At 42.7% G+C, this 144,179-nt stretch overlaps 1 protein-coding gene across 2 annotated transcripts; it reads left to right on the forward strand.

The window, feature by feature from the left end:
• The first annotated feature begins 18,962 nt into the window (after positions 1 to 18,962).
• EPHA4 (EPH receptor A4) lies at positions 18,963 to 91,610 on the forward strand. 2 transcript variants are annotated; one of them, XM_066598935.1, is made up of 18 exons: positions 18,963 to 19,129; positions 22,144 to 22,211; positions 24,029 to 24,692; positions 46,701 to 46,856; positions 55,055 to 55,390; positions 66,952 to 67,076; positions 68,190 to 68,349; positions 68,615 to 68,726; positions 75,062 to 75,120; positions 75,265 to 75,378; positions 76,217 to 76,402; positions 77,798 to 77,859; positions 79,344 to 79,553; positions 81,927 to 82,076; positions 83,085 to 83,278; positions 87,485 to 87,640; positions 87,763 to 88,464; positions 89,749 to 91,610. In XM_066598935.1, the coding sequence occupies exons 1-17, from the start codon at positions 19,036 to 19,038 to the stop codon at positions 87,875 to 87,877; spliced, it is 2,961 nt and encodes a 986-aa protein (XP_066455032.1). In that variant the 5' UTR covers positions 18,963 to 19,035; the 3' UTR covers positions 87,878 to 88,464; positions 89,749 to 91,610. The 2 variants fall into 2 exon arrangements, with proteins under 2 accessions (XP_066455032.1, XP_066455037.1); XM_066598940.1 differs by having other exon boundaries at positions 79,347 to 79,553.
• The last annotated feature ends 52,569 nt before the right edge of the window (positions 91,611 to 144,179 follow it).

Genomic DNA, 144,179 nt, shown 5'->3' on the forward strand with positions numbered 1-144,179 from the left:
TCAAATAAATACATACATCATAGTCAGAGCTCTGTGCACAATCAGCTCCGACCAGTTTCTTTCAGCATCACTTGGAATGACCTGACAGAGTCTCTCCCAAGTGAAGCCATCAGAGGTGCATCAAGCCAAACCTCTCTCTAAAATCAGCCACTTCAGCAGTCAGCAAATCCCTGCAGGCCCGACTCCGGAAACACAGGGCTCCTTCACATGAGCGGCGTTTTGATGCAGAGTAGGCACATAAAAAAAACGCATCTTAAAGAACCATGACGCATCTAAAAAAATCATGAGTCAAAAGATAACGCAATAGGTGTGATTTTTTGATGACGACATTTCACTCCGTCAAGAGATAGGACTTGTCCTATCTTTTGACAGCAAAACGCTGGAGACTCTATAGACTCCCATGGGAGTCAATGGTAGCCCTGCCGGCAAGGGGAGGAGGAGGGAATTTAGCAGCGGCGAGTGCTGCTAAACAATAACAGGTGCCTCTTGTGAGACATTTCATGTCATTGCGTGCTCCTTTACACTGGTGAGGGTGATATCGGGCCATGATACACGGAGTGACCTTAATTGGCAATTGGACTGACCTTAAATTGGAGACAATGAATAAAAATATAGTCATGGGATTTATAATGAAATTTAGTCTATTTAACACTGAATTAAAGTGTCTGTGTGTTTCTTTCACAATCTTTGGTTTGGGTGATGTTTGGGACTCGGGATCCATCACATATCACACAGGGATGAAGCCGGACATCCGGGGTGGTGGGGGAGATGTTTTATTCAAGTGCTGGAAAACAGGAGGAAGCAGAAACAAGGAGCCTGGCTGCACAGTTTAGGCCTCTTTCACATGGATGTCATTTGGACACTGAGTAGGTGCGTCAAAAAAATCAAATCTAAAAGAGCCTATGGTTTCCTACGGGTTCTTTCAGAAGAACGATTTTTTGACGTGCCGAAGAGATGGCACAAAAGGCACTGTTTTTTAATTATAGGATTTCTCTCCATCACAAGATGGGATAAGTCTTATCTTTCAGTTCAAATAACTTTTATTGAGACAAAGGAATCAAGACAGTAGTGACATTAATACATGAAAATGCAGCATGAAAGGTTGTGAACCAAAAATTGTAAGAGCGACATCTGAACATCTTTATGCGCATTCCAGGAAGAATCCCCTATCAGTTGTTTTCAATTGAACAGGTGTATATCTAATCCTGAAAAAAAAGAAACTGTATAACCTGGGAAAGGGGAAGGAAGGGTGGAGGGAGGATAAGACAAGGGGGTTGAGCTATGAGATTGGCTGTTATGAGAACCGGCCCTGCAGGGGATGAATTTAGAAGAAATGTAGATAGACTGAAGATAGACCAAAGCAGAGAGTAGCCACCAGACCAATAGCGTGGGAGGGGTATGGTGTGGGCCCTATGTCGAGACCGCCTTCGAAGACAACCACTACCCAAGTTTAGGGGATGACCTGAATATAACCAAGGCAGCCACAAGATGTATAACCCCTCAATATCCATATCTTCTTCTGCTCTCATCTCTTCGTACCACACAAGAGTATTGACCACTTCTGCCCATTGGATTCTAGATGGGGTAAACTGGATTTCCATAATCTGGGAATAATGTGCCTGACAGCCTGGACAAAAAAGCTTAACAGACCCTTCTTTACACTAGCAATGGATCCCGGGTGTATTGACAACAAGGCTACCTCAAATGTAAGAATGACAGATAGGCTGCATATATCATTGGAGAGCATTCCCACCAAATATGCAACATATTGCCCTGGCCCCTACAGCATCTCCAGCACAAGGGAGTGGACTGAACAAACATTCTGTGTAAGCATTTTGGGGTTCTGTACCAGCATGACAGAATCTTATAATTGAGCTCCTGAAGTCTGGAAAAAGATGTCCCCTTATGTCTTACTGTAAAAGCCTTCTGCCAGGACCCCCCAGGAAATGCCATCCCAACTTCTCTTCCCATGCCTTCACGAGCTCCGGAGGTCCATCCCAAATCTCCCTGCACAGCAGCATTTTATATAAAAGTGAGATTAGATGGTTAGTAGAGTCTGTGGCTAAACTTATCTTCTCAAAAGGGGTGAGCGTTTTAATTAAACCTGCCCCGGGTGGCAGGGAGTCGAAAGATCCCCTCAGCTGAAAGTATTTCATCCAGGCTCCAGGAGGGGCACAGGTCTCTGCAAAGAACTCCACCAGAGATCTCAACCCGACGTGCCGACCACGTCTCTCAAGCGTGGAATAGAATTTGTGAGGATAAATAGAAGTGACATACTGTGTTCAAAAGCTTTAAATTGGTGGTTGGCCAACAAAGGTGTAAGAGGGCCAGGGATAGAAACCAATGAGCTTTTCATGGCTAAGCCCAACCAGTCGCCTATCAGTTGCGAGGCCAGGGGGGACAAATTAAGCAAGTCCTTGAGCATACTACCCGGAATCCAAAACACCCCTGCGTCAACCTGGGGTCCGTGTCATATTTGATTTCAACCCAGAGCTTGGATGCGTGATGCTTGAGGAGATTCAAAATGCAGTTTGCTATATTGGCCTTGTAGTATAATGAGAAATCTGGGAGACTGAGACCCCCTGATTCTTTTGCCCATGTGGCAGGGAGTCAATTTTAACAGAATTTATTCTTCCACACCAGGACAGGAAGAGTGGGTTCCATTTGTTTAGATCTTTTTCAAGGCTTGATAAAAAAGGTTTATAGTTTAACGAATAGGTGAAGGAAGGATCAGCCGGAAATTGAATACCTAGATATTTAATGGCAGACGTTTGCCATCTAAATGGAAACTGCAGGAGCAATGCCTCAGTTTGCGGCAGGGTGACATTCAGGATCTCTCCTTTTCGAAGATTAATTTTAAAGTTACTTACTACACTAAATTTATTGAACTCCGGTAATAATGCCGGTATGCCCACACTGGGGCAAGATAGGTTAAGGAGAAGGTCATCAGCGAAGAGGGACAACTTATAGTTCGTCTGACCCACTACCACTCCTCTAATGGAGTCATTCAGTCTGATAGCGTTGGCCAGAGATTCCATTGTTAGATGTATAAAAGGGGGGACAACTGGCATCCATGCCTTGTTCCATTTTGAATACTAAAAGGATCCGATAGAGACCCGTTAACTCTGACCCCGGCTGATGGATTGTTGTACAAAGCCATTATCCAAGCCCTCATGCGGGACCCCAGCCCCACCCTCAATCGTGCATTTTTTGCTACCTATTCATTCATCATTGTCTTTCAGTCCGCTTAAAATCCAGATTGCTTTTAATTTGGTTTAAATGACATTCGTTCAGCGATTTGATGGGAGTGTTTAATTGTTTGGCGGGGCGTACATTCAGCCAGCTAAAGGCAGAGCGATTGGCTGTCGGGAGAACAAAGCAATGATTTTAACATGCCCACCTAGTGCTCAACCATTGCCCGTACCGTTGTGACGTACCCTACAAGCAGCAACCAAGACCATAAAAAATGTATTCGCCTTTTTAAACGCACGCGCCAAGGTCTCAGATTCACGTATTATTTTTATTTAGGCTCGCGCAGATTTCTGAGCTTGAGCTTATATACATTTCAATACCATTTGTGCATCATATAGAGGGGGCTCTCACTCAGGACCCCCCAATTTGAACCAGAACAGAGAGCATTCATGTGAATGACCATCCTGTAACACTACATTTCCTCATAGATTGGCTACTGCAATGGAAACATGTTGCTTGCTGCGGCCTCCCCTCTTGCTCGCTCTGGTCCGCACAGTCTAATAGGGCTGTTGCAAGTTGCCACAACACCTTAAAGAGGTATTCTCATCTCAGCAAGTTATCTCCTATCCACAGGAAAAGAGAATAACTTGCTGATTTGTGGGGATGCAACCGCTGGGACCTCCACCATTCCAAAAATATCACCTTATAGATGCATTGGCTGTGCCTTTACTTCAGTGGGACCACTGGAGTTTGCAGAGTGCTTCACCTTGGCTATTTCTGACAATCTCATTGAAGTTAATACCACCGACACACCAGAATTAATTTCTATGGATTGGTGGGGGTCCCAGTAGTTGGACCTCCACCGATGGGCAAGTTAACCCGTATCCTGTGGATAGGGGATAACTTGCTAAGATAGGAGTACCCCTTTAAATGCTATTTTCTAGTGACATTGTTATTAGATTACTTTGTGTATGAAGCTGTGTGTGGTAGTATTTACTTTGGCATTGTGTAGTCTTGCTACTCAGTACATTATTTTTGCCGTGTATGATGGTGGTAACTAATACAGATACTGTAAGGCGCTTATACTCTGTTTAATATGGTTCCTTGTATGCTATATGACACTACACCATGTGGGGACCCTACAGGAGGTACCACAGAAGTTGCTGGTATTCAACCTGGGAGGTGAGAAGGCAATCTCTTCCTCATAGGGTTCCCTTTCATTTGAACTGAAGGCACAGGCAGGGAAAAAAATGTGTGTTTTATTTCAGCTTCCTCATGTACAGCCCTGCAAGACACATTCATCAAATATTTGGAAATATGTTTTAAATCATTTCTGATTATTTGTATCATCATTATTACTATTATCATCATTATATTTATAGTAGGGAAAGAAAAACCTGGATTTAGTCATTTACATCTGAAACAACTTTGCAGAATTTTAACTCTCACTTCCACAATTTTATTTCATACCACGATCGATAAAACCTAATTCGGACGTACAGCACTATTTAATTCATTCAGCATGTTTATATACAGCAAGCAAACTATGTAACTAGTTTTATATCACTGTTTCACAAAATATGTTTATAGAATATCCACCCCTAGTAGATATAAATATAAATAAAATGGGCCATGTATTACCAGTATATCCCCATGATTTATGGATATTTTCGGCTAATCCCACACATAGGATCTATTCTTTTCTGGCACAGACTCATTTCATATAAGAACAAGAACGCAAGCAGTTTGAAAGTCAAATAAATGTTTTATTTTTTCTCCAAACGATAGCTTTATGGCTATTTCATTGTTCTGCAGCGCATGTTTTCGGCTGTCTACCTATGTGGCCAGGACATCCTATATGCAAAGCACTTTTTATGGTACCAGAACCACAAATATTTATTATATTATGCAGCCCACCCCTGGATGAAAACTTGGACAGAAAAGCCATAAATAGTGAGCCGAATGAGAAAATAACCAGAATTGTCTGTTTTGGATAAGAAATGTTTATGGGAATCTATATTCATATGTGTATTATATCCCTATAAAATACATCAAGGAGGAATTTCCATTGGCACAAATGTAAAAAAAATACTAATGAAATTTAACATGTTTTCCGAAATCAGACTGCACTGATGATGCAGGATAGGAAACCAAATCCGAACATGTTTGCCCAGCTCATGCCAGCAAAACGTGACAAAGCAAACACAGGGATTTCAATGGGTTCGTTCTCAAATCCTGTGCCCGAGAAAAGATAGGACCTGCTTGTTACGCAGAACGTTGCCATAGAAGTCTATGGTAAGTTTAAAAAATCAAGGTGATCGGTGTGATCTGGAGTACAGCTCTTGTTCATGCGCAAATACACTCCGTTGCGATGAGCGTGTTTGCACATACGTTCGTCTGTGGATACCTGTAGCCACCACCTCACAGTAGTGTAATCTGGAATGCATCCCTGGGAATATACTGTAGAAAAGGAAGTCCTGCTGCTACAGAATCTAACAAAAGACATTCCCCAACTGCTACTGAGAGGAAACGATGAAGAGCCCTGATTAGAATTGGATTTTTTTTCTGTCCCTCGCCATAAGGATAATATATATATATATATATATATATATATATATATATATATATATATATATATATATCACTAATAGGTAGTCTGCTTGTGCTTAAAGCAGCATATCCACACCAGAACAGCTAAGTGAATAAAAACAGTATCAAAGCCAGGTTTGTAATGTAAATATGATACCAAAACCTACGGTAGATAAAACATAAATACAGCACCAGAACCAAACATATAAATACATCACCTAAACCCAGCTCAGTACATAGATACGGCACTAGAATCAAGCTCAATACATAAATACAGCCGCAGAACCTAGCACATAACCTAAGTACAGCCCCAGAATCCAACATATAACATAGAGTAGCAGAACTAAGCAATTATGTTGCAGAAATATAGATTTCTGTATCCTATGTACAGTAGAAGCACTCGAGAGACAGAAGGAACTTTTGCCAGATATACTAATGACTTTGAGAACTAACATGGCAGTAACAGTGCCAAGAAGGTTAATGTGAAATATCCTAATATATGCACCCTGCTTCAAAGAGGTCCAAGTGGTAGGAATATGGTGGAACATGAACAGCTATGGCACTACTGACTAGCCAAGATAGTTATTGTGATCATCAGTTCCAGTAGAACTCTTTATTCAGGACTGGCACTTTGGAGGACCAGTATTGCACCCACTATTATTCGGCTAATATAAGAGGCTCTAGTTCACTGAATTCTATTGTGCTGACAGGTTTTCATTAAAGGGATTTCCAACACTATTTTTTATGGGCAGGCAATGGGCTCAATTATACAAAATAAGCCTTTCTCACCCATTAAATGACACCAACATCCACTGCAACCTACCAAGTCCGCACCGCTGTGGTCTAATAATGGGGTGATACACTGCTGCGGTCTAAGAAGCTCCAGCTGCGGTCATGTGCCGTTCATTGCTCACATGACTACTGCAGCCAATTACTGGCTTCTGAGACAATACTTCCATGAACAGTGTGTGACCGCTTATGCCAATGACTGGCACATGGGTGAACAATGAATGGCAGATGAGTGCTCCATGAGCTTTAGGACCAGTGCTATGGGAACTGGGGCGGCAGTACTGGACTGAGGGGAACATTTAATGGGACAGTGTATCTTATTTTTTTTATTTTAGCCCATTTCCTGTCCAAAAAAACCTTTATATTAAGTCTCAGAAAACCTTTTTAATACTGTCACAATAATCCTCCTTGACATACTCACATCACACCTTTACTTATCAAAAACATCTCTAGATTTTCTTATAGTTACTGCTGACACTTCTTTTTCTTGATAAGGACAACTAGCACCAGGATCGGGGTCCTTGCTTTGGCCTCCAGAACCTACAATATAACCACTTGTCAGCAGAACATTTCTATATCTTCTTCATCTACTGGCCATTGTTGCTGCCCTTGTGCGAGGAATGCATGCAGTAATGACACACACCGACCAGATGTGGAGGAAGAGGTGTGGGAGGTAGAAGTGTGGGCAGACTGTCGCCCCTCATTAGATCCTGAGGATCAGCTGCTTCTCATTGTACATTCTGCTCCTTGGGCTTGCTGACTTGCATACTAAAGGGATACAATTCAGCACCTTGTCTCGTCTTCCATCATCACAGTGTATGCTAAGACTCTGCAGCTATGTGCACATTTCTATGGCATCCCACTGGGCCCAGTGCCTAACTGACAGCAGTGATCTGGCAGGGAGATGGATAGGCATGAGTAGGTGGGCATGACAAAGACAGAAGAGTGAATTAACCCGGCTTCCAGGTTTCACATGTGATGGCTGCTGTCCCAGCTGTACGTGTGGGAGGTGGTCCCATGGGTCAATGAAAGAACGTATTGCAGAATACAGATATAAAAGAATGTACATTTATCTGTAGGTTCTGCAGAATTCACACTATGTCATACCCGTGTTTAGGGCAGCAATAGATCCCCATTATTGTGGAATACTAATGCACAACAGATTGGCCCTGCAATCAGTAATGTCCACTCAACAGCTTGAAAGATTGCAGGTAGTTAGGGTACTAGGAGGTTCAGTCCTAATTGTTACAAATGACGGCTTCTCGCATTAATAGCCTCGGAGCAGCGTTTCCTGTGCACATTCTACATAGTAGGACTAAATACTGCCAAGTATATTCATTAATTCTTATTCTACTCTTATCCCTCTTTGAGGGCTCTTTCACACGGACATATACATTATTGCATGCACCTCAGCGCAACATATTTGCGCTACGTACGAGGCTTTTTTTTTAGCACGTATTGCTGTATTTTACTGTACTTTTTGCGCATGCAGAGCATGTTCATTTGCACACAACCCAATTAAAATGGTTATAATCCTAATGAGTGCTATGTCTGAATGATATACATTGTATATATATATATATATATATATATATATATATATATATGATGATCACTGCATTAGAAACAGCTGGCGCATCACGTTTTCTGATCAGTAATGTAGTACACATGATATGGGGATTGCCTTGATTGACTTTGACCATAGGCAGATTGCTGGCTGCTCCTAAGCCACAGTATCCATAGTGTACCAAGGCTGGTTGAACCATGGACAGACATCCGACAGAAGATCACACAATGGCAAGCCACATGTGATTGATCCCAGAGGCGAACATCAGGTGGCTTGTCTGGTATCTCAGCTGCAACAGGACCCAGCAGTACAATAAACAAGTTTCCACAATGACCCTTAGGAGTACCTTGCGATGACTGGGGTTCAATAGATGAAGAACGATAGGTGCCCCTAATGACCCTGCGTCATTGCCAACAATGCCTTGCATGGGCCCAAGAAAGACGTCAATGGACCTTGTACTCATGGCAGAAGGTCATCTGGAGTTATAGGTCCCATTTCTTGCTGAATCAAACTCATGGCCAGGTCCGCATCTGGCATAAACAGCATGAAGCCGTATCCATGAGTGCATCGTTAGGATTCAACAGGCCGGTGGTTGCAGTATCATAGTCTGGGGAGTGTTTTCCCGGACTGTTGGTAATCATACTATAATTCTTGAATGATGAATGCTACAGGGTACTGTTAGTTGACCATCTGCACCTTTATCACCTGTATATATATATATATATATATATATATATATATATATATATATATATATATAGTGAGAGAGAGAGAGAGAGAGAGAGAGAGAGAGAGTATATTAGCAGGATAGGACACAGCTAGTGTTCTGCTTTGACTGGCATGGATAGCAGTGATTAATATTTCTCATATTTGACTATGCCAATATACAGTCACTCACAATTTTACATATTCAGATTTTGTGCAAATCATGTTTTTGACCTATTTAATGTATAAGGAGAATATATTTAGTCTTTAACAGCTCATTTTTGCTTTGATTCACTCTCTTAATGAGAAAGCGCTCGCCCATGACACCTACCTTCTGAGCCACTCTTAATGTTTTACAGCCAAAATGATGTTTAACTGTGTGGTGTTATCAAGGCCACAATGTCACCCACTGATCAGCGGGAACAGAGCTGGAAAACAGACTCACACACCTTTTACACTGGCAGATAAATTGTTTAGATTCCTGCGATCCAGCGAGGATCCAGACGGTTGTTGTTCAGTGTAAGGCCCCCTGCGCACAGGCAGAAATTCCGTGGCAGGATTTCCCGTAGAATTTTCGCCTGTGCTCGCTGCCATAGCTGTAAACAAATCGCGGCATGTCCTATTTCTGTGCGAGCCTCGAAACATGTGCAGCAGCTGGTACATAGTAGGGGAGGCTAGACGCCGGGAGGAGATGAGCTACATGGGTTGACTGCAGGGGTACGGCTCACATCCCGCTGCAAGAATTCTTGCAGCGGGATCCGACCCGGATGTCTGCAGAAGGCCTAAATACAGGCACCGACTGAAGGAAACAGGCAGTCATTCATCTATAAATGACTACTGAGAATACCGCTAATGAAAACAAACACATTGAAATCAGCGGTTTCGTTTTGTCTCGTTGTGCGGCTGTGATTATCATGGCCGCTTAATGGGATTAAATCACGCCCATCTGAAGAAGTCCTAAAAGCACAGAAAGGGTCACCGCTGAGACGATCACAGCATTATTACCAGAGGAAGTAACCAACTATAATAAGATATAAGAACTGACATCAAATGGTCTTTACTGTCAATGTAAGGCCTCATTCACATGAGCATATGCGATTTTCACCGCGGCTGAAAATCGCATCAATGAAGAATAGTCGTGATCGAGTCCTGAGCTAAATTAGCGTTTTTCTCGTCCATTCACATATCGCTAGCAAAATACGCAGCAGCGCGGAAATCCTGCAACTGTCAGAAATCCTCAGAATGACTTCCAGTAGCTTCAATAGCTTAATTAGCTGCTGTCTTCTTTTCTGAGCGCCAAATGCAGATAAACTCCCTCCCCCTTCCATTTCTCTTCAGGAGTCAATGGGAACATTTTTCAGCAAAAGATAGTTCAAGACCTATATTTTACCGCAGCGAGAAAAATCGCCTACTGAAAATGATCGCTGATTTCTCGTTTCGACGGCACAATTTTTTAAACAACCGAAAATCTCTCATGGGAATGAATGCATTGCAATCCAATGCTGCACATGGTCATGATTCTTGGACGGCATTAGAGATGAGCGTGTATACTCGCTAAGGCCCATTACTCGAGCGAGTAGTGCCTTAGCCGAGTATCTCCCCGCTCGTCTCTAAAGATTCGGGGGCTGGCGGGGGGCGGGGAGCGGCAGGGGAGAGCGGGGAGGAACTGAGGGGAGATCTCTCTCTCCCGCTCTCCCCCTCCCCACCGCAACTCACCCCTCACCCGCGCCGACCCCTGAATCTTTAGAGACGAGCGGGGAGATACTCGGCTAAGGCACTACTCGCTCGAGTAAAGTGCCTTAGCGAGTATACTCGCTCATCTCTAGACATATTTACGCGACTAAATAGCCGTGTAAAAATGCTCGTATGAATGAGGCCTAAAGAATAGATTTTTAGAGCAGATTGCCAGGAAGTGATTTCTACATTAGATATGGCAGTCCTGGTCTTAGTGTATAATAAGGGCTACATAGCATCTTCTAGCATGTTAGCCCTGCAAAGATGCTACCATCTAAGAAGGACAAACCCCCATTGTGTTGGGTCATCCTGGACAGGAGCATCACTGGGAACCCTGAATACGGTAGAATAGGTCAGAGTGTCACAGGGGGTTCTTGACATCAACTTTGTTGTTTCTATTTGCATCTATACATCCATAATAAAAAATACAGACCAAGATGTCAGAGAAAAGTAAGAAGGAAGACAAATAAACAAGGGAAAACGAAACAGAAATTCAATTAAAATATATATAAAGTAGTTTTCCTCCTTCCTTCTTTTCGCTTGTCTCCTTCAGACTTTCTTTCTTTGCAAACTCATTATGTGCTGCATATTTAGGAAGTGATTGATTTTCAGATGGGGGTATGTGATCCTTATGACACTATGTGCAATTATACACACTTAAGCGCAGCATGTTTGCACCATGAACAAGGTAGATTTGGGTACACATCGGCCCATTTTAATGTAGTTTTTGCGCATGCAGGGCATGTTTTGGCGCATAGCATACTACCACGCCGGATTTAAAAGGCTATTCAGCCTAATGAGTTTTTTTACCCTGCAGTTTTGCACTGTATTACCCACATCCCGTTGTGCATTGTGCTCGCATTTGCGCACCTCCTATAGACTTCTAAAGACTTCTCCAGAGCAGCACAGGTCCTCTGGAACGCACTACCAAAGGCTACCCGAGCAATCCAGGACTCGCAGAACTTCAGGCGTGCTCTAAAAACGTACCTCTTCAGGGAGGCATACTGCATTCCCTAAACAAACCCCTTTGTACTCCGCCTGATAACATGCTCCCTGACCTACTGCCTGCAATCCCTGCTAGCCATCATAAACCGCTCCTGCAGTCATACAGATTCTGCCGTCACACGGCCAAATGTCTGACCATTGTCTGTGTATATCACCCCTCACTCTCCACCCCGCCATACCGTGCACATCTCCAGCCCTTTAGCTTCTGCATCACCCCATTATCTGTAGTATGTAAGCTCGTTGGAGCAGGACCCTCACCCCTATTGTTTCCATCAACTGATTACTATGTAACCGTGGTTCTGTAATGTTTGTACTTTTGTCTTTCTGTATCCCCCCTGTCTATGTAAGCGCTGCGGAATATGTTAGCGCTATACAAATAAATATTATTATTATTATATCGCTGCATATCCTATCTCTTCGTGTTCCTTGGAACGCATTGCACATTGTTTTCAATGGATCAGTAAAAGACATCGCACGGCGTGTAATGTGCACGCAAGTGCGATGCGAGGTTTCCCATTGAAAACAATGGGAAACACTTGCCGATCCTCCGACATGGCTGAGAGCCGCGCCAAAGGATCGCTACTTTTCTGAGTTGATGGGAAGTGTTTTGCAATAAAAACGCCTCGCATCCCTGTGAAAATGCACGTTGGCAAATGCACGCGTTTCTCAGCCCATTATCGCGCTTGCCTGTGTGTAGGAAGCCTCAGGATTCTTTTACATAAAATGATTAGCATTCAAATTCTTGATGGATTGGGCACATCTAAACGATCATCGCTCAGTATAAACTCTGCCAGCGAATGAACGGCAAACGATAATTTGTTCGCTTTTTGTTCATTGTTCAGGCATAAAAATCAAGCAATGATCGGCCTGTGGAAACATCTATGAATGGCGGTCTATTTAATGTGAATGGAGGCGGGTCACCGGAAGAGATCTCCACCTGTGCTGCCTCCATTAACTGATCAATTATCACTCCTGTGTGAAAGAGGTGATAATCGCTGGGATGACTGTCCACTTTTACCACTATATTGTTAATACAGTATATGCATGTATCTTTCCGCTTTTTTTTTTTTTCAAACTCGGACGCTATGGCTTGGAGTTTAAATGACCGGAGAAAAAAGAACTTGTTTATGTGCGACTATGCTCTATAATTGCACATACGGCAATCTGAATCTGCCCTCAAGCAGCCAGAAGTAGATTCAAAGGGAATGAGAATTATATTTCTTCCTGCTCGATCCATTCTAAAAAAAAACTGCACCAAAACTGATGTTACAAAAACCTGCCTGCATGAAACGGCATAATCCCGTGTGATACATGAAGCATCCAGTGTATCCTTTAATAGATAATAAACTTGTTTACAACCTGAAAGAACAAGAGTTTCTAGTCATTTCAGGCCACAAGTATCACAGATCCCATATTGCTCACAAGGTGGCGCTGTTGCTTCATGTTGTAGTTATCAGCCATTTATGGAGAGTCCCATGACACTGTTTAAATCATTGTTCAGCTTGCAGCTCGCCACATGAAAGTAGAAAAGGCTTTAAATTGCCACTTTCTGCACCGCAAACACTGTTAACAACCAAATTCATTAACGGAACCATCCATTTTTCACTGACAATTGCACTGCGCTCGCCGAGTTGCCTGGAGTCATGCATACTGCTGCTTGCATGGAGATTATTTGGGATGTAGAGGCAAGCTGCTCATATTGTACAGGGCTTCCTATGAGCAACACTGTACTATCATGGAGGGATTGAACTAAATAGATTGTAGCCATTGTTGACTGTGGCATGATCATTTCAATATAAGCATCATAAGAGTTAAACATGTTGCCGGTCTTCACCGAGATGGAGCTCCTTAATGATATACTGGAATTAGGAGGGAATGTAAATGTGCAGAATACATTATAAGGAAAACTGTCATATTTTAATATCTGCAAGTGATGATTATAGAAGCAATCTCCCAAGGTCACTTTACATTAATGACAATACTACACATTCAGTGGTCACCGTACTTACTATCCGCCCCTTTCTACATGCATATCAGGTGTATCTTGTATATGGATATTAAAATATACAGGGGCTGTCTGGATGAGATTGAGGGTGTACCTGCTGATCAAAGGGTACCTACTATGATCATAGGTGATCTGCAGAACAGATTGCATATAAATACTTGTTTTTCTCTAGTTTCCTCCCCATCACTGGATAGGACTCATGCTTTGAATGGTCCTTTAATATTATCTACACATGCTCCCATCTACATTTCTAGAACCATTCACATGTAGTACGCAATCGTTCTCCAAATTCAAAGTCCTGCTGCATCACTATGGGGAATGATCATGGATAGAAATGTCACAGATCACTCAGAGAACTGATCATGTGATGCTTAATGGTGTAAATGGTCACATGTCAGGACCCCAGCATGCACCCCAAAACTATGTAAAAGCACTCAGAAAAAGTTCACTTAATCTAATAAGCTAACAATTGTGGCCGCCTATGTGAAAGATAGTGATTAACAGTCCAATATCCGTTCCCGACACAATAATAAAATCTTGAACATGTTTATTTTTAATAATTACATGAGAACTTTCCCATACTTTTATTGCAATGCGATAATTATAGGGCTAGGCGACGTAGAAGAACTTGTAATAACTATTATTACAAGATGGAACATTATATTACTTATACATTAGTATTACAGCTCTGAAAATTTACAGAAACGTGAGCAAATTGGATGGGAGGGGAAGGAAATGAGTGGGAATAGTGAAGAGTCAGTATTACAACCCTGATAGCACTTAAAGGGATTGTCTCATTAGGATAACTTGTCATTACATCAACAGTAGAGGTGATAATAAGTATCTGATCAGTGGGGGTATAAACACTGGGATCTCTACAGATGAAGAGAACAGCAGTCCCAAGTGTCCCAGAAGGAAGGGATTGGTGATCACACATAGGCATTTATTTCTATGGGATAGCAAATTGCTAACTAGCATGAGAAAGGGATAACTTATTGTAAAATTGGCAATGTCAGAGTCAGCTGCAGTGTTATTCAGGCTCTACATAGTGTTGCTTTTTTTGGACATTGCCTCGGTTATGTCACTGTATGACAGTATTATGTGGGTTATTTGGCATTGTATGATGGTATGACTGAGGCCGGGCTCTGATGCAACAGTTGTGTTCAGCCAATTATTTTGTTGTGGACCAAACTGAAGACATACATAGTAACATAGTATGTAAGGCTGAATGAAGACAATGTCCATCTAGTCCAGCCTGTTATCCTCCTATGTGGTTGATCCAGAGGAAGGCAAAAAACCCCAAGAGGCAGGAGCCAATTAGCCCAATTGGGGGAAAATTCCTTCCCGACTCCCTAATGGCAATCAGACTAATTCCTGGATCAACCCCTAATAGTTCCTACCTAGACATTTTGGTGCCCTTTGCTCTCCAGACCATAACTGCATGCAACAGGAGACTGATGCACTGGATGCCATGAATGATTCAATAAATAACTATGGGATCAGTTCTGGCACCAGTTTCCCGCTGGCTTAAAAACATGGATGACTGGATATATGGAAACCCGGCCTTAGACAATATACAGCACAGACTTGGGATGATGGTTTTGTTTTTCCATTCTGCAAAGGAAGTATTTTGGCGTTAACTATTTCACCTTTATATCTGTATGTCAATTGAACCTGATCCGTTTTGGATTAAAGCAGGGATAAGGGGTCATGGAAAGGAAAAGGTTTACATTTTCCATGGTGCAATGCAGTTCTGCATCACAGGTTCAAATAAGTGAGAAGCTGCCGATTCAGATCTGAGGGGATTATCTTTTAATAGCAAAATGATTGCTTGCAGCAAAAGCAAGGAGAGAGGCAGGAAGCCCTACTGTACTGAAACTGCGCCTGCCTCTAACACTACGCACAAGGGGGGTGATGCCTGAAGATGACTGGGGACGCAGAGGAAGGGGCTGCATTGGTGTGATGTACTGGGTACAGCTGTATCTGGGAAGTACAGGTGTGAATACTATCACACAGGGCTGCAACATTCTACACTTCCTCTTGATAGTTACATAAGGATGTCCAGACACAGGGCGTCATTAACAAAAGTGTCTTCTGCATACTTTTTTCTTTGGAGATAACATCAGGATTGCCAACCTTCCAGAAATTCCTGAATAGTCCGTAAAAGTACAGTACTTTATTCCAGTGTCCATGGAAAATAATTGATGTGTCTGGGATTTTTTTTGAGGCTATTAGTATTTGAGCAGGGTACTATGACTGTAATTGTCATCATTCTTCGGCTTACAGTAAATTCTGGTAATAGGTCCATATTAGTCTTTTGACGTGTAGCATTTATAATCCTTATCATTCATTATGGTTTTTTATTTTGTCAAAAAAGTGTTGGATGTCCATGAGATTTGAAGAAGTTGAACAGAAAAAAATGAAAATTTTATGCTGGCAACCCTGAATGACAAAAATGTGCCATTCTGATCTCTGCAGGTGTTCGCAACATTTGTGATACTTTGTTGTTGCAAATGTTGCTATTTTATATAAATGTACCTAAACAAAGTATAAACATAGTATAATTTACTCTGCATTTGTCATCGTAATGCAACACCTGTGTAAAAATGTCTATAAGGAAGGATGTATTCAAACAGGCGATTTTCATGCGCATGTTCAGTGTGATTGCAATATGGATGGAACTCGCATATGAAAAGAACACATGCATTTCAGTGTTTTTATTTCCAGCATGACCAATTTTGGGGTGATTGTTGTTTAAAAATAGCCCATTATTTCCTATAGCAGGCAAAAAAAAAATTGCATTGCACTTGTGGGTTTAATGTGGGTGCAATGCGATTTTTCGAACTACACTATTGAAAACCATGCAGTTTTCACGCATTTGAAAACCGCAAGTGCAGCGATGTGTTTTCCTCACAAAACGCATTGCAATCACAGGCAAAATTTGCATGTTAGAGGCCAGATTCACAGGAATATATTTGCACTGCATTTTTGCACATTGGGTATTGCGTATTTGCATGTACACCAGCGCTTTTTTACAGTACTTTTTGCGCAGTCGTGTGCAATTCACGTGCAAAAAACACGCACCGATGCTCTCAGCCATTGAAATGGCCATTTAGTTTAATGGGTTCAAGACGTGTTCTTTTCCAGCGCAAATGCACAGGAAAATAGAACATGCTGCGTATTATTTTGCGTGATGGAGTTGCGTGCATGTGAACAACCGTGCATGTGAACAACCCCATTGAAATCAATGGTTTCAATTTTCTACTTATTGCACACAGAATTTTTTGTGCGCAAATACGGTCCGAGCTTCTTGAACTCGTCTGTGTGAATACACCCTCATTGTATAGGTGACATAACATCACATGAGGAAGTACAGTGTTCTGCTATAATGTCACTATTTACATAATAAAATAGCACAATGAAGTCTATAACATTATTCACTCTATGGGATAAGTATAGATGATCCAAAAAAATCCAACAAAGATGAATCATTTCGGATTTCTTTCCACCTTCAATGTGACCCGTTATCTGTACAATTCCATTGCATTTAGCGTGAAAGAATAAAAAAAAACAACAATCTAAAATAATGTTGTTGCATAGGTGTGAACAGCCGCTAATATTGGGGGATGTGGTTGTGTTTAGAATTAGCCAATCACATTTAAACTCATGATAAATAGTAGTCAGCACTCCGCTGCCATTAATCACAGTGATTCTGATTTACCCCATGTAAACTTCAGCTCCTCTAGTAGGATTTTCTTGACATTTTCTTAGTTGGTCCGTAGAGAGCTTACAGCACATGAAAGGGATCTGATTGTTAAAGGTATCAGTCAGGAAAAGGGGACCAAAACATTTCCAAGGCATGACATATACGATGGAGCACAGTGAAGATGTCATCAAGAAGAGGATTCTATTTGACTCAACAGTGACATTACCAAGAACTGGACGTCCCTCAAAAATAGCTAAAAAGACCAGAAGACAATTTGTGCAGGAGGTTGCCAAAAGGCCTACAGCAACATTAAAGGAGCTGGAGGAGTTTTGGGCAAGTACCGGTTGTGTAGTACATGTGACAACCATCTCCCGTATTCTTCATTTGTCTGGGCTGTGGGGTAGGTTGGTAAGACAGAAGCCTTTTCTAACAAAGAAAAACATTGAAGCCCGGCTATGTTTTGCCAAAACCTACATCAAATGTACCAGAAGTATGTGAGAGAACGTGTCATGTCTGATGAGACCAAGGTTGAACGTTTTGGCCATAATTCAAAAAGATATGTTGATGCAAAGCCAAAGCTGCTAAAAAGCTGAAGATGAATTTCACTTTTCAGCACGACAACGACCCAAAGCGTACCACCAAATCAATAAAAGAATGGCTTCACCAGAAGAAGATCAAAGTTTTGGAATGGCCCAGCCAGAGCCCAGAACTGAATCCCATTGAAAATGTATGGGTTGACCTGAAGAGGGCGCTACACACGAGATACCCTCGCAATCTGACAGATTTGGAGCACTTTTGCAAGGAAGAGTGGGCAAAGATTGCCAAGTCAAGATGTGCCATGCGGACACCTACCTAAAATGACTAAATGCTGTCATAAAGTCAACAAAGGATTAGTTTTAGGGCTCACTCACATAAGCTTATGTTCACTGCTTATTAGACGTCCATAAACTGCACACATAATATACAGTACTAATAGCCTATAGACTTACAATGTGCACGAAGTACTTGCAGGAAAAAAAAAAGTGGCATATCCTATCTTGGCACGTATTACACCCGCAGACATGCCAAGATAGGTTATAGGTATTGAACCTTCGCAGCACATACGTGTCCTTACTGCGCACTCCTGCGTGAAAACAACACATGTAATACGCACTCACACATGTTCGTGAGCGCATTAGGGTGTTCATATTTATGCAACCGCATTATTTTTATTTTTTTTTTATTTTTCCACCCTAAAACGATTTCCGATTTTCCATGAAATTGTACAGATAAAGGGGTTACATTGGAGGTGGAAATAAATCTGAAATGATTGATCTTTGTCATATTTTTTAACATGACAAAAACGTGACATTTTAACAGGGGTGCATAGACTTTTTCTATCCACCGCAGATATGATAGATGAGAGCTGAATTGATAGATAATCCAGGTCCCGGAGAGCAGCACGATGCCGTCACTTCATTTTCTTCTCTCCCTATTCTCTCTCCCTCCGTCTGTAAGTGACGGGCCAGTCCAGGTAAATGGGGAGTGGCTTGATCTTCCCCTTCCCTGCCCCTCTCCCTGTGATTGGCTGGAGGAGGACTGAGTGAAGTGAAGCCCCGAGGCCACGCCCCCCTGGCAATGTCTTGCAGCCGCACTAAAACTTGAAGCATTTATTCCACTGGGATCCTGCGGGGAAGCAGCGCGGGCACAGAGTCCCATCATCCTCATCATCACCCTCATCATCCTCCGTCCACAGCAGCCGCCATGGCTGGGATTATTGTGCACTGCTTGTTGTCTTCTCTGCTCTTTGGCTTCAGTTGTGCAGTTACAGGATCTCGGATCTATCCAGCCAGTGAAGGTAAGCCTGGGATCACTGCTCCGGGACCCGACAAAGTGGATTTATGGAGATCTACGGGATCCTACGGAAGTTTCCTGCTGGATGAGAAGCGCAGGGGCACCAGGACAAAGTTTCCTGTGGATGGAAGACAAGTTGGATGTCTTTGCAATCTGGATCATCACTCCCGGGGTCCGGTGTAGTGGGGCTGTGTCTGCAATAACCCTGACAGCTCTGCTGTGCAGAACTAAAGGACTGGGCTGGATTACTGCATGCTGTATAGATGCGGATTACTAGATCAATAGGCTGCACAGTGTATAGATGGATTACTGCATACAGTATACATGCAGATTACTAGGCTGATACGATGCTTGTTGGATTACTACTTGTATAGGTGGATTACTAGATTCCTAGGAGGTTCAGTGTAGAAGTGGATTGGAAGAAATGGAAAGCTAGAGCAGATGTGCATTACTAGATAACTGGTAGATCTAGTCTCATAGACATGTGGATTACTTGATCTATAGGTGGATTACTGGGGTATGATGAGCATCTAGACCTCTGTCAGGTACTAATGTGTATATGAAGTGTTAGTCACCTTTCACACGAGGCGGAATTAGTCCACACGGACATTTCTGCATCACAGTGTTATTCCGATGGGGCTTGAATTCCGCACCTGTTAAAATCCGCGCGCCTTTACTTCAAAACCGCAAGATTAAATTCCGCAGCGGAAAAGTATTTTGCTATGGAATAAAGGACGTCTTGCGTAATTTTTGTCACGGATTTCTAACATATAAGAGATGTAATTCCGCAATTAGAATCTGTTTTAAAAAAAAAGTTTAAATTCCGCAAAATGTTCTGAAGAACGTATTTTGCAGTTAAAAATGTAACAAAATCCGCATTTGCGCTGCGTCCTGTGGACGAGTCTAGCCCATGTGAAAGGTCCCTTAGGTCTGCATGAGTAATATTACATGCAGACTACAGTAGATTATTGTATTATTTCATATGGATTATTGAATATATAGGGGGATCCATACGTTGCTGTATGTGAAATCCTCGTGTACTAGGCTATATGATGGCTATGTGGATTATCACATGCAGATCTGAAATACTGGAGACTTCGTATGCATACGGATTACTAGGCTGTATGATGCGTGTGTGGAGTACTAGCATTTTAGAATGTATGTGTGTTAGGATGCATGATGTACATATGGATTACCAGGATGTATATGAGGATTACTAGATTACATCTATATGAGGATTAGTAGGTTAATAGGATCAATGATGTATATGTGGATTATTTGATTAGTAAAATGAGTGATGTATAAATGGATTACTAGATTATTAGGATGCATGATGCATATATGGATTACTACGATTGTATAAATGGATTATTAGGATGCATGCTGTGTATGTGGAATACTGGGATGCATGGGGTATATCCGAATTACTATGCCATCTAATGTGCATGTAGATGTAGTTGTATATTAGTAGGTGGGTGTAGGTGTAGAATAGAGTGGGGGCTGTGTACTCTGCAGCCTCACCTTGCTACAGGAGGGAACTTTGTGTGAGTGCACTCAGTGTGGTACAAGCTCGGTATTCTCCCTTGCAGTACTCCCTCCATTCTCCAGCTTGTCCTTAGTAAATCAGAATTTGTGAACCCTGCTCTGTGTAGTTAACCCATTGGAAGACTCCTTATTCTAGCTGATCATTTCCATTGTATCTGAGTGCATATATTGTATGTAGTTTTGCATTTGGGGTAAATTTTAAAGTATTGAGTTTACTAATGGGGGGATCTGAGGGCATATAGCTTTATATTGGGGTGTAATTTAAAGGTATATGGCTTTGTCATGGGTCATATCTAAGGACATGTAGTGGAGTGTATCTAACCACGTTTGGCAGTGCAGTGAGCCTTCCTATAGACCAATGTCATTACAAATACAGATGTGGAGCTGATGATATCATGAAGGCTGTGAGTTTACTGCCATGACTATTCATGTCTGCCTGTGCGTGCTCCAAGGATGTTTAGTGTTTAGGCCTATGTAGGGTATAAATGACCTTTCTAGGAACAAAGTATTAAATGCATCTGTAGAAACTAGCTATCAATCTATCTGTTTCTCAATCTGTCTATCTATTTTATGCATACCCCACATTATACAGGTATTATATGGTGTGTGTGCCCTTTGTAAGATGCGGAGCTTTATGCCCCCACAGTAAACTTGGCAGCCATAAAGTTGCACTGGATGCTGTATGAATGCTGGTCACGTCTGCCTCTCTCTTTCCCTTATTCCCTCTTTTTGTATAAAATGAGACCCATTGTTCTCTTTGTATCTCTCATCTACCTTAAAAGAATCTAGATGGATGTAGATTTCAAGGCTGCTGATTGAGTGCGAGATCTGGGGATATAGTCCTGAGAATAAAGACACTGAAAATTGGAAGAATACTGAAAAATAATCGCCTATTAATCACATTGCTGCCTTCATGGCAGCGAGGACTTCACGTGTCTGTGTGCTAGAGTGTGCGTGTATGTATGTATGTATGTATGTATATATATATATATATATATATATATATATATATATATATATATATATATATATAGTGTAAATGAGGTATATTTTATGCAAATCATTAATAGTCATTGAATACAAGAATTATACCAGCAATGATACCGTATTACTCTTGAGCTGCAGGGCTCTCATTACTACATGGCAGATACATATTTTATAGATCCCACCATATGCTGATTGAGTTTTTTGTAATGTTTTGTAAAAAAAATAAAAATAAAAATGCGATATTAGTTTGTTGGGCAGGCTGCATTATCTGTATGGAGAGATTTACGTATTTTGGCATATATGTTCATAACCCTAGTCTTGGTAGCCGATGTGGAGCACATAGACTACTGTTAGCCATTGTATTCCAAAATGCAGTTAATCGCTTTCCAGTTCTATGCCGTATCCCAAGATGGAGTTCCTAGACTACTGTGAACCATTCTTTATGGTACATGTCACTCACAAGTATCCACGCTCTTCTCTTTTCAGTTACCCTCTTGGATTCCAGGTCTGTACAGGGGGAACTTGGCTGGATAGCTAGTCCTTTAGAAGGAGGGGTAAGTTCTTGATTTTGTACAATTAAGAGACGGTAATGGGATGATTGACCCTTTATGTGATTCACAGAGGCTCATTTTAGGCTGAATGTACAGAGTGGCCTATTACCTCTGCACAGTCCACCATATCAATTACCTTTTCTGGGCCTGAAACTTAATATTTTGGTGGGTCAACTATCACCAACCAATGATGTTTTTTTTAGATGGTATTGTATCGCTTACAAATAATAGGCAACATGATATAGTTATCAGAGGTTAAGAATGTCTTCTCTGCTTTCTCAAGTTTGTATAGGCATTGGATGGCGCTAGAGGTTAGAAGGTTTTACTGTATTATTTGTGTAGGTTTGCAATAGGAAGCCCAACAATACCTCCTAAGATTTAGTACTTTATCAGTTACACCCTCTTGTGCATAAAATATGCATACAAGGTGTAAATATGAAATCGATTCCTTTACAAAAGATGGGGTGATGTGTATAAGACAAGAAGGAATCACTGTCCCTATATCCAACCTGCTGATCACATCTCTAGTAGATATAATGGTCGGAGCAGATGTCAGCAGCACAGGATCCAGGCTGACTGGCAGGCAGCTGGCATTGTATCCAGCTCATATTTGCTTCTTGATTGTTGCAGTAGACAGAGTGCCTCACATTTCTGTATCCTATGAGGCTTTTGTTCCGAAACAGTCTGTCCTATTTCCTACCTAAGCCATCCTCGGTGCAAGAGATTGGGGAGAATGCATCATGTACATTTCAAATTTTGGTGCAGTTCATGCAATGATTGTTCTCTATGACCTTGAGGAACATCATCATTGTATCTCCTGAAGGGTCTTTCAATAAAACAGGTTGCTATATTACAAATCATAACTTTGTTCCTTCTTCTATGGTGCCAAATGGCTTGATAGGGTCGGTTTACTGTTCTTGCACCTTTTTAGTCGATTATGCCGTATTGGTTCTTTGCCTTATCATCATGTAGCACCATCCTTGATGAACAAAAAACAGCATTATGCTGTGGGTAGAATATATTCTATACCCGGGCATCCAATAAAAGCCATATTTTATGTATTTCGTGATAAATTGGTTTACCTTTATGTCCATTTTTATATTTATACACCGTTCTAGCATTTGATTGGGGCTGTTTCCAACTATTCCAGCTCCTGACCTGTATTCTATATAGACATATAATCTTGCCAGTAACCTATAACTTGACATAATTTGGATGTCTTGCGTTATTCGTAATATCGAGACTGTCAGGGCTACAGTAATAGTTAAGTGATGCTGATTTCAGTTGCCACTCTCCTGTCTCCCTGTGGATATGACAATTTCCTCCAAACCTCGCATACGTATGCAGGCTATTTTTATGCTGCTAGTGAAAAATTTAATAGTACATGGACAGTCAGAAATCCTCTGTAGGTAGCACTTGTTCTTTCTCAGTATACACAGAGGTGTTCTTCCTCCTATTTGATGGCAAAGTTGGAGTTTCCTTAAATAAAATATATTTTGGTTAACAAGGACGATTTGTGAGAGAGACAATGGAATAATCCTTTAGCTATTCTGCTGAGCAAATTCAGTCGCAAAGGGTTAATTTTTAGATACTCGGCTCGACTTCTGTGATAAAACAGTAAATGGCTTTGTTCATTTATAATACATTAGTTTTAATAGAATTTTCATTTTGTAATCAACATGCACTTTCCTTTCAATGTCCAATAGGAGGCGCTAGAAAAGAGTTCTGCGTTTGAACTGCAATCTGTTTTTATGCTTAGGTGTTCTGCTAGTGATAAAACTGGACAAAAATAGAGTTTTTAATTATTAATTTTTTTGCAGTGGGAAGAGGTTAGCATTATGGATGAGAAGAACACACCTATCAGAACCTATCAAGTCTGCAATGTCATGGAGTCAAGCCAGAACAACTGGTTAAGGACTGACTGGATCCCACGAAGTGGGGCACAAAGAGTGTATGTTGAGATTAAGTTCACTTTAAGGGACTGTAACAGCCTGCCTGGAGTGATGGGCACATGCAAAGAGACCTTCAATTTGTACTATTACGAATCCAATAACGATAAGGAACGTTATATCCGTGAAACGCAGTACGTTAAAATTGACACCATTGCAGCTGACGAGAGTTTCACTCAAGTGGACATTGGGGACAGAATTATGAAACTCAACACGGAGGTCAGAGATGTGGGTCCACTTAGCATGGAGGGCTTCTACCTGGCTTTCCAGGATGTGGGAGCATGCATTGCTCTTGTGTCAGTTCGTGTTTTCTACAAGAAATGTCCATTGACTGTGCGCAACCTGGCCCAGTTCCCTGACACCATTACAGGGTCTGATACCTCTTCGTTGGTGGAAGTTCGAGGTTCCTGCGTCAATAACTCGGAGGAGAAAGAAGTGCCTAAGATGTATTGTGGAGCTGATGGAGAGTGGTTGGTCCCTATTGGGAACTGCCTATGTAATGCTGGGTATGAAGAGCGCAATGGAGGGTGTCAAGGTACGAAACCCAACTGTATGTTTCCATCTGGTATTAAATTGTGTAATTGAATCTAACATAAGACGAATAGAAACAAGTCATTAATTAGCAGATCCCCTGGGATGCCTGTTGACAGAAGGGTTGTGCTCACAAGGCCAAGAGGTCCAGGTGGCAAGGGCTGGCACGGAAGGTAGAATGAACACATGGCATGGCAGAAGGCAGGGAAACATAATCAAGTACTGACTGGGTACATATGACTATGAATTAACCATTGTCCTATCCAAAAAGTAGGCTTAGTGAGTTACATTTCCAACCCAACTATCACTGCCTTGTAAGAGTAAGCAATCACTACTTGGAGTTATTTTATGAACATGGTAGATATTTTCCAAGGTATCACACAGGCACCAATGACGGAGATTAACCCTATATTTCATGTAGTGGCTTCTGTAGAAGCGGAGGAATTATCTATATTTTTACGTGTGATTTAATGGATATAAAGAGTTGTCTATAGCAGATGTTGTTGTTATAGATTGTATGTATACATTTTGGCAGATATACCTTAAGGAAGTCCTGTCTTCTATATTCGATGTATCTGTATGTTGGTGTCAAGACTTTGGAGTAGAGCCTAGACTCTTACAAAAGGATGTTTTTGACAATTGATATTTGAGTTGTCCTGAGGGCACATTTACATGGGCATATTTTTTGTCCATATTGCGTCCCTATTTTTATGGACCTAATACAGACACTATAAACCTCATCGACTTGCATTAGGATATACAGATTAGCGTTTTTTTTTTATTTATGCACCGAACTGTTGCACGAAAAAAATGCAGTGTGTCCTATTTTAGTCTATAATCGTGGACCAAAAAGTCTTTGGAATCATGTAAAATCGCAGCGAATATGCTGATACATGCTTATTCACTGTTTTGATGCATGTTGCCGAGAGACAGTGGGAAAAAAACAATAGCATTAATTTGGCTTTTTCGTAAATGCAGATGCAACACATGCGTAAAAAGAGACATATGTACCAAAATGGCACTAAATACACACATGCACTAAAAATGGTGCTATGTTTAATGCACTAAGGTTGCATACGCCCGTGTACATGAGCTCTAACTGCTTATTACCTTCAGTTGGACATGTAGGGGCTTATTAATTATTCAAAATATGGCACAAATTATGCCAGGAAACTGTCTTACATGCTTTGCGTCGCATTTACTATGTGTTTTACACGCTTTCGGATAGTTTTTCTGACTTCTCAGAAAAATAGTCAGGCCCTAAATTGCACCAAAAATTGTGGCAAATTGCTGCAACATTTTGGCAAATTTGGGGCGTAATCTCAGCCAACAAAAAGGTGGTCTAACCTTAGACTGCACAGCCTTAAAATTCGACAGCTTTATCAACCCACAGAGCCACTATGACAAATCTGGCACATTTTAGGACTTGTCTAGTCTAAGTTTGAACGGTCTCTAGCTTTTAGACTTTATTAGTAAATCTGCCCCACCGTGTGTGGTACATTGGTTGGCAATGCAGTGTCTAGTGTGTATTAAGTTATCTGATGATATAAAAAAAACTTAATACCTGACAAAGGGATAATTCCTTCTTTTGACGAATACATTGACCTGCTAGAGGAATAGGGTTTTCTAAGAAGCAACAGGTCCCTCATGATCCATTTAATTGAAGAAACTGTGAACTGCTTTTATGTCTTGCCACCCTTTTGTGGCCCAGAGTGCCATAATCCCAGCACAGGTCCTTAAGCAAATTACTTAGGGTTCAGTTCTCTTGTAAAGCATTTATAGCACCAGTCTTACGTTGATCCGTGCTTCAAACCCTTTATCAGATGATGCTGGGGGAAACCTCAGATTAAGAGAAGATCATTAGTAGGCCAAATAAAAAAGGATAAGTAGATGGACACTCACCTTTTAGATGTGCATAGATACATTCTTTGTACTCGCTACTACTTTATGTATCTCATTTTGTATGGCCTCATGGCCTGAGCTTTGTTGGTAAAATTTTGTTTGATGGTTGCAGCATCTGGCATGCCAGACACCATTTGGCTGGTAACTTAGCCGCTCGATGATGTCATGGCACTGTGCCTGTTATTAAATTATCCGCATTCATTCCATCTCTTGGGATTACCCTCTTCAATGTCCAGTTTGGTCATAGATCTTATAGAGATGAAAGCTCTGGGCGTAAATATGGAGAAAATTAATTGTCCCAGTGAGGGGATAAGAGTGATACACCAGCCGAGAGGTTGTGACCCTGCTAGCAGGTTGTTCCTTCGCTGCCCATAGGAGGTTGGACACAAGCAGAATGAACACAAGAAGGAGGTCTTGAGGTCATTCAATCCCTCATCCATCTTCCTCCTGTCATTCTCTTGTCACAGCTGAAGATTGATTAAGATCTTCAGATTGACAAAGGTCTGTTGGCTCTCCGTGGACAAGGGTCAGGGCCAGAAAATCTCCATCCTGAAGGCCTTTGAAAGCTACTTCATTGGTTTAGGGACATCAGCAACACATTGGTCTTGGGTCAAGTAGTCAAATACAAGCTTTCTTGTCTACATTTACCTGATTAGAATAATAGAATTGTCTTCCGCAGTTGGCCTGAAGCAGTTCATATATGTTTGTAATCTGATGGGAGCAAAAAATTTAAAAGTCCCTATAAAATATCTGGTAATTGGTGATCTTTTTGGTGATGGTTGGTGAAAGCACTGACATATTATGATGGCTTCAGACCAATGCACAGAGATAAGTTTCACCACTAAAGCACTTTGCATATAGCTTTATATGTTTGTCGTTCTAAAAGCCTATTTGACACTTATCTAGTTTACAGGTCATAAACTAATATACAGGGTGTAGTGAAAAAGACCGATCCAGCGCTATATCTCAATGCTGGTGTGCTGTATTGAAATAACAGTAGCATACTTGAATAGGAAGGCATGGATGTGCTAAACAATGGCTTGACGGACAGGCCGCAGTGAGCCCTGGAACATGGATTTGAAGTTTGTGTTGAGGTCCCTCTAAGAGATAGATAAATCCAATTGGAAAGTTGAAAAATAGAACGTGCGAAACAGAAATCTGTGTTCCACGTCTCTTGAAGTCCCGTGGCATTGCGGCTATGACTGAAGTAAGGAAAGCATATTCAAAGCGGCCTCCTTTTGCTATGATAGGGGCAGATCGTCCAAGAAGTCATCCACCGTCATCTGCTGGAGATTCAGGTACCAATCCACATTGAGAGTCACTGGACAATTCCAACCCACACCTTAATGTTGAAATTTACATTGTCCTCTGATTGGATCATGCACTTACTAGTAATTTGCATTGCATCTGCACTGAATCGGTACTTCGCAATGATCTGGACTCCACTGTCTAAGGAGCTTTATGTATTTATCGTAGCAGGAGGCCTCTTTGACTATGCTTTCCTTACTTCAGTCATAGCAGTGGTCCCACGAGACTCAGAGAGATGCGGAAAATGGATTTCTGCTTCTCACATGCTACTCTTCAACTTTGCAATTGGGGTCTCTTACAGGAGGCCACAATATAAAATTGAAAGCCGTGCTATGGGGCCCATGTATCATACCATCATGTAGTGCATCCATGTCTTCCTATTCAAGTACGTTATTGTTTTTTTAATATTGGACGGACACCAGTATTGCAGTATGGTGCTGGATCAGTCTTTTTGACTATACCCTGTATATGAATAATATTTCACTTCACTTCCGACAATAATATATCTTTTGCATTGTGCCTACTTTATTTCTACTCGCAGTGTGATATAAGGACCAATTTCTGTGGTGCAGCAGGTGAATGTTATTCAACTTTGCAAACAATAATTTTCCTAAGTACATGTTGATATCATGAATATTCATGAGTATCATCTCCCATACCAAATACTGTCTAGGAAACCATTTCTATGTGCATCTTCGTTGCTTTTGTGTCTTCTGTCCTACTAAATGGACACTGCCAGGCATCCATGGAGCTTCTCACTTTCTTCTTTTTTCACTTACACGTTGTATCCTTTTCTTTGTATATATTGCTCATTCTTCTATCTGGCCACAAAGGAGGTAAACAAATTTTTATTAGGATTTGGGACCTAAACTTCTTACTTATTGATTGTCATCAAATGTGAATAGATGCCATTGAGAAGTTCACAGGAGGATGGTATTTGGAAGCTAAAGTTTTCTCTGCACTTTTGTAAATCCGTCTCTCACCCAACCTCCTGAAAGGTTTTTTTTTTCGGGGTCCACAATAGTCTCTCCCCAGTGTCCCCTCTTTAGATTTAGTTTTATAGAGCAGCGGGCCATTGGGAGATTTTTCTGTTAGAAGGAGGGAGGTTTGTGGGGGTTTGTATTTATTCGCTTTTTAATAGGGGGCTAACCACAGGATAAACAGTAATTAAGACACCAAACAGGCTCGCTGAGCCGATCTAAGTTTTTTATTCCTATCAGCATGAAGTCCTAGCAGTTCGTTTCTAAAGCAGTTGGTTGGTGAAAACTTGAGTAGAAAGATGGTTAATACTATGGTGCCATAGCTGGATGCGAAGTTCAGCAGCGTTTGATATAGCAGCTATGGCCTATAGGTACATTGGCAAGAGTGAGGGATGACCTTTATTGCATATACAGTACTGTAGACAAGGTTTAGGCAGATGTGCTTTCAAAAATAGAAAAGTTAATTGTTTTTTGGTCAATTAACAAAATGTAAAGTGAATGAACAAAGAGGAATGCAATTTAGTATGACCACCCTTTGTCTTCAAAACAGCATCACTTCTCCATTCTTCTAGGTGGGCTTGCACACAGATTTTGAAAGAACTCAGCAGGCAGGTTGTACCAAATATCTTGAAGAAGTAACTACAGATCTTCTGTGGATGGTGGCTTGCTCAAATCCTTCTGTTTCATCATATAACCCCAGACAGACTCAAATAATGTTGAGATCAGGGCTCTGTGGGGGTCATATTACCACTTCCAGGACTCCTTGTTCTTCTTTATGCTGAAGATAGCTGTTAATGACATTGGCTGGATGTTTGGGGTCGTTGTCCTACTGGAATAAATTTGGAGCCAATCAGACGTCTTCTGATTTTGAAAAAAAAATTCTTATTTTGCAGCATTTTTCTCCCCACACCTGCCCAAAACTTTTACAGAATGCAGGAGTCTAATATTTCAATAAAGGCTTACAGCTGCAAAATTATGTCATCCATCCCACTCAATTTAGTGTAACACATTGCTAATGAGAATATGATAATATCATTAAAGCATACCTGTACTTTCGGGCTGCTTTCAGACTACGATGCGACAGACTACAAAATGCATGCATGTGAAGCCCATGGTTTCCAATAGGTTCCTTCACATTAGCAATATTTTGTATGATTCTATTCCCTAACACTCTGTAGCACACCCTCATAAGTAACAGCATGCAGCATGGAGGACATTATGAAGCAGTACTGAGCAGTGTAGATGTATTTTCAGTAGCTGTAAATCAATATCTATTGCCATCTGTGGGAGTCTCAAGGCCTTTTTACTTAGAAAGACATCCTTCAACAATCAATTGTTCAGTCTAAACGCAGCCAAAGACCGAGGAATAAATCGTTCACACTTTCTTTGTCCATTTTAAGCTGGGCTATTAATTCATAGGATATGCTGCTTTTTTCATGCTCATGAAAACGCATGTCAGAATACAATGTAAACCACTGATGACTAACGCTGTCACCAAGTATCCATTTATACCATGTGTACAAACAAAAGCAATATAAGTTAATAGGCAAAGTTTACAGATGTATGAATAATCCAAATTTGTGATTTTTCAGCAATGTACTTTGCCATTGCAGTGACCCTCATCTGTAAGTCCCCAAAGAAATCATTCAGGCTTGTGCCAAAAGAAAACAAATTATCTTCCACAATTGTATTAGCGGGTGGTGCTGCTAACATAATGAATTTTCCAACATATTTTCGTGTAGAGGGAAAAACCGAGACAAGTGCTACTCTCCAGGAATTATGAGGGGTGAGTTATATTACCAGCTTTCAGCAGTTTTGCTTTGTGGCTGTTTAAGAAGGGATTTTCCAAAGCCCCTTGGGTGCCCCAAGCCCAGTCCACCCCTCCTTGAACAGTTTATTTCCCGTTCTAGTTTACTCTGGTCCTGAGCAGCACGGGAGTAAAAAAAAAAAAAAAGAGAAAAAAGGGAAAAAAAGGAAAAAAAATAACAGACTTCATCCACTATTGAAAATCCGTCTCCTTTTCGGAGTGTGCCAGCAATGGACCAAAACAAGAGCGGGAGCATTGCAAATAAATTAGCATGTCAATGCTTTCCTTGAATCAATACTCTTTCTGTTTTCCTGTGCCTCTTTTTTTAATCGCCCCCATCTGCTTTATGTTTTTGGCGCTCTCCTTTCTCTACTGTGCCACCTTCACCCTCAGTGCAGATTTCTGGCATTGACTATAGGAAGAAATAGCCCAGATGATCCGTCTGTGCTTGGAAAAGAGGATGTCATTTTTATTATAACGCTACATGTTCCCTAAGTAGCGGAGGCCCAGACAGTAGTAATAACACACGGACAATGCTGAATAAGTGTTGTTAACCCTTTTGGAAAGGATTGCATTTCACATTTTATCTAGAATTTTGTGGCTCAGTAAATCATCATTTAGACTTTTGGCAGGGTTAAATGTCGTGTCTAGCCACAAATGATGCAATTTCCCTTAGTCTTAGCCTGCAAATCTTCTTTCAAAGGTGAGTTTGTTTAATGCCAGCTTCAATAGCAAAACTGCAGCATGAGGTCTTATTTCTTTAAGCACATCCTAGCTCATGCCCCCCCAGTATTTAACCCCATGCACTTCTTGTTTGTTGTCCCTGCCCCATAGGTAATAGCTGGTCAGGAGACATTCTGTTTATTTGCATACAATGCATGAAGTGTCCGGTGATTCAGAGCCCTGAATCCTGGGTGGAGGGTGTAACATGCTTAGCAGGGTGGGTCAGGGCTGTGCCACCTTGCACGCTGGACTGGGCTCTTTCTGTTCTGCAGAACCTATGTGTTCTCATACTGCATGCTAAGTACATATTTTGTGTTGTAGTCAAACAAAAACTATTTCCTTCCTCTGTATTTGTGTGACTCTTCCTATTACTGCTACTTGCTGATAAGAATTCTTTACTATTTTCACCTTTCAACTCCCCAAGAGACTCCTAACAATTCATTCATATCTGATGGCTTGTTCTAGAGGATCCTGGGAATTGTAGAATGTACTTTTTAACAATTGTTGCTGGCAGACGTTAAGGAAAACAAACAAGCAACATTGTTTCCATCTTGAAGATATTACAATATCTATAATCCAAATAGTTGTATGCATATTTATACAGCTAGGATATTATACAGAGGGCTGTCCCACATTTATGAATGTATTACTCTGCAAGCAACATACATCAGAGGCTGTTCTATGATTTGTATCATGCACAAGGATCCCAGGTTTTATCCATATTGCATTGATTCAATGTAAGCCCCGTTGGCGATGCAACAAAACGTTGATTTGGTAATCGAACTCTTGCCAGACTCTGCCTAAAACATCACAGTGCCTGCAGGTTCCTGTATTCTTAAGCCGGCTGCACACGCCCGGGTTTGAATTGCAGAATCCGCAATCATTGTCCGCACATATCTATCTATCTATCTATCTATCTATCTATCTATCGCATATCTAGCTCATATCTATCTAGCTCATATCTATATAGCTCATATCTATCTATTTATCTCATATCTATCTATCTATCTATCTATCTATCTATCTATCTATCTATCCTATCTATCTAGCTCATATCTATCTATTTATCTATCTATTTCATCTTTATCTATCTATCTATCTATCTATCTATCTATCTATCTATCTATCTATCTCATATCTATCTATTTATCTAGATATCTCATATCTATCTATCTACGGTATATATCTCATATCTATCTATCTATTTATCTCATATCTATCTATCTCATATCTATCTATCTATCTATCTTATATCTATCCTATCTATCTATTTCATATTTATCTATCTATCTCATATCTATCTATCTATCTATCTATCTATCTATCTATCTATCTATCTATCTATCTATCTATCTATCTCATATCTATCTATCTATCTCATATCTATCTATCCATCTATTTATCTCATATCTATCTATCTATCTATTTATCTCATATCTATCTATCTCATATCTATCTATCTATCTATCTATCTTATATCTATCCTATCTATCTATTTCATATTTATCTATCTATCTCATATCTATCTATCTATCTATCTATCTATCTATCTATCTATCTATCTATCTATCTATCTCATATCTATCTAGCTCATATCTATCTATCTATCTATCTTATATCTATCCTATCTATCTATTTCATATTTATCTATCTATCTCATATCTATCTATCTATCTATCTATCTATCTATCTATCTATCTATCTATCTATCTATCTATCTATCTCATATCTATCTAGCTCATATCTATCTATCTATCTATCCATCTATTTATCTCATATCTATCTATCTATCTATCTATCTATCTATCTATCTATCTATCTCTATCTATCTCCATCATTATGCAATAATGCTACCAAAATTTCCAGTCACCAGTCACTCTTTCAAAGAGTTTACTTATATTCCATAAGAAGCCTGTGATTTTGAGCAGCAAAGCAATATTCTAAGTTTAAGACAGATTGTGGCTCCTCTATAGAATATATTAAATTTACAAGTACGTTATCTGTCAATGAGGTATACTCCCAAATCTAGCTTAGTGCATAGGCTGCATACAAGTCCCTTAACTGTGGCATGCATTTTAATTCATGCGTGTGCATTAGACTGCTTTCACACCTGCATTAGAGCTCAGTTCAGGGTTTCCATCTCTCTGCTCCGTTTTTGGAGGAGAATAACTGTAAGGCATCGGGGAAAAACTGATCTATTTTTATCCTCATTAATTAAATGGAAAGCAAAAAGAGTTTCAAAAAAATAGAAAGCAAACGGAAAGGCTTCCATTTGCTTCCATTCCATCAGGTTTCCATTTTTTTGGAAGAAAATTAACGCTGCAGACTGCGCTATTTTTCCATCCAGAAAAATGGAAACCGGACGGAATGGAAGCCTTCTCATTTTTTCCCCTTTTTTCATCACCATTTCATTTCAGTTTTTCACCTCAAAAAACTAAGAAGAGCCAGAAACCCTGAACTGAGCCCTAATGCAGGGGTGAAAGTAGGCTTATTTTTCATGTCTATAACTAAATGAAGTAAACAAAGATCCAATTTGCTTTTGCAGTGTTTAGAGGCCCATTTATACGTAACGATTTTCGCTCAAAATTCGATAATTAATTTTTGATGATCGTTATGTCTAAACACGAGTTGTCGCGCTCTTTTGGTTTGTCGCTCAGTTTCAGCCTGCATGAAAATCATTGCCGCCTCGCTCACTTCTCATTACGTCTTAACGCTCCCCGCTCAGTGTTCTACATAGGAAGATGAAGCACTAAGTGAGTGATTCTCAGCAATGATCTGCCTGTCTAAACATTCTGCATGAACGTGAACAACTAGTGTAAAAGAAGCATCAGTGCCACAAGATTTTTATGCCCCCTCCCCATATAGGATAATCCCTTGATACACATTAAATGTACATTATCCTACCAAAAGTAATTAGATACCGGAGAGAGAATCAAAAGTGGTATTTATTTACATATATTAATACTTAGTGGGGCTGCTTTTGGCCCTAATGACATCAGATACTCTTCATTGCTTACTTTCTACTAATGTCGGATACGCTTCAATTGGTATTTCCCTCGATTCATCCTGCAAATGCTTGGCAAGTTCTCTCAAGGAAGAAGGATGCTGTTCATATTTCCTGACCTGATGTTCAAGTTCATCCCAAAGATGTTCAGTAGGGTTCAGATTGGGACTCTGTACAGGCCAGTCCAATGGTGGAAAATCCAAATCCTTAAACCAACATACAACAGCGTTGGACTTGTGACAAAGCGCGTTGTCTTGTTAGAAGTATTGCTGACCATTCCAAGAGTATTGCCACCTTGTCAGCAGCCCATTATTGTCTAGAATGTTGAGGTATACCTTCGTGTTCATGGCTCTTGCCACTACAACCAACGGACCAAGATTCTGCCACATAGAATATTCCCAGGTCATAATGGAAACTCAGCTGTACCTGACTGTTGGCACAACACACTCAGGTAAAAGTTATTCATCAGGATCCTCAACACCTAGGTATGTCCATCTGATTTGAAAATGGAGTGGCGAGATTCATCACTCCATAGAACATTCTTCCCTTACTCAACTGTCCAATGATGATTCTCTGATCACTATTACAGATGGGCCAATGCACCTTCTTTGAGAGAACTTGCCAGATGTTTGCAGGATGAATGGAGGGAAATATCAGCTGAAATGTATCAGTAGGTCAGTAGAAATTATGCTACAGAGAGTATCTGATATCATTAGGACCAATGGAGCAACACTAAGTATTAACATATATAAATACTACTTTTGATTTTTGCTCAGGTGGTTATCCTCTTAGTCAGTGTCTGACCCCTTAATGAGGGCATTACTCTAAAGACCTTCTAGCTGGCTCTTCATATCTTTTTTGGGCTTAGCCGCAGGCCTGCAACACAATGCAGGTGACTCAAAGACACCTTATGTACAGTCTGATATGTAGCTACATCTAGGGATGCTTTATAGCCTTATAACTATAACTGTGTGATACTGCATCTGTCACCTATGATTGGTATTGGTTCTCTCATGTCCTTGGGGAGATTGCAACATTAAATCCTCCCAGGGTTCCCTGCCCCCTTGTAACACGCCTGAGAAACTGCCGGTTCATTATCTGCCTGGCTGTGCAAAGGTTGATTTATAAAGCACCCAGCACTAAGAGGACACGGCGCTCATTAATAACTCAGGGAATTGAGGGATAACATCTCCCTCTGTGCATAAGAGATGAGCTTGCGGGATTTCTGGAATTCACCTGTGTGTTCTTCTGGCATTTTGCCCAATTTGCAAAAAGGAAATTCCTACCAAGTTATTGTGCTGATGAAAAAGCCAAATCGCACTGATGAGGGAACTCCTGATAGCTTAATATGATGAGATGTATAATCAATACCAAGAAGAGTTGCCTAAAATTACAGCTTGCTCATATCTACAGCGCAGCTCCATTTCTTAGGTATATGATGAATGCTGAATTTTGTAGCCAAGAACAATCTGATGACAAATACAAGAAAGTTTAACCATTCTCCAAACAGGTGCTCCCGGCAAAGCTATCTGGTGACATGTAAGTAGGAAATATTGGGCAACGCACATGTCTACCTGATGAATTCGGTTATCTGGTGTGTCTGGAAGTGATTGTAGGTCTTAATGCATAAACATGATTGATGCTATAATGGAAGTTAATCAGAGAAAATGATGTGTCTTATGAGAAAAGCCTCAATTATTTCCAAAGGTCATCTGCATATTTCTAATCTGGATATATGAAATGAGCCATTTTCATTAAAAAGCCCTACAGGTCATGATAGACACATTTCCTATTAGGATGCTGCTTTCTTCCCCGTTCTATTGAATGGTGGCAGGATGACTAAAGGGTTAGTTATGAATTTGTCTTCTTCAAGGCCATTCACTTTCATTAGAAACAATAATTACATCCGGCATATACTTTCAGCTTCTTAGTAGAATATAGGGTCAGTTCCATAGTCATCGACATCCGGTGAAGTCTCATTTTCCATAGCAATTGCTTCAGCTCATGCATGCAAACCTCTTAATAGGTCTGTAATTGTATCAGTGGACATTTCATTGTTTGATTTGTTAGTGGCCATATACATTACATATAGGTTAGCCAAGCCCACCAATCATCAAATGTTTATGGGTGGCCTCTGACACTACCCAACGGCAGATGTTGGGGGAGTTGGATTATAACTGCCTGGTCCATTTGGTTTCCAAAAATAAGACACTATCAGAGGTGTCTAGAAGCGACTTACTCCCCTAACTACACACAAGACACAAGCATGTATAAGAGGACTAGGAGAGATAGCTGGTGGCCGACTAAGAGTTTGGACGATAGCTATCTTGTGTATGAGTAGGTAGTTTTAAAGGGAACCTGTCACCACCTTTGAGCCCCCTAAACTGCGTTATGGGACTTAAAGGTTAGGGAACAGGGAGTTGTGTTTAATACTCACAGAGCGCCCCGTTCCAGAGCTGTGCTCCTGCAAACTTGGTATATGCACACATAATGACTATTTTCAGCTGCTTCTGTGAGTGCACTCTCCTATAGAGATGGATGGTAGAGCGTGCGCATAGAACTGGCTGAAGAGAATCACTCTGCATGCATGCTTCTAGTTCGCGGGGGCACAACATTGGAAGGGGTCTCCCAGTGAGTATTAAACACAGCTCCCCGGACTTCACGTTCCCTAACCTTTGAGCCTCATAATGGAGAGATTTGTACTAGGATAGACATTTATCAGCTATCCGTAGGATAAGTAATACGTCCGATCGCTGGAGGGCTCAGACCCCTCTGAGACCAACACTGATCCCAAGAACAGGGATCCTGTGTCCCCCTTCCTCATGGTGGGGAGAAGGTTGAATGGAGCAGCAGTCACTCATGTGTGGTTGTCTTCCATTCATTAGGCCAGCCCCATTGAAATGAGTGAAGTGGTGGCCTTACATGCTCGGCCACTGTTCCATTCAATCTGATATCACTGCAGGTGGGTTCAGAGAGCCTGCAGTGAAGAGAAGGGCACACAGGACCCCGGTTCTTGGGATTGGTGACCATTTCAGCAGTGAGACCCCAACACTCAGGAGTTTTATCACATATTCTATGGATTGGTGATAGAAATCTATTCTGGTACAATCCCTTTAATTTTGCTAAATATGTCATATCTTGGTCTCAAATGAATATACTACATTTAAGCAGGAACACACTAACTGGGGACTGACTTTTAGAGCATTCTCAAATTTATAGTTCAACATTAGTGAATCGGGTTGCAAATGCATTCACAGGCATTTCAACTTGCCCCTTACAAAAAGGACAGAAGAGGGTTGTGAAGAGGTTACAATCCCAAGTGTAATAAATGTGGTAGAACAAATGGTAGATGTATTTCATAGGCTCCATAAAAATGTCAGCAGGAGTCACAACCCCCTTGAAGATGCCCTGGATTTCTTTGCCTTTTCTCTTTTTGTGGGAGACCACCCATTTGGGCCAGTCGTATTTGGTGGGCAGGAATTGTTATAATCCATCATGGCTACCATGACTCGCCATGTATAGGGTAATGCAAATACAAAAATAGCAGTGAGTAGAAAAGAGAAAGTGGTCAGTGATAATAATATGCTCACGAAACACCGAGGTGGGGCGCCAGGAACATTAACTGCCTCCCCTAAATAATATGCACAATGATTATAATAAAAGTGTCCGCCCCTCACTTTATTTCTTTCATAGATATATTGGGAAAGGACAGGGAATTACATTAAGTTGGGGTTGTTCATCCTACGTGCAAAGCATTGTCCTTTAAGTTAGAAGCAAAGAAGAAAACTTCTACACACATTATACCCAACTCCCAATTAGGGTGGATTCACATACACAGGTTTTATGGTTTTTGGAAAAACACTACAGTTTTTGATGCAGTTTTTGAGTCAAAGTCAGAAGTGGATTCCAAATGAATAGGGAGTAGAGAAGAAGGACTTACACTTCTCTTACTTGCTGGATCCACTTCTTGCTTTTGCTCTAACTGCACCAAAAACGGCAATGGCTTTTCCAAAAAAATGTGTATACGAAACCACCCTAAATTGGCTGCAAAGCCTCTTGTATGATTTAGCTTTACAACTATGAGCCTCAGTAGACAATGTGTGCAAGTACAGATGAAGGGGGCTCTGATTCATTAAACTATGATTTACAGATGGAAAATTTAGTGGTGCCGAACCTGGAGAGAGAGTTTTTTTTTCTTTTTAACAGAACTGGAAAACTTTGTTCTGCCAACATTTTGCTAACAGCAGATGATTCCTCCACCTCTGACAATTGCATTTCTTGAACAGATTGCTAAGTGATAGCTGTTCAGTTTGTTAGGCTTTGCATTGCATAGCTATAATGTAATGGGACCCACTTTACAGTAGGTGATAACACCTTAAGTTGTCCTTTGCGACATAGTTTTTCAGTCTTCTATTAAACCACTGGTAATACGGCATACAGAGTTATGTATTTTATGGGAGAGAGGGTGATTTACTGGAAATTGAGACAGATTTGCTGTTCTGAAGTCTGGTAACTTGGGTGGTAACCCATGTGGGAGCTGTAGTGACAGACTTAATGGTTGTCACCTAGCTATTCCAAATCAGATAAACTAAGGCTGAGTGTACTTATAGTGAAACACCGGAGGGAAACTGGTGGCAGAACTGATCTTATAGTTTACTGTGGGACAATTCAAAACACCCTTTACATCAGTTTTGATTCCAGGTGCCTCCCTGTGCCAGGTAAAAAAAAACAACCCAAAAAACTTGCATGCAGTTCTTCTATCTATTTATGAACACCGGACCAATGCAAAAAAAAATTATGTTAAGTGAGCTGAAACAGTCGAACCCTGTTGTGGGTCCAGCTTTGCCGAAATCTCAGTTGAGTTGTCTCCATTAAACAAACTTTTTTTTTCCTTTTCTTTTCCTTCCTTCCTCTTCACCTCTTTCCTTCCTCCTTTTACAGTGTTATACACCAGTTTTAAACCTTTCCAATCCAATTTGTATCCTGGTTTTCCTAGGAGGCTTACTCTTTTTCTGCTGTTATACAACAGCCCTACCTGCTGGCTAAAGCCAGTACTGCATGGGATGACATGTTGGATAGGCTCCAACAGCAGAGAGGCTGGCAATATACAGTAAGAGAACCCCGACTGACATCTTCCAACATCGGAGCTGTACAGCCTTAAATCATAATGTCTTAAGACGTCAGACAGTGGATTGGAAAGGGTTAAGGGTATTTGTTCGAACAGATTTGGAAGAAATGTTTTTCCTAACTTTGATGAACCTTTGAAAAGTTAGCTCATCATTACAAAAAAATGTACTAAGAAGGCATCAGTTGTGTCTGATGATTGTGATGTGAAAATACTGGGAGGACACAACCAATGAATGGGAACCCAGCCTAGGGAACCCCGCCTAAGAAAAAAATGAATGAAATGCTATAGAAAGGATTTATATATGCAAGTTTATGCTCTTACCATTATTTATATGGCACGCCTCCAATATCATTCCATACAGGATAATACAATAGTTAAACAATTATTGGAGAACCCTGCCCTAACAAGATTGTCAGTGACATTCATCACTTAGGTATGCCTCTCTTCCGACTATTTATATCATGTAAAACACCTGTCAGATCTTGCTTTATGGTAAAATGAAAGGATAAATACAAACAATTTACAAAGAACGCCGAGCAAAAAAGCTGTTCTTCTCTCTGGGGGTGAGTGTACAGAAGAAAGGGCTTTAAATAACAGGATTAACACTTAACCAATTAATTAGCTCAGAGCATGGGCAACCAGGCGACTGGCACTCTTGGATTTTGCTTTCTGCAGACAGGGCACCCTCTTACTGAGCTTTTCAAGCTTCTTAGGAAAAAAAAAAAAAGAAATCAGATTGCATTCTTGAAGGAGTTATTCGGTTTGTCATTTTCATTTTCTTGATCATGGTGACAGCCTGTTTGTGTCTGAAATATTCCATAATACTGTTAGTTTGGTAAAATATAGTCACAACCCAGTGACTTGGCTGTTTTTCCATTTCAGTAAAATATGCATTTTAACTTGTGAATACATGTATATAATTTGTATAAATCAAGGTGTGCATAATGCATGGCCCCTGTACTGCAGCTTGTGTTTGACAGCAACTACAGAAGTCGCCATATTTCCCATATCCAGAATATAGGGTATGTTACATTAAAATGATGGAAACTTTATTCTTGTTTTTAATGCACCATTTCCATGCTCCTTATAGAATAAAAGAACTATAGGGATTGCAAACATTGGCCAGTAATGGGGTTCCAAGGAATCCATCATGGTCAAGTGTGGTAAGACTTGCTAGGAGTTGAGGTTAACCGTATAAAGGTTACCATAATGCTCCAGTATAGTATGCTGCTGAATGATAATTTATTAAATGAAGCATATATTGTGTATGGTAATGTTGTCTGGGACCATTGGTCTGGAGAATCGAAGGGTCACTTTCTGTGCATGTGCATCCTGATTAGTCTGATCTATTAGGACAGGGCTGTGTATTCGAGAATCCTTCTGTTGTGTTTAAGATCCTTTTTCTCACCAGTCTTGATTCTAAACCTTAACCCGGTGGTGTTTCTGTGTCATCTGGGTCGTGGATCTGCTTTTGTTGACTAATGAAAAAGAGGGGAAGAAAACGCATCAAAGCCATGCCAAAGATATTGAATTTGTGGCTTGTATTGAACATGTGAACTAAGCTGGGGACAAAGAGGATGGACCTAAAGCTCTGGCAATAACCCCTTTCCTCCCCCTCGTTTCCCCCACAATCTTACCCTGCAAATCCTTAGCAGAAAAGCATAAGGACAAAACAGAGGACAGAATTAAGCACGCACCAAAGACTTTAATTTGTGGCACGGAGAATAGGGATTTGGTGTGAGAACGTATTAACAAGACACAATGAGGCACACAATAGTGTCACATACACACTTAATGAATGGCTCTGACAAGCCAGTTGCATCCACCATTGGTTTTATTAAATGTACATAGATGGGGAATAACATTTACCACTGATCATACACTTTCAGGATGCTATGGTACGCATTAAGATGGAAATTACACTATAGGTTAAGGAAGGATCTTAAACCTACAAATCACCTGGCCTTGTGATGACAATCATAATGTAATGAAGGAACTAGTTGTCATCCATCTTCCCTGAAAGTCATTTATATAAATTTATATGTAGATTTTTTTTCTCCTGGAAAGTATACTTAAAGGGTATTCCCATTCCAGCCATTTACTCCATGTTGATGCTCTTGCCCTACTGGGTTAAGCACCAGATTTCCAAGTGTTGCCAGGTTTTCCAGAAACAGATGAGCACCCTACGCTTCACTGTTTCTATAACTCTCATTCACTTCTATGAGAGTTCTGGAATCGGCATAGCAGAGGGTGCTTAGCTGTTTTTAAAAACCTGGACACATCAGGGAGCTTGGATGTGGTGGCCAGAGAAGAAGAGTAAAGGGGTCAGGTGGGTTTTCCACTTTGAAATGTGTAAAAGAAAGCAAAAAGACTTACCTACTACAGTTGCCCCCCATCCAGCGCTGGAACCCAAGTTCTTGCTGCTCAGATCCCAAAGGAAGTAGGTTGTTGCTCATTGTGGGCCAATCACAGGCTTCAGTGGCTATAGAAGAGTGACCAATCTGTAGTAGTTGTGCCATTATGTGCACACAGAATGGCATGTGACCACGAGTCTGCTTCTTCTGGGTTCCAAGCAGGCATTTGGGCTTCAGAACTGGATGGTGAGTATTAATTTTTCCTTTATCTTACACAATTCTACTCCTGTTACTTTTTTTTTAAGTCTCAGCCACCCCCTGCTAACACTGAAAACACACATGCAGTTTTCATGCAATTTTTGAGCCAAGCCTTCATGAGAAACAATCTCAAAACTGCACCTCAAATTGCAACAAAAGTGCATTGTTTCCAATCTTAGATAACACTGTGCAACACAATTTTTGTAACCGATGAGCAGATAGGCGGCTCATAGTAACTTTAGTGCGCTGAATTCAAATATGATAGACGTTTTTTTCTGCCACATAAGGTTTTCCAGTTCTGGGGAATAATGTAATCCAAATGCCGTTGTATTGTATTTTTTTGGAAATCTGCCTATACAATAATCCAGTCGGCTTAATAAAAAGAATAACAAAAGTGATTGCACAACTATTTTGCAATCACTGTTGCACACCGCATGCTGACTGAACACTATAAGGGTAGGTTTGTGTAACATATAGGGTATGTATCCACGTGGCGGAAACACTGCGGATCATCCACCAGTAAGTTGTAATTAATGAACTGTGGTTTTACAGGACATTGGTTAGACTAAATAAGAGAATCAAAATCATAAAACAAAAATACATGTTTAGTTTCGCTACATCCGTAAAAGTTCGATCTATCAAAGTAATGCATTATTTACCCCACACGATGAACGTCGTCTGAAAAAAAACTAAGAACGCCAGAAATGCGCTTTTTTTCTTTTTTCTTCTTTCGCTTTTTTTTTCATTCTGTCTTCAAGAAAAAAATGCAAAAAAAGTGATCAAAAAGTCATATGTATTCCAAAATGGTACTGGACGTCCCGCAAGAAATGTGGAGGGAAAAATACAAAAAGGTTATTGCGCACAGAAGATGGTGGCAGAAAATAATTTAAAAAAATGTAATTGAAAAAAAAAATCAAAGTAGTACAGCAAAAAAAAAAAAAAAACCACATAAGTTTGGTATCGGTTTGTGGGCCATAGAAAGAGGACGCACTAAAAGATGTCAGAATTTCGTTTTTTTTTTTCATTTTACTCCATTTAAAACTCTTTAAATATTTTCAGTACTTTATATGGTACATTAAATAGTACAATTAAAAAATACAACTCATCCCGCAAAAAACAAGCCACTAAGGGGTTAAATAACTTGAAAATGAGACGTGCTGCTATTATTCAGATTTACCAGTGAAATCAGCAGGTTTTAATTTTACAGAAACATTTCAATTACTTTCTGTTACAAATTTTTTTTACAAAGTTGTTCCACAGTGTAATCAGGGTGGATTCACGTTATAGGAAAATATGCCACAAAAAGATCTGAGGCAGATTTAGATGTGAATGGGCACTGGAATTGGTATGGAAATGCTACATAAATTTGCAGCTTTTCCGTGACAAATTCACATCCAGATCCACATGAAAGACATGAAATTTGTGGCATATTTTTTAACACCACGTGTGAGTACACTCTTAGTTTTAGACCATAACGTCATTCTAGAAGGGTCCCCCAACAATTTGCTGATCGTAAACTGTCACACTAATGGGATCCTTGGCAATCACCTGTAGCAGATGTTCAATATCCCTGCTTCTATGGTGACAGTAGTCCCAGCTCCTCATCATCTCTGATTTGCAAATGGTCATTCTTGCCCAAAATGTTGCCTTCATATATTTCTGGAATCGCAAGTTCTTTGCACAATTGCATTTCAGTTCTAGTGTTTGTGAGATAGAGATGAGCGAGCACCCAAATGCTCGGGTCCGCGTTATTCGAGTCGAGCTTTTCGTAAAATTCGAGAGCTCTACTCGAGTAACGAACCCCATTTACTACAATGGGAGACTCAAGCATTTTTGTATGTCGGACGCCGGGTGCCGAGCTTTTTTTTTTTTTTTTTTCCTAGGTCTCTGGGGCGGGGTTGAACACGGCTTGATGCTTATTCGAGTAACGAGCACCATTCAGTACACTAATACTCGAACGAGCATCAGGCTCGGCAGAGTACGTTCGCTCAACTCTAGTTTGTGGTCCTCAATGGCTTGTGGTGGGTTGCAGACGGTGGAACTAGTGGACCCTGCACTACCAACTACACCTTCTGATGAAGAAGGGTCTACATCGTTCCCATTGAAATCAATGGTCTGTAAAATTAAAATGACCTTACATTAGATAAGGGTGCTAAATGTGAGAACCACTCAATGAACTCCGAATTCCTTAAAATGGTATTTAAAAATGACTCCTCTAAATGTGAGCAGGCAGTGTTGAATGTACTATATATAAAACGTGCATAAAAGGTGATAAAAAACAACAATTAATAGTAATGAGATCATGGCTCTTGGTAGGGATGTCATGGTTATAAATCGCTATAATTTCTGAAGAGTGCGCCCTTTACCTAGACACAAAGCCCAGATTCTATAAAGCAGGCAGCGCCATGTTCTAAAATGAAGCATATTCATTTCACTGGGAGCATTTTGTTCCTCCTGAACATGAAATGCGGCGGTAAATACACAGAGGCTGACTGTGTTCATTCAGCCGTATTTAAAATGTTGTCAAGTCCAAAGGAGAAAAGTGAGGCCTTCTTGCACACAGTGGCTGGCGGTACACAAGCTGTCTTTGTTTATCGGTGACGGCTGAGTGACAGCCACTTTCCACTGGGTTTGGATTCTGTGTGCAGGGGATGAGGCCGTGTTTGATGTGGGGATAGGGGCCTGACCTGAGCCTATCTGTCTGCCAAGCTGTGGTTTGTGATTCGTATCAATCTCTCCCATGGGTCTGTTTTGGAGTGAAACTAATCAAACACCTAGAAAGTCATCAGCCGATGTAACACACTACACAAAGTTCACTCCATGCCTTGGGAAGGAGACGGAGCAAATAAACAATCGATACTAGCTATATGATGATGGCTGCAGCTAGGAAAATAGCCACGTAGCATGGACATGTCGCAGGGCTGAAAGTGCTAGACGGCACAGATCACCCATATATCGTTACGGGGTACTCTACAACAATCTATATCCTTAGTAGTCAACGCACAAATAATGGAGCTCCCAAAGAGTTAGGCTGGGTTCACACAGGGCGGATTTGCAGCGGAAATTCCCCGTCTGGAATTTCGCCGCGGCAAATCCGCCTGCGGACGCTAATTCCGAGGATAGCCAGCTATGTGGACGAGATTTCTCAGACGTCTCGTACACACGTGATGGCTAATCCGTCGCGGCGGATTCGCCGGCAGCAGCATGTCCATTCTTTTTTTTTTTTTTCGTTGTGGTCGCTCTCTTCTCTATGGGAGCGCCAGCTGCAACAGAAAAGCGTGCGGCCAAGCTGCTCCAAAACCCATGGCTAAGTGCCGTGGGTGTTGAAGCAGCGCTTTCCCGGTGGAAATTTAGCTGGGATTTTTTGCTGTGGCCAAACCGCGAGATTTCCGGCGGGAATATGCCCTGTGAGAACCCAGCCTTAGGGGCCATTCACATCTGCATTCATGTTCCGCTATTGACAGATAAAATGAAGGGAATGGAATGTATTAATGTAAGTTGAACAGATGGTAAAGTTTCTGCGCCTTTTTTTTTTATGGAGTCACTCAGCGATTCTGTAAAAAGTGGAAAATTTACTGTCTGTTTCTTCTGTTCAGCATCTATTTTATAGGTTTACTATGTGGATCTGACACATGGTCTCCCTTCCTGAGCATACTGCGTTGAATTTGACAGATCTGTTAAGCGGAAGGCTTAAAGGGGTTTTCCAGGCACAAAATGTAAATTCTGAAAATGCTTAAATCTAGTAGGTACATATAAGTAGTAGCAGCCTGTACCTTTTGTGTTGCTTTCAACCCCGCTATCGACCCTGACCCGCCGATCTGCCGCTGTAGATACATGCATCACTAAATGCAGCAACAGGCTGTTACCTACATCTTCCAGCATGCATAGAGCTAGTCTCCTGGCCAGCACTGTAACTCCGCCCACAACTTACAGGTCCTACAACTTACTTGCACCAAGCTCCCTCTTACCGAGTGCGCCAGAGAAAGCAGACAGTCAGGGGCTTCCTGAACTCTGAACTGTACATGAGCAATATAGTGCAGTGCTTCCACCCCTGTCCTCCCATCATGCACTGCTCACAGGATGTTGAAGCCTATGGACAGGGGAGGGTCAGGAGACATAGATAGAAAATGAAGAAAGTAGCTTACTTCAGCCAGACAAGTAACATTGCAGATTAAGCTATTTGTTCCTCTAAAGTAATGAAAATTGAACGGACGCTAAGGAGCGACCAAATCGTAATTTAAAAAAAAAAACATTGAATGGAATGGGGCGAAAAAACAATTTTTCTGCTCCTAAAACAGAACAAAAAGACAGATTTGTGCAGGACAGCCTAACAAAACTGTGATTGCGCCATTACTAACCAGTGCACTCTGTTACATTTCCACCGCTACTAGAACTCTTTAAAATGATATAACAGGGGCATCTATTATGATTACTGCACCCACACAAGTATTTATTGATTAAGCCTAAAATGCCCCGTTTCTGTATTATAATCTATGAGTTGTGCTATACCATGTTTTTCTCACTTTGATGTTTTGTTTTTTTCCGCAGCATGCAAAGTTGGCTACTACAAGGCCCTCTTATCGGATAAGACCTGCTCCAAGTGTCCTCCCCATAGCTTTGCACTTCGAGAAGGCTCTACCTCCTGCACCTGTGATCGCGGCTATTTTCGAGCTGACAGTGACCCTGCCTCCATGCCATGCACCCGTAAGTTACATCATACTTCAGTCTTTCAGTGAAAGCTAAATCCCCTTCTTGTTTCTCTGCATGCAGTCCCTCTCCAAACAGTGGTCCTTGTCAACTTGATATATGCCTCTAGTATCTTTGTACTGTACAGTCCCTACAGTATAGCGGTTCCTTGACGGCAGCTGTCACAAGTACAGGGGCATTTCTGAAGGTGCCACCCATTGTGCAGCCGGGGTTTATGTTGCACTAAAAGAAGCTCAGATCAGTGGTTCCCACAGCCTTGCTGACCTCCCAGCCCGGGCGCACTGTGAAGAGACTCATTGTCATCCAGGATCATTCTTGATCAGCTGTTTAGCAAATGCCACTTAATATCTAATTTTTAGAACCCTTGATATGGTGTATTTTGAGAACATATGAGATATATCAGTTGATGGGGCAGATTTACTAATCCAGTCATTAGACAGTGTAAACATAGACTAGACAGTGTAAAAATGTGTCAAATGTATCACTGTGGCTCATGCTGATGATACATATGTTGCTTCTTCAGTTACACTTCCATTGAACCTATACTAATGGATGCCATCTTTAAGTATGCCTGCATGTTTTTAAAATGTATGCATTAAACAGATAGCCATCCATTTCTATACATTTGTGTCCGTTTTTATATTTTAAAAAAGTATCTGTTTTTCACTGTAAACTCTTTCTTAATGAAGTTTTATGGCTGAACCCCCAAGACAGGGGTGTCAAACTCATTTTCACTGAGGGCCACATCAGCTTTATAGCTGCCTTCAAAGGGCCGATTGTAAGACTGTATAGTAAGGGCCTGTTCACACAAGCATATTACAATTTTTGCACATATAATATGCAGTGAATAGAAACATTGCTTTCAATAGGTTCATGCACATTATGTCAAAAAGTATGTGGCATGGCCTATTTTGGTGCATATTACGTGCCACAATAGGCCATTGAAGTGAATTGGCCAACGCTAATACGCAGTGAATTCACCGGAAACTGTGTATTCACTGCATATTTGTGCACCATTTCACCGGGCCAGTCTGTGTTCTTTTTTGCCTGTGCAAATATGCAGTGTATTTGTGTACACAAAAACATGCCAGAATGGCAAAAAAAGCTGATGTAAGCGATTTTAGTTTGCGCAAATACGCAGCATATTTGCAAGACCGAAATGCGCTTATCTAAGTCTGAATGTGCCGTAATAGTGACCCTCCCATAGTGGCCCCAGTAGTAATGGGATTCCCTATTGGGACCCCAGTAGTAATAGTGACCCACATAGTGGCCCCAGTAGTAATAGTGTGCCCTACATTGGCCCCAGTGCTAATAGTGACCAACATAGTGGCCCCAGTAGTAATAGTGCCCCCGATAGTGGCTCCAGTTGTAATTGTGTGCCCTATATTGGTGGCCCCAGTAGTAATTGGTGCCCTATATTGGTAGCCCCATGGTATTCCCAGTAGCAATAGTGACCAACATTGTGGCCCTAATAGTAATAGTGTGCCCTATATTGGCCCCAGTAGTAATAGTGACCAGTATATTGACTCCAGTAGTAATAGTGCCCCCCATAGTGGCTCCAGTGGTAATTGTGTGCCCTATATTGGCCCCAGTAGTAATAAGTGACCCGCATAGTATTCCCAGTAGCAGTAGCGACCTCCCTATTGGCCTTGGACCAGGCAGTATCCCACAGGCGTTCCACTCACCCAGCCTGCAGCTCCGGTCCAGTGGCAGCAGTGCAGAGTCTGTGACCACAGATTTCTCCCCGTGGTATCTGCGCTGCGTATAGGATGGCGCACACAGATGCCAGGGGAAGAAAGAGTTCAGTGGTCAGACTGCACTGCTGCAGCCGGCCCAGTGAGTATGATTCACGGACGCTTACATCTTAGTGTGAACAGTCCCTGGGTTTGCACCACCTATTGGTTGGCTATAATTTTGATATTTGGCGCATTTTGACTGTGCCCCTTTCATGCAAAACCACAGCTCTTTTATGATAAACCCCGCCTGCTTGTCGAGCAAGGCACAGAAAGCGTTTAAAACATAATATATGTGGTGCAAGGAATCCCAGATTTGTGGGATATTAAACTAACTAAATCTGTCCCGATGTATGTATAGTTCTTAAAGTGACACTTCCGTCTTGGCCAAACAAAGATGGCCGTGCTAGTTCTCTGACTACCTGATGCACAGTGTGCACTAGAGCTCGCTCGCACTGCCATATACGTAAAACGCTGTGTGTACCTCGAGCTCTGTCATGGGCAGTGTAACTAGTTTCTTCCTTTCTTTTTTAATTGCCCGCTGTGTCTCATAACAGTGTTGCATATTCAACGCCGCACATATGTAATGTATTGCGTATGTACAGCGTTAAATATGTAACTCATAGAGAGCAATAGGGCTGTAAGCGCATGATACGTGGTGAAACAGAACATGCTGTGGTTTTTTTCATGCACGTATTAAATGAAATGTATACGCAAATGTGAATGGATCAATGAAAATGAATGCACTTTCATTGACTCCATTCACCGCATACATCCTGCGCATAATATGTGGTGAAATTACGCTTGTGGAAATGAGCCCTTAAGGCTGATTCACACAACCATACGTGTTAAATGCTGCGTGGGTGATGCAGCATTTTACCAGTCTGTGTGAAGGTTCATGAGCAGGCAGAGAGCAGACCATCGGCCCGTAAAATTCCCCACTCTGTGTCTATATATCGTTGCCCTACACAATGTATAGCGTACAGATAGCTTTGCATATGCTACCCATAGAAAACAATAGGGCTCACACTGTGTGATACGCGCTAAAATAGAGCATGCTGCCATCTTTTTCATGTGCCTATCTACCCGCAGTGTTTACACAATAATGTAAATGGATCAATGAAAGTCCATATACTTTCATTGACTCTATTCACTATGTCACACGGCTGTCCATCGCGCATGTACTACGCCCCGAAATCACGGTTGTGTGAATGAGCTCTTAGTACACATCATTAGTGTAAATCACTACAGACTGCTCTGATTGCCCATTGCTGCCCATGTGAGCAGTGTTGTCCAGTCAGAGCAGCATGTTGTGTCTTAGACTACTGGTACATACTAATGCACAGTGCGAATCCAGTAGTCCGACAACTGGCACGGCCATCTTTGTTTGTCCAGGACCAGAAGGTCGCTGTAAGCAGCACTGACTAACCTGAGACCTCTTTCAGGCGGATGTATTATATTTAACTTTCCGTAGTCTGGATGTAAAACCCAAATCCAACATGCTACATGCACCCAAACCCAACTGAACCAAACATGCAGCACCAGAGGTCCAATACACCTGTCCATAACAGCCTTAGGCTGGGCTCATGCGTTTTACTGCTGTGCAGCTGGCGGTGGCTCGGGGTACTGCTGCTTATGGCAGCGAAATTGTATTGGGCATGACAGCATATCTCATGCACGCTGTCATACGCAGTCAAGCTGTTTTTTCTCTTGTTTACGTTGTAATTGCATATGGAACAATGGCCTCTATATGCGCGACAAAATAGAGCATGCTGTGTTCATTTTTGCACTTGCATATTGTGCAATTTTGACACTCATGTGAGCGGAGCTGCGTAAGGCACTGTAACTGATTGCCTGCGAGTTACCGATTATCACGTGGGAGTACAGTGCACGTGAAATACGGGGTACTCATACGCCTGTGAGAGATCGGCCTTATGGCCAGGATAACACAGGCTAGAATGGCACTTTTTGTACAAACCTGCCATAAAAATGTAAGAGAGTTTAATTTCTTATTAGTCAAATAACATTAGTCAAACAATCCTGTTGACTAAAGGCCCTTTTACAAAAAATCATTCGAGTGAAAATGAACAATAATGGTTCAGTGTAAACACAGCCAGTGATCGAACGAGGGATGATAAATCATTCGCCGTGCAGGCATGAAAATCATCGTTGGCTCGTTCACTAATCATTCCGTTTAAATACCGATTGTTCAGTTCTTCTCATACTGATACAGCGAATGTGAACGACTGTACAATTTCTCCTCTGAACACTGTATCTGCCTGTATAAACAGGCTGCTCGAATGAACTCTGACATTATTCGCTTGTTCAAACGAGACGTAGATGGGTGTAAACAGACCTAAGACTTGGCCAGTAATGCAGACTTCTTGGAGAGATCCATTGAACCTGTACACACAGAATTCCAAACCAGAGACCCCAAAATGTTGTAGATTTACAGAGAGGCAAATGCACCTTATGACTGCTCCTGTTTAATCTACATAGGAAAAACTGTGTTCCGGCAAACAATCATTTGCAGGCGATTATTTGTCTGAAATGAAGCGTATGACTCCATCATAAAATCCTTGCCCTCTGGGTTTCCACCAGCACGCTTCCCCAGTCTTTCATTCATATCTATTTTTGCTTTAAATAATCAGATTTGCTGCTCGGGCTGTTATTTCCTCAAGTAACTATATTGTTTTTAAATGGCTATTGCAGCCCTATTAATCTCGGTCACTTCCTCTAATGCATCTTGACAGTTATGCGCGTAATGAACCCTAATGAAATGACTGGTGGAACCTGCCTGTGAATTCCACCACTTCCGCCGGGAGCTGGCTTGTTAAAATGTAAGGGCAGATTGAGAAGCCCGGCCAACCTTCGCTCGCTCCCAAGGTCAAGGATGAAAGCGTAGCATTTCTTCACTGGGTTGTGCATGGTGAAGATCTCTCAGCGGGGTTTATTCTCGCTGAGTGTATTTTTTTTTTTCACTGCTGGAAGAATCTGCAGTGCAGCGTTTTGATTATTTCTTAGCAACGGAATAGTTAAAGCTGTTACCCTATAAGCCTTTCTCCTTTTTGGTTTTTAACCTTCATCTGAATTTCTCTTTACGCCGGCTCCTAAGCACGTACAGAACTGCACAAAAGCAATTATCAGAGAATCTGCAGTGCCTGGTATTTTCTCCAGGGGTGCTGGCATAAAGGATTCAGAGCGCTCTGCAGCAAAATTCTAGCAAGAGCGATGGTTAGCTTGGCAAAACACAGAGTGTTGTTCTGCTCGTAGGGTAGAACAATGGTCAGCAATTGTATCTGTGCAGGATTATGTATTTAAGGAATAGACCAGATTCTATTAATGAAGTTCATGAAGTCGTTAGTCAATATGTGAATGTCATTCAGTCCTTTGTTGGCTCTACCAGAAATTGTAGAGGTTTAGTATTTTAGTGAATGAGATTTAATTGACTTAAAAAAAGAAGAGATGGTCAAAATTTGGGTGACTTGGCTTTGAGAGAATCAATGGAGAACAACTTTTCTATCTAGCAGGATGGTAATGGATGACTACTTTGAACAGGAAATGGTTGGAGGACAAAGGTTGTGTCTTTTTAAGTTTGGTTATTATTAGAAACCCATCACAGTAGTTCCTTTTCCATCATCACTTTGAGTACAACACTTGAATAGATGAACACAATGACTTAGCTTGGCAGACTACTGGTTGCACATCTGTCTTTGGTTCCCAGACTTCCCAAATTCACAAACGGCACAGCCCAAATTTAGACCAAGGGAACCAGCTGCTTCATTGTAAGCCACCCTGACCTTAAGAGAGTTTATGTTGTCATTGGTTTAATAGGAACCTCCTTAGTAAAATGTTAGACTCCCAACTATATTAGAAGCTCCCCTGAGAACTCTTCTAGTCTTTAGGGAACAGTGTATTAGTTGCGAGTTGAAATATCTCGAAAAGCATACTAGTGTTTCATAAATTTCTTTGTACAGTGTTTTTGCAATCCGAAATAAGCTTCTTTCTTCTACTATTCACATCCCAAAATAGTGTAAATTAAGTTGAGTTTTTCTAATTATAGACATTTTTGCATTCTAAATAGTTCCACAGACCTTTGGAGGTAAAGGAAACTTGAGGAACATCTTTTAAATGGCATTGGCCTTTAAAATGTACTTTCTGTTGATACGTATTGTATAGCATGATGGTTATCAAATCTAAAGTATTTTTGGCATGAGCTCTCATTGATGCTGACAAATCTGTAACAGTACAAATTATCTAGGTGTTGTGAACCAGTCAGACACATTTAATCATCAGCTTGTCATCTTTGGAAAGTGGTCAAAAATTGGTGCCAACGGTAAACTTCTAGGCATTTTGGCCATTTAGCTCCTGGGATTTATCCAGAATCTATAGTAAGTGATCATAGGGGATAAATGCGACAGTTGTTTTTAGGTAATTAAGCTTGACATCATGTTGTATTATATAACATAAGCTACAGGTCCACCTTGGTTCATTCTCTATCCTATTTAAACAGCCAGACAGGCTCCACAGCTTTCCATTTAGGGTCATTAATCACTTCCCAGACTTGGGACATTGCATTTCAGGTTATATTATCTGAAGAAAGAGAATTGGGATCTTGTTTTTACAACTGTCACAGGCTGCTACTTTATTTATCAATCTGCGACTACTTTACTGCCTTCTTGAAAACCTAGACGGAAAGTCTTCCTATTGCCTTCTGCTTGGAGCGATGAATTCTTCCCAATCACCCATGTCCAAATGTTAATTTACCAGCCTGTAAATCTTACTTGGATAATTTAAAGTGCTTTATACACACCCCAGGTTGTCCTAAGACTCGTAAACAATTTCCATTAATGCACATTACTATTGACTGTATCTGGGCTTCAGGGATTTCTGCCCTCTTCCTCTATATAATCCTATATAAAGTATCTGGCTGCGTAAGTACAATGTTGTATTTGCTCGTCTTTTGCTATAAGCTCATTAGCCCATACTGTCTTATTTCACAGTTTCACTCAGGTACTTTCCCTAGGAAGTGATTTTAAATGGTTGTAATCTCCTCAACCTAAACTGCTTATTTTAGTCAATACTCATCATTACAATATTTTGATCAGGAAATTAATTATTTTGCTTAGGGCATATTTAATGACAAACCATTGCATTAAGGTAAAGAAAAGCTATTACAAAAACACTGCATTAAGCTTCCTTTTGTCATTGTCTTCTCTTCTAATTAATCCGGGCCCTTCGACACACCCTCTCTAGTCCAACCTCACCTAGAAGAGAAACAAAAAACAATTTAATTGTGTCAGAGCCTTCATGAAGAAATTGCCGATCTCAACAAAAACCAAATTTGAATCTAGAGTTGACTGTAAACAGAACCTGAGAGATACAGATACATTTGGGAGTCGTAGACTTTATATCGGCGATTCTGCTGTTCTTATTAAAAGACCATGAAGCAAGCCTTCAAGGTCACTTGATGAGCAATGGAAAGGTCAGCCTGGTCTTGGTGTGATTAGTATGAGAAAAGAAATTGGAAATTCACAGATCTGGGAAATAGGTTTTAATTACCCAAGGCCAACCTTTTGTACGGTCTCTACCTCTAAATGGATTCATTCCAACTGGCGTATTTGAAAAGACTCTACGACTAATTTGGTGTGACGCAATAACAGAAATCATCATTATTAAAAGGAGAATAGACAGATCTGTCTAATGAGAACAGAGATCTCCCACAAGTATACATAATTTAAAAACTGTTCTAAACATCTATGTTCACATCCTTCAGTACATTGTATGTAGACGGCAGGAAATGAGCCTAAGATATAGTCTTTCTAATCTCAAAAAATATGCAAGCGTGAAATAGAAAGAGTCTTTGTAGATCGCCTGAAATCAACCTGCCAGGAATGGCACCTCTGTTTTTACTCATTCTCATGGATAACGTCAAGTTTTTATTCTTCCATTGCCTGTCTCCTCCTTGATGTTTTGCTCAACTGTCACCCCCTCCTCTACATAGACCATCTCCATTCATATTGGAAGGGGAGGGTGGGGGGGCTCTTTCTGACCCATCTCTCTCTTCAGACCTGCCAGCATCTGCGTGCCTAGTTTTCCGCTTGGCTGCCCCTGTGTTCAGAAGCTGCCTGGGCCTCGTCCCACATACCAATTACTGACTTTTTGCTTTCTGAGGATCTTGATTCAATGTGGCACATTTTCCCACGTGAAAGTGGACATAGCCGTTTGGAAAGGTGCCCTCTCGAGCACTGTAGTGTTAAGAACGGAAAGTAGTGCAATGGTGTTAGAAACTACATGTTCCTTGGTTTTAACCCTCACTGGTATCATGACCGATTGCTTTAAAGCATTGAATGAGGCATGCATTATTTTAGGCTTATAGGTAATCCTCTTTCTATCTGTGTGCAGCTTGCATGGTTCCTGTTCTATGTACTCCCATGTTCAATCTCATGTTTTATTCAACAGGACCACCATCAGCTCCTCAGAACCTGATTTCCAATGTCAACGAGACTTCGGTAAATTTGGAGTGGACTACTCCCCAGAATACAGGTGGAAGGCATGATGTCTCCTTCAATGTAGTCTGTAAGAGGTGTGGCGCTGACCTTACTCGTTGTCGCCCCTGCGGTAGTGGAGTTCACTACAGCCCTCAGCAGAATGGCTTGAAGACAACCAAAGTCTCTATCACTGACCTTCAGGCTCATACTAACTACACATTTGAGATTTGGGCTGTGAATGGAGTGTCCAAACAGAATCCTAGCCCGGACCAGTCCGTTTCAGTCACCGTTACAACAAACCAAGCCGGTAAGTGTGCATGATATGTTTTCCTTATGCGAACATGAACATATGATAAGTATACCGACTTGTATATGAAATAACTAATGATTATTACTTGAGAGCTTCGTGCGTGCTTTACTAATGGGTAAGGTGTGTTAACATTCACTCCACCTCATCATTAAATAGGGCGGTTATGATATTCTTTCTGTCTATTGTCTGGCTATAGCGTCACTATAATAGATGCCATGTGAAGAGCTGGGAACATTAAGCAGTAACCAGCTCGCACCATGTGAAAGTTTGCAGCCACTTTTAATTTTAATATGCAAAGAAAGCAAGCTGATTTGAATATGCAAATGGAATAATTCATTGTGCTTTTTTTTTCATTTCCATGGACAGTGCGTTTACCCATCGGGAGAGTTATTTTTCTTGATCAAATTATGACAGGGTTTCAAAGTCTGAATGGCGCTGCTCTATGACAGGAACTCCACAGGGAAGGGCAACACGGGGGGAAAGAAAATGGGATTCTATTCAAATAACAGTATGGGAGTTCACAGGGCTGTCCTTGAATACATTTCTTAGAGATTGTTTCAAACAATGATTGTATATAGCCAGTGATCGCAAAACAGGATCCGCAACCATCAAATGCCATTTATAGCAGTTTTCCCTCGGGCCCCCTTTTTGAATCCAGGCCCAGATGCAACTGCACCTCCTGTTATTCTGCACTGATTCCAATAACAGTTCATATTTTGGTTCTGCAGGAGTAAAAGTCCCCATGCCTTTAATGACAATACAATTCCAAAGTTAAGCTGTGCATTTCCATAAAGATGATTTGTGTGTTTAGATAGGGTAAGGGAGTCGGCCTGCACAAATATTGGAGTGAAGTAGTGAATTGTGATCACAATCCATCACCCATGAAATGTAGGAAAGTAAACCAGATGACGACTGCAAAGAAAGACTCTCTGTTGGTCCTTTTTTTGCTCCCTTTGGTTTACGAGGGGGGGCCTCTCTGTTGAATACTATTTCTTTTAAGGACTCAGCAAGTCTTGCCTTTGCCAACAGACATAAACAAAACACGTTTGGGATCAGTTACCCAAACGAGTCACCTCTTGCTCTTTCCCTCCATCACATCACAGCTTGCTTGGACACAGGATATGCCAATTAGCACCGAAAGTGTGTAAATAAATTGAACAAGCCTTTTTCCTTCGAGAGGCGACAGATAGTTTTAAACAGCTGTCGGCTGCTCGATGCGAGACCTCTTCAGAAATATGCCAAACGCAGCCATCATAGCGTTGTGTTGTATGGTGCCTCGTGAAATGACAACACTGTATAATGACACAGGCAATCACCACACTAATTGCCAGCCCTTTACAGAGCACTTTTTAGCATCCCCCGATGCACCCACTGGTGTGTTTTCATTGGTGGCTGGCCCGTGTTCAGCTGCTGCATTGTGCATAATGATGCGGCATCTTCTATAAGTATCAGCAAAGCTGTTGAAGAGATTTATATTGTTACGGATTAACTAGAATGCCTCTTCTAACTTATGTCAGTTTCTTGCTTTACATGAAAATGTAGTTGAAAGTCTCATGTGCAAGGAGCCTGCATGGGGCACACAGAGACCCTCTGGCTGGCATAGGCATAAAGTATGCCACTATGTAATATGGCACCATTACGGAGATATTGTTGCCTAGAAGCATACTTCCTAATTGTGTGATAATTTCAGGTAGTAGCATAATTAAAGGCATTGTCCATCCCTCCAAATGTTATTGGAACCTGTTCTTTCCAAGTGGTGAGAAATTTTCAAACAGTCACCACACCTGTTCCCCGACGCTCCTGTTCCACCAGTGCCCGATCCCCGGCTGTTCTCTGCTTCCTGCTGCAGCAATTACATCATCAACATCAGGAATGCGTGATTGACGGCAGCCAATCAGCAGCTCGCTTCAGCCCTCGACTAACTATAGCAGTCATATGGCTTGTCGCCTTGAGGTCATCGCTTTTGCAGCAGAAAGTTGAGAACATCGGGCCACCAGGCACCAGCGGGACGGGAAAGACAGGGAATCAGTTAAAGGGGTTGTCCCCCGGCAGCAAGTGGGTCTATACACTTCTGTATGGCCATATTAATGCACTTTGTAATGTACATTGTGCATTAATTATGAGCCATACAGAAGTTATCAAAAGTTTTATACTTACCTGCTCCGTTGCTGGCGTCCTCGTCTCCATGGTGCCGACTAATTTTCGGCCTCCGATGGCCAAATTAGCCGCGCTTGCGCAGTCCGGGTCTTCTCCTGTCTTCAATGGGGCCGCTCGTGCAGAATGCCGGCTCCGTGTAGCTCTGCCCCGTCACGTGCCGATTCCAGCCAATCAGGAGGCTGGAATCGGCAATGGACCGCACAGAAGAGCTGCGGTCCACGGAGGAAGAGGATCCCGGCGGCCATCTTCACCGGTAAGTATAGAAGTCACTGGAGCGCGGGGATTAAGGTAAGCTCTGAGCGGTTTTTTTTTTTACGTCCCTGCATCGCGGTTGTCTCGCGCCGAACGGGGGGGGGGTTGAAAAAAAAAAAAACAGTTTCGGCGCGGGACAACCCCTTTAAGGTGAGTGTGACTTTTTTTTTTTGCTCCTTGACCTCCCTAAGCCAGTTTCAAAATATTTTTCAGGTCTTCAATTTATATCTCTTGGAATGTTCACAATATATAAATGGCTGTCTTTTACAGTAGCCAACGTGTCGCCACAAAATTGCTCAAAAGCACAATTTTCAGAGATAGTTGTCCCGTGTAAATGCGGGATTTGACAGTGTACTGAGCACGACATCGGTCATTAGTTACTAGTTGCTTTGTTTCAGTTTAACTTTGTTTCAGAGCGACTAATGTGCGAGTTGTTGTTCAGTGTAAACAGGCAGTTGATCATCACGACTGCCTGTTCACACTGAATGAAGGTGGGCGGCCGGAGGAGCTGTCAAGCGCACTCCTTGTCTGTATTCACTGAAAGACTATCAGTCTTTCAGCTGTATTGGAGGATCGGCAAGTGTTTCCCATTGTTTTCAATGGGAAACCTTGCATCGCATCACACTTGCGTGCACTTTGCGAGCCGGGCAATGTTTTTTCTGGCACCATTGAAAACAATGGGTGAGGTGTTCTGAGTGAACGTCCAAAGATAGTACATGCCGTGATTTTTTTCATATTGGTGTGAGATTTGTGCATCTCGGAACACACAAATCTTGCGCAATTTTGTCGGCCATGTGAAAGCAGCCTTTTTCTAATTAAGTTTTTTTTTTTCCCCCTGTAGATTCTGCAAAAAAAAAAAAAAGGTAAATCTGCAGCCTTCTGTGATTACGAACAAAGCAACAAAACGCAAAAACACCCCCAAAAATGCAGTTTATAGAGCATTTCATGTTTCCCTCTTGGCCTATAGCTAGCATCTGGCCACAGAGCTTTTTGCTGCAAAAAAAAAAAAAATACTACTAAAAGCGCGTCTTTTTCTGAAAAATGCTGTCTGTGAAATACCCTAAGGGCTCCTTCACACGTCAGTATTTTTCATCAGCAAGCCAAAACCAGGAGTGGGTCCAAAAATACGAAGAATTGCAAATCTTTCCATTATACGTCCCACTCCTTGTGAATAAGCCCCAAGTAATACTAAAGCAATATGAACTAATCAGGTTACTGATTGAAACAAGTAACAAACAAATTACTATGCCAACAACCGTTCACTTTGGAAGTTAATATGTGGTTAACCCAACCAGGATGAGAATGGGCATCCTCCAGTCTGGGCAGAGGTATATGCCCCAAAGGCTGAACCGTCTCTCCAGCTCGCCCGCTGTTTACCAACATTGCCCTGTTGTGGGTTATGTACAGAAGACGTAATCCTTGGCTGCTCTCCGTACGCCGGGTGTTATAAACAATCTGCAGCGCTAATGAGTAATCCATGCTACAGAAAGGGTCTGGAATATAGGACATCTGTCCTGTTCCATAGACGGAGTTACACGTTCTCCTTCGGTGCCAAGAAACATTTGCTTTTCATAATAATGCCTCATTGCCTGCTTTTCAAATAGTGAGATGTATATTTCGCAACACGTAACACATTTTTTTTCACAGTGTCCTAGTTTCGTAGCGAATAGCGTGCAATGGCGATGGGGACTACGGCGTTTTGGAAGGCACGGGGTTAAACAGTGACATTCCCAGCGCTGAGCAGTAATTACATTGGCTTACTATTATCTGTGACGGGTTTTGTCAGGGCTTTGTAAAGAAGAAGCCGGTGTAATTAAGACATTTGCGGCTAATGGCTGCTGACTTGCGTGCGCCGCGTCAGGAGGTATCAGTAGTGGGGACTCTCCCTGGTAAAATATTAATTATGTTATTAGCCCGACCACCATTGTCAGCTTGTCAAAGCAAATGCTATCACCTGTGCCGTGAAGGGAGAAAGTGTTTTGTGAGGCAGGACAAATAGCCCTGACCCCCTGCGGTTGGCGCTGCCCCTGGAGTTAGGATTTCAGGACTTTGGGCTATGGAACCGGTAAATTGCAGCTGTCCTCCCACATTTGTCCTTGGTAACAGGAGGAGAATTGGGAATTTTAAGGAAGGAAGGTTAGAGAGAAGAATTATGTTTCAGTTTAACGTATAAGTGGTAATTTAGTCTTTCAGCAGTTATTATGGTGCACGGCCACATTCCAGAAATTTCTAGTTAAGGCCATTTTTTTTTTTTTTATATATTTCTGGTTGAGAAAGAATTTTAACACAATCATTATTTTTACACTTAAAGCATTATTTCAGGAGCCCTGCAGAAATATGTCGCATGAACTTGGATTTATAGTACAGGGTGGCCATGTAAAAGTATCCCTGCACCACACACGTACGAAAGTTGTTCGAAAAAAAAAAAATGTCGCCGTTGCTCATGGCAACCAATTACAATGCAGCTTTCATTTTACCTCAGCAGTATAAGAAATGAAAGCTGCATTGTGATTGGTTGCTATGGGCAGCAGTCACAGCACAGCTCTCATTTTACCTCACTAGCATAAATTTGTCTTTGTTGCCCATAGCAACCGATCACAGCACAGCTTTCATTCCTTATACTGCTGAGGTAAAATGAAAGCTACGCTGTGATTGATTGCTGTGGGCAACAAGACAAATACTGCTGAGGTAAAATGAGAGCTGTGCTGGGACTGTTGGCCACCGCAACCAATCACAGCAGTGCTTTCATTTTATCTCAGCAGTATAAATCTGTCTTGGTTACTCATAGCAACCAATCACAGAGCAGCTTTCACTTATTGCACTGGTGAGGTAAGATGAAAGCTGCTGTGATTGGTTGCTATGGGCAACAAGACAGATTTATACTGCTGTGTTAAATGAGAGCTACACTGTGACTGCTGCCCACAGCAACCAATCACAGCGTAGCTTTCATTTTACCTCAGCAGTATGAGAAATGAAAGCTGTGCTGTGATTGGTTGCTATGGGCGACAAAGACAGATTTTCTTTTCGACAGCTTTCTTAAGAGTGTGGTGCCGGATACAATTCTTTCCTGGCCCACCAGTGTATGTATGTGTGTGCGTGTGTGTGTGTGTGTGTGTGTGTGTGTGTGTGTGTGTGTATGTATATATATATATATATATATATATATATATATATATATATATATAATGTGCCACTGGGGATTTATGGAAGTTGAGTTGCTGTCATGGGTGCCATCAGTGGTTACCATCCAAGAATCTAGAATCTCCTAGGGATACAACTGAACTAGGCCTATTCATGCCGTGTACAGGAGGCTCTTTGGGGGTACACAGAGTCCCCTGCAGCTAACCACATAAACGGCTGTATTATAGAACGCAGCACTAACGGGGTTATCTCATCAAAATTGTTTATCACTGTTGATTGCGGGGGTCCAACTGCTGAGATCATGAGAATGTTGCACCCCAAGTCCCTCTTAGTTAATGGAATGGTGGCACGCATGCATAACCCCCATTCCACTTACCTTTATGGGATGGATGGATGGAGATAGCCAAGTGCATCACATGGCTTTTCCCATAGACAATGAAAGGTGGTCACATATGTACACCTCCAGCACATTCACCAAGGGGAGATGGGGGTCTGCCGTTCTCATTATCTCTGGAGGTCCCAGCGATGGATAGATGATAAATAGAGATGAGCGAACCTACTCGGACACGCCCCTTTTTTGCCCGAGCGCCACGATTTTCGAGTACTTCCGTACTTGGGTGAAAAGATTCGGGGGGCGCCGTGGGTGAGTTGGGGGTTGCAGCGGGGAGTGGGGGGGAGAGGGAGAGCTCCCCCCTGTTCCCCGCTGCTACCCCCGCTCCGCCGCACCTCCCCCCGCCCCCCAGCGACCCCCGAATCTTTTCACCCGAGTACGGAAGTACTCGAAAATCGCGGTGCTCGATCGAGTAATTACTCGAAACGAGTATATTCGCTCATCTCCAATGATAAATGATTTTAGTGGGGTGACCCCTTTAGTATGAAAGCTGATAGACCTCAGTATGCTCTTGTATGAAATTGGAGGCATATAGAGGCACAGTATGGCCCCATAGAAGTCTATAGTTACCCTATTACAACTCAGAAGTTGTAGAGAAGTATCATTGGGTTGTGTACATGAAGCCATATTTAAAGGGGTATTCCTATCTCGGCAAGTTATCTCTTAACTACAGTATAGGGTATTACTTGCTGATCGGTGGGTGTCCCATTCACTTCCGTTGGACCACCAGAGTTTGCAGTGCACTTTATCTATGGCAGTTGTAATCGAAGTGAATGGAGCCGTTTCAACCACTACTGTCAAGATATAGGGATGCAAATATTTCTGGATTGGTGGGGACCACTTATCAGCATGTTATCCCCTATCTTGTTGATCTGGAATACCTTGATGAGATATGAATACCCCTTTTAAATGTCCTCTTTTAGCTTGTTGAAGGGAAAATAAAAATTACAGCTTAATTTAATAGTATAAAAAAACTATAGGGTACGTAAAGTTTTTGGAAGGATGGCACAATCTGACTGATCATCCTTGAAGATGCCTTCCTCCAGCAGGCAGAACATCTTCATATGTTTATCACTGAGCACTTTAAGAAGTCGTGTACCTCTATTTAACACGGCACTTAACTCCTTTTTCCCAGTATGCTCTGCCTCTTTTCACTCTCGAGAAACTTACTTTTTCTTCCCTGGAGACAAGTCTGTTCTGGCGATGCCACATGATTGATTGGGGAACAGAGGGGGCACAGAACTGGTGTTTGAGTAATGTTAAGAAATCAGGAGGACACAAGACTAATCAAACACACAGTCAGGGCTTGTGTTTTAACAAGATGATGGATTGCACTTCTGTGTTTTCCTGTCTTGCTCTTCAACATCTACTTTACTTTAATAACTTTTTTTTCAAGGGCTAGCTCCAATGTGTTGATATTCCCTTGATATTAATTGTTTCCTTTTGCACTATTTAAAGAGCCACTCTGACGAAAACACATTTTTCCATCCCTGCCCCCCTCACCTGATTGCCTTTCAAACTCTGGAAGTCTCCTCTGTCTATTGCAGTCACTTTCCCTGCAGTTCAGCATCCTGTTTGATGCTTATCAAGCAGCATCTTGAGGATGAGATTTTTTGCATTCAGTTTCACATGCATCCCATGATGCATTAGCACAGCACTAGCTGAGGCTATACCATTTTTGCTTGCTGGGGTGATAGTTTAATTATCATTATCTTCTATATTCACCTAAGTAAGCTACAGACCATAATTATACAGTCAGGAGGATGAGTTGTGATCTCTTCTATTATAACTGTGTGACAGGAGCTGTGTGATCATCATCAGTAATTGTGAAAGCATTGAATGAAGTGGTTGTCCTGCATGCGCACCGCTGATCCATTCACTGAAGGTGCTCCATTCTCCAGATCCATGGGGTTCTCAGCGCTGTGCCCCTTTATGTGTTTGATTTCTTGAATTTTCATGCCCAGCAGTTTAACATGTGCCCACATCAGTAATTGACTGTACATGTGAACAGAGCCAGAGTGTAAAGTGCCTGTTTACAGTAAAAATTGGACCACATCCTGCGTGACTTTGAAATACATTATGAAGTATGTTTAAGGGTTAAAAACACCTCAAAGAATATTTGTGTTGTGGAAAGTCAAGGAGTCATAGGAGTCAAGAATAACAAAGCAAGACAAGAAATTTCTATGGAATGTGGTTAAAGTACCGAACACACATAACATGGCACACACATTGGCAGAGGCAGCAGCATAAACATAGGTGGCTCCAAGCGTGTGCTCTTATGTGTTTGGTTATGGATTTATCCTTTTTATTAAAAAACCTGGCATACAGTTGAATGGGTAAATGGCATACTTCATTAATACTAGGAATTTCCACAGTAGAAAGAGGCAGCAGTTTTCATGTTTTCTGTCCCATGTTTACTATTAATGGAGCTGAAGCAATGGAGGTGTCCTCTTGTGGGGGTCTTAGGTTCAATATATTTTTGCCTTTTGCATGTCAAATTTGAGCATAGCTAGCCAAGCCAGGATTCTGCTGCACACTGATGAGGGGAAAAAATCCCAAAACAGCGGTCTGTGTATGGAATCTGGCTTGGTTTTCAATTCCCAATCATTGTTCTAAAGACCTGTAAAAAAAAAAGGTTGGACATTGATTTGCAGGAATGCTGCCATCCAATAGGTGGCGCTGCAGAGGTATTGTTCCATCTTCTTTATTTGCATATATTTCCCAGAGGAGCATGCATGGCTTTATAAGTCTCCTCACTCACCTCCTAGGTGCTCTGCTTAAGGAGTGATGATACCCCACCCAACTAGAGATGGGCATTGCATGACAACAGGCAGTGGGCCACAAATTATGAGGAAGTGGGGCCTCTAGTGACCAACACTTCAGAGTGATTTTTCAGCACAAAAGTATCATTTTAGGTAAATAAAGTGATTTGCACTTTTATTAGTTATCACATTGGCTATTACATAAGCACAAGTTGTTTGAGAAGTTAGTGACCGCGAGATTTCCGCCGAGAATGCGACCCGTGTGACCCCAGCCGTAGTGGTTCATGTTTGTGTTGCGGTGACAACCAGTAAGGTACCACTACAGCTCACGCTGGGTTGGTCATACAGGTTCCTCAAAGCCCTGTGATCCTTACATGGTATTCATACCTTGACTCACATATCGCTGAATAATGAGGGAAATCTGCTGATACATTGGCACAAACTTTCTGCAACATGTCCAGGATTATACTTTGGTTTTCAGACTAAAAATAGTGCAAAATAGGCTGTTTTGAATCGCCAACAAAAGAAATCTTCCAAATGTTTCCATTAGATCCAGAGAATGAGGTCTCCTTGAGCACATCACTACATATCTTCAGGTATCTGGCATTGATGATCAGACATGCCACAAGTTGAAAGTTGTTTAGTTTGGAGTCCCTATTCATAACATTGCAAGTCTAGGTCAGGTTACAAGTTCCTGTACTGTTTCTCCTGTGATTGCCTTGAGGCTGTGGAACGTTTATTGTAGCTGTTTACTTCTTCCTTAGCATTTCTTGTCTTCATTTGTAACTTCAGTACTGGGTCCAGGCCTGTTCTGCACATTCCTTCTAGAAACCTTTTATGACAATTGGGAGGTGGGAAGGTGTTTTCCTATAGTTGCAAGCAAAAGTCATTAACGCCGCACATAAGTAAATCAACTTAGGCCGGTCTCACACGTCTGGATAGGAATTGTGGATTCTATGAGCGTGTGATCTGCGGTTATATGTGGATCAATCAAATGCATTAGATTACGCAGTTCTGCTCACATTAGCGGCTCAGAATTGCGTAATCCGCTCACGGAAAATAGAACACAGTGTTCTATTTTACCACTGATATCTGCGATATAGAACCCATTGTTCTCTATGGTTGTGGATATACCCGCAGTTCATAGGGTACCCATGTCATCGCTAATCAATGGTGCGGGGAATGTAAACAACAAAAAAGGCGTACTGCGCACGACCATCTACGTGGGTACGCAGTCATATGCGATACATTATGCGGCCGTACTCAGGTTCACAGCTGGAATCTGCTGCAGGCCTCCCACAGTGGATTCGGCTTACGGTCGTATGAACCGGCCTAAAGAACATTTGAAAAATGATATTTGTGTTTTTTCGAATGGCCTAGTCACAATCCTGACCTTAACCTTATCAAAATACTGTAACATGACCTAAAGAGGGCTGTGCGCATAAAGCATCCCAGAAATATTGATGAACTGAAACACATTTGAAGAGAAAATGTTATTAAATTTGAGGGTTCTCTTACTTTTTCTTCCTGCGCTGTGGATGTTTTACTAAATGTGCTTAATAAAATACATGAATGGTATAACTGTTTGTATGTCGTAAGTTACATTGTGTCTGTCAATGCATTTTATTAGTAAGCCATGCAGGAATCCAGGTAATTCCAAAAGGGTTCATTTACTTTTTCTTGGAAATGCAGCTGGCTCTGTACTGCCAGTATGACTACCATCATGCACACGGATTATACCAGTAAAACTAGAGTTAGGTGTTTAATTACTCTAGCAGCGGAAATCAATGACAGACCTGGATGTCAAACCCTAGGGAAACTCAAATCCAAGCTTTGAACTTTGTCGTATATGTTTGGTGCTATGACTGCAGGCCTTTACTGCAGGGTAAATAGCACAACAGCTGAATTACCCCAATAAAACCAACAGACCTACTGTTGCCAGCCCTTCAAAGACTCCAGAATGCTGTCCGCTTTAGAAGTGTTTTCTGCAGATTGCCTATATTCTGAGTCTGAGACTTGACGGACATGAACAGTCTCATTGATTACGAGGTCTTGGATAATCTTTCTACATAGAAATCTCTATTATAGGATGACATGAGAAATACTACTATAGTAGTATTGGATTCATTGGATTCAACTCTTAGTTACCAGTCTTGAGGGTGTCACTCAACTTCCTGTACCTCCCCGCGAATAATAGCCTAATTGGTCGTGGGCAATCTTCATCTATTGTCACACAATAGGCTTAGTATGGGAGGAATATAACAATAAAATGCTCTATAGAGCAAAAATAGTGTGCTTCTGGCTAATAGACTACCCTGTTACTAGAACTGATCATTACTTTATTTTAGCTGTTAAGTCTTTTATTTATTAGTTCTCGCATTTCTGATGTCACTTGGGTGTCGGGATTAGCTGCTGATTCAGGAGACTTCGTTACTAATGAGTCAGCATTAGTGTTGTGAACCTAATTTTAATCTTTATTCTTTTTTGAAACACGTTGAGTTACAAAAAAAGTAGCTTTTTTCCTCATTACGGGTGTTTCCAGCATCCTATGGCAGACTTCACATAAGTGCAAATTAAATAAGAGAGGCCACATCCTTAGTTTCACAAGCGGTCGGGGAGGTACTCTGTGAGCACGGAGGTTAAAAGCTTTCCTAATTAATATCATCCTGCCTATAAATTTGCATAGCTATTTTCAGTAACTAGGAAATGTATTGCAATTGTAGTTTAGTGAAAGGGTGGAACATAATTAGATTAATTAGCGCTCTTTATTTTTTTTAAATGATTCCTATAGCAAGAAGTTTGGTTGAAATTGTTTAAGTAAAAATTAATTACAAATCTGATATTTGCTTTTTCAGCTCCTTCAACTGTGGCCCAGATTCAGCCTAAAGAGATAACCAGACGCAGTGTGTCACTAACCTGGCCAGAACCGGACCGGGCCAACGGTGTTATACTAGAGTATGAAATCAAGTACTATGAAAAGGTAATTTAACCATTTACGATATCTCTGTGTCACCAATGCCTTGTTTAAAGTAGTCCTCTGGTTCTAAGGGTAAACTTTGAAGTTAGAATTGGATCACAGTGTTTTCCCGACTACCTGATACACACTCTGCATTGGTAGTACATGGTAGTCTAAGACACTACACGCTGCTTTCTAATTGGCCAGTGTTTGTCTTAGGACAAATTTTCTCCTGGAGGGTTCCTTTAAAGTGAATGCATAGGTATTTGTTCGCTTCTTGTTCGTTGTTCAGTTTATGCATTCATAAAACTGAATGTTGGATTGGCCCCTGTAAACAGGCAGTCATTCATCTGTGAAAGACTACCTGATAACTGTAAATGGAGGGCGGTGGGCCAGAATGATCTAAAGCCTGCTTCGCCTCTATTCACTCAGCGATCCTTGTAAAAGCACAGTACTGATCATCACTGGGATGACCCGTTGGGCATCTGCACCCCAACAGGTCGTCCTGTATAAAAGGAACCTAAGAGGTGTAGGAGATATGTGGAATGATGGGGTTGGGTTGTGAGGGAAAAGTAGAAGAGGGGTAGATGAAGAAGAATTAAAGTAGGCAATGTGGTAGGCCTCCCTAAAGATGTGATTTTTAGGGCATGCTTAAAACTGTGGGCGTTGGGATTAACATGATTATCTGGGGTAGTATGTTCCAGAGAACTCGTGCAGCTTGGAAAAAAAAACTTTGATATGGGAGTGGGACGTTCAGATTAAGGGGGAACATAGTTGAAGGTCATTAGCAGAACGGAGATCACGGTATGGTGACAAAGAAGAGTGATGATATATAGGGAGGTGCAGCACTGTGGAGAGCTTTGTGGATGAGAGTGAGGAGTTTGAATTGTATTCTGTAGTGGACAGGCAGCCATTATAGTGACTAGCATGGGGTGGAGGCATCAATGTAGTGACTGGCACAAAGTAGAGGCATCAAGGTAATAGCTGGTCCAAAAGACAAGCCTGGCTGCTGCATTCATGATAGATTGGAGATGTGAGAGTTTAGTGAGGGGAAGACTAATCAGTATTGAGTTACAGTAATCAGAATGTGCTACCAGTATTCATTTTACAAAAATCCTTTTTTTTATTTATCCACAGGACCAAAATGAACGCAGTTATCGCATTGTGAAGACCGGGTCACGTAGTGCAGATATTACAGGCCTTAACCCACTTACTGCATATGTGTTCCATGTCCGAGCCCGAACTGCAGCCGGCTATGGCGAGTTCAGTGGACCATTTGAATTCACCACAAATACAGGTAAAACCTCTTTATTCCCATTTGGAATATAATGTTACAGTTTCTATTATTTCGTGATGGCACATAAATGGTGGCACATTCTGTCCGAGTAGAGTGCAGCTTTCTGCCAGTTTACTGTATGCATATAGATCTTTATAGCCAAAGTGCCTATACAAAAGGAAGTAAATGGCTCCCATAAACTGTCTCCTCAGTATGAATTTTAGCACCTCTCGGCTGTGTGGCTTTGAATTCATTCTAATGCATTGTGTTCTTCTGCTATTTATAGTTCCATCTCCTATGATCGGCGAAGGAACCAGTCCTACTGTGCTGTTGGTATCAGTGGCGGGTAGCATTGTCCTCGTGGTCATTCTCATTGCCGCCTTTGTCATCAGTAGAAGGTATGGGGTCGGCTTTGCCAATTTCATCCTTTTAAAATGAATAGTAAAATAAAACATTGTAAAGCACTGCTAAATTATTCATAGGCTGCTGTGTTGGGAAAATCTTCAGAGATTGTGATGAAAACAGTAAGTCACAAAACTACAACAAAACCATCTTCTGCTTCATTTTTTATTCTATTTGCTTGTTTGCTTTCCGAAATGAAAACAACATTACTTTTTAAAGTCTGCCTCCTCCCTATTGGGATCTGCCGGATGTGCAGAAGAGTCAGAGCAACAATTAGAAAGGAAAAAAAATCAGATAATTAAAGACTCAACCAAAGCAACAAATAGAAGCATGCTAGTATTACAGTCTAGTAGACGAACCTGTTTGACGAGAAGCGGTGGATTACATCTAAAATGTAGTCATATTTTTGAATCAAGGGGGTAAAAAGTTTTTGAAAAAGTATGTTAGGTATTTTTAGGATTCCGAGTGCCTATTTCTGTCTTTGTCTCTCCTATGTCAGTACTTTCCTCTTCTGGGTGGAGTTCAAACCTGAAACAAAGACATATTCTCTGATTAGCATCTAAACATAGCATTCTCCGTACAAACCCCTACCAGGAATCTTTGATCTCCCCAGCACGAGAGCGGCAGTAACAGCACCCTGCCGTTTAAGCGTGATGTCTACAGCAGGAGTCCCGCTTGAAATGGAAAATTAATTCCACTAATTCCGGAGATCTCAATTTTATGTTATTTGAGCATCTACCAGTATGCCGCCACTCTGTGCAAATGGTTGTTTGTTTATTTAAAAGGGATGTGTAGGTGGTACGTCTGTGTTTGAGGGCTGCAGTAATCTGGCAACAAATAGTTACTGATGCTATTTAATCGGAAAATCATTTTGAGACCCTCTACCCAGGTTGTTCTATATCAGATGTCCTGCGGTTTACCATTCCATGAGGCCGTCGGTGCAACAACCATTAACGACTATGAAGCGGGTGGGCTCAGTTCGATAGAAGGCCGGCAGTGATTGGCCCTCAGTGGATCACTTAATATAAAAATGAACTGTCGACCCTTTGGACTTTTCATTGATTCTTCTTTAGTGTCAGCCCTAAAGTTGTCTTAGGGAACGCAGCCAAGAAAGCTGGAATCTGACAAGCTCAGTGCTTCTAATGGAGATTCAAACAGCTTGCAGTTGAACACGTCGAAAAATGTTCCGCACCATGTGGGATGAAAATGTTCAAATGCCTCTTTTTCTTTGTCTGAAGTCATCAAGCCTATCAGGGATGCATTTTTTAGCTATATGATCTGATCTGCTAAATGTAAGAATATAAACAAAGGGAAAGTTCCTGAATCTAGACCTCAATTGAAGATGTCATAGTGAAATGATAGGAATGTACAACTGAATGCACAGGGAGCATTCCAATGACATTCATGGTATAATGCATGAAGAAAACTGCAGGGGATGTAACCTGGTGTGGATTGAAAAAAATCTATTCATAGTATCCTTTCTGTCCTACTGAGTTCACAGTCTGCCATAGGACTTCACATACAGTATGTGAGGAAGTATGCATGCCAATGTTCCAGTCTTTCTAAGCATCTGTGGCTATTGATGGGTTTCCGATCCACGGTCCTTTATTATAGTCGTTTTTTTTCTTCTTTTTTTTTTTCTTGAAACTTAAGGCCTTCGGCACACTAGTGTTTTTTCATCCATTTGTAGTCTGTTAAAAAAATGGACTACATACGGATACTAATCTACCTAAACCTGGTATTTCCATTTCAGAGTGTGCTACTACCATAACCCTTAGGCTGCGTGCCCCACTGTCTTGGGGTGGCATTTGATTCAGATTAAGTCCTTCACGTCCAGTAGTCAATCACTTGCACGCTCATGCCACCTGCACCTCAGAAACATGTCCAGAATTCATCATTTTCTTACTGTGGAAACGGAAAAACCTCTTATTGTTTTGGCTTTGACTACTGTAACTCAATATGCCGAATGCAGCAGCCAGGCTCATCTTTTTATCCAACTACCGTAGTACATCAAAGTTTTCACCCTATGCCAGTCACTGCACTGGTTGTCCTGCGCCATAGAATTTATTTTAAACTCATCACTCTCCACCATAAAACTCTCCTCAGTGCTGCGCCTCCCTATATCTCCTCCCTGATCTCTGTCTACCACCCTACCTTTGTTCTTCATTCTGCTAATGATCTCAGACAAAGTTCCTCCATCATCTGAACTTCCCACTCCCATCTACAAGACTTTTCTTGAGCTGCATCAGTTCTCTGAATACGCTACCCCAGGCAATTGTGTAATTTGACAATATCCACGAATGTAAGGATGCCTAAAAAACACATCTCTTTAGGGAGGCCTTTCATATTTCTTAATCTGTGTTCAAACAAAGGCTGGACAAATATCTCTCTGGGATGATTTAGTAAATCCTGCACTGAGCAGGGGGTTGGACCCGATGACCCTGGAGGTCCCATCCAACTCTACCATTCTATGATTCTATCTAACTCTTCGTTTACCCCTTTTCTACCTTTTCCTTAAGAACGTGATACCTTCATCCAACAATAAGCCCCATATGCTCTACTGCACTTCATGAAGCGCTTCATATCTGTACATGCTAAATGGAAGCGACAGTGGTCAGATACTTTCGGCATGTCTAAAAACAAGTTGCTAGCACCAGATCCTTACCGAGTTGGACATTTCTGTAGGTTTATTCCTGTGCACTATTAATGAGGTTATGTAAGCAGTTGACAGAGAGGAAGGCAGATGGTGTCTCTGTAGTTTCATTGCAGCTTGGCACCCCTGTACATGGCTTCAGTCTCTTAATTTCCAATGCTGCTTTTTAAAGGGTGTTTTTTGGAAGCAGTTTTCTTCAAGCAGACGTCCGTGTTAGGGTGGAAGTGAGTCAGCCTGAGGTTTTTTTTTGCCTTAGTTTTTCTGCCATTAACCATTTGTATGTTAGATATGTTCACCTGATCACTTAGGAAGCGGCAGTGGAATTTAGCAAACCCTGATCTTGTTTGTAAGCTGATTAGAATGAAAAGTAATCTGTTTAGTTGGAGCTTCTGGAGTGACTTTTCTTGTTGTAGCATCGTATGACATATCAATAGGGTGTGGATATTTACTATTCTGCTTGTAGACAGAATTGGATGGGTATCATATGTGCACTTGTCTTGTCCCATTATATTCCATGTCTTTGATTTTGACCTTTAAAAGTCTGATCAAAGCTGACCTGACTGATATGCACACCTATTGACCTATTTCCATTATGTGCATATCTGATATTTCAGGAAGACTTCTGATACTAGGTTGCAATTACACAAAAAAAATTAAGCTTTCAGTCAATGGGACAACAGTGCATTGACCACCTGAGCCTTGTGTGGTGCAGAGTGTTAAGGCAGAAGAAATGCAGTCCTAAGCTCTCGCTCGTGACCTGAAGGTTGTGAGTTCAATCCCCATCATGGTTCAGGTAGCCACCTCAAGGTTGACTCAGCCCTCCATCCTTCCAAAGTTGGTAAAATGAAAGCGCTGCCCACTTTCCCCATAGAATGTGACCTTAAAAAAAGGAGAGACAGACCATCTTCTCAGCCATTGTTGGCTGAATCCCTTCTCACCATGATGTCCTCAAATCACTGTCAAATATTGAAAACAGCCCACATAATGTTAATGTGAGCATTTCCTATAGATTGCACTTTTTCAATATGATGAAGACCTATTAGACTTTGCCAAGGGGGGATGATAATCAGCATTGTGCCTGATGTCACCTATGCGTCCTTTCATTGCCTTTGTGCCAAGATGTGTGTAGGGAAATGGTTTTATGGCAAAGCTGTCATTAAATCCTCAAAACCTTCAATTAGTGTTTTACCAGCAATCAGGTGTTTTTTTTAAACAAAGCCCCCATAGATACAATATAACCACTGATTGTCCTAATTGCCCTTGTCTCTTCATATAATGCTAGTTCTAGCTAATTTAGATGTATGTCTAAATGTTTTCAGATCTAATGGTATCACATAAATACTTAATGTGCTTAAACCATGTATATCTTTCATTAAAGGGGTTGTCCAGTTGTAAACTATTGATGGCCTATGTGCAGGGGAGGCCATCAATAGTAGATCAACTGTGGTCTGCTGTCAAGGAACCCTGACAATCAGCTGGTGTGCTCATGCATTGAGCTAATTTCAGACAACCATGTTTCCACTGCAGTGACCAGACTTGGTATTGCAAATGAAGTAACTGAGTTGTCTACTTCCTGCAGACGTCAGCTTAGTGCATGAGTGCACTGGCCCAACAAAGAGCTGATGTGCAGGGGTCCTTGGTGGCAGACCCTTGTCAATTTACTATGGATAGCCTATTTGTAAGATAGGATAAGTAGTTTAAAACTGGATAATCCCATTAACATTTTCTTCTGCTTAGTGCCCATTTACATAGGCAGATAATATACTCCTAACAAGCACCAATGGACAATATACACACATTGTTCAAAAAAATCAAGCACCTAGAAGTAGTTTTACCGCCTCTAGCTTGGTTACAAGATGTGATATGGGTGGACATGGAGGCTTTAGTACCGTGTTGGGTTGCCTCTAGCTTGGATGCAAGATGTGATACAGGAGGCCATGGAGGCATACAGGTTCTATATGGTAACCTGAGGCATATTGGTCCACATTTGCTGTAACTGAGCCAGGAAATCGTGCAAACTCGTAGGCTGTCTAAGCTGGCATCCCAGAGAGACCCATGCATATTCTTTTGACAATAATTCTCATGATCAGGCAGGCCACAGAAGTGTGACAATGTTGTGGGGACATTCCTGTAACACCTTTGTTGTGTGTGGCTGAGCATTATCCTGCTGGAAAATACCTCTAGGAAGCCACCGTGGGAGGAACACATGTGGCTGCAGGATGTCCTGAACATATTGCTGAGTGGTCAATGTCCCTCATACCGCTAGTAGGGGTAACCAACTGTTGTATACGATTTTCCCCCCAGACCATCACACCAGCAGTGGGGGCAGTGTGCCGCTTGAGGTGCTCACCCCTAGGTCTCTAGACACAAACATGGTCATCGTCGGTGCCCAAATCAAACCTGGATTCGTCACTGAGGACAACTTGTTTCCACTCTGTAGCAGTCCAATTTTGTGGTTCATTACAGCACTGCAAACGGAGGTGACTGTGGCTGTCAAAGGCAGTACATGTAATGGGTGCCGTGAGACCAAATCTCCTTCAGCCAAACACCTCAAAAAGCGCCCCTCTCAAGCTTTGTTAACTGGGCAAAATCCCTTTGATTGTATTATAGAGGCGTCTAGTGGTCAACAAGCTCTACTCAAGCAGAAGAAGAGGTCACTACACACAAGGGGTCTCCGAGAGCCTTTTTATAGGCCAAGGGTGGAACCACTTTTAGGGCCTCAGATGGCAAGACCGTTCACATAATCACACTACAACTCTAATCATTTGCACAGCTGCCTGAGCTGTAACTGCATGCTGCGTTTTGCAACAAAACAACGTCTCCTTCTAGGGGCGCAATTTTTTTTTACAAAGACTGTAGCATGTCATTTAAAGCTCATTCAACTTTCATATACATGCTGCAATTATTGTTAATAAGCAAACTTTATGGATGGCGAGCTGTCATCAGTGTGATCGTTCATCCCATACTGTTATGCTTTTGTTGGAAACACATCTCCTGTTTGCACAATGGAAGGTGCTGTCGACAAAATAAATATTTGCTTCCTTGTCTGGTGATCTCCGGGATGTTTATATGGGGTAATGATTGGGAATGAACTTCCTTACAAACATTTCTTTGGCTGATCATCTGTCGGTGTAAATTGTCCTTAAAGGCTATGTATACCTATTGGGGGGGATTTTTTTTACTTAAATGTGTGTATTTTGGGCTGACAATCAATTTTGCAATAAAGTTGAATTAAAAATCTTGTCTCCTGCATCTTCTACATATCCTTGTATATAGACAATGTAGTCTAATTCGGAGATCTATGAGCTGGACTGACAGCTTAGTTTCCCTCTGCTCTCTCCTCTCCTGCACCTTCTTACTAGCTAATCTATGGACAGAATAAAGTTTATCTGTGTTGTGGTCATAAATTAGCTGTTGAAAAGTACAGGAAAGAATAGATATGGGATGAAACTAATTAATCACTGACAGATCTCTTATTGAGACTGCATTGTCCATATATGTAATGAAGAAGCTGCAGAAGACAAAGGGTGCAAAACTTTTAATTAAGTCCTATTGCAAAAATGATTGTCAATCCAATACATGTATTTTAAGTGAAAGCTAAATTCCCCTCAGTGTATTAATAGATTTGCTAACAGTGATTTGCATATGTCCTGATGACTTTCTGCTTTATTCCTTCAGGCGGAGCAAGTATAGTAAAGCTAAACAAGAAGCCGATGAGGAGAAGCATTTAAATCAAGGTAATGGTTGTTAAATGGGGCAGATCTCAGCATTATGTATTACATGTGATGTACATCACAACTATTTCAAGAATATTCTCATGTTTTATTAAAATTCTTGTTCTGATTTGGAGTATGGAACTCACCTTCTAAAATCCCTTCCAGGCGTGAAGACTTATGTCGATCCATTTACATATGAAGACCCTAACCAAGCAGTACGGGAATTTGCAAAAGAGATTGATGCTTCTTGTATCAAGATTGAGAAAGTAATTGGCGTTGGTGAGTACACATGTCAAACTCTTATCGAAAAAACTGTAGACTGACACCGGGTTCAGGCTGACACAGGTGCCCATATTTGGCCGGTCGCCATTGCTTCATGATCCACATAGGTGGGAAGTGAAGCCAGCAGAGCTTCGTGGCCAGGTCCCAGCCAAACTGGATAGTCCATAGACCTCATTTTGAAATAAGCCCGTGGGGTTGCAGCAGCCTGCCGCTGCCCAGAAAAACTCTTGACATCCCCCGAACTCCATAGGTGATACAGCAGAACGTTTATTAAATGAATAACTTGAAATAACTGTAACACATGCCTGTTGTCGGGCTGAAGTTCAACAACAAAATAGTCATGTTCTGATTTCCATGCACAGTTCCATAACACCATCCCACTTGCTGGGCAGTAAAAGTCCAGATGCCATAAGCATAGTTATCCGGTTCACCGGAGTAGTGTGACTTATTGGTCATTAACAGGGTTTATCTCCCAGTACTGCTTCCTTTTTCTTGTGACAACCAGGTCTGACTGTAGTCCTTGACAACAAATTGCAGAGGCCAGGCAAGCACAAGGGAGCAGCAGGTTACCGAAAATGTTTCAGTAGTGGGGCAACATCTTCAAACACTTGGCCGTAGGGCAATGGCAATTCTGTGAACATGCACTCTTCTGGAGATGCTCCATATCCATTCTCTTAGCATGACTTTTCTTACTGCTTTGCCCAACTTCCAGTTTTCGGTTAGTGATTCCCACTACTCCCCAAACCCACCCTCTCAAGTCTTAAGCAGCACCAATGCAAAACTCTAAACTTTTGTTCCTGATTTGTTAAATGTTAACCCTCTTTCTTGCCTACAGGTGAGTTTGGAGAAGTATGTAGTGGTCGTCTTAAGGTTCCCGGAAAAAGAGAAATTTATGTGGCCATCAAGACTTTGAAAGCTGGATATACCGATAAACAAAGACGAGACTTTCTCAGCGAGGCCAGTATAATGGGCCAGTTTGATCATCCAAACATCATTCATCTGGAAGGTGTCGTCACCAAATGTGAGTGTTATATTAACCTCAATGACATATATAAAATGAGAAAAGTCTGTGTAGTACCTGATGTGCGAATACAAAATCGACTGCTAAGAATGAATCTACCTGTCTTCTCAAGTTAGCTCCAAGCCTTATAGAGCAGACAGCAATCATTGCAGACAGGTCACCTGATCTGTACCAGGTTTTTCCCGCAAGTCATACAGCCGAGGTAATATATTCCTTCAAATTGGCATGCAGTACTATTCTGCAGTATTTATAGATATGCATCCTATAAAGCCTCCTTGTATTTTGTATGCATATTCAGAAGCATCATAGATCATCGCACCATGAATGTAAAATCTTGGTATGAAATGACAGATGGCACAGCTACTGTATTACGTAAAGTAGAGGGGCCAAGTCATCCATCTTGATGTCAGATAAACCTGGATACCCTTTCCCTAGCAAGAGTTTTTTGAGAAAGGCACATGTAGGACATTGCAGAGTTCTCTGTGACTTGTTAAAGTAGGGGCAGAAAGCAGATGGCTGCGACTCTTCTCATTTTTGGATAAAGGAAGGAAAACATAGTCAGTAGCTTAACCTTCATTGGCACCACTTGCTGTAACAGAGAGACCACTAGTGACAATGCATGGCACATCTCAGGGAAAGCAGCTTTCATTAAATCTCATTACAGTCATCTGCTGCGGCAAAATCCTTTGGAATTGCTTGGCATTGAATGTCTTCTTAATTTCCAGCCCGATAACTGTTTAATGCGGAAAGAACTACCCAATTTTTCCTAGCAGCTAATGGTTTATATGGACTTTTTATGATCCCCATCTGTTATTTTTTTACCTTGCCTTATCCTTTATGCCAGAGCTTTGGCTGTGTTGCAGGTAGGTGCACAAATAACAGACTCAGCGGCTAATTTTAGTATTACTCATTGTAAGGTGTGAATGTTGTGAGATGCTGGTCTTAGCTTTTTCTCTGCGTTCCGAGCTCCTGATTTAGATTCCAGCAGTGTCTTATTATCATCTCTGTGACTTATGAAACCATAAAATCTGAATAAAGCCCTCACATGCACAGCATTAAAATATGCCGCTGCTCTAATAGCTGCAAGAGAGGAGGAAAAAATAAGTGTGCTGCGTGAAAAATAGTTCTAAGACAGAAAAGTGCTTACATTTCCATACACATTTAGATGGTAATTATGCGAAGAAACAGACACCCACTATGAACCTGTCACTAGATTCATGTTTCATAGACTAGGTCAGAAATGCAATGAAATAATAGTTCTAGTAAAGTACTGAAGGAAGAAAATAGTTTAAAATACAATAATTCACGCAACGCTTCTTAATGAACTTGTATGTAGGACGTTCCTTTTAAATTATTTACATGGGGATTAATTAGGTTGCATTTTTTTTGCTTTAGGCAAGCCAGTCATGATCATCACAGAATACATGGAGAATGGCTCCTTGGATGCTTTCCTTCGGGTAAGTTGGAGAAGCTTAGGAAATGCTTTACAGAAGATTGGTTGGCATGGGTGGTACTGGCTCATACCAGCTGCCGGCTTTGGCGCTACCTACTATGGGTAGCAGTATTTAGGATTTGGTCGTATCTGTGAATAAAGACCACATACTTCATTTATATACGTTTAGTGTTACACAAACCAGACAATTTTTATGACACGTTCTGGTAAAAGTAATTATTTTTTATGATCCTGTTTTTTTTTTACGTGTTACTTCTTGCCAAATCTTGGCTCGAGCTAACCTAGACTAAAACACCTTGAGCGAGGCAAAGGACTGGTTCCAGGTCAGCGCTGAATTAATGACAGGAAAGCCACAAGCATGTGATTAAACTTCCATTAAAGTCTGCACTTCAAAAAGTTTGCAGTCTGTGAAGTTTTAACCCATTAATTATGAGGAAGTCATCATGAAGTGCTCCAGTCTTGCACACGAAAATGGCAATGACCGTGTCCCCTTTCCCTGCTGCGTCTATTTTTCTATCTGGCACCAATGGTACTATTAATTAGAATGAATGAGGTAAATGTCTTTCCAAGTAGATGCATGGTTTGGTTTTCGTAGGGTTCGTTCACACATTTGTGGTTGAGGTGTGAATATAACCACTTCAAGAGGCCAAACACATTTAGGATTTATTCGCACATAGCGGAATTGGTGCAGACTATCCACATCAAAATCGGCACCAAAATCTGTACCAGTGATGTGCATTTTGATGCGGATCTACAGCAGACTTCACTCCTTTTGAGGAGGTTCAATGTGCTGCAAGTGTGTGTCAAAATCTGCAGTGCAAAGTCTGCTGTGGATTTTGAATCCTAGAATGGAAGATTTGGAAGGGACTTCCATGGTCATCTGGTCCAACTCCTGCTCAATGCAGGTTAACTAAATCATCCCAGACAGATATTTGTCCAGCCTCTGTTTGAATACTTACATAGAAGGAGAACTCACCACCTCCTGTGGCAACCTGTTCCACTTATTGATCACCCTCACTTGGATCCATACCAAAATCCGCCATGTATGAACACATCTTTTATTTTACATTTTAGGTTACATTCACATCTTCATTGGAGCTTCAGTTCAGGTTTCCATTTTCTTGCTCCATTATGGGATCAGGAAAACAGAATCCCCGTCTGAATGGATTTGTCCAATGACAGAACCAAACTGTGCCAAACATATCACATTGACTATCATATGGTTCCATCCAACTTACTTTATGCCCTTCGGCATTTTCCAGATTTTATGCCAGATCTGCGCAAATGTGGACTTGTTTAAAGCACAGCAGAAATGCACGCATTTGTCCAATGTGGTTTTCCTGTGTTTTTAACCACACCTCAACCACGAATGTGTCAATGCACCCTAACAATGATAAGTGGTATAAAGCAACATTCAATGGTCATACTGCTAAGTTTTTAGGCTCTACTGACGGTATCACAGAAATAATGACGGTTGCTTTCTTTCAGAAGAATGATGGCCGCTTCACTGTGATCCAGCTAGTAGGAATGCTCCGTGGTATTGGATCCGGCATGAAGTATCTCTCCGATATGAGTTATGTGCACAGAGACTTGGCTGCTCGCAACATCCTTGTCAATAGCAACCTAGTCTGTAAAGTCTCTGACTTTGGTATGTCCCGTGTCTTGGAGGATGATCCGGAGGCGGCGTATACAACCAGAGTAAGTAGGAAGTTAGAGCGATATATAACTCAGAAGCAGATTAGACCTTTATTGTATTGCACTGTACAATCTGGCAAGAACGTAGCATATGGTCACAGTTGGTGGCTGTGGGCAGAAGCAGAAGAAGCGGAGTCAAATGAATTACTTTCGCTTGCCACTAAAGCAGGAGCAAACAGATCTCTGTATAATTACTGGCAAGGCATCTAACCTCACATATCACAATGTGCAATGCCTTGTTTCTGCTCTGCGCATTCTCGGGTCTACAGAGTTTACATAAACAGCTTGGAGCTTAACAAAAAAAAGTCCTTGGAAGAAGGAGGGGGCTACGGGGAGAAGGGAACACACTTTGTGCATTACCACAACAATTAGATGTATCAGTGGCAGGATCTCAGCCAAGTGAATCGAGGAGAGATAAAAATCAAGAAGTTTCTTTAGAAACTTAACCAAGCACCGGGGCCTGCTACGGAAGCCAAGCCCTCGTTGGCTTTCCCATTAATTGAAGGCATACCAGCACGGATCTTGTTGCAGATGATGTGTAACACCTTCACTGCCGGTTGCGTTACATAAATCACAGCCCGGTACTATCTGGCTTGCATTATATAATATATTCATTTAATGAATGGCATGCTGACAGCTTGATGACCACAGGCCATATCCGTCACTTGCAGTCACCTTGCTGTAAGACAAGACAAGATGAGCTATTGATTAAGGCCAATGCTGACAGTATGGGTTGAGGTGAGAAATACATTACAAGACATTTCTATCTTCATTAGTTCATTCTGAAAGGATGGGAAAATGTGATAACGGCCTGGGAACATCAACAGGAGGGACATTAGATAGGAGATTTACAGCTGGTGTAGACTTTCCAATAAGGAAATGTAGTACAAAGAACCTGGTCGAATGTACCGTGGCAAAATGTATGCAATTTTCTCTAGTTGTGCTTTTTTAATTCCCCATGTGAGATTACCTACTTAAAGGGGTATTGCATTTGTGAAGTGAATTTTCAGAAATTTCCTTAAATTCTAGATATGTTAATGCACAGCTGTTTATGGGTACAAATGACAGCACTCCTTACCTTCTTGTCCTGTCCTCCATTTCTGAGGTTTACCCACATTGCTATTTTCTAAAAAAGCCCCTACATTCCTGCTGACATGTAGCTTTAAAATACATTTTTCACAAATTCCCAGTCTGTACTTCCTTCCTGTGTGCATCCGCACTAAGTGCTGTCTTACTATTGGTCAGCAATCCGGTCCGGAGAACTGATTATCAAAAAAAAGCCATTGCCGGTCGTTCCTACTGAGCGAACCCGACTTATAGCGCTGGAATGCCTACAGGTCCATCCAGGGCAACCTATAAGTAAACACTTCTGAAGAAAGTGATAGTTTATAGAGCTACAGAAACCAGATCCAAAGGAGAATCCAACTTTGCATACCCTTTAAAGGGAACCTGCCACGTCCATACAACATCATAAACTTAGTTATGAGTCTGTTAAGGAATGTGACGGGGAGTTGAGTGAAGTATTTCTTCTACTTTCCCACTCCCATTATCCAGCACTGTTCCCTGAAGTTTGCACGCGGCACAAAAATCGGACTCTTTTCAAAGTCCCGTATGCACTCTTTTATACAAGTCTATGGGGGTATGCACATATGGGACTCTGAAAAGAGTCCAATTTTCATACCGCACGCCGACTTCAGAGGGGGACACTGTTGGATCGCAGGAACAGATGAATATAAAAAGTACACCAATCGAATCCCTGTCAAATCCCCTAACAACACCATAACTTTGTTTCTGGTACCGTGGGGCGTGACAGGTTCCCTTCTATATACGAGTACATTTCTGCTGCCTTTACACTCTGCACCCAACGAGGCTCAGGTAGTCAATGCACTGTTGTACCATTCACTGGTAGAACTTGGGTGCACCTGTGTCGTTATCCTTGGTGTCCCAATGATTAGACCGCCCAGTGATCAATCATTTATCACCTATTCTATGGATAGATGGTAAATGTTTTTGGTGAGAAAACCCCATTAAAGGAAACCTGTCACCAACTCTAAGCACCATAAACTAAATTATGGTGCTTATAGTTTAGGTAATGTGGACTCTGGGGAGCCTCTTTTCATACTTGCCCAGTTCCCTGTTCTTGCGGTGTCTCCCAGTGAAGTCAGCACATGCACGGCAAGATCAACTCTTGTGCTCATGTAATCCCATAGAGCTGAATGGGAGGGCACACGCACCCCTTTCTGAGAAGATGCAAGCTGACTTCACAGTGTAATAATGTAAAAACATGTGATATTAGCTGGTTGGCCAATTCATGTTGGGCAATTAATATAAATGATCTAATTGTGGATTACATTTTCTATTTTGTGTGTATTGCAGGGCGGTAAGATCCCAATTCGATGGACTGCACCGGAGGCCATTGCATATAGGAAATTTACATCTTCTAGTGATGTCTGGAGCTATGGAATCGTGATGTGGGAGGTCATGTCCTACGGAGAGAGACCTTACTGGGATATGTCCAATCAAGATGTAAGAAGCATTTATTGTAATGGTTGAAAATGTTCAGCTTTTAATATATTGAGTTATTGGTCCTTTTTTCGAAAGCGATGAAGCTGTGATACCGGAGTGAGGAATTGGTCGGAGCTTTCATTTTTAATTAGACTTTCTACTGGTGATGTCACGGCAGGATTCCCAATTATCTAATGATATGACCGGCACATAAATTCCCAGCTGTAGACGGTATAAGTAATATAAGACAATGGTCTATGTGTCATTAACCAACTCACCACTGGGACAACCGGCCTTGTAAAGCACAAGGAGCTTAGTGTAATTACCTCAAGCCAATTAAATGTCTGTCTCTAGGGGACATTAAAAAAAATAATTCTTTAAATGGCCTTTCTTAAATTATGCATATCTTTTTTAAGTGTACCATCTGCATAGCCTCTTAAGGAATCAGATTCGGACAGCTGTCTCTAGATGACCCACTGAAACCTAAGAATAGTGACGGGGGAAATGGCCCACATTGTGTTTTCATATATACAATAAGAAGGAAGAAGATAGTGTTGTTTTCCTGCTGTTGGTTTCCCTGAGTATAGCATGTAACACGCGGTCTCATAGCATTTATCTGGAAACTGCATTGTTGTATGATTTCCCTCTATTCATGAAAGAAACATCTAACTTATTGATATCTTATTCACTCGTCCCAAGATGTAGTCTTCTTGGTAGACACTACCCAGGTGCATCTGAAATATGATGCGCTCATGTCTACGAGCAAGGGAGCTAGCCGAGGATCTATAATGAGGGGGTCATCTGGTCGGCACATCCTGAAACATAAGATTGAAAGTGTTGTTCCAGATAATTTTAGCTTTATTGCTAGATATAGTAACTAGTATGTTCTATTTTATTGCCACGAGGACTTGAGATGCCTTTTTTTTGTGATCACACAACTTGTTGTCATCTTACTAGATCTACTGTATTATATCCAAGATCATACTTAGTTTTTTAATGTATTATATCTTTATCAATTTCTTGTCGAAGGTCATCAAAGCCATAGAAGAAGGCTATCGTCTCCCACCGCCCATGGACTGCCCTATTGCCCTCCATCAACTCATGCTGGACTGTTGGCAGAAGGAACGCAGTGACCGGCCCAAGTTTGGACAGATTGTTAGCATGCTTGACAAACTCATCCGAAACCCAAACAGCTTAAAAAGGACTGGACTGGAAGGCTCGAGGTTGGTGTGCAGAGCATCATCCACTAATTCTGAAATTGTACTGTTAAAAGATCCTACAATTGGAATTTTTTGTCACCAAAATTGCAGCTTTTTGACCTGTTACACTTGTCCCTACCTTAAAAAAAAGTAGGTGGAGCCTAGCATTAGGAGGTGCTCATCAAAGTTCCTATAATTTATGTAAGAAACGGATATAAATTATAGAAGAAAACTAAACTTCCTGCTAGCTAGCATAGATTTCAGTGTGGTGCATGGAGGTGCAGCCAGATCTGACAAATATAATTCGAGGCTTGAACCTCTTAATACATTTGTCACACTCCGGTGCAAACTATACTTAGACCTGCGTATGAAAAGCCAGTCTAAGTAAATATGACCCATCATGTTTGATGACCCCTATACAGTGTTTAATTGATTCACATGTTATGGTGGGGCTCAGGTCCAGAGATGGATTTGGCAAGTGGTTCAGTCCACCCGACAGGAGAGTTTAACCCTTTCCAATCCACTGTCTGACCTCTGAAGACATTATGATTTAAGGCTGTACAGCTTCGATGTTGGAAGACGTCTGTCGGGGTTCTCTTACTGTATATTGCAGCCCCTCTGCAGTCGGAGCCTATCCAACGTGTCACCTCATGCAATACTGGCTTTAGCCAGCATATAGCGCTGTTGTATAATGGCAGAAAAAAGTAAGCCCCCTAGGAAAACCAGGATACAAATTGGATTGGAAAGGGTTAATAATCCATGTGCTCGTGGAAGCATGGAAGAAGCAGTTACTTTGCCTTTCCATTCCTGTCTTGAAGCTTCACCTTCCTGGACCAAGTCCAACTCAGAGATATCTGCTCTTTAGGAACTGAGGAGACCTGCAGTTGTGTACCAGGGTTTTCTCTCTCTCTCCACTGCTACCTTCTTCACTAACATGGCCGCTAGACCACTCGACTTCATCGCAACCTCGAACGTCCTCTTCCTTAAATGCATTGAAATAATATAACCCTCCGTAAAACCATAAGAAATACTCCTAGTATTATACAATAATGTGGGGGGTCCTCAGAGTATTATACAATAATGTGGGGGGTCCTCAGAGTATTATACAATAATGTGGGGGGTCAATTTATTACAATTCCAATTTAGCATAACAGAATGAAACCCATCCCTTCCCCCTTTTCCTGACCCTCCGATCAGTTTACATCTGTAACTGCATTGATTAGCCATTTAAGTATCTGTGTTTATGGGTATTGATCAGATACTTAAGAAACCCGACTGACTCCCTTGGGCTGTAAAGAAGAATCTCAAATAAAAAAAATATTGCAGCTATTGGTTATAATATGTCGCTTTTTTAAATTGGATTTAGCTCCATACAGATTGACTACACAATGGGGTTAAGTGGATGGAATAAAAAGTGTTTTTGGAAAAAGCATTTCCGAAACCTGATCCACTAATCAGGCAGCAGGCAGCTCCATGCTCACCAATGATGAAGGTTCCCTTATAATATGCTAGTGATATGTTGCTGCTGAGAATGTAGAGATATTTGCATATGCGACTTGTCATTTTTCAGAATATGATGAGGTCTGCTTTTTTTCCTATACCTACAGTAGTACTAACTCTATTCTATTTCTCGATATGTCAAAAACACACAGCAGTTGCGCGGCCTTTTTGTGCATCAACTACAGGATATGTTACTAATCACGGCAGTGAATCTGCTAAAGCAATTACCCCAAAGGTTCAGCACAGAGGGAACTGAGGAGAATTACATTCCTCAAACCCAACATCAAAGACCCCCTTATTCTAGCCAATTCCATCATATGGCCTGTTCAGGAACATTTTGATTAAAGAGCGGATTATCTCCCCTGCAAGCTAGGCTTTGTCTGCTCTTGGAGAACTTGTTGAAGATCTAGTTGATTGGGCTGTTTCACTGCGAATGAGTTCAATAAAAGCAGTGTAAGTACAGGAAGGCTGATTAGAACATAACTCGTAGATATAAAATGCATAGTGGGAATTTGCAGAAAGCCCCAGTCACACACAATCTGACAGCGGTATTGAACATGTGACCATATACCAACCATCCCCTCTTCCTTCATATATTATATAACACACTCACCTGTAAAAAAAATTATGCTAAATGTATCTGTCCAAAAACCACTGATCAGGTAAATGGCTTCCTATGAATTTAGATGCAATCTGACTCCATAATGAATGGCCTCTTTATTAGACACCCATCCAATAGTGCGTAGGACCTCCTTTTGACTTTTAGAAGCACAGCAGTTCATAACATGGCATCCATGCACAGGTATCAGAAGCTGTAGGGTGTGTCAAGAAAACATTCCCCACACCATTGCTCTACCTTCCCCAGCCTGAACTGTTGATACCTGATAGGAAGGGTTCATCAATTCATGCTGCTTGTGCCAAATTCCAACTCTTACATCAGCATTGTGCAACAGAAATTTATCTGACCAGGAGATGTTTTTCCACTGCTCTAATTTTTGTGCTCTTTTGCCCACTGTAGTTTCGCCATTCTGTTTCTCTTAGACAGCAATGGCACTGGAACTGGTCGTCTACTCTTATAGCCCACCCATGCTAAGGAACAACAAGTTATGCATTTGGACAGGGTAGTTGGAGCACCAGCATTGTATCTGGCTGCAAGCTGAAATTTGCTTGATTGTATACATTCCCCCCACCATTATTCTACCTCCATCAGCCTGAAATGTTGATACCTGGTGTGAATGGTTCATTGATTCATGCTACTTGTGCCTAATTCTGACCCTCCCATCAACATGGCGCAACAGAAATCTGCATTCATCTGACCAGGAGATATTTTTTCATTGCTTCAATTTTTGCGCTCTTTTGCCCACCGGAGTCCGGCCATCCTGTTTCTCTTACACGGCAATGACACTCTAACTGGTTGTCTGCTGTTATAGCCCATACTTGCTAAGGAGCAAAAAAGTGTGCATTTGAACACATTAGTTGTGGCACCAACATTGTATCCCGCTGTAGTACGCACTGCCTGTTCATCAGAACAATTCTTGACATCCTCCTCTGACCCCTTTCGTTGAGTTGTTTGCATCCACAGGATCCCCATTCGCTGGATGTTTTTCCACATCATTTTCAGTATACTCTCCACACTATTACACAAGAAAACCCAACAAGGTTACCAGTTTTTGAAATCCTGGCCACAACTAATCTAGGACTGATAACCAGGCTTCGTTCAACATCGCTCAGATTGCTCAATTTTCCTATTTAGTCAGAGATGTCAACCTGGGAAGCCCTTCTCAGGGTGACACTTGGGCAGCTGGTTATGAAACAATGTGGGTGGCTTGTATAAAAGGGTGGAAGTAAATATATTCAGACCTCCTATATTAATGAGACCACAGATCAGACCCTTAAATTAATTTCAGACCCACCAAATACATTCAGACTCCTTAAATAAATTCAGACCCCAGACTCCCAATACTTATATCAGACCCCAGAGAGACCTCCTAAATATTTTCAGATTACGTAAATATAGTCAAACCCCTATATAATTTCAGACCCCACACCAAATTCCCTAACTTTACTCAGATGCCAGGCTAGGCTTGAAAATAATATTCAATCCCCCAAGACCAGACCATATAATTACCACCCTCGCCCCATGTTCTTATTTAGCTCCAGGTACCACTACACCTGGTCCTGAGGCCGTCCAGAATCCGTATGTTGTCTGTACCTCTCCCTGCTATGGATACTAGATGGTTTCAGGACCCAGTGCAGTGGTGCCAGGAGTGAGGAGGATAAGTATACAGGGCACTAGTTACGGGATTCATATACTTGATAATGGATGAACTTGATTTTTACTGCACATCTGCCATATTTTTGGCCTTTCTACCCAACAGGAGGGTGAAAATGATCACAGGGTGACTATGTGAAAATACGATGACTTCCTGCAAAACTGGATGAGTTGACATGTCTCTTCAATGTATATTTGGATAATAAGAAAATATGATCTATGTGTATAATGGATACAGAATAAATAAACTGAAAGAAAACTGAGCCTAAAAAATGCGGACTGAGAATGGTAGAAGACTTTGCTATCAACACATGTTGTAGGTTGTCCGTCACAGTGATGGACATACGGCGACATTGTTTCTATATTAATCGGATGATCCGCTTGTTAATAACAGCTACATATTATGCATGGAACATGTTTCCTGTACTTGACTAACGCTCTTCTATTTTGACTGGCAGAACAAACACAGCTCTTCTGGACCCCAGCTCGCCCGAATGGTCCCAGGTGGTCTCTGTGGTGGATTGGCTGCAGGCTATTAAAATGGAAAGATATAAAGACAACTTTACAGCAGCGGGGTACAACAACCTGGAGTCAGTTGTCCATGTCAACCAAGAGTAAGTAGTCAAAGGATTTTTGAGGACCTACGATGTCTGTTGGGTTATATATTTTATTTCTTGCATTTTTAACATCGCGAAGATGAATAATATTGAAATAATAGTTCTTATTCTTTGTCTAGCGACCTAACTCGGATTGGGATCACTTCTCCCGCGCATCAAAACAAGATCTTGAGCAGTGTCCAAGGAATGAGGAACCAGATGCAACAGATGCAAGGCAGGATGGTTCCTGTCTGAAGGAACGGTGCATCAGGGCAGATTCTCCCTCCGAACTCTTGAAAAAAAAAATTAGTTTACCTCATCCATGCACTTTAATTGAAGAACTGCACTTTTTTTTATTAGCCTCACCCCATTGGACAGAGACTTTAATTATCAAAGGAGTGAGGTGAAACCCATTAAAAACACAAATAAATTTAGTCATTTGTGCCACACTTACAGTAGATCATACATCAGGAAGCTACAGACAACCATTCAAAGTGGACTGGGCACACTCATGTTGCTTGATACATACGTTATACTAGACTTATTTCCGTGGATTGTTTTTTTTGCGTGTCACATGGACATCTTTTTGGAATGGGTGCAAATATTTTTTTTTCCGTCTGTGTGGACCAATGGAAGTACTATTGTCATCTTTTGCTGGAGATGCAGACCATTGTTACGGTCTACTGGAAGCGACATCTTGTGTTTTATGGGCAACTTAATGGATCCCGTGATTGGTCATCTACTATCTCAGAGGATTTGTCAGGGTTGTCCTGGATCACCTTGTTAGTGATGGAAATGTGTTTCTACTACCTAATGGCAGCAACGTAGAGAAGCATATGAAGGTATGTTTTCAATTCCTATGGTGTAATGTTGCTGGACCATCTGTGCCTTGGCTGTTTTGCATGAACTACTGAAAGCACCATCTTGCTCCAAGGATTTAGTTTGCATGTAGCGCAGTGAGTCAAAGAATCTTATTTCTTTCTCTAGCTGGATCATGTTTCCCCCAAATATGAGAGATGGTTTTAATCTTTGGGGAAGACTTTTATTTTATCGGAACAATCAGTTGGTAAAGTTGGTAGAGGGTGATATAAATTATTGAACGCTCAAACATCAGTAGTTTGATTATAGTCATAGATAGCATTTGTATTTATAATTGAATTAAGTGGAGGAATCTTTTCAGAATAGAGTGGTGTAAATTCTAGGCGACCGTTTACAAACCTTTTTCGGCTTACGGCACACCTCATGAAAAAAATGTTTATTTTGCAGCACCTCTGCATATTTTTTTTTTTATTTCGCTCTCTTTTCCCCACTCTCTCTTTCCCTCTCTTTCTCCCCCCACTATCTCTTTTCCGCTCTGTCTTTTCTCCCCTCTCTCTTCCCAAGCCCTCTCTCTTCCCAAACTCCCTATCTTCCCAATCCCTCTCTCTTTTCCCCTCTTTCTTTCCCCCCTCTCTGTCTTTCCCCCCTCTCTGTCTTTCCCCCCTCTCTCTCTTTCCCCCTCTCTCTTTCCCCCTCTCTCTCTCTCTCTCTCTCCCCCCCTCTCTCTTTCCCCCTCTCTCTCTCTCCCCCCCTCTCTCTTTCCCCCTCTCTCTCTTTCCCCCCTCTCTCTTTCCCCCTCTCTCTCTTTCCCCCTCTCTCTCTCTCTTTCCCTCCCTCTCTCTTTCCCCCTCTCTCTCTTTCCCCCCTCTCTCTTTTCCCCCCCTTCTCTTTCCCCCCTCTCTCTCTTTCCCCCTCTCTCTCTTCCCGCCTTTCTCCCTCTCTCTCTCCCCCTTTCTCTCTTTTCCCCCTTTCTCTCTTTTCCCCCTTTCTCTCTTTCTCACTCTCCCCCGTCTCTATCCCCCCCTCCTTTCCCCCTCTCTCTATTTCTTTCCGTACCTCTCTCTTTCCCCCTCTCTCTCTCTCTCTTCCCCTCCTCTTTCTATCTATTTCCCCCTCTATCTCTCTCTCTCTCTTTCCCCTCTCTCTTCCCCCCTCTTTCTATCTCTTTCCTCCTCTTCCTCTATTTCCCCCTCCCCCCTTCTTTCTCTTTCCCTCTTTCTCTCCCTCTCTTTCTCCTTCACATAGCACGCTACTTGGAAATCACTATTCTAAACACTCAAGATTTGCTTTCTATTTTTTATTTCTAGAGAACTGCACTCAACTTCCTACATTCATCCATGGAAGTTCAAGGTCTGAAGACATCATTCCACTGAAGACCGAATGTTGCTACACGTTCTAGAAAGGAGTTTATGGATTTCCCATCTTATTGGCACGGCTGCTTTTTCTCCAGCAAGAAAAATTTCCAAACCGTCCGACAGGTCTTCCTGTGCACTCCATGCCCAGCTATGGTCTGCCTCTTATGAGGATGTTTACTAAGGATGCCATGTTTTCATGCCCGGATATTGTACTTGCCTTAGTAAATGGTATTACTGAGGCTTCTCAGCATTATCCATTTTATTTTCTTCAGTAAAAGGGAATTGAGGCACTTCAGATGAGAATTTTTTTACACTGCAAAGCAAAGAACAAGAGGATCATTTGTGGATTAAAGCATTGTGGACAAACGGCAGGTCAACAGGGAGCAAAACTAACCTCAACAAGGGACCCAGCTTGGTATGGGCCGCAGGACAATTGTTTGCCTTATGGTTTATCCCATAAGGTAATAAAGGATGGTATACTCCGCTCAAGACCTGCTCCTCATTTGTAATAGCCTCTGTAATGTAATATGACTTTACTTTCTACATAAAAAATATGCAATTTATCTGTTTCAGCATGTTACTGGTACCAGTGACAACCAGACAGAGCTGCCAATTAAGTTTATATATATATATAACGGGCCAAAATCAATTTTATATATATATAAACTTATGTTTTCGTGCTTTACCCTTTGTCTTTGTCTTGCCTTCTTCACCTCTGTGCTGTGCAGACTTGACCACAATGGAAAACTAGGACTATCAGGCAGTCCAGGGGCTTGCAGAACAACTTTAGTGAGTTTTATCACCAGATCCTATTACATTCCCTCCATGTTTGAGCTCCTAAAACTAATGATGTTAAGAACATTATCAGCAATGATGCTAATCAGAAAGTACTGCCAGCCATAAGGGATTTTGATAGGAGAAAAGTCGAGGGTACCAAGCATAACATAAAATTAGTTCAGGTTTCTTCCATTCTGTAACACCGATATACAACAGTCCTCGCAACACTTGTCAACGCAGCATTGTGGTTAAGTCAAGAACATTAAGATGTATTGCAAACTCGCAGAACTCCCTTTGGAGTATTGTAGGAGGAAAGTAGAAATAGTCAGATGTTTCAGCAGAAAATACTCTCAATGCTTTAACTCCTCGAATCTCCTAGGATGGTTCGGAGTGCTTTATGGCACTGCTGCAAGTGAGGAGTGATGTGCAGAAGAATCAGTATTTTGTGTTACTGCCAAAAAAAGAAAATGTCATTTCAAGAGTTGTTTACCAAGCAATACCCCGATTCTAATGGGATTTATTAACTTCCATGCTTATAATTGAGCCCTGTGATGCTTCAGGCCCAGTTATGATTGAAAATATTATGGAATGATCCAGTTTATTAATAGCAGCATTTTCACTTGTACCTAACCCACCAAACGTTAACCAGAAAAAGAAAAAAAAAAAAAGAAAAAGGGACATTTATAAGTTTTGTGTCACTGCAAATGAGGAATATTAATTTAGCTTCTACTAAAAAATGGAAAAAAAATAAAAAAAATATTCTAACAGAGCATATTTTTTCTTGTTTCACACATTGTTTAGACATGCTATGTTTTCCAATTTTGTTTCATTTGTAATTTTTATTTTTTTTTGCCTTTGTTTTGGCAAAGGGGAGAGTAACTGGTTCCTCTTCCCCGGAACTTAGGTACGCATAACTTATCTTCTTTATTTATGGTCTTTTTATACCTAGTTTGTAAAATTGTAAAATAGCAAAGTTAATGCAAATGTTTGCATTCTGGACAAAAGAAAAACAAAAAATAAAGTAGTTACTGAATACACGAGTGCACACTGTGTCTTTTCGTCATAAGTAATGCTGTTTCGTTTAGTTGAAATGGCTAAACAATGTACAACATACAAAGAAAACATGTATTTTTTTTACTATTTTAAGAGATGTTTAAAGGGACATTACCAGACAGATTTATGAAACGAACTAAAAGAAAAACTGTTTTTGTTGCCCATAGCAACCAATTACAGAGCAGCTTTAATTTTGTAATGGCACTGTGAGAACTGAAAGCTGTGCTGTAATTTGTTGCTATGGGCAACTAAGACAGTTTCTTTTTGGTTAGTTTCATTAATCTCCCTTTATATGTTTTATCTTCACAGCATGTCACCCTGGGGAACTGGTCTCCAGACTACCATTAAGGGGGTTGTTTGGGTGTAAGAGGATTTTTTGGAGACAAATCTGCTAAAACAATAAAAAAAAGCTATGGCACTTACCTGTACGATTCCCGACGAGCAAGCGCTGCAGCCCCGTAGTTCTCCGTAGCCAATCAGAGGCTGTAGTGGTCATGTGCCAGTCTCCTGGCATCACCATTCGGATGCTGGGGCCATGATGCCAGGATAACGATGCCTGACTGTTGCAGTCTCTGATTGTCTGCAGCTGTCAGCTGATAGCCATTCTTCAATGAAGACCAGTGGGATTGTAGCACTGGATCACTGAGGAAGAAGATGGATAAGTAATGCTGAACTGTATTAAAGGGTTGTCCAACTAACTTATAGCTGTTTTGCTGCAGGAAGCAGGTAGCTCCATACATTGTGTAGTGGCCGGGGTTGGTACTGCAGGTTCACACCTGTTAAAAGTGAATGGAACTTGGCCTGCAGTTTTAACTCGGGCCACTATGCAATTTACAGAGCTCTCTGCTTCCTGCAGCAAAACAGCTAGGAGGGGAATCAGCTCTTTAAAGTTGGAGGCAAAAAAATGAGCGAGGGCTCCTCCCCAAATAATAGTGTTGTATAATAAATGAGCAAGGGTGACTATACACATCAGATAGCTATCTGTCAAATGCTCATTGGCTCGACAATCATCTTGCCCGAAACCCCCAATACACATGTACACTCGGCTATGCAGAATACACCTGTATTCTTAATGTAGAGAAGGGAGAAAGCCACTGCCAGACACTTGCAGTTGGAACTGCTAACTGCTTGATCTTTATCTTCCCCACATCTGCCATGACAGGAGAGTCAGGAGGCCTCCATACATAATCATCCAGACCCATCAGAACCAGCAGGCTTGGCCTATATACTTTCAATGTGTGTGCCCAACCTAACTTAGGGCCCTTTTGACAGGATGACTGTCAGAGGCAGAAGAACCTGATAGTCGTTCCAGCGATAATCTAGCTGTGCTTCTACACAGGAACAATGTAAGTAAGCTATACCAAGGCTGCCAAAACCTTGCTTGCCATTTACAGTACTGCTGTACACTGATGTTATAGAAGAGCCCTGGTCCTCTCTCCAGGTGAAAATGCAACTATAGGCACCATGTTTCCCCAAAAATAAGACTCTGTCTTATATTAATTTTTGCACTAAAACAGGTGCTAGGTCTTATTTTCGAGGGATGACGTATTATATTTACCTAGCAGGCTTGGACCAGGTCCCTCCCACTGCCTTTTGGAGCTCCAACACACTGAGTTGTGGCATTGTTTGGCTAATTCAGAGATCCCGCCTCCACAATGCGATGGCTCTGATTGTCCAGGGCTGTTCAGCCAATCAATGCAGTGCACGATGAACCAATCCGAGCCATCGCTTACTGGAGGTGAGATTTATGAATCCCAAAACCAGGAAGTGATTTTTTGTAGGCAAACGAGAACTACAGGACACACAGCAGAGCTCTGGATAGAAGTAGGAGGACCTGGAATGAGCCTGCTAAGTATTTTTTATGTAATGCACCTAGGGCTTATTTTCAGGGTGGGGCTTATATTTCAAGCCTTACCGAAAAATCAGGGCAGGGCTTATTTTCAGGATAGGTCCTGTTTTGGGGAAAACAGGGTGTGACCTGTTCCCTCTCCCTATGACAGCCACTGGATATTTTCTAATTAGAAGTGCAGATAATGGAGTATTGAAGCTCCATTCAAAGAGAACAGAGCTGTCACCGTTAGGAGTTCAAAAAGTATTAAACGACTCCTCCAACATTACTATGTCTTGCAGTTGGGAGAGCCTGAAAAGAGCTGAAGTGTACTCTGTTGCAGAGGTCTGTAAATATAGTAAAGCCCTAGGCAGTTGCCCCTTTTGCCTCTTCCCTCCATAATGTAACCCTGGTGTAGTATTATTGCACATATAAGCAAATTCACAGTTTAGGAAAGCTGAGTGAGACTTCCATGAAAATTGTTCAACAATTGTTCAAGTTCATCAATTGTTAGAGTTACAACTTGATACAGTTTATACTTATTAGTCACCTTTTATTTGGGAGGAAATACCTTTTGAGCATACGGTAACAGTTTCCATTTAATTAGTATAAATCAAGTAAAATACATGTAATCATAAATATGTGTTTATAGCTAACCATCTGTTACACAGCAATGTGTAATACAAGCCGTATACATACAGTAAACATGCTGTACATTAAAGCCAATCACATGGAAAATCACTATAAACCGTCACATCAATAAGCAAACTGTAAGAATCCCTATTATCTTCTTCTTCTGCGGGGGAACTGTTTCTGATGCTGAACTGCAGAGAATAAAGGGAAATAATCATGCAATTTGTCTAATTCTCTGCCTCAGACGGCGCACAGCGGGGCGGACCCCCCACCGGCAGCTTGCTGTGCTTTGAATGAAATTTGTATGAAGGGTTAAATACTCTGATAAGAAGCTTGAAGAATTAAATGAATGCAATGGATCATGTGCGAGCTGTGATGTTTGTGTAATGGATATTTCGCTTGGAGGAACAACAAACTTTTTGCAGTGTATATGACAAGAATATATTGAAGGGGTGTCTGACTTAGAGGACCTATTTTTCATATACCCTATTATGGCGTCCTAAGTGAATATGGGGGCGGGGCACTAGTCTCAGCTATTGGTCAGAGGTAGGAAACGGAAAGAGTGTCTCTTGCTCTGGAGGATTTGTCCTGTTCTACATTGCACAGACAACCTATTGATGTGAAACAGCACTATGTAATACTCAGTTTCCCCTGTGGGGGCACTGCAGAGAGATTGAACACTTATCCATTTTCCTCATAGATTACAGCTGATCGGTGGTGTCAAAGCAGGTGGGCACATTGTCATCTGCTTATCGTTAATGGTTTTATTCTACCAATGCAGGTTAAAATGAAAAGTGGAATTTCATTTTTACTGCTCCACCAGTTTTAGTACCGGTTCTATGTTCTGTATATAGCGGCTGTGCCCTTGTGTAAAAAATGTATAGTTCCCTGTGTTAGTGGTTTCTGGTCCTAAAATCCTATGGACATCCAGGTGAACATGAACTGGTCCCATATAATGCTTTTTTATGCTACCGAACCGCTAAGTACCAAGCCAAGCCGTGTGACGCCCACTGCTGACTTCCGCCACAACAGTCTAGCTAAGACAGAAACTGTTCATTGCTGTTTTTTACGCACTGTTCAATAAAAGGTTCTCAGCATCTTAACTAGTGGTCGTCTAAAAAGTTGACAATGAAGTTGCACCAGCTTTGACTACAATGTGCTCCAGATGGACTACAGTATCACCCAATAGCGTCGTCCTCCCCTATGGACTTGGGATACAGACGCTTCCTCTTATTGGATCTGGTCACTCCACTTCCGTCGGAGGGAATGTTAATTCTCATGATGACCAGCTTGTAGACGAGGGTCTACATCCCGAACCCTCTAGGTACCAACCTGCTGGACCTGCTTACGAGATGCATACACAACAGATTTGTGTGTGTAAAATCTGCACTGCATAGCAGCACAGTGGATGACATTTTAACCTTTCGCACACTGCTAAAATATTTCTACAGAAGCCATGTGTTGTGTATTTAAATTCCCCAGCATGTCCATTTATGTGCTGCAGATTTTAACCACAGATTTTACCCCATTTTCAATAGATAGGATGAGTTAGCAGCAAACTCTGTAATATAGCAATGGATTCATCCCAGATTTTGCTCATAAATCTGCCCCATGTGGCCATACCCCAATGATCTGCAAATGTATAAACAAGGTGAAAGGGGTCTAGGCTGCCACTCCATTCATTTCAATGGGGTTAATGGAAACAGCAGGCCCATTTAAAGTAAATGGAGCAGCACTGCTCATGATCGGCCTCTGCTCTATCCAGTCTCCTCCTCTCTTTGGGGTGTGTACAGTGAGGAGGCAGGGGACACAGGACCTCTATTATTGGGATTAGTGTGGGTGGCAGTGGTGAGACCCCACCCACCAACGATTAAGTGTGTCCCCCTATTCAATGGATAGAGAATAAAGTTTAGAGTTTACGATATAACCCCTTTACGTCAATGACTGGATATCATGAGTTACAGTGCCATGAAAGAATACTAGAACTAGCTATGTATCATGGGGGACAAACATTTAGGATGCATCAACACAGGATGTATTTTCAGATGAAAATCTATGCCAAAAATTTGCAGTATAAATTGTCATATTGTGGAATTCAAATCTGCAGTGGAAATCAGTTTAGATTTTCTTTGCAGTGTGGATGTGATTTGGTAAAATCTCATGCATTAAGATCCTACTGTTAGCACTACATTCCCATTGCAAAATATCTACACTGTTAACAAGCCATGCGAACATATACTTTTTTCTAGTGGTTCCACACAACGTTTCTTGCCAGACGTTAGCTGAAAGACAAAACTGAAATATTAAATACACTATAAACATCGATCAGCAAGAAGAAGTCATTCGCTTCTCGCTCGTCGTTCAGTTTCTGCATACAGAAAACCGAACAATGTAGTGTTCCGTGTAAACAGGCAGTCGTTCATCTATGAATGACTGCCTGTTTACTTTAATGGGGACAGGTGGGTGGGAATGATCCCCGACCCAATCCACCTCCATTCACTCACAGAAACAATTATTACCGGGACGACCTATTGGGCATCTTTTGCTCAACAGGTCTTCTCATGTAAAATATTTTTAAAAATTTTTTGTACTTTTTCGTACTTTTTAACGCTCATGCAATCATCCAAAAGACTGTCGGCCCGTGTAAAAGGGCCTTTACTACTATACAAATGCACATGCCTACAAGAAACAATGTCAGCACTTCCAACAAATACACTAACCCATATGATAAGGTTTACCTGGGCGTGGCAGATGGGTCCTCTTATTTTGAGCAAAATGTTCGCTAACAATGTTGCATTTTTATTGCGGTTAGTATAAACAGTTGTGCAATTTTATTTAGATACCAGCTGATATACCCGGCTTCACCAAGTTAACTTAGTACTGATGTTTACATGTTGTTTGCATGCAAAATTGTCTGAAGTCATGGCTACTTCAGAGGAACTGAAGAATAAAATATGTATACACATAGAGGAGTGTTAGATTCTCCTCAGACTGCATGTACTGATGTCCCACTGCAGAATGTGCCACCCCTCCTATTCGTTACCCTTAAAGGTAATGCCCCTTTTTAGAGATGAGCGAGCATACTCGCTAAGGACAATTACTCGATCGAGCATTGTCCTTAGCGAGTATCTCCCCGCTCGGAAGAAAAGGTTCGGCTGCCAGCGCGGGTAAGAGGTGAGTTGCGGCAGTGAGCGGGGGGAGAGAGGGAGAGAGAGATCTCCCTCCCCACTCTCCACCGCCGCTCCCCGCCCGCCGCCGCCAGCCGAATCTTTTCTTCCGAGCGGGTAGGTACTTGCTAAGGGCAATGTTCAATCGAATAATTGCCTTTAGCACGTATGCTCACTCATCTCTACCCCTTTTTATTCAAATGTACCCCCAGACTGAAGGTTGCAGCCCCTTCTTAGCCTTAAAAGCATGCTCCATCCCTGCGGTCCTTGGCCGCTTCCCTATGTACTTTACAGCCTTTCAGTATATGCACACAGAGGTCAGTTATAGTCTCCTCATTATATGCACACTACTAATTACCAGGACATTATAGTACCAGTGTTTCTGGTGGCACATCACACTCACAGCAGCTTGATTAATTACCACTAGAGATGAGCAAGCACGCTCGTTTAAGGCTGCTACTCAATCGAGTAGCAGTCTTATCGAGTAACTGTGTACTCCCCCGAGCAGCATGCGGGGGGCGGCGGGGGGAGAGTAAGGGAGATCTCTGTGTTTTATATATGTTGTAGGATCTTCTATGGCATCACCAGGGGGGGAGCGATGACGTTACCAGGGGTGGAGCATAAGAATCACTCACACATACATACAGACAAGTGGTCGTTAGTAGTTTTATAGAGGTCAGTTAAATTGTTCTCAGTATATACACATAGAGGTGAGGTATCGTCTCCTCAGTATATACACATGGAGGTGAGGTAGATTATCCTCAGTATATGCACACAGAGGTCAGTTAGATTGTTGTGCCAAATTTCACGCTTGTACAACACTGGGAAGTTATATTACATAGGAGTGCACTTACTTTTGCACTTAGCATTGAATAATCGAGTAGTGATCACTTTACTTTTGCTATGTAGGACCTAAAGAATGCTCATGCCATATTTTACGCTTATACAACACTGGGAAGATACATTACATAGGGGTGCACTTACTTTTGCAATTAGCATTGAATAATCGAGTTGTGACCCCTTTATTTTTCCTATTTAGGACCTAAAGTATGTTCTTGCCAAATTTCACGCTTGTATGACACGGGGAAGTTAGAGAACTTGTGGCAAGTCAGTCAGTGAGGGCCAAGGTGCGTTTTTAAAGGCGGATATCACCTGACATTGCGCTCGCCCGTGTGTAGGAAGCCAAAATGAACATTTTAATGGGAGTCAATGACGGGTGAATACATCTATATCTATTTCAACAGTGAACCTGAACCTGAAACATGGTGTGAACCCGCCCCTAGGCCATAATAACATTGCCACTATACGGATAAGCTGCTATATATCTTTTTTACATAAGAGGTTAGTAAAATAATTAAAAATACCAAGCGAGATGCTATATTTAGCACCATTTGCTTTTAAACTAAGAATCAATTGGGCATGGGCTGAGCGAAAACTAGTAATACAAAGTGGAGATGATTAAACGCAAAGGAAGATCATCCACAGAAAGCCAAGATGAATTATTTATACTTTGACAACTTTATATGTTGTGAATGAAGTGCTCCCCTTCCCCATATTCCCAGCTGAAGACAGTCCCACCACCCGACCATGTAATTGCATTAACCTTTCGACACGACAAGCTGGGATTTCTCTGTGAACTGCAATCAATAGTCCAGAGATGCCATCTATTTAATGGGTTACACTTCACTTGAAGATATAATTAGCTTCTCCGCTCCTGTGGGGTTTGTGGCTGTCCCTATTCCTTTCCCAATGACCTGGAATACAATTCATTGCTTTATTTTACACTGAGCAATAAGTATCTTACACTACGGATTAGCGAGCCCCAGATTCCCTAATTGTTCCAACCATCAGACTGATGTCTCCACCATTATTACTGTGCCAGTAAACAATACTTTGTTGTAATGAATTGTCATACTTGGTTCATGTAAACTGGCCTTTAAATTGGCTTCTATGATTTTATGTAAATTTCTCACCATTTTTGAGATCTCTGCTTGCTCTCAGAGAATGAGATCAATCTTGCTTACATGCAGAGAATGTTATATCTCAGACACCTACTTATTCTCACAGATGAGAGTTAGCAACAATTGTATCCAGACTAAACAATTGTCTGTGGGCTAAATGATGTAATAGAACAAATAACATTCCTGTCCTAATAGGTTGTTACAATGTATGGCTGGATTCACACGAGCGTATATTGTTCGGGTTTTCACGCCCGGCTGATATACGCTGCCCCTCTGATGCATTGGTTCACAATGCATCAGTACACATGGGCGTATTTCTGCTGCGTAAAAGTGTCCATCTGGCCAAGATAGTGCATTTTGGCTAGGAGCTTTAACGCCGGCGATAACTGCATAGACTCCTATAAGAGCCTATGACAGCTACTAGAGAAGGGAGGTGGCAGGGAGTTTAGCAGCGTGAGTTTAGCATTGTGACTTTAGCAGCTAAGCTTCGCCCCTATCCTGCCCCCTCCCATTGCTGGCTGCGACAAGGGGCAGAGAGGGGGCGGGAGCTTAGCCCATTAGATCCGCCACTATCCCGGCCCTCCCCTTGTAGAAAACTGAAAGTATGGGTGGAGACATGGGTTAGCGGGGATTAGTGACAGGGAACGCCTTGCTCACGCCCCCAGCAGTGGATTGAGTGCTGTTGCCTGGGATCCCTGGAGTTGAAGTACGTATACAAGCCATGTTCTGCTGCCTCCTGGCCCCGGTCTAGGGATTGTGCTTCTGCGCTGTGTTTTTGCAAGATAAGCACCGTGTGCTTATCAATGGGTTTCAGCGCTGTCATAGGTCCTTCTCCTCCACTGTCCCCATTATCTGCTAGTGCTGGCCTATGCATTCAAGGGCGGCCGCAAAACAGAGTGCAAGGCACAGGAAGCGGAGATCGCAGTGGGGCAGGGAACTGTGACAATGGCCGAATTAGCAACTATTACACTGACACCGGAGCCATTCCGCACACACTAACAGCGGGGTGGGCAGTGGATATGAAACACCGAGGCAACACTCACATCTGTGGGATCGGCAGGGAAGCTAGACACTCACAGCAGCAGGCTGTCAGCCAATAAAGATTGCAATCCTCAGCGCCCCACTGAAGTTGCGGGCGCAGCTTCAGTGCCGGGAGTATGAGGCAGCAGGCAGAGCTCGGGAGGCCATGTCTGCGGCAGCCAATTAGTCACTGGGGGCGTTGGCTTCAACTGAGGACAGGCAAACCCTGACATCCGGTGTAGACAAGATACACCAGTACCAAGACCTAGGCTCTGTTTTAGGATTGTTTTCTTTCTGTTTGGCCGTTGTCTGTGTCTGATATGTGAAACAAATACTTGCCCCTTTTATGGACCTTTCACATGGGACGGAATATTCCGCAACAGTGGAATTCACAGCGTCAGACCTAAGGCTAACTTTTCACGGACAAGTGCGATATCGGTTTGTGAATCACAGCTCACATATCATGCTCACCAACATGTGATATAACCGTGAATACGAGGCATTTTTATATCAAAATCACCTCGTATCACTTCAGGAAGTAGCGATAGTTTTCAATGGGGAAACCTTGCATCACATTGCACGTAGCAAGTGGTACGATGCTGCCGCCGGCTCCATTGAAGACAATGGCGATGCAAGAGCACGCCCAAAAATAGGACATTTAAAAGAATGGGGTTCATATTTGTGCAAGGTTTGTGCGTCTCGACTGTGTGAAAATGGTCTAATGTATAGATTTTGGTGCAGAATGCATAAACATTTTAAACTTTTAGGCTATGGTGAAACAGCACAGATGCCTTGTATATTTTCTGCCAGAGTGTGGAAATATGTAGCATATTACAGCAGCAGCAAAGTAGATGAGATTTACACAAATCCCGGCTACACATTGTGTAAATAACTACAGCAAAAAGTGAGCTGCGGTGGCAATTTTAGTTTCACGGCATGTAAATTTCTGCTACTGATAAGTTGAGGATTTGCTGAAGGTTTTCTCCATTGAGTTCGATAGGGAAGCCAAAATTTGCAACAAAACCAAAATTACATTTGTAAAATGAAAAAAAATCTGCAAAATAATTTGACACTTGACTGCTGCAGCCAATAACAGGCTGTAGTGGTTACAGGGGTTGAGCTGTCATCGTTGGAGGACAGGAGACTAGCAAGGCAGCTGCCAAGCCTTTGTGCAGGGAGAATATGGAGAAGGTGAGTATAATGTTTTTGGTTTTTTAGGTTATGTCTACACGGGGTGGATTTGCCACAGATTTTTTTGTACAGACCCTCTGCACAGAAAATTTGCAATGTTTGCAGTAGCAACAAAATATGATTGTTCTCAGTGAGAGAAACCAAGTAATCTTGTAGATATGATACCTTTTAATGGCTAACAAAAATACATGATGTTATAGCAAGCTTTTGAGACTCTCAGGGTCCTTCCTGAGGCTTAGGGCTCTTTCACACGAGTGTATATCAGCCATACTTTTAGGCTGGCCAATATACGCTGCCCATCTGACGCATTGATTTACATCAGTTCAGATGGGTGTATTCCTGTGCTATTAAAGCACCCGGCTGGCAAAGATAGCGCATTTTTACGCCGGCCAAAAAAGATAGTTCAGGACTGCTAAACTCCTACTTCCTTCCATCCTTCTCTCCGCTCTATGCTGGCTGTTTTCCAATGGGAGGGGACGGGATGGGGCAGGAGCTAGTTACTAAGCTCCCACCCCCTCCCCTTGCTGAGAGCCGGCAAGGGAGCAGAAAGGGGGAGGCAGTTCAGCAGAGCCCAATAGTTTCCCAGGCTCAGTGTATACTCGCGCACAAACAAGAACTGAACTGGTGCACAAACAAGAGATGCAGCTGTGACTTGGCCACGGCTACCTCTCGTTTACACAACTTTCGGTTGCGGTGTGGCCATGATAAGGCCAACTGAAAATTGCTCTGTGAAAGTGCCCTTAATGATATATATCCGAAGAGGTATATATACATATATATATATACACATATACATATATATATATATATATATATATATATATATATATATATATATATATATATATACATACATATGACAAAACACACGAGTTGGGAGTAATTTGCACTTAAAACACTACCAGAACAGGATGAACAGAAGAGTAAATACTTAATTTGTTCTCTGATAAGGGATGCAAAAGTTTTATGGTCTCTAAATTAGTATTAGGGGTTCACCAGGTCAGCGTGTTACCTCTGCTGCAGATTTCTTATATTCTCCACTGATGCACAATGCTCCCTACGAGGTTCATTCTGTTCTTGAGTGTATCAAAGATGGCTATAAACCTGTACTCCCAAATGTTTCTGTGGTATCGAGATTTGAAATTGCTTTTTAATATAGTAACTTTAATCTGTCCTATGTTGTGTCCACGACTAGAAAAATGCTCAGCCACAGGTAATTCTGTCTTGCTTTCTTTCTGTAATTGTGTGGTGATGAGAAGTTTCTGTCCTGTTTCTCCCACATAAAGGCCCCCAACAGGATATTTACTACACAGGATCAGGTACATAACATTAGCAGAAAAATCAACAAGATTTTCAAAACCTCATCCACATACTGCGGAAGAGATCCGAATAAAACCCGTACAGAAATAGGCATGCAGTGCAGAATTTAGATCCGCAGCATGTCAATTATAGCTATAGAAATGCAGCAGAATCCACCTCTTCTATAGAGGGGGTGAAGTCTGCTTTAAAATCTGCATCAAATTTCACAGCATTTGGTGCACCTTTTGATGCCGATTTACTGCTGTGGAATGTCCACTCCGCAGTAAATTAGTTCTGCGTGGACAAAGGTGGTTGAACAAAAGCAGTGTGGATTCACTACTGCAGAATTCCCTGCAGGCTTAAAGCGGTTCTGTCACTAAAAAAGAAAAATGCTCTACTTATCTATTCCTCCCCCATCAGTCTACTTACCAGATCTTCACCTCCCTTACCTTCTCCTGTCTCCTGCAGTCCAGGAGGTCACTTCACCTCCAGCTGCCTGATTCCTCTCCTTCCTGTGAGACTACGTACATTAGGTTGGCAGTCTGCCAATGTACGTTATGTCACAGCTCACAGACCAGCAGGAGGACTGCCTATCTTCTTCAGAGATTGCTCATGCCAGCTGTCTCTGAAATAGATTACAATTCCTTCCTAGGCAGTGAAGCTACAGGACAGGGATGTGACCTTCACTGACTCAGCAGGAAGGAATTTGTGATAAGCAGCCCTCATAACAAGCTAGGACGAGCCTGCAGTGAGCTGACCTGGGGCACTGGAGAAGCTCAACCAGGAGAAGGTGTGATAAGGAGACAGACAGGGAAGGAATGGGTAAGTTTAGATACTTTTTTTGTGACAAAACCCCTTTAAGGGCACATTTTTGGCAAACCCTTCTCCAGGGCACTGCTTTTGTATGTTTGCCAACCCTTAGTAAACTCCTCCCCAAAGTCTCTAAAGATGCGCCAAAGTTTATTATACAGCACTGTGATAAATTTGGTCCATTTTCAGAATAAAGAGAAAGGAGAGGAATTGAAACAAAGTTTATTAGAAAGTTGCAGAACATTTAAAAAAATAATCTAGCAATTAAACAGCTTTTATATTGTATTAATTTTCCTAATTTAAGGAAATGTTATGAGATAAACAATCATGGTAGATGTGTGGTACTGCCATTAAGACCTTGTTCACACGGGCGATGCATCATTACGCCAGCTAAAAATCGCATTGATCAAGGATTGCTGTGATCGAGTTCCGAGATTAATTAGCGTTTTCTCGTCCATTCGTGAGAAATACACTGCAGCACGCAGTTTGCTCGTTTGGCAGAAATCCTCGGAATGGCTTCTAACGCTTAAATAGAGCCAGCTGTCTTTATTTCCGAGTGCCAGATGCAGGTAGACTCCCTCCTCCTCCCTTTTATCAGCTCTCATAGGAGTCTATGGGATCCTCCAGCGTATTTTGTGAAAAGATAGGCCAAGACCTACCTTTTGATGCAGCATGAAAAATCGGCGACCCAAACCAGTTGCCGTTTTGACTGTGCGTTTTTTTCATGTGCCTGAAAATCTCCCATGTGAATGAATGCAGTGGAATCCAATGCTTCACATGGTTTTGATTTTCATCAGACTTTTTATCACGGCTAAATAGCTGGGTAAAAGCGGCTGTGTGAGTGAGGCCGGACTGTGACTCCCACCATGTTGTGAATGACTGGCGCTTGTTCCCTACTGTAAATGCTGGACAATTAAGTCCCTGCACTGAAATAAATAGGAGTTACTAAAAACATCTGCACAAATCCCCAGCAGTCTGCTTTTTACATCTTATTAAATAAAACTCTATGGGAAAACCATTTATCGCGGTTTACTATTGTGAGTCACAATTGCATGTGTCATATCCCCAGCATCACACTGTGGTTTCCCCACAACCAATTCTAGGAACCTTGTAGGAAGGAAATATAAAACTGTGGCCACCAGGGGTGCGTCTAGTATGGTGCCAACAAGCCAATCTGCCTTGGCCATAGCAATTATAGAAGGAGTTTTGACAGTAAAATGAATCACAACAAAACTAGTATATTACTTCCATGAGTTCAAATACAAACTGTCCCAGACTATTACCGTATATACTCGAGTATCAGCCGACCTGAGTATAAGCCGAGTCAAGAAGTTTTACCACAAAAAACTGGTAGAACTTATTAACTCAAGTAGAAGCCTAGCTATAGTCGAGTATATACTAGGTAAAAAAAAAAAGTAATACTCACCTCCCAGCCAGCGTCTGTGTCCCCGGCACGATGGTCTCCACAGCGGTGCAGTAAGCTGCTTGAGACTTCTTCCTGCTGTGTTCTCCATGCTCGTCTTTGAATTCCCCAGCCGTCAGCGCTGTGAAAGTAAGCGCTGTGATTGGGTCGAGCACCAGCCAATCATAGCCGGTGCTCGATAAACCAATCACAGCCATTCAGTGATGTCATTCACTGAATGGCTGTGAATGCTTGAGCGCCGGCTGTGATTGGCTGGTGCTCGACCCAATCACAGCGCTTACTTACACAGCGCTGATGGCGGGGAAATTTAAAGATGAGCAGGGAGATGACAGCAGGGAGAAGTCTCAAGCAGTTTGCCATACCGCTGGGGAGACCATTGCGTCGGGGACATAGACGCCGGTTGGGAGGTGAGTATTGCGTTTCCTTTTTTTGTTTTACCCCGCTTAAAGGGGTGGTCTCGCGAAACAAAGTGGGGTTATACACTTCCGTATGACCATATTAATGCACTTTGTAATATACATCGTGCATTAAATATGAGCCATACAGAAGTTATTCACTTACCTGCTCCGTTGCTAGCATCCTCGTCTCCATGGTTCCGTCTAAATTCGCCGGCAGCTTGCTTTTTTAGACGCGCTTGCGCAGTCCGGTCTTCTCCATTCAGCACGAGCCGCTTCAGTGTGCTCCCCGCTACAGCTCTTCTGCGCATGCGCAGATGAGCTGTCACTGCTCGGGAGCGCGCTGGAGCGGCCATTCTGTACCTTCCTCTGTTAGAGGAAGGTGCAGAGCTGCCGAGCTGCCGGAGAAGCCGCCCAGCTGTCCTGCCGTCCAGCTGTCCAGGTAAGTGATGGGCCGGGGGGGCTGTCGCTGCGCCGGGGGGGGGGGCTGCCGCTGCGATGGGGGGGCTGTCGCTAGGCCGGGGGGGGGGGGGGGGCTGCCGCTGCGATGGGGGGGCTGTCGCTAGGCCGGGGGGGCTGCCGCTGCGATTGGGGGGCTGCCGCTAGGCCGGGGGGGCTGCCGCTGCGATGGGGGGGCTGCCGCTAGGCCGGGGGGGGGGCTGCCGCTAGGCCGGGGGGGGGCTGCCGCTGCGATGGGGGGGCTGCCGCTGCGATGGGGGGGACTGCCGCTAGGCCGGGGGGGGCTGCCGCTGCGATGGGGGGGCTGCCGCTGCGATGGGGGGGCTGCCGCTAGGCCGGGGGGGGGGGGGCTGCCGCCAGGCCGGGGGGGCTGCCGCTAGGCCGGGGGTTATGTTCACTGACAGGTGAAGGCCCCGGAGCCCAGCGCTGGGCTCCGGGGCCTTCACCTGGGCTGAGGGTCTAGCGCTGGGGAGCCGGGAGCGTAGCGCTGGGGAGCCGGGGGCTAGCGCCGGTTACCTGCTGCCTGGCGGTGCGGGGCGTCTGGTCGGCGGCTGCGAGGCGTCTGGTCGGCGGCTGCGGGGCGTCTGGTCGGCGGCTGCGGGGCGTCTGGTCAGCGGCTGCGGGGCGTCTGGTCGGCGGCTGCGGGGCGTCCGGTTGCCATGGAGACACAGCTGGCAGCGTCTCGGAAGCGCGCACGTCGGGCTGCAGCGAGCGACGGGGAAAGAGCCGGCGGCCATCTTGGGGAAACTTTTATAAGTTACTGAAACGCTGGAACGGTAAGTACGAACCAGCTAGAAAAGTAATTTACAGGGGTAATTAGTAATGTATGTTTAATTAGGGGGACTGGGCAAAAAAAAAAAATCACTGCTTCCTCGAGACATCTCCTTTAAGTATAAGACGAGGGGGGCTTTTTTAGCACAAAAAAATGTCCTGAAAAACGGCTTATACCCATGTATATACGGTAATTTCAACTATAGTTCTCAAAAGGTTCTTAGCTAAAACTAAATATTGCAGTTGCACACGTTCATTTTTGGGAGGAATTGATGCAGAATTCCATGTTTTCACATTAAAATATCCAATCTGCATTGTACATGTAGTTCTTGAATGTTCTCCTACTAAACAAACCTCAGCCACCTGTGTGCAGCGTAGCCTATCGGAGGGAAGGGTTTTGCATTGTGCTGTACTTACATCCTGGATACAGTGTATTTGGATAATATACAGGATGATGTGTTTGTTTTATGCTATGTGGCTCATTATTCAGTCATATGCAAAGTGATATGTACCCTCTTGGATTGTTTACACAGTTGTGATGGAGTTATGCAAAGCTACTCTACCAACAGTCAAATAAATCAGTCAAATTATATCTATGTTGGTGTACCATATATACTTTATAGTAAATAATATCATAGCTGCACCTACGATAGATAGATGGATAGATAGATAGAGATGAGATAGATACATAGATAGATACGAGATAGATAGGACTTAGATAGATAGGTATGAGATAGATATCTCAGATAGATAGATAGGAGATAGATAGATATGAGATAGATAGATAGATAGATAGATAGATAGATAGATAGATAGATAGAGATGAGATAGATACATAGATAGATAGATAGATATGAGATAGATAGATAGATAGATAGATAGATAGATAGATAGATAGATAGATAGATAGATAGATAGATAGATAGAGATGAGATAGATACATAGATAGATATGAGATAGATATCTCAGATAGATAGATAGATAGATAGATAGGAGATAGATAGATAGATAGGAGATAGATAGATAGATAGATAGATAGATAGGAGATAGATAGATAGATATGAGATAGATAGATAGATATCTCAGATAGATAGATAGATAGATAGATAGATAGATAGATAGATAGATATGAGATAGATAGAAGGATAGATACATATGAGAGAGAGATAGGTATGAGCTAGATAGATAGATATGAGATAGATAGATATATAGATAGATAGAAGATAGACATGAGATAGATAGATAAACAGATATGGATAGATAGATAAGAGATAGATATGAGATAGATACATAGATGGATAGATAGATAGTTAAGAGATAAATATATAAACAGATAGATAGATATGAGATAGATAGATATGAGATAGCTAAATAGATAGATAAACAGATAGATATAGATAGATAAACAGATAGATATAGAGAGATAGATAGATAGATATAGATATCAAAGAGAGAGATCAGATATATTGATAATTGGTAACATTCTCACCAGTAGCAGACAGGGCTAGCACTTCATAGTCTTGGTTACCCAAAGTTAGGCCGTATGCCCACGGACAGATTATCACTGTGGAAATCACGCCGAGACACCCGCCGCGAATTCCGCAGCAATTGTTATCCATAGGCGTTGTGTGTTAAGGGATTCTCCCCTGCCTAAGAGCGGAAATCAACTGCGATTTTCCGCTGGCGGGTGAGAATCGCAGCATGTTCTATTGTATTTGGAAAATCGCACGGACGGCTTCCACTGCAGTCAATGAAAGCTGTCCGTCCCGCGATACTTTTGCTGTGAGCACTGCGGAAGTATTGTGGGAATCCGCATCACAGCCCAGCGCCGAAGCCTCATACACTGCACTGCAATACAGCTCTACTGTTCTCTCTGGGCATGTAATAAATGTTGTACATCCAAATTACATTGCGTATGTGCGGTGTTTATTCACAAAGAAGGGGTGGGAAATAAAAAAAAAAGAAGTAACAAGTCACACTGTGCATGAGAGCGTACGTGAGAAACGCTGTAATGCACAGTGAAAGATCGCTGTTCTACGCAGTAATATGCCGGCTCACCGTCCACTCACACAGCGGTAAAAAGCTGCGCTATACATATATATACATGGTACTGTTCTTGTAGTGCAGAGAACTTCATAAACACGTCATAATTATTGATGTTCTTAAAACAAAGTTTCCTGTGCAGCCGTAGCAGGTAAGAAGTGTGTAAAGACAGATGTAGGAAACAGCAGGGTTGCTTTGGAATAAAGCTTTCACTGTTCTCTAACAAAATAATAAAATAGGTTGAGATGTGAAATAAAATGTGATAGAAAATTGCTATGTAGTACATGGAAGATGGATGTGGGGAAAAGGTCACGTAGAGCGTCTCAGAGTGAAGTCTCAAGTCAATGCAAAGATTTACTTCTGACTTGTCAAATGATGAAATATTTGCCTCATTTATCACATGTAGCACACGATCCGACAGATAGATTTCACCATATGATATGCCCATTAATGAATGTCTATCTGCGCCATACAATGACATTGTCCTTCGTAGGAAGTCCTAGTGCAATTATCAGTTTCCACTAAAATAGTGAATGATAGATAATCCAGCAAGAGGAACCTTCTAAAGGGCCTTTCACACGAATGGAATATTCTTAGTAGCATTGCCTGTTGGGGTCCTTTAAGGGTACATGCACAATGCCTTTTTTTTCCTATCCAATTTTTGGGTCGAAAAATTGGGCCAAGAATTGGATGGATATAGCACCCATTCATTTGAATAGGTGTATGCATGTGGACAAAAGTGATAGCATGTTCTATTCTTGCAGAAGAAAAGGAAATCCAGCAGCATTCAAAATGGTTACAATTGCATCCAACCTTTATTATTCCATATTTAAAACTAGGATCAGGCAAAGTTTCGACCTGATGCGGTCTTTATCAAGCCTGCTTGAAATGTTGGCGGATCCTCGTTTTAAATATGGAGCAATAAAGGTTAGATGTAATTTTAACCATCTTGAATGCTGCTGGATTTCCTCTTCTTCTGCTTTTATGCTGGGGGTCTTTTTGGTTCCTTAACCCTATCATGGCTTTGCATTCTCTTTTCCTCCCCACCCTGTGTGGACGTGGTATTTTCAGAGAGTGCTGCTGGATCCCATACATGCAACATGTCCTATTCTTGTCTTATTATTTTTGGATGAGGATAGTAGATAGAGATGAGCGAGTATACTCGCTAAAGCACATTACTCGAGCGAGTAGTGCCTTAGCCGAGTATCTCCCCGCTCGTCTCTAAAGATTCAGGGGGCAGGGAGCGGCGGGGGACAGCGGGGAGGAACGGAGGGGAGATCTCTCTCTCCCTCTCTGCCCCCTGCTCCCCCCTGCTCCCCACTGCAACTTACCTGTCGACGGCGCCGGCCCCCGAATCTTTAGAGATGAGCGGGAAGATACTCGGCTAAGGCACTACTCGCTCGAGTAATGTGCCTTAGCGAGTATACTCGCTCATCTCTAATAGTAGATGTCAATGTGCAATGTCCAATGCGTGCGTGTACCCTTGCATGGAAAGATTGTTAGGCGCTACAGTGCCTCTAAAGGCTGGGACAGAAATTCTTAGGCTATAAAGATATATTGCTGGGGATCCGCACTTGAATTTAGTCCATTTGGGCAAAAACAAGTGCAGAATTCCCATTGCAGATTCTGCTGCCATGGTATCCACGTCAAGGTTCGGCATGCCACTTTTTTTTTGCTGCAGGCAGATTTAAAATCCACATGCAGAAAAAAATCTGCACTGTATAGACTACTGGATAGATAGATAACATTCAAAAACATAAAAGACCAATCACTCCCAGACGAGCAAATAGGAAGCACTGGGGTCCTAGGTTCAAATCTGACCATGGATAACATCTACATGGAGTTTGTAGAAGTCAACACAAACACAGAGAGAGCATACAACCTCCATGCAGATGTTGCCTTTGGACAGCATGGAACTTAGGGCATTAGTTCTGCAAGGCAAAAGTGCACACCCCTAGCTCTTTGTTTTAGGGTTACTAGTGAAGTACTCGTTCGCTTCAAACTGATTCAGACCAAACTAAACTTTTTGCCAACATCCTGTGAACCATCCGAACCAAACTTTTTCATTTCAAGCCCTCAAAATATGTTTTTATTAGAGATGTGCATGGCATACTAAAATAACTGTTGTAAAGGGGACAATTGACATTATTAAGAGATCGATTGAGATGATTGACTATGCCCTAAACAGCAAAATGTATACTGAATAGAGATGAGCAAGCCTACTCGGCCACGCTCCTTTTTCACCCGAGCGCCGCGATTTTCGAGTACTTCCGTACTCGGGTGAAAAGATTCGGGGGGCGCCGTGGGTGAGTGGGGGGTTGCAGCGGGGAGTGGGGGGGGGGGAGAAGGAGAGAGAGAGGGCTCCCCCCTGTTCCCCCCTGTTCCGCCACGCCTCCCCCCGCCCCCCGGCGCCCCCCGAATCTTTTCACCCGAGTACTGAAGTACTCGAAAATCGCGGTGCTCGATCGAGTAATTACTCGAAACGAGTAGGTTCGCTCATCTCTAATACTGAACCAAACTTTGTTAAAGTTCGCTCAACACTAATCTATACTCCCCCAATTTCATATGGAAGCATGCACAGGATGTTTTCGACAAATTCCCTGTGAATTCAACCCAAAAACGGAGGTATGTTACATTGGAAGAACTGCTTCTATAGGAGAATACTGGTGCTAAAGCAGTTGTACAGGATCTGTGCACTACAGTATAGGCCTCCGGCCAGTGTGCGTGACCCCGAACCTAGTGTATATTAGAAAGTTAGTGCACCTCTTTAACACTATATTTGAAAATGTTTTTTTAAGCTCTTCTTTACAATATTTTTGCTTGAGGGGCTAAAAAGGACTTATTCCTACTTTCATCATGTCAATGGCCTTCTTTCCGTAGAGTACGCTATAGACCGTACATCATACATAATGTATGAACCATTATTAAATTAGCGTTGACTTGTATTGTTAGAGGCCAGTGATAAATCTTGGGATCAGGATGCTCATTTCATTTAATATCTTCATTGTGCGCAATATGTGAGGGCGCCATTAAAGCAGATTTTCCCAAACAGACTGGAGGAAGACATAATAATGATCGCCCCCGACAATCCCTTTGAATAGAGATTAGAGGTGAAAAACACAGACTTGGGCTCTGATTGTGAAAACATATGTATTAGGTTTAGCAGAAACTAAATAAAATTATGCTAATGTCTCGTAGCTGGTGAATCTCTTGTAAAGCACCCCCTTATTGTTGTGCCTGCTGACTGCCTCCCAAGCAAAGAAAGGATTATCTGAGCCCATGACAGCCCAGGGCAGAATATGTCCCATACATGGGAGGTCCCAGGCGATAGCTCCCTTTCCTCTTGTAGACGGGATGCTGTAGATGGGATCTTGTATTAACTTGGCAGGCACATTATTGTTTTTGTCTTCTTCCTATAAGAGATTGTGCGGACTGCTGTCTTTACAAGTCAGATTTTGTCCCTCAATCCTCTGAAAGGATTCCATTAATTCTCCTAATCATAAAAGAAGCCTAGCCGGAGTTCTAACCACTTGTCCTTTTGTGTTTATGCAGCCAAAATCCTCAAGGCGTTATTAAGTCTGGCTATGACTGGCGCAAGGATTTGTTTTGTTGTTTTTTTTCTTCCTTTCTTCCTTTCTTTAAGAAAGGGGTTTTGCCAAATAGTGACACAGCTGTGCCATGACATGTTTACAGGACTTTTAACTTTCTCACTGCCACAAATGTGAAAAGTTCACTATAGAGAATAATTTACTTTACTCCTCTCTATAGTGCACACAGATTCCATAGCACTGAGCAAACGTCTAATAATGATATGTAATAGATACATCCTGACACATATGATAGAGAATGCGATCGATAGATAGATAGATAGATAAATAGATATGAGATAGATAGATAAATAGATATGAGATAGATAGATAGATAGATAGATATGAGATAGATAGATAGATAGATATGAGGTAGATAGATAGATAGATAGATAGATATGAGATAGATAGATAGATAGATAGATAGATAGATAGATAGATACACAGATACATATGAGACAGATAGATATGGGATAGATAGATAGATAGATAGATAGATAGAGTGATTGATATGAGATAGATAGATAGATTGATATGAGATAGATAGATAGATAGATAGATAGATAGATAGATAGATAGATAGATAGATAGAGAGATAGATATGAGATAGATAGATATAGATACATAGATATGAGATAGATAGATATATTGATATGAGATAGATAGATTGATATAAGATAGATAGACAGATAGATAGATAGATAGATATGAGATCGATAGATATGAGATAGATAAATAAAAAAGATAGGACATAGGTGGGCGTTTTGCCGGAATTTCCATTGACTCCTATGGGAGCAGAAGTTAATGAAAACTCCTGCGGTGCCAATAGCTTCCCCGCTGCTTACAGCAGGGCATTTAAAAGGTGTTTCTGGCCAGAAGCACCTTTTAAATGTGTTGCTGTTAACCCCTTAGTCCCTGCGGGGATGATGGGACTCCCTGAGGGTTCCATTAATCCAAGTGGGGAGTCCCCTCATCACTGAACACTGTGACAGCACTATCACAGTGGTCAGTGTTGAGGGGATTCCAGCGAGGATGAAAGAATCACCCGCCACAGGTGTCACAGCTGTGGCAGAGGACCGCAATGCTATTCCATTGAAAGCAATGGGATGAAGGCAAGCCCTGCAGGGATTTTCAGGGAAGGGCTTGAAAATAAGCCCTAGCTGCTGGCAAAAAAAAAAAAAGAAAATATATATATATATATATATATATATATATATATATATATATACACACACATCACCTAGCAGTGCTGTTGGGGCTCTGGTGCATCTTCTCCCCGGCTCCCCAGCACTCTTCTGAATCATTTCTTCTGGCTGGGGATTTAAAAATTCCTGCCTCCTGAAAGCGCTTCCTCTGATTGGCCAAGCGCAGGGACCAATCACAGCCATTCAATCATTCAATGGCTGTGATTGGTCCTTGCAACAGGAGATTCTTTCATCCCCACGGGGAGTCCCATCATCGCTGAACACTATGACACTGTGGTCTCACAGTGTTCAGTGATGAGGGGACCTTTGTGGAGTATCTGCTCCAGTCAACCGGCAAAGTTTCATTTGCTGCACATATGAAACGTTGCCTGTTGAGGCATTTTCAGCTTACGCGAGGAGCGCATTTTTTTTCACACACATAGGCACGCAAAAAAAACACGCTAGTCTGCCCATGACCTAAGTTTGTAAAGGAGTTGTACCAAGATTGACTATTATCACATTATTCATAGGATAGGTAACAAAAGTCTGATCAGTGAGAGCCTCAGCGCTGAGACCCCTGTGATCCCAAGAATGGATTTCTCTTGTCCCCCTCTTCTCATCACCGAGGGCTTGCTGCATGCACCCACAGTGACATGGAGATTTAATGGAAAGGTAGTTGCTAGAGATGAGCGAACGCGTTCGTCCGAGCTTGATATTCGTGCGAATATTAGGGTGTTCGGGATGTTCGTTATTCGTGACGAACACCATGCGGTGTTCTGGTTACTTTCACTTCCTTCCCTGAGACGTTAGCGCGCTTTTCTGGCCAATTGAAAGACAGGGAAGGCATTACAACTTCCCCCTGCAACGTTTAAGCCCTATACCACCCCCCTGCTGTGAGTGGCTGGCGAGATCAGGTGTTCGCCTAATATAAAAGTCGGCCCCTCCCGCGGCTCGCCTCAGATGCGGTGTGAGTTAGATGAGGGACAGTGCTGTTTATACCGGAGCTGCTGTAGGGAAAGAATTGGTAGTTAGTGTAGGCTTCAAGACCCCCCAAAGGTCCTTATTAGGGCCACTGATAGCTGTGTGTTGGCTGCTGTTAGCAGTGGGATTTTTTTTTCTTTCTCAAAATCGCCTCTGCAGACCGTTGCACCTGGCATTAGGGACAGAAGTGCTGCATAGGCAGGGAGAGTGTTAGGAGTGAGTGTAGCCTTCAAGAACCTCAACGGTCCTTTCTAGGGCCATATTTATCCGTGTGCAGTACTGTCCAGGCTGCTGTTGGCTGTGCTGCATTTTTTTTGGGCTTCTCAAAATCGCCTCTGCAGAGCATTGCACCCTCCATTGATACTGCAGGGAAAGAATTGTATAGGCAGGGCCACAACACAGTTATTATTCATAGAATATACGCAGTGCTGCCTGTTGGTGGGAAAAAACTGAAAAGAAATCTATTTGTCCAGCCTGTGTCCGTCCTTACGCCTGTGGAGACGTGTGAGCTGCGTGAAAAACATTGCTAAATCATACGCAGCCAGCTACGCTTTACTGCTGGGTTCGCCATTTGCTTTCCTTAATTGGGGAAAAAAATACCTGCTCTCCAAGAGTTATAATAACTCTGCTACCCTCACGTTCTGTGACACATAAGCAGGGACACAGCGCAGTTATTAAACTTCGCAGGTTCATTGAATATACGCAGTGCTGCCTGTTGGTGGGAAAAAACTGAAAAGAAATCTATTTGTCCAGCCTGTGTCCGTCCTTACGCCTGTGTAGACGTGTGAGCTGCGTGAAAAACATTGCTAAATCATACGCAGCCAGCTACGCTTTACTGCTGGGTTCGCCATTTGCTTTCCTTAATTGGGAAAAAAAATACCTGCTCTCCAAGAGTTATAATAACTCTGCTACCCTCACGTTCTGTGACACATAAGCAGGGACACAGCGCAGTTATTAAACTTCGCAGGTTCATTGAATATACGCAGTGCTGCCTGTTGGTGGGAAAAAACTGAAAAGAAATCTATTTGTCCAGCCTGTGTCCGTCCTTACGCCTGTGTAGACGTGTGAGCTGCGTGAAAAACATTGCTAAATCATACGCAGCCAGCTACGCTTTACTGCTGGGTTCGCCATTTGCTTTCCTTAATTGGGAAAAAAAAATACCTGCTCTCCAAGAGTTATAATAACTCTGCTACCCTCACGTTCTGTGACACATAAGCAGGGACACAGCACAGTTATTAAACTTAGATAATTCATTCACTAGAGGCAGTGGGGCCTTTCGTTTTCCAAAAAGGGCAAAAATTATATTTGGCCTGCAGTCTTGCGCCAATTTATTTCCTGCCTGGGAAATCTAATCACTGGTAATACAGCATGCTGAGGGGTAGGGGTAAGCCTAGAGGACGTGGACGTGGACGTGGCCGAGGACGCGGAGGGCCAAGTGAGGGTGTGGGCACAGGCCAAGCTCCTGATCCAGGTGTGTCGCAGCTGTCTGCTGCGCGATTAGGAGAGAGGCACGTTTCTGGCGTCCCCACATTCATCGCCCAATTAATGGGTCCACGCGGGAGACGGTTATTAGAAAATGAGCAGTGTGAGCAGGTCCTGTCCTGGATGGCAGAAAGTGCTTCGAGCAACCTATCGTCTACCCGCAGTTCTGCGCCGTCCACTGCTGCCAATCCGAATCCTCTGTCTGCTGCTCCTCCTTCCTCCCAGCCTCCTCAGTCCACTACAATGACACCTGCTCAGGAGCGGGAACACTCCCAGGAACTGTTCTCGGGCCCCTGCTTAGATTGGGCAGCAGCGGTTCCTCTCCCACCAGAGGAGTTTATCGTCACTGATGCCCAACCATTCGAAAGTTCCCGGGGTCCGGGGGAAGAGGCTGGGGACTTCCGCCAACTGTCTCAACAACTTTCTGTGGGTGAGGAGGACGATGACGATCAGACACAGTTGTCTTGCAGTGAGGTAGTAGTAAGGGCAGTAAGTCCCAGGGAGCAGCGCACAGAGGATTCGGAGGAAGAGCAGCAGGACGATGAGGTGACTGACCCCACCTGGTGTGCAACGCTTACTCAGGAGGACAGGTCTTCAGAGGGGGAGTCAAGGGCATCAGCAGGGCAGGTTGCAAGAGGCAGTGCGGTGGCCAGGGGTAGAGGCAGGGCCAGACCGAATAATCCACCAAGTGTTTCCCAAAGCGCCCCCTCGCGCCATGCCACCCTGCGTAGGCCGAGGTGCTCTAAGGTCTGGCAGTTTTTCACAGAGACGCCTGACGACCGACGAACAGTGGTGTGCAACCTTTGTCGCGCAAAGCTCAGCCGGGGAGCCAACACCAACAGCCTCACCACCACCACCATGCGCAGACATATGATGGCCAAGCACCCCGCAAGGTGGGACAAAGGCCGTTCACCGTCTCCGGTTTGCACCCCTGCCTCTCCCCCTGTGCCCCAACCTGCCACTGAGATGCAACCCCCCTCTCAGGACACAGGCACTACCGCCTCATGGCCTGCACCCACACCCTCATCTCCGCTGTCCTCGGCCCCATCCAGCAGTGTAGTTCAGCGCACCGTTCAGCCGTCGCTTGCGCAAGTGTTCGAGCGCAAGCGCAAGTACGCCGCCACGCACCCGCACGCTCAAACGTTAACCGTCCGCATCGCAAAATTCATCAGCCTTGAGATGCTGCCGTATAGGGTTGTGGAAACGGAGTCCTTCAAAAGTATCATGGAGGCGGCGGCCCCGCGCTACTCAGTTCCCAGTCGCCACTACTTTTCCCGATGTGCCGTCCCAGCCCTGCACGACCACGTCTCCCGCAACATTGTGCGCGCCCTCACCAACGCGGTTACTGCCACGGTCCACTTAACTACGGACACGTGGACAAGCACAGGCGGGCAGGGCCACTACATCTCCCTGACGGCACATTGGGTGAATTTAGTGGAGGCTGGGACAGAGTCAGAGCCTGGGACCGCTCACGTCCTACCCACCCCCAGAATTGCGGGCCCCAGCTCGGTGCTGGTATCTGCGGAGGTGTATGCTTCCTCCACTAAAGCACCCTCCTCCTCCTCCTCCTCCTCTGTCTCACAATCAAGATGTGTTAGCAGCAGCATGTCGCCAGCAGTCGGTGTCGCGCGGTGTGGCAGCACAGCGGTGGGCAAGCGTCAGCAGGCCGTGCTGAAACTACTCAGCTTAGGCGATAAGAGGCACACGGCCCACGAACTGCTGCAGGGTCTGACACAGCAGACCGACCGCTGGCTTGCGCCGCTGAGCCTCCAACCGGGCATGGTCGTGTGTGACAACGGCCGTAACCTGGTGGCGGCTCTGCAGCTTGGCAGCCTCACGCACGTGCCATGCCTGGCCCACGTCTTTAATTTGGTGGTTCAGCGGTTTCTGAAAAGCTACCCACGCTTGTCAGACCTGCTCGTAAAGGCGCGCCGGCTCTGCGCACATTTCCGCAAGTCCCACACGGACGCTGCCACCCTGCGCACCCTGCAACATCACTTTAAGCTGCCAGTGCACCGACTGCTGTGCGACGTGCCCACACGGTGGAACTCTACGCTCCACATGTTGGCCAGGCTCTATGAACAACGGAGAGCTATAGTCGAATACCAACTCCAACATGGGCGGCGCAGTGGGAGTCAGCCTCCTCAATTCCTTTCAGAAGAGTGGGCCTGGTTGGCAGACATCTGCCATGTCCTTGGTAATTTTGAGGAGTCTACCCAGGTGGTGAGCGGCGATGCTACAATCATTAGCGTCACCATTCCTCTGCTATGCATCTTGAGAAATTCCCTGCAAACCATAAAGGCAGCTGCTTTGCGCTCGGAAACGGGGGCGGGGGAAGACAGTATGCCGCTGGATAGTCAGGGCACCCTCCTGTCTATTTCTCAGCGCGTACAGGAGGAGGAGGAGGAGCATGAGGAGGAGGGGGAAGAGACAGCTTGGCCCGCTGCTGACGGTACACCGGCTGATTGCCTGTCATCCTTTCAGCGTGTATGGCCTGAGGAGGAGGAGGAGGAGGAGGATCCTGAAAGTGATCTTCCTAGTGAAGACAGCCATGTGTTGCGTACAGGTACCCTGGCACACATGGCTGACTTCATGTTAGGATGCCTTTCTCGTGACCCTCGCGTTGCACGCATTCTGGCCACTACGGATTACTGGGTGTACACACTGCTCGATCCACGGTATAAGGAGAACCTGCCCACTCTCATTCCCGAAGAGGAAAGGGGTTCGAGAGTGTTGCTATACCACAGGACCCTTGCGGACAAGCTGATGGTAAAATTCCCAGCCGACAGCGCTAGTGGCAGAAGGCGCAGTTCCGAGGGCCATGTTGCAGGGGATGTGCGTAGATCGAGCAGCATGTACATCCCAGGCAGTGCAACAGTCTTTAAGGGCCTGGCCAGCTTTATGGCTCCCCACCAAGACTGTGTCACCGCTCCCCAGTCACGGCTGAGTCGGCGGGAGCACTGCAAAAGGATGGTGAGGGAGTACGTAGCGGATCGCACGACCATCCTTGGTGACGCCTCTGCCCCCTACAACTACTGGGTGTCGAAGCTGGACACGTGGCCTGAACTAGCCCTGTATGCCCTTGAGGTGCTTGCTTGTCCTGCGGCTAGCGTGTTGTCGGAGAGGGTGTTTAGTGCGGCTGGGGGAATCATCACAGATAAGCGTAGCCGCTTGTCAACCGACAGTGCCGACAGGCTAACACTCATCAAGATGAACAAAGGCTGGATTTCGCCAGACTTCTGTTCTCCACCAGCGGACAGCAGCGATACGTAAGCAATACGTAGGCTGCACCCGCGGATGGAAGCTACGTTCTCTCTCACCATCCAAAACGGGGACATTTCTGCTTCATCAATCTGTGTCTAATATTCCTCCTCCTCCTCCTCCTGCTCCTCCTCCTGAAACCTCACGTAATCACGCTGAACGGGCAATTTTTCTTAGGGCCACAAGGCTCACTCAAATAATTTTTCTGAACAATTTTTATAAGTTTCAATGCGCTTAAAAGCATTGGAACTTTAACTTGAACCAATTTTTCGTTACACTGGGCTGCCTCCAGGCCTAGTTACCACTTAAGCCACATTAACCAAAGCGATTAATGGGTTTCACCTGCCCTCTTGGCTGGCCATGGCCAATTTTTGGGATGTACATTAGTACTGTTGATACAGCAATTTTTGTGGGCCCTCGCCTACAGTGTAATCAAATTAATTTTTAGCCCACCTGCATTACAGCTGACGTTACCTCAGCTGTGTTGGGCAATGCAATGGGATATTTTTGTGTACCGCCGGTGGGTTCCAGGGAGCCACCCATGCTGTAGGTGCACACTGAGTTTTTAATACTTCTGTACACTTCTAAAGAACCCGTCTGACTGGGGCATGCAGTGTGGGCCGAAGCCCACCTGTATTACGCACGACATTACTACCTCAGCTGTGTTGGGCAATGCAATGGGATATTTCTATGTACCGCCGGTGGCTTCCTGGCACCCACCCAGGCAGTGGGTCCACAGGGAGTTAAACCTACATGTGTCCACTTGTAAAGAACCCCAGTCTGACTGGGGCATGCAGTGTGGGCCGAAGCCCACCTGCATTACGCACGACATTACTACCTCAGCTGTGTTGGGCAATGCAATGGGATATTTTTGTGTACCGCCGGTGGGTTCCAGGGAGCCACCCATGCTGTAGGTGCACACTGAGTTTTTAATACTTCTGTACACTTCTAAAGAACCCGTCTGACTGGGGCATGCAGTGTGGGCCGAAGCCCACCTGTATTACGCACGACATTACTACCTCAGCTGTGTTGGGCAATGCAATGGGATATTTCTATGTACCGCCGGTGGCTTCCTGGCACCCACCCAGGCAGTGGGTCCACAGGGAGTTAAACCTACATGTGTCCACTTGTAAAGAACCCCAGTCTGACTGGGGCATGCAGTGTGGGCCGAAGCCCACCTGCATTACGCACGACATTACTACCTCAGCTGTGTTGGGCAATGCAATGGGATATTTTTGTGTACCGCCGGTGGGTTCCAGGGAGCCACCCATGCTGTAGGTGCACACTGAGTTTTTAATACTTCTGTACACTTCTAAAGAACCCGTCTGACTGGGGCATGCAGTGTGGGCCGAAGCCCACCTGTATTACGCACGACATTACTACCTCAGCTGTGTTGGGCAATGCAATGGGATATTTCTATGTACCGCCGGTGGCTTCCTGGCACCCACCCAGGCAGTGGGTCCACAGGGAGTTAAACCTACATGTGTCCACTTGTAAAGAACCCCAGTCTGACTGGGGCATGCAGTGTGGGCCGAAGCCCACCTGCATTACGCACGACATTACTACCTCAGCTGTGTTGGGCAATGCAATGGGATATTTTTGTGTACCGCCGGTGGGTTCCAGGGAGCCACCCATGCTGTAGGTGCACACTGAGTTTTTAATACTTCTGTACACTTCTAAAGAACCCGTCTGACTGGGGCATGCAGTGTGGGCCGAAGCCCACCTGTATTACGCACGACATTACTACCTCAGCTGTGTTGGGCAATGCAATGGGATATTTCTATGTACCGCCGGTGGCTTCCTGGCACCCACCCATGCTGTAGGTGCACACGGAGTTTTTACTACATCTGTACACTTATAAAGAACCCCAGTCAGACTGGGGCATGCAGTGTGGGCCGAAGCCCACCTGCATTAAGCACGACATTACTACCTCAGCTGTGTTGGGCAATGCAATGGGATATTTCTGTGTACCGCCAGTGGGTTCCAGGGAGCCACCCATGCTGTGGGTCGACAGGGACTTCACAATAGGGAGTTGTACCTGCCTGTGTCTATGAATTAAAAAGCCCGGTCTGACTGGGGCATGCAGACACCTTGACAGAATGAATAGTGTGTGGCACATAGGTTCCCCATTGCTATGCCCACGTGTGCAGCTCCTGATGGCGGTGGCACAGGATTCTATTTCTCATTGCTTCTGTACAGCATTGTGGGCTATCGCTCCGCCACTTTTAAAGAGGGTCGCTGCCTAGCCGTGCCAACCTCTGCAGTGTGTGCCTGCGGTCCCTCGTCATGGCAGACGCAATTCTAAATAGACATGAGCGTGGTGTGGCATGAGGGCAGCTGAAGGCTGCGCAGGGACACTTTGGTGTGCGCTGTGGGGGGGAGGGGGGGCGGTTGGGCAGCATGTAACCCAGGAGAAGTGTCAGTGGAGTGTCATGCAGGCAGTGATTGTGCTTTGTTGGAGGTAGTGTGGTGCTTAGCAAAGGTATGCCATGCTAATGAGGGCTTTTCAGAAGTAAAAGTTGTTGGGAGGGGGGGGGCCCACTCTTGCCGGTATTGTGGCTTAATAGTGGGACCTGGGAACTTGAGATGCAGCCCAACATGTAGCCCCTCGCCTGCCCTATCCGTCACTGTGTCATTCCCATCACTTTCCTGAATTGCCCAGATTTTCACACATGAAAACCTTAGCGAGCATCGGCGAAATACAAAAATGTTCTGGTCGCCCATTGACTTCAATGGGGTTCGTTGTTCGAAACGAACCCTCGAGCATCACGGGAAGTTCGTTACGAATAACGAACACCCGAACATTTTGGTGTTCGCTCATCTCTAGTAGTTGCACATGTGTGGTGCCACTCCATTCATACAAACACTCGCACATAGGTGGTGAATGGAGTCAATGAAGGTACGTTGATGCACATTGACTCGCACTAGCGTTTTTTTTATCATGTATTTTATCATGTATAATAAAAAACCCTGTATGTTTCATTTTACTGCATATTACGCACTATAGATATTGTTATGTATGGGCATGTAATAAATGTTGTATATACTCAGTTACATTACGTATACGCAATGTTACTAAGCGACAGAGTGAGAAAAACGAAACAAGTAAGACTGCGCATGACGGCTTGCGTGAGATATGCTGCCTTACACAACGACATACATGCTTACCGCCGACTCACATAAACTGCGTTATAAACCACTGTTTTATGCATACGCTGGTGTGAGCCGGCCCTTGAGTGTGAACATCAAGAAGTACATACAGTATAAACCTGGAAAAGACTAGAAAGATTTCTGTGTATAAAATATATTTATTGTTTACATATAAGTAAAAAAAACTGTCAAAAATGAGTCCACGTGACGAGAAAAATTACCATAATAAGAATGGTTTCTGAGCCGGGGATTCCACTGTCCTGTTCCGTTCGGGTAGCAGGAAAGGGGAATCCCTGCAGCCGAACAGTTCTGTCTCTGGACGGAACCGAACAGCATTGAATGGACCCCATTAACTATAATGGGGTCCGACTGCTTTCCGCCTAGCTTTTGAACGACTTCTTCCTTCAGTATTTTCAGCCATTCCTGCGACGGACCAATCACAGCTCAGTTTTCATTTCTTATACTGCTGAGGTAAGATGAAAGCTGCGCTGTGATTGGTTGCTATTTCTTATACTGCTGAGGTAAAATGAAAGCTGCGCTGTGATTGGTTGCTATGTCTTTTGGACAGCTTTCATAAAAAAGTCACTGCAAGCCATAAACAGTAATGACACCAGCGACTACTTATCTGTGCCAAGTGTAAATGTGACCATTTACCCATCAGGAATATATTCGTGAACTAAAGTAAACGACTTCCATGTCAGGGAACAATCCCCCAGCCTCCCCTCGTTCCTGAGTGCTGTGACTTGCAGCTATGGCAGCCTATGTAGGTCATGGCTGACACAAGCTCTCAGAGAACATGTAGCGTGAGTCAGCGCTGAGCCCGGCGCTGGAGGAGGAACGCGGCTCCTGACATTCCCTTCACAACATGACCCACACAGCAACTGTTATTCACTAGAATCTGTGGCTGGGGAATAATGCAGCAGACGGATCATCACATCACGTTGGGGCCGGGACATTCCCCTATCTCACACAAGGCGTACTCTTCTCTAACACAGCCATCGTTTAGGTCATATAATAAATCTTTAGGTGTAGGGACTCCTGAAAAGTGTGAATGCATATTTCTGTACTCTGGTCCTAGATATAGAGGCTGCATACAGGCGGTGGACAACAAATCATGTGCCTGACGTCCGAGATGGACAATAGTGCTGCTGCTTGAGACCGTCCAGCCCTGATGTTACTGTATAGTACGGGTGAAGCTAGCAAAAATTGGTCCCTTGCAGCACCCCTGCAGGGGGAATGAAGGATTACACAGTACCTTTTCGACTCAACTGACTGTTTATGTGAAGCACAGATACAGGGGGGTGGACAAAAATATGAAAACACCATATGAAATGCATGGGATTTTAATCATTAGCACTGAGCTGCCCTTTTGACCCCTGCTTGGCTGAGAGCTTTCCCACCAAATTTATGTTTACTTCACCTCTTGCCCTGCTCTGGGTGGTTTTGGAAACCAGCTGGTAACAGTAGCTGAGTGGCTGAAATCCCTGACCAATGGAACTGTGTTGCTTGGGCAGATGTTCACTTCAGCAGCATCTGTGTCATATTACTTCCACTTAAAATCGGTTTCTACATGTCTTACTAAAATATGATTTATAATCCCATGTAACTTAAGGCATGCATTTCATACGGTGTTTCCATATTTTTGCCCACCCCCTGTAAGTCAAGTCCTCTAGAGGTAGTTGGTCTTCGTAGCATCTTTCATCTCTGGCTGATTGGCGAGGGTACTGAACTGATAACTTCCCCTTTTGGTTTCTCAATAAGATATATTAGAAAACTGGTTTCCTAAACTAGAAAATCCCTTTAAGAATCCACTGTTCTCATAAGCAATAAAAGTGGTTGTCCAGGATGTTGAAGAATTACAGTGAGTGCAGGTAGGGTAAGAACTTTTTGGCTCGATCCCCTGCTAGTCCAGCCCTGCCAGTCCTTCTTATTGGGCCTTATTTATATGAATACAAGTCAGACATGTCATATACACACCAAACACTGGAGTCAACAGTGCAAAGGCCCTTTTACACAGGACGTGTCGGGCAAACAATCCCCGACACTCATCCCCATGTATCCTCACTCCTACGCTGTTACACAGGAGTGAGTATCGCTGGATCACTCACAAAGAAGGCCAGCAGGGAGGTGCGGCTGCTGGTGGAGAGTTCTCTCCCTTGCCCCTCTCCATTCATTGTAAGCAGCAGCAGTTCAGTACTGAACAGCCGCTGTTTGCACTGAACGATGGTCGCTTAGGATTTTAAGCAGGCTTAAAACTGAACGACATTCTGTTTCTTCATGCTTTTACATGGGACGATTATCGTTCAAAACCGCACGGGTTTGAACGATAATCATTGGCATTCTAATGAGCGCCAATCAACACATTTGATGGACATGCTTTGATGAACACACTTGATCAACACACTTTGGTCAACATGCTTTGATCGACGCGCTTTAATCGAAGCGCTTGATCAACACACTTTGATGGACACATTTTGACGGACACACTTTGATAGAAACACTTTGATAGACACACTTGATGGACACACTTGATGGACACACTTGATGGACACACTTGATGAACACACTTGATGGACACACTTTGATGGACACACTTTGATCGACACACTTTGATCGACACACTTTGATCGACACACTTGATGGACACACTTTGATGGACACACTTGATGGACACACTTGATGGACACACTTGATGGACATCCTTTGATCGACACACTTTGATGGACACACTTGATGGACACACTTGATGGACACACTTTGATGGACACACTTTGATGGACACACTTTGATGGACACACTTTGATCGACACACTTGATGGACACACTTTGATCGACACACTTGATGGAAACACTTGATGGACATATTTGATGAACACACTTGATGGACACACTTTGATGGACACACTTTGATGGACACACTCTGATGGACACACTTTGATGGACACACTTTGATGGACACACTTTGATGAACACACCTTGATCGACACACTTTGATCGACACACTTTGATCGACACACTTGATGGACACACTTTGATCGACACACCTTGATCGACACACTTTGATCGACACACTTGATGGACACACTTTGATCAACACACCTTGATCGACACACTTTGATGGACACACTCTGATCGACACACTTGATGGACACACTTGATGAACACACTTGATGGACACACTTTGATGGACTCACTCTGATGGACACACTTTGATCGACACACCTTGATCGACACACTTTGATCGACACCCTTTGATCGACACCCTTTGATCGACACACTTTGATCGACACACCTTGATCGACACACCTTGATCGACACACCTTGATGGACACACCTTGATGGACACACTTTGATGGACACACTTGATGAACATACTTTGATCGCCACACTTTGATGGACACACTTGATGAACACACTTTGATGGAGGCACTTTCATCATCACACATTAATAGACACACTTTGATCAGCACTTGTTTCATTTCCATTCACACAGGCGAGGAATCATTTATGGCGACAAACGATTGTAGTTTTGATCGTTCGCCCCCATAGGCTGGCTGTACCTCTCCCGCTTCATACAGTGAGATCTACAGAAGTTCAGCAAACATCTTTATTCTTGCTGAAAGCCACCGATCCGCCAACAAATGAGCATTTACTGATCCGTCAGCTGATTGTTGGCAGCTTTACATGGCCTGATTCTACAACCAGCCATAGGTCTTGTTTTCTGTGGCTTTGCATGTTCTTTAATAAGTCATCTAACATTGTCTTGTGCATAAAAAAAAAAGACAACTAACAAGGCAACTGAGTCCAGATCCAATATGGATCGTCACCTGGTGGTTTAGAGCTGAGAGGCAGGCATCCAATTTTTTTTTTTGTTGACAAGGCCAACGTGACTATTTATCTGCCTCTCTGGAGAATGGAGTTTCATGGTTTAGGGATCCTTTTCATTCCTTCCCCCATTTCTAGGTCTTGGAAACATCTGGTTCAGCCTTTGTAAGGCATATTTTGCAGCTTCCCCATCGGGATTAAATTACAGCCACTGAAACATTAATGGCTGCCATATTGTACAGATAGATTCTATCTGCACTCTTTTATGCCCACGAACTGAATCTGACAAATGGAGCTGTTTAAAGCTGCAATATCACAAGGAACAGCACATTTGAATTGGATTTACTGCACGCATTCAATTACTTTAACCTCTACTGTACGCATCTCCTTAGAACACACTGCAGAGTTCTTTGTTACCAAAAAGCTGTAACAGTGAGACTAAATATTTCTTTTATTTTAGCGCTCATCGCTTCTGTCATCGAAAAAAAGCCAACTCTTTCTGTGCTGGAAAGTATCTTGTGCGGATTCTCTGCAGTGCGAGGCTGTTGTCTATCACTCTGTGCTAGAGGATGGCAAAAAATATCAAAGTGATGGGTTGTTAAAGAAATCTGCGCGTGATTCTACTGCAGGCGAATATAAAGGGCATCTCTTTGGCATCCAAGGATGTACCACCCCCACACTGAAAGTGCAGAATTGTAACATACTCCATATGACCAAAAGAGACATCTGAATGCCACAATCTATTCTGTGATACAATTATGGCAAAATTAATAAGAGGATTACATTGTATCATTCTTACTATCGAATAGGCAAGAAATCTATATGCCACAATGAAATGTGTCGATATCTGGGAGGATTGCGACAGGATAATAAAAAATAATGCCTGAAATGCCAATATACATTATGGTAGTAGCACATCTTAGGGCTTCTGCCCACAGCAAGATATTTGCTGCAGAAGTCGTGGCGGTCGTCCGCACTGTGGATCCGCAGCAAATAGCCCCCATAGCACGTTATAGGAAATCGATTCTTCCTCCACACTTGTGGAAACCAATTGCTGTTTCCGTAAGCAGAGGAAATATTGCAGTGCACTCCATTTTTCTGTGGATTCTGCGCGGACGGCTTCCATTGAAGTCAATGTAAGCCACCTGATCCGTAGCCCTTCTGCAATGATATTGCAGAAAGGTTGTGGATTCCGCGTCATCACTAGGTGATGACACGGGAAAAGCAGTAACTTAAAAAAGAAAATCTGCACTGAGCATGCCCAACGATCAGCCCCAGGGGCATGTGGAATCCGGGTCTGCGGTGTGCAGGAGCCCTAATAGTCTGTAATACTAGCATGTAGGGACTGAGTGCACTAAAATGTAGATGATCGTGTTTGCGGGGCTTTTTGTGTGCGTGAAAATCACACTTGCAAAACACATCGAGGCGAAGCCATTGATTTCAATGGGTTCGCTCTCAAGAGTGTGTTTCTCACATGTAATTCCTGCGCAGCAGAAAAGATAGGCCTTGCCTTATTTTCTTCACACGTACCTCCTATACATATGAGAAAAGATAGGTCCAGCCCTATCTTTTTTTTTTTTTGGCACGCACAGGGTTTGAACAGTAAAAAAAAATAGAGTTCTAACGTGTTGATGGGCAAATATGCTCCGTTGCGGCCAGCGTATTTGCGCATGCGTTCGTCTGTTTAAGCGCCATATCTACACAGCATTTCCAATATGCATGAGTGTTAAGGGCTGGTTCATATGCATTCATTTTGTGCTGTGTTTTTGTTCACTTTTACCACAGTCCCTCAGCTTTAGGTCTAAGGCCAACGTCACACGGGCGAGCATGATATGGTACTGTGAATCCCGCCCCCATATTGCGTTTTCCACCATGTGATTTCCCCAAGACTGCGAGATGCTTTCATGTTAAATCAGCCTTGCATTACTTTGAGGAAGAAGCAATCCTATGCTGCGGCTGTCAAAAGCAGAGTTTCTCCCATTGCTTTCAATGGCGCTGTGATGCGAGATCACGAAGCCATATAGAATATGCCGCAATTTGTTTACCGTATAGAAGCACGGTGCAATGGGAGAAAACATCGCTCATGTGGGGTTCATATTTGTGCGACTCAAAACGCACAAATCTTTGGTGATGAGCCGTGTGAAGCCGGCCTTAAACAGATGATCGTGATACATGGCGATTTTGCATGTGGGAAAATGATGCACATCTACATGTGGGTATCTGATTAACGCACTGCATACCTGCGATCACCGGCACCTCGTTAAGCTAATCAGCCTTGGCGCAGGAGCGAGCGTATTGTGTAACATGCTCATATGTCAGCCGCGAAAACAACAGCCGCAAAAAAAGGAGGGAGAATTAACCCATTGAAATGTTATGCCTTATGCTTGCGGGAAATTCCTGTGCACATAATCACGGCGATTTACGTTTATCTGTTTAACCCTTTCCAATCCACTGTCTGACGTCTGAAGACCTTATGATTTAAAGCTGTACAGCTCCGATGTTGGAAGACGTCCCTCGGGGTTCTCTTACTGTATATTGCCAGCCTCTCTACTCTCGGAGCCTATCCAACGTGTCACCTCATGCAGTACTGGCTTTAGCCAGCATATAGCGCTGTTGTATAATGGCAGAAAAAGAGGAAGCCCCCTAGGAAAACCAAGATACAAATTGGATTGGAAAGGGTTAAGCCCCTAGGCTAGATGTACATTACTTATTTTAGGGCATTGTGCTATTCATGTATCTCCACGAACAGCACAACGCAGCATTATAGCCTATGAGGCTATACACACGGACCTTCTTCCCCACTGACTTGTGAAGAAATGCATGGCAGGTCCTTTTCTTGTGCTCTTCATAGACAAGAAATAGGGCATGCCAATGAATGTGCTGTGTCCATGTATACCGGACAGCACACTAACGGTTATCTGAGTGTTCTCCGATGCAAGTTGCGCCTATCTCTCTCAGGCGCAGCTCAAAGTTATGGCTAGTGCACACGAAGACTTAGTGAAAATGTTACTTTTCAGGGTCCAAGGTAGGATTTTCAGAATGTGCTCCCTGCAACTGAGTCCTTAAAGCTGCATATCACCTATGCACAGGGTAGGTAATAAATGCTTGATTGCTGGGGATCCAAGTACTGGGACCCCCAGGTATAACAAGAATGGTACACTCCCAAGTCGCTCCAAGGTGAATGGAGTAACATGGCACATTTGTGACATGAGATAGCTGAGTGATGGGGTTGCCTATCTCTCCCATAGAAGTGAATGGATGGGGTGTACCGTTCTTATGAACTCATGGTCAGGCCATCAGCGACCAGTCATTTATTACTTATCCTGTGGATGGGGAATAAATATTTTTGGTCATATGACCCCTTTAAACTTTAGCATGATAGCTGTAGGCTGGACGATCCTTCAGCCTACCAATATGTAGATTGCCAAGAGCACAACCCTATACCCGGTCGTAGGAGAGAGCCTTCGGTCTATGTCTACCAACCCTGATTCACGTAGTATTATGAACATTTTCCTTAGCCTGCATGTTGTATTATACGTGTGTACTGTTCACATATGTACGTATGTATAATAGCGCCATGCTTTATCATCCGCTCAGTAACACTGCCCAAATGCATGGCTGTAGAAAGAAATTAAAGACAATTTACCCTGCCCTCGCCTCCTTCTTGCCCTGTCAGGGGCTGGTGCTGTTTTTTGGATTGTGACATTATGTAGCTTGTGTTATTCTTGACCCATGACAAGTTCCTGTATTTCTGACTAATGAGACCTGATGCTTTTTCCCTCTAGGCAGCAATCGTTTGTAAAACAAAATGCTTTCTTTCTGCTGTATACCTTTGGCGTATCTAAATAAAACAGGTGGAAGTTGTACCTAGTTGTAATGTATATCCTGCAATGCTGCAAGCAACAGACCTAACATGAAGGGGGAGATCACTAAGCCGAATGCGACAGAACTCGGACTCAATTTGCTTCAAAAACTGGTGAATTAAACACTCTGGGGTATTGAGTTGCGTGTTGTTAATGTGCATGCATGACACCCCACAAAGGTGAGGCCAACCATGTTTCTTGTCATTTTTCAAAAGGGATGAGAATAGGCAAAAGTTAAAAATGTAAGAATATATAAGGCATGCACCAAAATTTGCAACTTTTCTACCCTAGAAAACTAATGAAAGTAGTAAATAAATTTCCCTGTTTTGCACAGTAGGTTGTAGTTTAGGTGAAAAAGGCATAAGTTAGCAGAAAAAGCGTGCTCTAAAATGCAACATCATAGGCCACAATTTTGTCAAAATTTTTGGTGCAACGTAAGCCAGCTAATACATGGTGTAAAGTTTGACCAAAGTGTCTACAAATCTAGCAAAATGCACCAAATGTATCACTGTGATAGATTTGGTGCGTTTTCAGACTACCTGCTCTAGGATTAGGCTTTCTAAACATCCGCTTATTTGTATAATTACTGACAGAGTTCTAAGCCTTCCCAATTCTAAGTACCATATTTCATCCACTGTCACCACATCCATCATTGGAAATCATCTAAGACAACATTGTTTTACCATAAAACAACATTAGAAGGCCCGTCAGCGCTCCATTACCAAAGATAAAATACAATTTCCTACTGTGTTTGTTCTGCAGGTATTCCTGATACATATTGGAAGCAGCTGTGAACGCTGTGCCTGACGTGGCCTATAGACACTGCGGGCAGCCCGTAAGCTGACAACACCAGGGGATGAGTGAAGAGGTATCATGACATTAGTGTGGGAAGAAAAAAATAGTGGATTTTCTTGAGTTGCAAAAGAATGAAAAAGTCTTTTAGTACAAAGCAGAATAGAAGGAAATGCTCACACTGGATCACAAAAGTGGTAGACTGTAGGCCTCATTCACATGGCAGAACAGGCACTGTGCACGCTCTGTGTACATGGAGGCTGAGCGGAGGCACGCGAAGTCCTTGTAGCTCTGTACCCGGCATAGGGATATCAAGTGCCACGCGGTATGGTGTGCTGAATTAGGGAATTTTTCTTCGCTAGAAGTGCCACTATTTAATATGGGATCTGATTAGAGATGAGCGAATATATTCGTTTCGAGTAATTACTCGATCGAGCACCGTGATTTTCGAGTACTTCCGTACTCGGGTGAAAAGATTCGGGGGCGCTGGGGGGCGGGGGGAGGCGTGGCGGAGCGGGGGTAGCAGCGCGGAACAGGGGGGAGCCCTCTCTCTCTCCCTCTCCCCCCCACTCGCCGCTGCAACCCCCCACTCACCCACAGTGCCCCCCGCATCTTTTCTCCCAAGTACAGAAGTACTCAAAAATCACGGCGCTCGGGCGAAAAAGGGGCGTGGCCGAGTAGGTTCGGTCATCTCTAGATCTGATGGAGCCACTTTTTGCGCCGAGAAGGTTATGTTATCGCGCACGTTGCAGCGCATTTTACTGTACTTTTGCGCTGCCAGGGACCTTCACGCCGTGTAGCCTTTTTGAATTACACACCCGTCCCCAAGAAAAACGAGCAATTTTTATGGAGGTCAGATGTGCATTTGGGCACCCCCATGGACTCCTATGGTGCCATTGATGCGCAAATGCATATATAAATAAAGAGCAAGTTGCATTCCTTTTTTGCATGTGAAATGCGATCATAATAGCGAGGGTGAGAATGAACCCATTGAAAACAATAAGTTGTATTCTCTGCGCACACAGGTGCTCTTGTGTGAAGCCGACCTAAACTTTTATTTACTTCTTTGATTTTGTGCAGAGTGTAAGCTCTGGCCTATGACCTGAAGGTTGCAAGTTCGATCCCCGCATGATTCAGGTAGCCGGCTCAAGGTTGACTCAGCCTTACATCCGTCCGAGGTCGGTAAAATGAGAACCCAGCTTGGTGGGGGGTAATAAGTAATAATTACCTGAAAGCGCTGCGGAATAAGTTGGCGCTTTACAAATACCAAGAGTGTATCCAAGTACATACAGTACCAGTCAAAAGTTTGGACACACCCTTTCATTATGTGCTTTTTTTTTTTCTACATTGTAGATTCATATTGAAGACATGAAAACTATGAAGGAACACATATGGAGTGAAGTAGTAAAAAAGGCGTTAAACCCATCAGAATATGTTTTATATTTTAGATTCTTCAAAGCTGCCCCTTTTGATTACAGCTTCTCGGCAATCACCTGGAATGGTTTTAAACTAGCAGGTATGCCTTATAGTGCATTCATTTGTTAAGTTTCTTGCCTTCCTAATGTGTTGGAGGCAATCGGTTGTGTTGTGCTGAGGTAGGGCTCCTTCACACGAGCGTATGCGTTTTTGCAGTCGCCTGCACGCGCTGTTAAATCATGTGAATGAAGAAATGACGTGATTAAGTCCCGAGCTAAATTAGCGTTTCTTTGTCCAATCACCCAGCTGGGTGCGACGTATTAGCGATGAAATACGCCACATCCCAGGAAATGCCTCGCTTGGCATCAATCCTTCAAATGCCTAAATAGAGGTACCTGTAAGCTCTTTCCTGCATTGGACGCTGCTAAACTGCCTCCCCCTCCCTATTTTTCCAGCTCCCATAGGAGTCTATGGAGCCGTCAGCATATATCGGTCGAAATATAGAACCAGACCTATCTTATCCGGCCACACGTAAAAGTGCCCGCCAGTATCGGCAGCGTGCGTGCGGTTTTTTCCCCCCTCCAGGTGATTGTTTGCGGCGCAAAAAAAAAACGCCCACGTGAACGAATGCATTGAAATCCAATGCCTCAGATGGTCGCGATATTTGGCCAGGCATGAAAACACTCGTGTGAATTAAGCCGTAAGGTTGGTACACCGTCCCATGCAGTGTTTAGCCCTATTCAACTACTGTTTTAATATATTATGGCAAGATCCACTCGTAAGTAAGTAAAGAGGAAGATGGAACCATCCCCCTGCAGCGCCACCTATTGGAAAGCAGCATTCCTGCAAATGAATGTCCGACCCTTTGTCCAAGTCTTTACAACAATGATTGGGAATTGAAAGCTAAAAGCCAGACAGCTGTTTGGGTTTTTTGTACCTCATCAGTGTGTTGTAGGTTTCTGCCTTGGCTAGAGAAAGACCTATGAAAAAACAATTGACCACAAAAAATACACCAAAATTGAGAAAAAGACGTCATTACAGAAAAATGCATAGTTTGTAGTGTGTTAGCTAATTCTCTAATGACCTACAGCTAACATCTGGATATGGCATTTTTTGCAAAATTGCAAAAAAATGCACCAGCCTAACAGGCTACCATTTGAAACACCCACTAAAAACACTGTACTGAGCCTCCATTGATTTCAATCGGGCTTCTTAGATGAGTGTTTTAGTGCAAAACAAATATTACACTGGTCAACACTGAAATTGTTACTGATTTAAAAAGGACCTAATCTGTAGTATCTTGGTGTGCTGACCATGAATATGACCATGACATTTTTTTATTTGCTCTCATTTTGAAGATATTTCATACAGTTAATTTTCTGTGTTTTACCGTGTAAATGTATCTAGTAGGACCGTAACAACATTTTTACAGTTAATTACATTTCCAGTTTGAGCAAGACAGCAGCCGTGTGCTTACAGGACCTGTGATAATGTCACCATCATGTGATCAGTCACTGCTAGAGATGAGCCAGCGTACTCGGCCACGCCCCTTTTTCACCCGAGCACCGCGATTTTCGAGTACTTCTGTACTCGGGCGAAAAGATTCGGGAGGTGCCGAGAGGGCTCCCCCCTGTTCCCCGCTGCTACCCCCTGCGCCACCACGCCTCCCCCCGTCCCTGGCGCCCCCCGAATCTTTTCACCCGAGTACGGAAGTACTCGAAAATCGCGGTGCTCGATCGAGTATACTCACTCATCTCTAGTCACTGCCTCTTAGCTCATTACCTCACATATACCTCACTGTATAACAGCCGGGCGCTCCGAGCAGAGAATAGCTGGATGCGGCCCGCTTGTCTTCTGCATCCTCCAATGGAGTCCAAGGTGATCGCTCAATGTTTGAATGATACAGCAAATATCACTCAAATGTCGCTCAAAAGACATCTTTTGAGTAGAGATGAGCGAGCGTACTTGCTAAGGCAAACTACTCGAGCGAGTAGTGTTTTATGCGAGTACCTGCCCGCTCGTCTCTAAAGATTCGGGTGCCAGCGGGGAAGAGAGGTGAGTTGCGGGAATGAGCAGGGGGAGAGAGGGAGAGAGAGATCTCCCCCCCCATTCCTCCCCGCTCTCCCCCGCCGCTCCCTGCCCCCCACCGGCACCCGAATCTTTAGAGACGAGCGGGCAGGTACTCGCATACGGCACTACTCGCTCGAGTAGTTTGCCTTAGCGACTACGCTCGCTCCTCTCTACTTTTGAGCGATAATCGTTGTGTCTAAATGGGACTTTACATAAAACTGTTATTATTTTATCTATTTAGTTACAATACAGAACACTAATGTCTCAAAAGTGTGTTAATACCGTGGACAATTTATGTTATATTTGTGGGGAAGTGACATTTGCCAACCAAAAGACAAGAATCACTTCTCAAGTGAAGTAGGCATATCATCTTTACTTCGGATGCAAGATTGGTGACCAAGACAAGCCTTGGGCCCCGCATATATGCTGTGCTTCATGTATAAAACAGCTTAAAGTGGTTAAATTGCAAAAGACCATCAATACCGTTTTCAGTCCCCATGGTGTGGAGATGACTGTTACTTCTGCTTGGTTCCTCCTCCTCTTTCCAGCGGGAAACGAATCAAAACAAGTCGAGAATACTCTACCCCAACATTCGGTCTGTATTGAGACCCCTTCCATGGGATATACAAAATACATGTGTTTCTTATGTGAGTGGGATAGCCGAGCAAGGGAATTGCACCACTTGTGGAAGGAATGGACTCACAGACAAAATGTAGCAGTTGGAGAGAAGAATATACAGAACCCAGCTCTGGTCAAGGCTGACAAAATCATGCTACCACCCCTTCGCATCAAACTAGGTTTGATGAAGAACTTCGTGAAAGCCATGAACCGGTGTTCGCCAGCTTTCTGATACCGTCATGAAAAATTCCCTTGACTCAGCGAGGCAAAGATTAAAGAGGGAGTTTTTGTGGGTCCTCAGATTTGCGAGCTCTTCAAAGATCACCGGTTCAACAACTTGCTGCAGCGTTATGCGAAACAGGCATGGAATATGTCTCTAAAGATCCACTTCCTTCATTCCCATCTTGATTTCTTTCCAGACAACTGTGGCATAGTTAAACATGGCGATCGTTTTCATTAAGATATCGCAACAATGGAACAAATATACCAGGGAAAATGGCCCATTACCATGATGGCAGACTACTGCTGGATATTACCATGCTGGCTCACTACTGCTGGACACTACCATGCTGGCTGACTACTGCTGGACACTCCACACAAATGCTCCTGAACAACTGGACAAGAGACTGACAAAGAGATCTAAGGTATAGTCTATGACTTGATGTTTTTACAGGTATTAACCCTTTCCAATCCACTATCTGACGTCTGAAGACATTCTGATTGAAGGCTGTACAGCTCTGATGTTGGAAGACGTCCGGCAGGGTATTCTTACCGTAGATTACTGGCCGCTCTGTTGTTGGGGGCCTCTCCAGTGTGTCCCATATCACAGTACTGGCTCTAGCCAGCAGATGGCGCCATTGTATAATGGCAAAAAGAGAAAGCCCCCTAGAAAACCCTGAATCCAAAATCGGATTGCAAAGGGTTAACCAGAGGCCTATTATTATTTGCATGCATTTCATGATGTAAATAGTTATTGCAGATTACGAAAAAAAATAGAGCCAATTTTTCATTTTCGTGTTGAGCACATAAAAACTGTAGAAGAAATTACTAATTTTATTTCAGTAACATAACATAAAAATGTGTTGACCAGTGATCTGCTCTATTTTAGGGTGTTGCGGCACTTCTTAACACACCACATCGCCCATTGCCTGTTGCCTATGCATTACGTGTCACACTTTACACTCCATATAATGTAACTTATATTTTAACACTACTATACAAAAAGCTTGAAAAGGAGTAGTTCTTTAAACTCCGAAACGCGTTGCACTCTTTATTGTCGGTTCAATAAATATTCACCTTCCCTATCATTTAGGATTCAATATTCCCTTATTGCATCAACCACACATAAGTTCTTCCTCTGTTTTTAAGCATCCATTTCTTCTATGGTGCTTTGATGTCTTTGGGGTACCCTGAGCGCAGGAGTTTCCTTTTCTCTGTCAGTTTTCATTGCAGTGATGGGGTCTGTTAAAAATGCTGTTGAACGCGTTTACAAACGCTGTAAAACATGGTATTTAAAATGGCCTCACACTATACGTGGCATACAGGCAGTGAAGGAGACGGAGCAGGTCACCTTCCTTGGGCATGCAAGGATTCTGCGGAAGAAGATTGTTTCTCATTATCTGTAACATCAGATTTCACTACAGACCTATTTAAGTTTGAATTATTTTGCTAAGATCAAAGCTTCTTAGGACTGTGGGTGATTTTTTTTCCTAACCACACTTGCAGCATTTTTTATTTAAAATTCAGATTTATGCGTGTTCTGGAAGCTGAAATTTACATTACATCAGCAGAATTTAAATTTTTAGTAATTTATTTAGAATTAGAACGAGTTTTGCTTATTGTAGAGCAGTAAAATAATTATCATTAGCATCTATTCAATACCAAAACAGGGCTTAATTAAATAGTTTGGATACTTTACAGTAACTTGGGGTAAGGGCTCTTCCACACGACAGTATGCGTTTTTACGTTCGCCCGTACGCGTTTTAAAATCGCATAAAAGAATAGCCGTGATCAAGCCCCGATCTTTAGCCATGTATTTTCTGCCATTCACACTGGTAAAAAAATATGCTGCGGTGCAGAAATCCTTGAAATGACTACTAATGCTTACATAGTGCCAGCTGTCTTCTTTTCCCAGCATTGGACGCAGCTAAACTCCCTCCCTTACTTTCCAGCTCCTGTAGAAGTCTATGGCAGCTTCCAGCGTATGTTGCCCAAAGATAGGTTTTACCCTATATTTGCAGGCAGCGTATAAAATCGACCACCAAAAACGGTTGCCGATGTGCTATTTTTCCCAGCGGCCAAAAACCGCTTATCTGAATGAATACATTGGAATCCAATGCTTTAGATGGTCATGATTTTTGCCTGATTTTTGGTCGCAGTTAAATAGCTGCATATATACGACCGTGTGAATAAGGCCTAAAACAGCAAAACGTTGTTACTCGCCAGATTAGGAAGGTCTTTATTTCGATGAATGGTGCAACTCAGCTGATTATTGTATCACAGTTTAGGTGTGTAGACCTCATTTGAACCAGTTTTCTTTCACTTCTGAACCACGTTATATGGATTGTCTCCAGAACAAAGTTCCACTGTAAGAATTTTTAGGGTTGGTTTCACACACAGCATTTTTTTTTTTTTTATATCACTGAAGTTTCTGATGCGGTTTTTGGACTAAAGACAGATGTGGATTCGAAAGAAAAGGGAGATATAAAAAAGAACTTAAAACAGTTATCCAGTTGTAAACTACTAATGTACTATTCTTAGGATAGGCCATCAATAGTATGTTGGCAGGGTTTTGCTTCCCACAAGTCCTGCTGATTAGCTGTTTACCGAGGTGATTTCTGCCGGAAGCAGACAGCTCTGCTCTCAATGCAGTGGCCATGCTTGGTATTACAGGCAAAGTTCCCATTCATTTTAATCGTAACACTGCTGGCAATACCAAGCCTGGCCACTGCATTGTGAACAGAGCTGTCTGCTTCCTGCAGAAATCAGCTTGGTGCAGGAGAACACTGGCGCAGCAAACAGTTGATTAGTGGGAGGCTCGGGCAGCAGACCCCTACTGATTTACTATCAATGACCTGTACGAAGGATAGCCCATTAATAATGTACAACTGGACAAGGTGTTTTATGAAGGTCTGTCACCTTATTTTTTGCCTAGTAATGCAATATATTGTTTATGTCACACATCCTGAGAAATTTAGCAGTACCTTTATTTTGTTCCACTCTGGCTCCCATCTCGAGATATTGACCCAAAACTTGTTAGCACGCTGTATGTTAACCCTTTCCAATCTAATTTGTATCCTGGTTTTCCTAGGGGACTTACACCTTTTCTGCCGTTATACAACGGCGCTATATGCTGGCTAAAGCCAGTACTGCATGAGGTGACACGTTGGATAGACTCCTACAGCAGAGAGGCTGGCAATATACAGTAAGAGAACCCCGACGGACGTCCTTCAACATCGGAGCTGTGCAGCCTTAAATCATAATGTCTTTAGACGTCAGACAGTGGATTGGAAAGGGTTAATGAGCTGTGATCCATCTGATTGGTAATCCACCTCTCTCAGTGATCCAGTCTCTCTACCTACCTATTCATTTTTTTAAAAATTCCCCCTTCCCTGCTGAGTTACGTCTCCAGCTCTGTTCTCTGGAGGCGGTATACATTTTACCTTCACAGTGCTTGTGGCCCACTGATAATGATGCATGTGTATGATTTCATTCTGGCCTGAGAGAGAGTCAAAGAGTATGCACCCAATTGCTTAGTGCGACACAAGTGCTCTTAAGGTGGAGCGTATGATCTCTCCAGTGGGGAGAACTGCAGACGTCACTCAACAACATATTTTAGAAGAATAGGGGGGGAGAGAGCCTGGACTGCGGGCAGAGGTGGACCACCCATCAGATGGTCCACAGCTAACTAATATATGGTGCACAACAATTTCTGAATTCCTGGGTCAATATCTCAAAAGAGGAGCCAGATTGGAACGCAATAATGGTACCATTCATTCCTCAGGATAACCACATGTAAAAGTATATTGCATTACTGAGCGGTAATCGTGGTAAAAAGCACTTGTGTGAGAGTGGCCTAAGACGCAGAAACTCTGGACAAGAAAGTCAGCCTGGACTAACTCTTCATGGTGGTCTGGGACAGGTAGAAGAGAAAAGGAGCACAAACAATTACTATATGGATATTTTAAATAATTTTCAGACAACCCTTTAAGGCAAAACATCTTAGAGGAAATGTTTTAAGATATTTTTTTTCAATGTTTTAATTTAAAATACTAATGGAAAATGATATACTGGCGTTTCTATAGAAAGTAATATGGAGCATGTAGATGCCTCTTTCCAGATGTCCCCCTATTATTGCATATATCATTGAATACTCTGTAAACAGCACAGTAGATGAATTATGATTTCATTTATTAGAAGAATATAATAATTCAACAACTATATTCCCTATCTAAAGAGAAATAAAATATGACCCAACCAAACCTTCTATGAGAACATTGTGTAAAGATCAAAGGAGATTCGGAGAGATGAGAAAACGCTTTTGAAATATTTCAGTCCTACATGGGTTACAAAGGGATTGTACGGCTCATCGGCCCACAAAGAGAACTATAAAAACACCCAAAACAGTCATTATTCAAAAGGCAGTTCGCCTCTTCTAGAATATTTTCACAATCCTACAATTCCAGCAGATGTGCGGGGTTGTTCCATTTACAAGAAAACGAAGGGACCTTCAGCCGAGATCTGTAGAGTCCATATGAGGTCACGTTGTACCATCTGCTCCGTATTTTAAAGGAAGGTTTCTTTGTGCAAACATGCACAGAAACCATGTGAGGGACCTGATATATTCTAATCCAGGTGTTTGCATAGAAATTTGATGGAAATAAAAATAGGTAAAAAGTTTCTGGTAACCTCTTGATAACTCAGTGCGAAAGCTATCCTATAAACACTGGAAAAACCCATCTGACCCACTTTGAAGGGTCATTAATGCTATTAGTGCTATTTATTTTATTGTATATTCTTCTGTCAATCAAACTAGAGTTTTCTTGAAAGGGTTTCACAAAAGAATCAGTATTAAGGTATAGAATAATAATAATCTTTATTTGTATAGCGCCAACTTATTCCACAGCGCTTAATATATATATGCACATATGGGGAGCCATGGGACAGTTATGGGATGGAATGTCTCTGAAATACCACATTACAAGACTGCAATAGAAAATTGTACTTGACATAATTCGGTGCCGTTGCAGTTTGCCTATTGAAGTCAATTTGGAGAAAAAAAAAACAGAAAAAGATGCAAAAACAGTATAAATAGGGATAACTGAATTATGTGCACTAAAACACTTTTCTGTATGAGTGCCTTATAGCACACAAGATTGGTGCAAAGTAAGCCAAACAAAAGTAAAAGTTAGACAAAAGTGTTCAAAGATGCACCAAATTTATCATCCAGCACTATGAACCATAGTAACTAATTTGGAGCCTTTTTAGGCTGTCTAGTCTAAGTTTACGCTGTCTAACTATTAGACAGGATTAGTAAATCTGTCCCAATGTCTCTATGCCAAGACTGAAATTGCAGAGCATACGCTATCAAGGGGATTCTGGAGCAGAGGAGTTATAGGCATCACGCCAGAAACTTCAAGCACTTAGAAAGTAGTTAAGAAGTAACCTATTAATAGTAATATAACAGAATTTATGACACAATGCTGATCCGTCAAATGACAGACTCCATGGTACACGACTGACCCCTCATGATATCTGTTGACTGATGACATCTGTCAGTTCCACTGAGATGTCTGCCTGGCAAAAAATAGCACTGGGCGCAGCACTATTTTACCTCATCAAATGTAATGGATGGAGATTCTTGAAGACCGAAGATTGGTAAATCTCCTTTATAGAGACATAGAGGAAAAATAAAACATCATCCAGCAATCATGATTCACATCCTCTCATTACAACATTCCTGGTGTTCTTCAGTAGGTAGTCTTATGGTGGGAATACATAAAGTTGATCAAAATAGACAATTGTAACCAAAATAATTGTTCGTTGGGTGAAATGTAACAAGAAAGAACTATTTTAGCTGAACATCATCATCTGGAAAGAAGTCTGCTGTGTTTGTCCAATATTTGCTCGTCCTTCAATGTACATGTTGTAGTTGGCTGTTACATGAATGACTGTTCCATAACGGAATACTCCTACAGTGAAAGATCATTTGTCCTCCGCCCAAGTGTCAGTGAACATGTATGGCTAATTTGAATGGTTATATCCACCAATATGGACTAAAAAGTGCTTACCTGGTGTTAGCACTTGTGAGCAGTAGTTCTGGCTCACTTGAGATGGACTAGGTCATATAGATTGGCTATCAACAACTACAGCCTTTTAAAGGGCGTTGTCAGGCAGAATAATAATAATAATAATCTTTATTTGTATAGCGCCAACTTATTCCGCAGTGCTTAGAATATATGTATAACAACAAGTTTATAGGTGCTATATTAGACAGTGATATCTATAGCTTTTAGTACTGCCCATATCATTCTCATGATGTCACGGTAGTAGCCTAACCCACCCTTGTACCAGGTTATCTTGCTCAGAGTATGAGGGGTGCTGATGAGTATTGAGCCTTACCCAGAAAAAATTGAGTTAGGAAGCTGTAAATTGCAGGGTGTACTTGTCTATTTGTCTATATTCAATTATGCAAAAATCAACTACCTATAATTTTAACTTATCTCTTTTTCTCCGGTTCAAAATGAACATGGCAGCATCTCCAAAGACGTTTAGTGAGCATAGGACCGTAATCAAGTTCCTGTTTCTCCAAGCAGATCAATGATGAAATGTCACAAACTTTTGGTGACAGCGGCCCTTCATATGCAACAGCTAAATGTTGGGTTGTAAATTTTAAAACTGGCCGTGTCTGTCTTGAAAGTGAGAAACCAAGTGAAAGGCCGGTCTCTGTCTCCTTGCCTGCAAGTGTGAAAGCCATCCATGACATGATCATGGAGGACCGCCGAATATCAGCCAAAAGTATTGCTTCATATCTGGGGATATCATGTGAGAGAGTTGGTGCCATTATCCACAACGACTTGGGAATGAGAAAGCTTACAGCCAAGTGGATTCTGACACTTTTGACAACCAAACTCAAGTGCAATAAATATAATAATAATCTTTATTCGTATAGCGCCAACTTATTCTACAGAGCTTAAGAAGAGATGTTTGGAGACATCGGTTGCTGTTTTGGAGCATTTTGCAAGAAATGAGTCAGACTTCCTGGACAAACTGGTAACTGGTGATGAGACATGGATCTACTGTTATGATCCAGAGACAAAGAAACAGTCCAAGGAATGGAGGCACAGTGGTTCCCCCAGGCCAAAAAAGTTCTGTGTGCAAAGGTCAGCGCAAAAGCAAATGGCAGCCCTTTTTTGGAATAGGAGGGGAGTTCTGCTCATGGACTAACCCCCAAAGGGTTCAACCATCAATTCAACATATTACTGTTCGTTATCGACAAAGCTGAGACCAAATATTAAAGGAAAACGTTGAGGAAAGCTCTCCAAAGGTGTCATCCTGTTGCATGACAATGCCCCGTCACATACTGCAGGTGCCAGTATTGTAAAGATGACCTCCTTAGGCTTTCAACTGATGCCCCATCCACCCTATTTGCCCGACCTGGCTCCGTCTGACTACCATCTGTTCCCCAATCTCAAAAAACACCTAAAGGGACAACGGTTTGGGAGTGTTTTGGAAACAACTAATGCTACAAACGAGTGGTTTGACCAGCAGTTAGAAGAATTCTATTTGCAGGGACTTAAAAAGCTGCAGGAGAGACGTCACAAGTGCTTTGACATCCTGGGGGAATATGTTCTGTGGCAGTTACAGCCTCCTAGCTCAATATTTTCTGCGCAAGGCTCAATACTTATCAGCACCCTCTCGTATTGTAGCACATTAGTTTTACTCTTAGTTGCACTATAATATCTTGCATGCCCTATGCATTGACTTATTCCAGGGCTGCAGGATATCACACCTTTACGACTCCCAAAGCCAACTTGCCAATCCCCAAAAGCAGACATTTAGTTCTTCTAGATCTTTTATCAGATGACCAAGATTCCATTTCTTGGCTATGAACAATAATGAACTGCAATTTCCTGATACATCACAATAGTTTTCATTTTGTATTAGACACCATTGAATAGACCCAACCTAAATAATTACTTCTACAGAAGCAGCAATACCAATTTAATGCGCTAACAGCAAACTTTGACCAGTTTCATTGTTACATTCAGTCTGCTTCATGCATAATTGCAGAAGTCATGACTAGAGATGAGCGAACGCGTTCGTCCGAGCTTGATATTCGTGCGAATATTAGGGTGTTCGGGATGTTCGTTATTCGTGACGAACACCATGCGGTGTTCTGGTTACTTTCACTTCCTTCCCTGAGACGTTAGCGCGCTTTTCTGGCCAATTGAAAGACAGGGAAGGCATTACAACTTCCCCCTGCAACGTTTAAGCCCTATACCACCCCCCTGCTGTGAGTGGCTGGCGAGATCAGGTGTTCGCCTAATATAAAAGTCGGCCCCTCCCGCGGCTCGCCTCAGATGCGGTGTGAGTTAGATGAGGGACAGTGCTGTTTATACCGGAGCTGCTGTAGGGAAAGAATTGGTAGTTAGTGTAGGCTTCAAGACCCCCCAAAGGTCCTTATTAGGGCCACTGATAGCTGTGTGTTGGCTGCTGTTAGCAGTGGGATTTTTTTTTCTTTCTCAAAATCGCCTCTGCAGACCGTTGCACCTGGCATTAGGGACAGAAGTGCTGCATAGGCAGGGAGAGTGTTAGGAGTGAGTGTAGCCTTCAAGAACCTCAACGGTCCTTTCTAGGGCCATATTTATCCGTGTGCAGTACTGTCCAGGCTGCTGTTGGCTGTGCTGCATTTTTTTTGGGCTTCTCAAAATCGCCTCTGCAGAGCATTGCACCCTCCATTGATACTGCAGGGAAAGAATTGTATAGGCAGGGCCACAACACAGTTATTATTCATAGAATATACGCAGTGCTGCCTGTTGGTGGGAAAAAACTGAAAAGAAATCTATTTGTCCAGCCTGTGTCCGTCCTTACGCCTGTGGAGACGTGTGAGCTGCGTGAAAAACATTGCTAAATCATACGCAGCCAGCTACGCTTTACTGCTGGGTTCGCCATTTGCTTTCCTTAATTGGGGAAAAAAATACCTGCTCTCCAAGAGTTATAATAACTCTGCTACCCTCACGTTCTGTGACACATAAGCAGGGACACAGCGCAGTTATTAAACTTCGCAGGTTCATTGAATATACGCAGTGCTGCCTGTTGGTG

Source organism: Eleutherodactylus coqui, chromosome 1 (assembly GCF_035609145.1).
Source record: "Eleutherodactylus coqui strain aEleCoq1 chromosome 1, aEleCoq1.hap1, whole genome shotgun sequence".
NCBI lineage: Eukaryota > Metazoa > Chordata > Amphibia > Anura > Eleutherodactylidae > Eleutherodactylus > Eleutherodactylus coqui.

Bases quoted from the DNA above. Each gene is read 5' to 3' on its own strand.
- EPHA4 (XM_066598935.1), top strand. From the start codon at position 19,036: ATGGCTGGGATTATTGTGCACTGCTTGTTGTCTTCTCTGCTCTTTGGC. The intron at 68,350-68,614 runs GTAAAACCTCTT...TGCTATTTATAG, and splicing joins TGAATTCACCACAAATACAG to TTCCATCTCCTATGATCGGC. The intron at 79,554-81,926 runs GTAAGTAGGAAG...TGTGTATTGCAG, and splicing joins AGGCGGCGTATACAACCAGA to GGCGGTAAGATCCCAATTCG.